At 42.9% G+C, this 144,179-nt stretch overlaps 2 protein-coding genes across 2 annotated transcripts; both read left to right on the top strand.

Annotated features, from left to right (window-relative positions):
- Positions 1-9,487: 9,487 nt before the first annotated feature.
- Positions 9,488-82,529, top strand: LOC147436515 (putative methyltransferase At2g41040, chloroplastic). Its single transcript, XM_086489390.1, has 8 exons — positions 9,488-9,771; positions 48,108-48,211; positions 48,295-48,414; positions 49,178-49,259; positions 80,691-80,884; positions 81,741-81,852; positions 82,025-82,111; positions 82,189-82,529. Exons 1-8 carry the CDS (start codon positions 9,607-9,609, stop codon positions 82,327-82,329), a joined length of 1,005 nt encoding a protein of 334 aa, XP_086345516.1. The 5' UTR covers positions 9,488-9,606; the 3' UTR covers positions 82,330-82,529.
- On the top strand, positions 55,948-56,520 carry LOC147436516 (uncharacterized). The gene is made up of 2 exons (XM_086489391.1): positions 55,948-56,178; positions 56,251-56,520. Exons 1-2 carry the CDS (start codon positions 55,948-55,950, stop codon positions 56,518-56,520), a joined length of 501 nt encoding a protein of 166 aa, XP_086345517.1.
- Positions 82,530-144,179: the final 61,650 nt, after the last annotated feature.

Below are 144,179 nucleotides of genomic sequence, written 5' to 3' on the forward strand. Positions count from 1 at the left end.
TGTATAAGCTCACTTTGTATGACAAGTGTGGACAAATTTTTGCAAATGCTGTTGCAGATTCAAGGGCTATTTCAGATGCAAAACTTTGGCATGCACGTTTTGGTCATCTGAATTTTGCCAGTTTGCTGCGTTTGCAAAAATCTGATATGGTTGCTTCTTTGCCGCCTCTTGAAGCACCTGTCAAACATGTTTGTGAAGGCTGTATTTTGGGTAAGATGCAGCGTTCTAAGTTTCCAAAGGATGGTTCAGTTCGGGCCACATGCAGGTTGCAACTTGTGCATAGTGATGTTTGTGGGCCCATGCAAACTCCTTCCTTGGGAAATTTCCTATACTTCGTGACTTTCATTGATGATTACTCCAGGCATGCATGGGTATTTCCGCTTAAAGCGAAGTCCAAACTTTTTATGTGCTTCAAACAATTTCTGGCTATGGTTGAAAATGTCTCGAAATGTACTATGGGCACCCTCCGTTCGGATCGAGGGGGGGAGTATATGTCTCATGAATTTAATGCATTTCTGGCTAGTCGTGGGATAAAACACCAATGTACAGTGCCTTATACACCTCAGTAAAATGGTGTTGCTGAGAGGAAAAACAGGTCACTTACGAAAATGGCACGATGTATGGTCAAAAGTCAAGATTTGTTGCATTCTACTTGGCTTGAGGCCTTCATGTGTGCCACTTATGTATTTAACAGTTGCCTACGAAAGCTTTGTAGTCTATTAATCCATATGAAGCATGGCATGATAGAAAGATTTCTATTGAGCACATGCGTGTTTTTGGTTGTTTGGCATATGCTTTGGTGCCACAAGTGCAACGCAGAAAATTGGATGATAAGGCTGTCAAATGTATTTTTGTTGGTTATAGTGCTGAAAGCAAAGGTTACAGGTTGTATCATCCGCAAACAAAACGTATTTTGGTTTCTCGAGATGTAGTGTTTGTGGAAGATTCTGTTCAGCCCTTGTTGTCATGTACTAGAGATAGTAATGTGAGCTCACAGGACATTTATGACACTTTGTTGCCTCTTTTCAGTGGTGGAAATACGAATGTAAGTTCCAATGAGGCGAATGTACAGCCTATGGGGGTTTCTGAATTTTTTTTAGATCAGCCTATTACTGATGCAGATGTACATGATGTACTTGATGAGGAAAGGGTTGAAAATGAGCAGGCTAGAGGTATGCCAAAATGGCTGGTGCACACTTTGCAAGACAGTAAATTGGATGCAACTTTGTCTAGTCGTACTCGTTCAAGCTCTCGCCATGCATCTTATGCATCAGATTGTTATGCTTTGGCTGTGTCTAGCTTACATGATGTTGAGGAGCCTCTGTCTTTTGATGAAGCACAGAATTCAGAAAATTGGATGGTTGCCATGCAATCAGAATATGATGCACTCATAGAAAATGACACATGGACTTTATGTGATTAGCCTCCTAGAAAAAAGGCCATTGGTACGAAGTGGGTTTACAAATTGAAACGCAAGCCAGATGGTGAGATCGATCGCCATAAGGCTTGACTTGTTGCAAAGGGTTATGCACATCAAAAAGGCATTGATTATGAAGAGACTTTTGCTCCCACTTGTCGTATGACTACTGTGCGTTTTCTATGTGCATTGGTAGCTCGTTTTGGTTGGGATGTACATCAATCAGACATTGTTACTGCTTTCTTGAATGGTGACATATTTGAGGAAGTTTATGTAACGCAGCCTCGCGGTTTTGTCATAAAAGGACAAGAGGACAAAGTGTGCAAATGTAACAAGGCTTTGTATGGGTTGAAGCAATCTCCTCGTGCTTGGTATGAGAAAGCTGACACTCATTTGGTCCAACAAGGCTTTTGTAACAGTCCAACAGAAAGCACATTGTATGTAAAGCGTGAGGGTGATGTATTTCTGATTGTGGTTCTTTATGTTGATGATTTGCTGATCACTGGACCAAATGAGAGACATATTGCGGAATTTAAGGCTTATTTGAATGCTACTTTCAAGATGAAAGATTTGGGGCTATTGCATCATTACTTGGGTATACAGTTTAAGCAGTGTGATGGTGGTATTGCCTTGTGTCAGAAAAGTTACATAGAGACATTGCTATGTAAGTTTGGACTTGAGGATTGCCAACCTATTTGCCACTCCCATGGAAACAGGTTTGAAGTTGAGTCTACATGATGCTGGCGATCGTGCTGATGTCACTCTTTACCAAACTGCTGGTGGCTGCCTCATTTATGTATGCAACATGAGGCCGGATATTCAGTTTGCAGTCTCACAGGTCAGAAGATTTATGCATAGCCCAGGGTCTAAGCATTGGCAGGCTGTCAAGAGGACTTTCCGCTACCTTAGTGGCACTTTACACCTTGGCTTGTTTTATCCCAAGGGGGGATCATTGCCGCCAGACTTACATGCTTTTTCGGACTCAGATTGGGTTGGTTGTTTTGACACGCAAGTGTCCACAAGTGGTTTTTGTTTCATGCTTGGCAGTTCATGTATATCATGGTTGAGCAAGAAGCAACCTACTGTGGCCACTTCGAGTTGTGAGGCTGAGTACAGGGCAATCTTCACAGCTACGGTTGAGTGTGTATGGCTCAGACGCCTTATGGCTGATTTGGGTGTTGGACAAGACACTGCCAACACTATCTACACTGACAGTCAGAGCGCATTGGCAGTTGCAAGGAACGCAGTTTTTCATGCTCGCACAAAGCACATTGAGGTGCATTACCACTATGTCAAGGAGAGGCTCTCAACAGGAGAGATCAGCTTGGCTTATGTGTCAACATAGGACAACCTTGCAGATCTTTTCACAAAGGCATTGTCTCATGAGAAGCTTGAAGTTTTCCGCAAAGCTTTGGGCTTACGCCCCTTTGTGGATTGATCATGTCCTCAGGGCATGGCACTTCCCTTTACTCATGTGCCAGCTCTCGTTCACCGCATCACTCCAGGGGGGATTTGTTACCATATACACGTGGTAGTGATGTGTGTGAACACACTAGGACCGCCGAGGCATTTTTTCCCTCTTTAGGAGGTTTTTTCGCCCGAGCATTGTATATACGCCCATCACTCTAGGGCTATCTATCTTTCCATTACACACTAAGTAACACACTCTCTATTGTGTGCCTTGAGCTTCCTTCATCTTCTCCAAGCTGTGTGTGTTTCTCTGCAACCCTAATTCCAAGACAAACACCCCCCCCCCGCCCCATCTTTTTCTTCTAGTCGGCTTGGCCAAGTGAAGCCAGGCACCAAAAGCATAAGTAATCAAGGCGATGGGACGAGCGGACCGAGGGCAAACCAAATTTCAAAAATCTCTCAGGAATTACAATGATTTCAAATCAATTGCTACACATGCCAAGAAGCCCTAACTATCATTTTTCAACATAATCAACAAGCTAGAGCTTTATACCTATGTGTTTAATTGACCAGTAATACGATGGACTACAAGCACTAAAGTGGTGCAATTTTTGGTTAGGGAGCGGATCGAACACACCACGATCTTCTGTGACAAGGGTATCAAGTTCAGACAACATCAAGGAGCTTTGACAAAGGCTACGGCTTTCAATATGGCATTAAGGTGCTTTGACAAAAGGTTAAGGCTTGTTGTTTGACCTCGATATCATCTACTGGTGGTTTCTATTTGGCATGGCCAATCAAGGTACTTTCAAATTGTTCTCATCCGACCACGTTAGAGATAAGGTATCTTCTATTCTCTTGCTAGCAAAGCACACACCGCCATGGATTCTGACGTTAGCATGAATCATGCATTTGATATCAAGCACTATATGCCAAATCCACCTAATGTTGCCTTGCGGTCGGATTTTCTCATAGAGGGTACCCGCACGGGGAGAGTAATTTTGCATGTGTAAATGAAAATTCTACTATATTATCAAATTTAGTAGTTGAATATATGCAACAACAGACCAAGGGTTCTGCTGGCACACATATGCAAGAGAAAGGGTTTTGCTGGCACACATATGCAAGAGCAAGGGTCCAATCAACGACAGGATCCCAATGCAGATTCTCTACCCTCTCTTACGCAAAAAGAGGTGGACTGTTTGTTAAAAAATACAAAATCATCGACTTTTAAGGGAGAGGCAAGAGAATGCAATAAAGATGTGGTGAATATATTCCTTAGTAAATGGGATGGGATTCACAATTTGTGACGCACTCCAAATGCATTCAAGGCACTGCAAACAAATTTGACATTAGAAGGCAAGGCCTATAAATGGTGGATGTCTCTCAAGGAGAAGGGGATCATACCACTTCGAATCCAATGGCGTGCATGTGATATTGTTGGGAGAGAAGGATGTGCCTTCTTCACCACTCATTTGTACAACAAAGCTTATGAACATCGCTTCTAATAATGAAATAAAAGAAGTTTTCTTGTGTTACCCCATGTGTCATTTTCTTTCTAATGTAGATCATGTTTTACTTGACAATTCCTCAATGCCGCATGTTTCTCTCTCTTCTACTCCATCTACGGCTACTTCTCTTTCTCTTGAACAAGCAAATGTTGCTAACAATTTAAAGAGATTATTAACAAAATATTAAAATTTATTTCCAGGTGATTTACCACTTGGGGTACCGCCAACACACGTTGTGCAACATGGCTTAAACGTGGTTGCAGGTAGTATACCAGTAACTAAACCACCCTACAAAATGAGCCATTTTGAGGCTGTTGAGGTGGAACTTTAGCTTGTTGACTATCTCAATAGCGGTTTTATCCAACTAAGTTACTCATCATGGGCTTCTCCAATTTTATTGGTGAAGAAAAAAGACGGTAGCAGTAGTCGAGGTCATGATTCGGTCTGGGTGGTTGTAGACCGGTTGACTAAATTGTGCAATTTTATTCCAACCAAGTTAACAATTAAAACTTCAGAATTAGCTAAGTTATCTGTGGATAATTTGTATCAGTCATATGGGTTGCCAAGTAACATTGTGAGTGATTGTGATATTAAGTTTAACAATCACTTTTGGAGGGCTGTGCCTAAATGATTGGGTACACAATTGTCATTGACCATCAGATTTTGGTTGATTTCATTGAACCTTCAGTCCCACCGCATGAACCTAAACACATCTTAGACTATCACGATTCATGGACTAGCTATCATGTACATCAACAAGTTTTAGTCAAGTGGAAAGACCGGCCTGACGAAGGTGCCACTTGGGAGAACATTAGTGTTCTGAAGAAAAAGTTTCCCACTCTTGTTTTTGAGGAAGAAAACACTTCTCCAAAGGAGGAGTAAGGTAAGGCCAAGGGCAACCTAGGGGGTCACAGACCTAGGCCAAGGGCCTCAACGGCTTAGAATGCGGACTAGGGATCCAATTAGACTCAGGCTATGAATTTATAACTCAAGGCACAAAGAACTTTCTATTTTGCTACAAGGTACTATCAATTGACATTCTTGCACATGATGTATAGCTTTTTTTCAACAAACAAAGAGCATGACGATGCGGGGGTAGTCTTCAAGAGAAGCCTTAAACAGGAAGAGTTGAAGCCGGATATAGTGCCTATGAAATGTGTAATTGATGTGGTTAACTTTATAAATGCTACATTTTTGCACAAAGGCCAAGTCCATAGGTGCAATACTCAAAAAGATTTTTAGTTGGTTTCAAAGAATGATGTGAAGCACACTCTTCAATGGAACTATCAAACTATTGCAGGCTCTCACTCACTCCATTTTGGATATCTTCTAGATCAAAACCTGGGTTCTTGTGAGTATATGTCGTTGGATATGGATCCCTAAGACAACCAATCAACCAATGTTCAAATCAAATCTTGCAAGTCCAAGGGATGTCTACTATCATGATAATTATGTTTATATGATCTAACAACAAGACAATTCTTGTAGTGGAATTTTAGATATTTTAGAATCATAGACTATCAGCTTTGTAGCTCAGAGTGATGAGCACTTCCTTTGCATCTAGCCTTACAATAGAGTATGTGTGGTTGTTGACACACATAATGTGTGGTTTGCATTTAGTCGGTGTGTCCCAATTTAGCTTTAGTGGAATCAAGAAGCTCTTCAAGGGCACACCATTGAAATAAAATATTATTAGTCTCTTTGTTTGAGTGATAATGTCCTTTGGTAGTTTTGTGGTTGGTGATTGCTTGTCTATCCACCAAGAGTAGTCACTACATTACCAAAAGCAATAAGACAACGATAATAAAAGGCCAAACATGCATTAGAATAGAGACCTCAACTCACAACCAAAATCTCACACAATACCAAATCTAGTTCTAAAAAAGCTCCATCTTGGTGTTAAACAGTACTTAGCAAAGTTGAACTAAATTGAGAACACGTCTCTATTAAAACTCAACACAACTTTGGTAATATAGCCTAAATTTTATTTTTGGTCAAGAATCAGTAAGAGTGCAGAAGAATGTGAAAATCATGACGTAACCAAATTTGAAGGAAATGGAAGGAGACAAAAAACTCAGATGCATTATATTGATAAATAGCATGGCAAAGGAAGAGTTGATGCAGTACATTTTGCAAGCATGAGGTTTCAAACCCTAACCACCATGAAGGAGCCACTTTCCTCCAACAAGGTGCAATCAGTTGGAGATTTTTCCAACCCACCTTCCCTCCCTCGGGCAACAACTACCCAATGGCAGTACAAGTGCCAAAGACATAAATGGTCGTGTCACTGTCTACGATACGTGGCCTAGGAAAGAGGGTGAATCTCTTTCCCTTCTTCATGCCAGCAATCACCTAGTTCACAAACTTGATGCGGACGTAGCCTTACTTGCAAGTGGCCTCCATCTTGTCCTTCATATGCTGTCCAATATTGAAAAATATAAAGAGAATTAAACTTACAAAAACCTAGCATCTCAGAAGCCCACGACTACCCAAAATGTTCTAAATGTAGTACCATGACTATCAAACATCATCTAGATGTTGCACCAAAATAGCTATCAAAAAATACCAAAACCAATTTGAGAATACCAGCAACTATCCACCCAAACCTGGGTAATACTAGGCAGTATAGACATTACCAAAAGCTACTAGTTGATGATACCAACCCTAGTACCAAAAATAGCTAGACGCACTACCAAAAAGCACCAACTGAAGCAAAGAGTACCAATGAGAAAGTCCCACTAAGGACCATAACTACCAAAACATACCAAGGAGAGCATAAGGCCACCTACCACTACCAAGGTTACGTGCATGTTTCAGAAAAACCAAAAGTGTCTTGCTAGTAGCAAAAGCCGAGGTGACTAAAGTACCTATACTAGGAGGCACTACCAAACCTACCAAATCCCACCAAACTACCAAAAACTATTAGGTAGTGCCAAAACTTCCAAAAAAAATCAAAGAAATACCAAAAGTAGTATAAAAAAGCACCAACAAATCTACCAAAAACCATCAAGCAGCTTCCAGGCAGTACCAAGACTTCCTAAACCATTTTGATAATAACTGTAGGTAACAAGCCAAAGCTAACTAATACTAAACATTAGACAAATTGCCAAAAGCTACCAATAAGTACCATCCAATACAAAAACTACCAAAGTCTACCAAACTTTAAAAAAATTCTACCAAAGTTGGTCTCCTAAAGAGAACTACCAATGGTTCTCAAGTACCTGTAGTACCAAATACAAAGTGCATTGAGTGTATATGTTGCAATTCAACCTCTTTTTCAAATTGCTAGATGTTCTTGCCGATCCCAAGATGTCGCAACATGCACTGACTCCACCTCCTTTATCTCTTCATCCTTTGAGGGGATTGTCTATTGTAGCTCTTGGAGACGTGCTCCGTACAACTCAATGTCCTCCTTGATCCATGTGGCCGCAATATTGGACCCTTGGTACCTCAGTAATGCCTCCTCCTTTCACTAGATGGAAGCTCTCAGCTTCGATTCATGGTAGTCGAGGTCTTGCCATGCATCCTCTGCCCCAATGACTCCAAAGCAGCAATGTAATCACAAAGCAGCCTTGCCTACCCAAGGTTTGACTTTGTGCAAATGTTTCTCACACTCTTAATCTTGCGAGGCTTCTTGAAGGAAGGACACCACCCTAAGAGGCACCATTTGCCCTTCTCCAGCTCTTAATCTTACGCTCCAACCCTCCCAACGTGCTCTTATAGCACATCTATAACACACTCTCCCCAAACCTAGCCCATGCCACTTTGTGCCCCATAGGGTCTTCTTTAGTTGTTGCATGGCATTTTCAAATGCATAGCACCATACAACTTTGTTGTGATCTCACCACAAGTTGGAGAGGGAGGCCTTGATACACTTTGTGTAATTGCAACCTGCAATCATTCGCCAAGTGAGCTTGCACATGGTTCAAGTAGGTCTTGGCATTTTTCTAATACTTATACTTGAATACTGCCAACCACTGATCTTCGAAGAGGTCATCATCATCATCATCATCATTGAGAAAGAGAGAGAGAGTTCCTTTGACACTTAACTCTTGATGTTTAATGCATGATCCCTTTACAATACATAAGCTTCTTATGTAGATAGCCACATATCCTCAATCAAGTGTATGCCCATGAATCACTATACACTCCATTTACCTAGTCAACACTCACACGACACATGTTAGTGTATTCCTATGCATAAGCAACATTTAATATTTTCGCTCGACAATCCCCCTTCATTGCGGTGGTGCTATTCATGGTCATGATGCATGCTCGCAACATCTCGTGACCACCACCACTCAGGTGCACGTTGCCTCCGCGTGACCACCTATAAAAACGTGAACAAAGTAACTAAATGCATCGTGATTGTACATTGTTGTAGGCCTAGCATGTTCTACACATTTTTAAAAAATATTTGAGAAGAATCTACACCAATTCTCTCTCTTGGTCAGGGGCGATGAAGATCTCACGAGGGCGATGAAGGGCCGCCAAAAACATATGCTATGTTGTATTACATAAAAACCTTACATATATATTACATATATAGAGATCTTTAGCCATGCAAATTTAACTGAAAATCTTAAGCGGCAAGCACGAGCTTTGATTCTCTTTGATCTCTCTCTCTCTCTCTCTCTCTCTCTCTCTCTCTCTCTCTCTCCCGAGGTAGAGGTAGCGCTCCCTTGAGTCTCACAATGACATGCTGCGGAGGGCTACGCGAAACAAGGTGCAGGGTTAGAGCTAGTTCACCTGGGACATGGGTTGCGCACTTGTTGCAAACCAGCAACCGACTGCATTTCTGTTCACATGAGGAAGAGCTAGCCGCTGCCAACGTCGTGCACAAAGTGAAAAAGGTTTAATTATTTTGGCTTTTAGTGGTTTAGCAGGGCAAATATAACCACCTATGCGTGAGGTTCTTTGTCTTTTTCTGCGGTTGCCTGCTCGCTCCACCTCTTGAGCCGGAGCAAGAGTGGAAATTGGTTGCGAACCAATGGTGAAGAAATTTCATAAACTTCATCATGTGAACTAAAAGTGTGTGCAACTTGTGCGCAACCACCAGCCCATCTGAACTGGCCCTTAGGCGAGGGCAGGTGGAAGGTAGGTTGTGGTGTGGAGGGATCTTAGGGGAATCTTGATAGCCATCAAAGTCCTTTCCGTGTAGCGAATAGCGAGTAGCCAGACAAACGGTACTCGCCATGGAACTGGATACCCCCTCTCTCTTTCGTTGCTTGCTTGCATTGAGGTTGAGGTGACGGAACGCCTCAGACGATGAACGAGAGCGTCATGGCTACCCTTGCCGCGTCATGTGGGTTCATAACAGCGCCTGCTTTGTTAAAATCGCCAGGTACCTTGCATTTCAGACTGCGCGCTAGCCGCGTCAGGCCAGGTTCCCTTCGCGCGCTCGCAGCCTCCATCACAATAGATGCGCCTCAGGTTCTCTCTCTCTCTCTCTCTCTCTCTCTCTCTCTCTCTCACTCACACACACACACACACACACACACACACACACAATTTTTTTTTTGGTTGTAAATCGATTTGATTAATTTACTAGTGGGAAACTTCAAAGCGAGGAAAACACACTGAAAGGATCGTGTACAAGAGGAAGAACACAGAACTACCTCTCTCTCACACACACACACACACACACACACACACACACACACACACTTTTATAGACACATTTGGGGTGAAATGGACTCTTTAAGATGTGATCATGTTTTGTGGGTATTGCTCCTTGAGCTATCATTACCAAGACTCTGCACGTCGATACCTTACCCACCTCTACCAGAAGGCAAGCTTGCATCAGATCTCGAACTTTCACTTTCTCTCTAATGGGGTGTGTGCCACAATCCTGCAAGTGACCGAGGTCTGGTGAAAGCCGAATAGTGGGCTTAGCGAGGGTAGGCGAGGGGGTTGTGTCAAAGTGTCTCTTAGGCGAAGAGGCTGAGTCCTCCATCAGGGTCTACTGCTGCATAAGATCGAAGGGTTTTGGGCTAGGTTTAGGGGTGAGTGTGGTTGGAGTCACAACAGGGTTGGATTACATGTTTTGTAGTTGTATCTCGCTCTACTTTCTCAAATATTATGGCACCTTCTTTTTGTTATCTTAGAGGACCTGCTCTCTCATAGAGGCATCGTCAGCCGCCTAGTCGGATGTTCCTGCACTTTGGTTGTTACTCGAGTGCCCAATGTGTTGTCTAGCCATTGGGGATGAAGGCTAAAGTGGAGGAATGATTTCGTTGTGGATGAAGAACAAAGGGAGGACATGATCTCGTTGAGGATGAAGGACAAAGGGAGGACACGATGTGGACATATTGATTTTTTTGCATTCGTGGTAGAAGATTTTACAATAGTATCAAAGAAAAATTGCTTTTCTAGAGCTTCTTGTACATTTTTGGTTGCCGGATATGATGAGGTAATTGGGTTCTATATTTGGTATATATTTTATTTGCTCAATTTAGTTAGGTGCGCATTGCACTTAAGCCACGTGGAAAAGCTATTGCTTTAGGTTAGTGAGGGATCTGGTCTGACACCCTTGTGAGCTTCATAGAGGACTTGCATGCTTGGATAGGTCAATAGTTGTATATCCTCTCTCATAGAATATAAAGTCACTGAAGCATTCTCAACATGTGAACAACCTTTGAAGTCACTTAGGTTAATTTATTGGTAAATAAACCTCTTAACAATGGAGTTGTGGCTGTTTTATACTTCTTGACGTACTCTTCGTTTCCTATATACACAAGGCTACAAGCTTTCGCTCGGGCATCAGAAGATCACCAAAACCAATACCGCTAATCAGATACTGAAGCTGAAAACGCTAACACTATAGGCTGATGCTTGATGGTAGTGGGGTACTGATTGCAATGCAAGGGGTACTAGTTCAGGTGCTAGGGTACTGACTACTCATGCAAGGAGCATGAAGCATTTAGCCATCGTATCAACATTGTGCAAGGAAGCTAAAGCAAGTACTTGCTCTTTCAATGGAGCAAGGAGCCCCTTGGGGGTGGTTGGGACCATGTGGTGTCATGTCTCTTCTTCTTCTTTCTCTCTCTCATCGTGCTCAATTCTCTCAATTTTGCTCTTTCAATGGAGCAAGGAGCCCCTTGGGGGTGGTTGGGACCATGTGGTGTCATGTCTCTTCTTCTTCTTTCTCTCTCTCATCGTGCTCAATTCTCTCAATTGAAGTAAAGTAACCTTGTGTTTCTGCAAAGTATTATCCTTAAACCCTTTTGCTGCTCATGACATTGGTATTAGAGCTCTCGATGTGCTTTGGCTTCGCGAATCTAAGGAGAATCAAGAATCTAAGAAGAACCAAGAATCCGAGGAAACTCTATCAGTTTTTCTTCGCTCTCTATAGCAAAAAAGTTTCGAGTCCTTGCCTCGGACTATAACCCGTTGCCTACATATATTAGCAAGAATAGGTTTTTTATACCGAGAATCGATGATGTACTTGACAAGCTATAGGGTTCTACGTTGTCAGGCATTTTTTGGATGAGCATGAAGCCAGTAGATCATGCCAAAAAGCTTGCTAACTAGCCTCATGTATATGTGTACATAGTGCTTCGAGTTTTGGGAGTGACCATGTAAAAAGTCATGTACAAAGGTTTGGTTTTGCCGGGCTTGTGTACTAGTGTTTTGGGTTGTTCGAGTCTCCAAAATATGGTTTTCAATGAGTATTTCAGTCGTGCTTTATAGCTTGTGAATCGGACTTGTACATGAGTTATGTACGTCAGAAGTGGGCGGTCTCGATAGGAAGTGGTTGCAGATGCATTCGACAGAGGCAACTGCGCCAACTTGATGATCTAAAATTAGAAATGTTGAGATTTAAAATTTTTGGAGATAGCCGAAGTAATGGGCTCCAAGCCGTGCTTTACGGCGTCGCATTTAGTGCTCGGAGCGGTGCACTATGCTCTGGAAGTTGGTCTTGAGAAGGGGTCAAGCTGGAACTTTCCTGTGGAGAAGGAAGTTGGAGATTGTGGAGAGTGTGCCATGTGGCAATGGGATAATCCCACATGGGGGAGATTGGGCTCAAAGCAAGGGGTATAAGCGGGGGAGTGGGTACCCATTTAGGGTGTATCAAAGGAGAGAGTAGCTCTCTCAAACCTTGGCTATGGGGGCTCGTGGGCTTCTTGGGGGGGAAGATGGCGCCCTTTTGCCTTCACACTAGTTGTCCAAGCGTTTGACAATATCTATGCTTTGGGAAACTATACAGAAGAATCCGGTTTCTTAAAGATAATTGCTATGTAGTGGTGGAGTTCAATCGCGATATGCTCGCATGCTCCAAGGACCTGGCAAGCTTTCAAGACAGTATTTGCACTTAGTTATATGACTTCTCTCTTCGAAGTCCGGATCTTGGAAGAAGTCGACTTTGACAGATTTTCCTTATCTCCCATCTTTGACCAAGTAAGAAACGTGAGAGACTAGGGGCATGCATGTGTCATTTGTATTAGTTGCTTATTGGTTGTCTAAAGTTGATAGTGGTTATGGATCAGCCCATTCTCACATCTTTGGCATTTTTTCCGTCTCCTTTGTGTTTCTCTTTTTGTCTCACTTTTGCACATGTGCCCACTTTCACACACTAAACAGATTTAGTCTCAACACGTCTTCCTCCGTTTAACATTTGTTATATGGTAGCTTCCCATGAGGCCCTCTATATAAGTGTAGAGACCATGCAATGGTTGAAAATATAAATGAATCATACATCAATGATCGTTTACAATGCAAACCTATTTCTCCGGCCTTGATTTGCCCGAGCATAAAAAGATTAAGCTTTTCTCTGGTGGCAACAACGAATTGCAGATCGAAAAATCGATTCGATGTGGGATAGAATCCCATATGTAGTCCACAAGGCATTCATACTTGCAAATGATGTGTGCTCCTCTCTGCTGTTTAGGTCAATTGATGCCTTGCTGCAAATATCTCTCAGTTTCATAAATTGACACGGGAAATTAAGCCCTTAAGCTTTACTGACTTGTTACGCTGCTACTTCAACGGCCTTGAATCCACTTTCGAGATTCGTTTCTCGCAAAAATATTGACTTCTATTAAAATTAAACTTATTTTTTGGGTTTTCGGTTGAAAGAAAACTAATTTTTTTTGTAAACATTTATGTTTCATAGAATTCTTAGCGAAAATGACTCTTTTTCTTTTTTGGCGTGGAGTTTCTATGTTGCATGAGCTATTGGTTGTGACGTTGAAGTGAGTGCTCTTGCATAAGTGCTTGTGGCTAGCTTCAACAACCATACCGTTGCTTTATCTCTTCTCCTCGTCCTTCTCTTTGTCATTCTCTCCCTTGTTCTCTTGCTTCTTCTTCCCCCCCCCCCCCCCCCCCCCTCCTTCCTTCTCATGACACACTTTCCTTACTAGGCTCTCTTGCTGCTGTTGCTGCTCTTTGCTTTACGCTTATGCTACACATATAATAAGCTTAGGATAGGCTTCATTTAATAAAGCCACGTGGCTTACACCACTAGTTGCCTTTAAATACCGTAGCGTTCGAAGAGCCTGCTCCAAATGTGACTTGGGGGGTTTTTGCATGAAATAATGTAGAAGTCCCTTTGGGAAATTGACATCAAATCGGGTGTTGAGTACCCAAATGAGAGAACCGACCAGTTTTCGATACTGGGAAATTGACATCAAACCGGGTGTTGAGTACCCAAATGAGAGAATCGACCAGTTTTCGATAGTGTGTAGCAACTGCTACAACTGGGAGATCAAATTGTGACAACTTTTGATTGGGATGCACAGGAGTTGAGATAGGTTTGCACTTAGTCATACCAAATGCTTCTAACAATTCTTGGATATAGCACTCCTCGGAGAGAAAGATGCCCCCTGCTGTCTGCCATAACTCCAATCCAAGAAAGTGATGAAGCAAGCCAAGATTTGCCATCTCAAATTCCTTAGCCAAGGTCTCCATAGTACTATGGATGTGCTCAAAATGGCTACCTGTAATCACAAGATCGTCCACATAGAGGATAACAAGTGTCACCAATCCTCCCTCAAGGTAAAAGTATAAATGTGGGTGTGCAGAAGATTGTTGAAAGGAGTGTCGAAGGAAGAAAGAGTCTTTCTTCTGATACCATGCTCGAGGGGATTGCTTTAGGCCGTAGAGAGCTTTTAGCAACCTACAAAACATTCGGTGAAGTCTGGATCCTCGAACTTTGTAGGCTGCTCCACATACACCTCCTCCTCTAGATCACCATTGAGGAATGCCGAAACAATATTCATATGAAAAACCGGCCACCCTAAAAAGACAACAAGGGCAAAAGCTATCTGTATGCTCGCCATTCTTGCCGTGAGTGCAAAGATCTCATCATATTCCACACCAGGTTTGTGAGAGAAGCCCTTGGCAACTAGTCTTGCCTTGTGCTTGTCCAAAGAATCATTAGATTTGTACTTCGGTACCCATTTGATACTAATCACTTTCCACTTGGCAGGCCGTGGAACCAACTCCCGAGTGTTGTTCTTCTTGATGGAATCAAGTTTTTTCTGCAAGGCTAACTTCCACTTTGGTCGTGAAAGTGCCTCTTGAATTGTAAGCTGGTCTCTGTTCTTGATCATTGTAGACATCAAAGCATAGTTCACCTGTAATAAAGTCCCATCTACCTCAGCAACACGAAGTCGCTAAGATCATCATGTAGTTCCGGCTTCACGCCAATCGGGTGAAAATCCTGAAGGTGCCAAATCTCTCAAAGTCTCTAATAGCCACTGTCTTGTCTTGCTCCTTAGGAGAGGAGCTATTGGTATATCTGGCTCCAACTTTGCATTGTGATGAGAACCACTGTCATTTGCATCGGGAACATCTATCTCATGGGTTACAATGTGCCGTTGGTCAGATACGGACATCTTCACACGAGCTTGAGTTTGAAACTGGTAGATTAAAAGGGATACCAACAGCTAGCCGCATATGTCGGAGCCAGAGACAAAGATGCATTATATATGTTAGTGCACAATGTATTACGAGATATGGGGGCGCTTCCATTGTCTATTGAGAGAGGGTTTCAGACCTTTCTCTAGTGTCATGAGCTATCACAACCAGAGATGTCTTGGATTGTATCTACTTGAGTTACATAGACACAGAGAGAGTTTACTGAGGAGTGTTAGGTGAAGTCGGTGTGCCTCACCGTGCTTTGTCCGTGTCCTTCGGCTAGTGTCTGGCAGCCCACATTTATCTCTTTATTCTTTATACATACAAAGAATAAGGAGCTCTCACTCATTCTCACATTGTGCTCATACATTGAGATTTGGGAGCTCCACCCACATCCCGTGTACTCTCTCTCTCTCTCTCTCTCTCTCTCTCTCTCTCTCTCTCTCTTCCCTTCTCACTCCGGACACGCACCGCATTCGCACACTCACAATTGTTATCAGAGCTTTGGCGACGCGTGCGACGGCTTCCGGACTAGATGGAAGCGACGGAGCTCGGCTATGGCGGCTTGAGCTTGACGGAGGTGGATACGGCTCGACAACGTCAGATCCCAGCTTAAACATGTATATTCAGCTTGTGTAGAGCTTGTGCAGCAAGCCATTGCTGAATTTTACAAAGAAAGAGCTGAAACAAGAACTGTTGCAGCTCGTTTTTGCTGTTTTTGGCTTCCGAAACAGTATTTTTTGCATATCGCCGTCACACGGAGTCGGATGAATATGATCCAGGAATTTAGGTTGGGGTTTTGGCATTCCGGCACGTTCCGGACACGCTGGTTACATCAGAATTTTAAAATTCTGAGTGTTGAATTTTTTGTAACAGCTTGTCAACAATCTCCACATATCGAGGTTTTGTAGTTTGATTCGTACAGTGTAGAGAGTGATGCAGTTTACATCTTTGGCTATGTATGGAACACTGTGGTGCTATTTGAGAGAGAAATCATCTTGTTTTTGCGTATGCAAGTGATACTTTGGGATATGAATTTCGGATTGTTATACATCCGGATGTGGTTTCATGCGCACTGTTTGATTGTGTGGGGCTTTTCAGAGAGCTTTTTTAGCACGGTTTTGAGCAATTTCATGCTATGTAGTATGATTATGCGGATACAGTTTGAGCTAGCCATAGCTCGTAGGTAGTAGGTTTACAGGTTTGTAGTTTTTGGACAGGTACATGTCCGTAGAGCTACTCGGTCAGGAGTGAGTCAATTTCCAGGCTTTTGGCATTTCATGTAGACCATTTGTGAATTTTGCTACTGAGGCAATGTCTATTGTCATGTGTATTTGGTGAGATTTTTTGACTTTTGGCTAAGTTTCCAAGGGAAACTCTATCGGATTTTTCCCAAGAGTTCTTGCCATGGTTTGCGTATTCGTAGTTTGCTCTCTGAGTGTATAGTGGTCGATATATTCCCACTTTGATAGTGATCGAGTGTTTACTCTCACTTTAACAGGTTTTGTCAGTTTAGACACAGTTTAATGTTCTTGTACCCACTCTCGCAGGAGCGAGGAGAGGCTATTGCAGAGGCTAGTGAGCTTGACCGTTTGCTCACTTTCTTTGCTTGAGATAGTGGTTTGCTCTCGGGTGGGAGAGTCTTGTGATCTCGAGCATTGCTTGTCATAGTTTTGGCATGGATAATGGTGTCACGTGACACATCCAACCCTATGTGTCCGTGGACAAGCTACAACATGATGAGGGTTCAGTCAGTCCAGTCAGTCTAGACCGTGCATGCCCAGTCACTTAGCATAGGTGCATATCCTCTGGTTGCACACAGCATGATCATCAGTATTCCCTTCAGAATCCATCAGAATCAGTTAGGGAAATTTTCCAGTGCATTTAGCCTATTTTTCCTATTTTTGGTATTTTCACTTATTATTTTTAAGTGACTTTCCAACAAAAGTAGGTAGGGCAATTTTGCTAAGTTAATATATAAGCAAACCCTAGTTAGCACTTCCTGGCAGAAGAGGCAGCAGGAGCACATGCTCAACATGCACCTTCTCAGCAGAACCCCCAAGTGACCTAGCGTTTTTGCTCCCAAGCAACAGCCTAGCGTTTTTGGATCAGATCACCGTAGATCAGCCAACGTTTTGCATTTGCAGAGCCACGGCGACAAGACCACAGCAGATTAGCCTAGTGTTTTTGCATCTGCAGAATCCCGACAATAGAAACACCAGAATTCAGCCCTAGCGTTTTTGGTTGCAGATCAGCCCCGTCGTTTTGCACCTTCATCGCGACGGAAAGTCAAGAACCACCAGCGTTTTCAGTTTTCAGCAGTTAGACTTCGCAGATCAAGTCCCGAACCTCGCAGATCTCACCTTCCCGCAGCAGTTCCTCGCCGCACGGTCAGTTACCGCAAGGTTTACAGTTTCAGCCCGGAAAACGCAGATATTCAGCATCTGCGTTTTCAGCGCGTCGTCGTCGCATCGTCGTCATCGACATAAAGTCAGAATTCAGTAGTAGAAAGATTACAGATTTCAGCCATTAGGTTGATGTCGTCATCACCGTCGTCGTCATCGGCATAGTCTCAGGTTGCATCAATCCATTGCATCCGCATTATACCACTTTGTGCAATCATAAGTAGACCACTCGCCGACGAGAGTGGGGCCTTCGGAGGAGGGTTTTACGTCTCTGGTGTCGTATCTCTCTTCTCTCTCTATTTCTCAGTCTCATTCACTTGCGCGCACGGTGTCCATTCACTTTGTTTGTGATCATAGCACTTTCCATTAAGAACGGAAGGCTCTCCCTTCCATAAGAACTAAAAGGAACCTTGAGCATAGTTCGGAGCACTCATCTTGAGCAAAGCGCAAACAATCATTCCGTTGCACCTTACAAATGGACACTTCAGGTTAGAGGTGGTTCTCGCTCACGATCGCGACTGACATGTTGGCAGTGCGGCCACGATGGGCATATTAGGCACCGCTGCTTTAGGCGTATAAGGCAACAGAAGAGGCAGATGCGTGATGCTACTATGAGGACAGATGCTAGAGAGTATCCATGTGATGGGCATGTCACTTTAGAGTTTAGCTTGCCTTCAGACTACTTTGTGTCTTGGGATAGCACATTGTGAAACCGGCCCGTAGGGCGGTTGGCGTCGACTTTTTTCACCCGAAATTCTTTACTTTAGACACACACACAGAGCACTTTGCAAAGGTAACCTGTAACGGGAATTACCACTTAATCACACACACGGTTCGGAAGCTAGAATGCTCCGAGCAGACACCGACAACCTGTAGGCCCCAAAATTGGCGCCCCTTTCGGTATTTCTTTATTCTTTATCAAAGGGAATAAAACCTGTGATCTCCCACAAGCTGCCCCGCACAATCTAGGCTAAGAAACACCTGTTCTGGCCCGATTTCAGCAGCATAACTGTACTAGGACGCTTCACAGTCAGTATCCCCACACAATAGGTGACTTTCCCGACGCATACGGACACTTTGCAAAACCTGGCGAGAATCTGCAGCACGCTGAATTCTCTGTTTTCTGCCCCAAAAATGCGCGAGTTCACCTGTACAGCGGTCCCCTTGCGTCCCCGAACCTCATGGGGGTATTAGGGTCCGTTTAGGGCTGAAACCCTAAACCTGCAAAAATACACAGCAGGCTGTAATTCCCTGTTTTGGGCTCTGTTTCACGTGCCGGTCGCATCTGTAGCAAGACCTCGAGCTCCCGCACCTGTAGGGCTACTTGCCCTTTGAATCGGACGAGATTTCTGGCATGAAACCTCTCCGAATTCACCTGTACCTTCGGGGGATTAGCCGCTAGCTAATCCAGTACCTGTGCAAGAGGCTCTTGCCTCGGCAATGCGCATGAACCCACATAACTGTACATTGGTCAAATGAAAAGCCCACTAGTGGGGCATAACATACTGCTCGTAGGGGAGAGAGAGGGCAATGCGTAGCGTACAGGGCATCACTCCTGGCACCGCACTGTACATAAGAGGGAAAGGAAGCACTCCATAGCTCTTAACCTGTGACAGATTGCAAATGAAGCCTCTCCCAGCTTAAAAATCAGCGCCCAATTTTCTGGAGGAGGAAAGTCCATGGAAAACTGACACTTGGCGCATTTACAAGCATTTTCCCGTTTCGGGTTCGCCGTTTAAAAATATCCTGACCGGTTGCCCAATTGACTTCGCGGCAAAGTTGTAAAACGTTCCCCTAGTCATACCAGAGCTAATGACGCGAACACATTTCACGGCCCAAAATAGTAGTTCCCTAAATTTTAGGAGATGCTTCCGTTGGGCTCCCACTGGTCTTCTGATCATCTATCCTCATTGGGACCGCATCCAAAAGCGCAATGTGGCCCAAGTATTGGATACTTTCAGTTGGTAGTCCCACCTTGACTTTATGTCTTAATTGAGTTCACTTCCTAGTATCCACCAACTTACTAAGTGCGACGGGGGGACCTATATGATCTTGCTCTGAGCCTAGACATCCTCTTACCATACGAATTTCAGTGCCGACCACTTCCTATCTGCGGGTGAAACTACCGTTCACATTGGCCATACAATGTCCGACCGTTTGCTACTTCAAAAAGAGGGTCTCAAAACAAATAAAATAAAACCCATTGGAAAGAAACCAACAACTAAGGTTAGCAGTTGCCACATCCTTGTGACATGGTTAATAACTGCCACGTCCTCGTGACATACCCTCCTCTTGAAATCGCAAACTTCCTCGATTGCATACCATAAATACACGCCACTGATGATCTTGTGCTATTAACACTCTTTTATCATCGCATGTATCCGCAAGAAAGGTCGTAACATACATAGATACAAATGACTTAATGAGACCTTCATACTTTTGCCATTTCCATCTATGGCACTGAATTCATATGTACATTTGATGTACTAGCTCTATCATTACCCCTCCCTTGCACACGTTGGGTTGGGGCATAAGTTGGGTTGGGGCATAAGTAGGCTGTAACCCAAAGGCTTTCAAGGTAAAGCTGCAATACATTTGGTGACTCTAACAGTTCATGCTCTTCCATCCACTTTGCATCCATAGGCGGATAGTTCTTGAACTTCACCAAATAGCGTCTTGCAACTTGTCCTTTAACTTTTCTGTCCTTGTGTGCCAAAATTTGCTCAGGTACCTGGATCTCATCAAGTTCCTCAACTTCTGGTTGATCCTCAAGTGGCATATCTTCTGGCACATCACCCACGAAGGGTCTTAGAAGATTCACGTGAAACGCATTATGAATCTTCCACGCATCAGACAATTTCAGCCTGTAAGCCACATCACTGATCTTGTCAAGCACTTGAAAAGGCCCATAGTAATGCATGCTGAGCTTAGGAAACAGCCGTTCCTTGCCCTTCATCTTCTTTAACCTTGCCTTTTCGAACCTTAACAGAACCCAATCACGAGGTGATAGTAGCAATTCACGACGGTGACGATCAGCAGCCTTTTTCTGTTTTGCCTGAGTCTTCTCCAAGGCAACTTTAATCTTCTTATACATCTCATCCATGTTCTCAACATATCGATCTGCCTCAAAGATCTTGTCCTTTGTATGCAAAATGGGAGGAACCTTTTTGTCGCCTTCAACAATCTCAAAAGGTGCTTTGCTAGTAGACGAATGCACCGTATTATTGTACGCATACTCAAGCAGAGGCAAATACTGTTCTCACTTGCCCTTATTATCTGACACATAGCATTTCAGCAGATCTAAGACAATAGAATTAGCCTCTTCTGACTGTCCATTAGTTTGTGGATGAAGCGAAGATGAAAACTTGAGCGTAGTGCCCATGTTCTCAAACAATCCTCTCCAGAACAAACTGGTCATGCGAGGATCACGATCATTGATAATCGATTGTGGCATACCATGGTACTTAAACACATTGTACATGAACAAGCGTGCCATCTGATTAGATTTTATCTTCTTCCTGACATGGATAAAATGGGCCTGCTTGCTGAACCTGCAGATAATGGTCCATATACCATCATTCCCTGTTGGTGTCCTTGGAAGATCAAAGATAAAGTCCATAGCAATGCTTTCCCATGGCTTATCCGGAATCGGCAGTGGTTGTAACAACCCTGGTGCCTTTTGCCTGTCAAACTTGACCTTTTGGCAAACTATGCATGCTCGCACAAAGGCATCCACATCTCTCCTCAAGGTAGGCCAATAGAAGAACGTCTCTACCGCTTTAACTGTTGCATCAATGCCACGATGCCGTGCATACGGTGGGACATGACTCTCTTCCATGACCTTATGTCGCAGTGGCCTAGTGACACAAAGTCTGCCATGCATCATCATAAAACCATCTCTGAGGAGGTAGTGCTCGTGATGTTGCCCCTCTTGTAACTGTTCAAAGATCCTTGCAAAATCTTCATCAGCAGTATACTGTTCCTTCATGTCATCTAACTCATGATGATAAGGAATTGACACAGCTGAAATTTGTGGCTTTCTTGATAACGCATTAGCCACAACATTCTTCTTGCCTTCCACATGCATAATCTGGAAGTGGAACATGGAAAGAATGTTTGCCCATCGCATATGCTTTTCGGATAACTTTGACTGTGTCAAGAAGTATCGCAAGGTCCGATGATTTGTTTGGACAACAAAATCAACACCTAAGAGGTAGTGCTTTCAGCTAGAAAGCGCATGAATCACGGCCAAGAGCTCTTTCTCATAGACTTGTATAGTCCTCTCAGGCCCTTGCAAAATTCGGCTTTCATAAGCTACTACCCGTCCATCTTGCATTAGCACTGCTCCGATGCCACTGCCACACGCGTCACACTCGACCACAAATGACTTCCTGAGATCTGGCAAAACAATAACTGGATTTGAAGTCAACTTTTCCTTTAAGAGACTAAAAGCTGAAATCTCTTTTTGGGTCCATTTGAAAGTGACCTCTTTCTTTTGCAATGCGTGAAGAGGCGATGCTATCTCTGCAAAATTTCTAATAAACCTTCTATAGTAGGAACACCATCCCAAGAAGCTTCTGACATCGTGCACAGTGTTCAAGTCTGGCCATGTCTTGATAGCTTCGACCTTTGCGGGATCCATTCTAACACCATCCTTTGAGACTATGTGGCCCAGAAAGTGGATCTCTTCGAGGAAGAATTCACTTTTCTTAGGATTGACAAGTAACCTGTGACTGCGAAGGTCTTCGAACACAATGGTCAAGTGACGCCTATGCTCCTCTTCATTCTTCGAATACACTATCATGTCATCGAAGAACGTTCCAACAAACTGTTGATGCGAGCGGAAAATCCGGTCCATCATTCTGTTGAACGTGGCAGGAGCATTTGTTAGCCCAAACGGCATCACTAGAAACTCATAAAGACCAAATGTCGTTCTAAACGCAGTCTCGTGCACATCCGCTGGCCTTATACGAATCTGATGGTACCCACTCTTAAGGTCTATCCTGCTGAAAATTGCAGCACCCTCTAAACGATTGAGAATATCATCAATTCTAGGAATAGGGAACCTATTCTTGATGGTATTCTTATTCAACGCACGGTAATCAATACACATGTGCCATGAGCCATCCTTCTTCTGCACTAGGAGCACTGGGGAGCAAAAGGGTGAAGAACTAGGCTGAATCAGCCCCTTCTCTAATAACTCCTCAACCCGGCCCATAATCTCTTTCTGCTGCGCGGCACTAACCCTATAGGGAGGTCTATTTGGTGGGCTACACCCTGGCACCAAATCTATGCGATGGTCCTCAGGTCTCTCTGGCGGCAATTGCGATGGTAATGAATCAGAAAAACAGTCACTAAACGTTTGCAAAAATGCTGACCTTTCTTTATCTAACACAGATAAATTTGACTGATCACTATCTGAGACATCAATGATCACGTGCAAAAATCAAGTACATAGAAAGATGATTCTTTATTACAAAAGTGATAGCAGAAGCAGATACAATAGGGACTGACTCTCCTTTAAGCTTTACATCCAAGATGTGAGTTTTGCCCCTATGCTGTACAGTGATCTTTTTGTTGTAGGCATCCAAGACTCCATGCACTCGGAACATCCACGGGATCCCCAACAAGGCGTCACAACCTTCCAGCGGCATGATGTAAAACTCTTTAGTGTCCACATACGATTGAATATGCAGACGCAGTTTTCCAATGATGGGAGTAACACACTCTGAGTGGCCAAGAGATGCCAACCCTGCCTCTGCTGTGTACCCCATCTCTTCAGCTCTGATGCCCAGCTTCATAGCTAACTCTGGTGAGATAAAGTTGGCTTTGGCACCTGGATCAAAGAAGATGAGTGCCGTCTGATCCCTAACTTTACCCCATGTCCTGCATAACTCACTGGCATCTGTGCTGGGCCTGTCACCCACCATGTCTGGCACTAAAGCTGCCGTGGGTTTTGGCTTCTTGCCTTTTTGGTCTTCTTTATCCTCTGAGTCAGCTGGCCTTTTCCTTTGTGGACAATTGATAGAAAAGTGACCAGGCTGCTCGCATATAAAGCATTTGTTCTCAGCCATTAGGACCTTCTTTTCCTTGAGCGACTTGCGCACAAAAGGCTTCCTTTTCTGTTTCTTTGCCTGCGCTCCAGAAGTCCCGGTTGAATCCTTGTCTTTGGTGGCCTTTTCTGACCCCTGTGACGCATCAGGAGCCGTTTTCACAAAGGGCTTCTTCGCTGAATTTTTCTTTTGCTGCCCTCCTTTGTCACTGCTCGGAAATCCACCGTCCTCTCCTTTCAACAAGGCAAGACCGGTGTTCGCAACTTCCATAAGCTGAGTAAGGGTAGCCACTCTGTTCTTTGTACAGTAACCGCGAAGCCCTTTAGGCAGCCCACAACAATACTTCTCTATCTGCTCTGTCAATGGCACAAATCTGTAGGAGGTCATTGAGAGTAACGCTTTACAAAACCTCCTATTGTACTCCAGCAAGCTCTTGCACGAAGCTGAAGTAAGCTGGTGCCAATCTGTCATGACGTCGGCTTCAAATTCATTTGACAGCCAAGTAGATGCAAACATTTGCTTGAAGTAAACCCAAGTGGCGGGTGCCTGTCCTTGCATTAACAAAGTCGTCCACCATGTAAGCGCATTGTCCTTTAAGAAAGTGGCAGCTTTCCTAACCTTCGAGGCCTCTGTAAAATTCCCTCCCGCATAAGCTGTATCAAACTGTTGGAGGAAAGTGAGGGCCTTTGTCTTATCCTCGAAACCACTGAAGGTACTGAACTTTACCGTTGCACCACCTTCTTTGTAAGCCTTCGGCTTCTCTAGTGCCCCCAAGTTGTCATACGGAATGGTCTGCAACATGGGCACTGTAGTAGGCATGATTGGCACACCTTGGCCATTCACATTTTGCGTCAGAGGTGCGATATCTGGCTGCTGTCCAGAAAAACCAGCCATGCCAAAATGACCCTGTGGCACCCCAAACTAGCCGTGGTTGCTCTGAAAATCCTGCTGCATGCCGATACTACCATACATGGGGTTTGGCATAATGCCTTGCATACCCCCGAACACTGTTCCTGGCATGTACGGCTGACTTCCAGGCGCATAACCAGCCATACTTTGGAACATTGATCCACCCCCGAAATACCCAGGATGTACCGTGGGTGGTGGAAAAACTGAGTGCATTGCCTGATATCCAGCTCCCTGTCCATTCAAGACAGCATGCTGGCTCTGAAAGGTGGCGGGTTGAACTGGCATAACTTGTGGAATAGGCGTTCTAGCCACCTGTTCAAGCACGAGAGAAACCGGCTTTGGAGCCCCCGACTCCGCAACATGCGAGTGTTCCCTTTCCTCCTGCGCCACATGAAGTACCTGGGCTTGAGCATCAACAAGTTCCGTACGCGGCGTAGGTTGCCTATTTTGCTGTTGCACTGGTGGCGCTTGCAAGAATTCCATAAACCTCGGATTCTGCACCAGCTGCGAAAAGACATTCACCGCGGCAACTAATTGAGTTTTGAATGCATCATCCTCAAGTTGCCCAGTCATAAAGCCCTGTACTACTGAAAGGACATTCACATTGACAGGAGGTACAGACTGACGTGGCCGTGAGCTCTCGCCAATCTCAAAAACCATAGGAATCTCCTGCCTGTCCTCTGAAGAGGAACGCTCTTCCATAATTCCCTTCTCCTTGTCGGCCATAGTGTAATCCCCGCGTTCCTGCACTCTGTGTCTTTATCCCAAAACAATCTAGGCTCACTCTTTAAGGAAAAAGTGATTGATATCCCGACAATGGAACCATGAAACCGGCCCGTAGGGCGGTAGGCGTCGACTTTTTTCACCCGAAATTCTTTACTTTAGACACACACAGAGCACTTTGCAAAGGTAACCTGTAACGGGAATTACCACTTAATCACACACACGGTTCGGAAGCTAGAATGCTCCGAGCAGACACCGACAACCTGTAGGTCCCAAAATTGGCGCCCCTTTCGGTATTTCTTTATTCTTTATCAAAGGGAATAAAACCCGTGATCTCCCACAAGCTGCCCCGCACAATCTAGGCTAAGAAACACCTGTTCTGGCCCGATTTCGGCAGCATAACTGTACTAGGACGCTTCACAGTCAGTATCCCCACACAATAGGTGACTTTCCCGATGCATACGGACACTTTGCAAAACCTGGCGAGAATCTGCAGCACGCTGAATTCTCTGTTTTCTGCCCCGAAAATGCGCCAGTTCACCTGTACAGCAGTCCCCTTGCGTCCCCGAACCTCCTGGTGGTATTAGGGTCCGTTTAGGGCCGAAACCCTAAACCTGCAAAAATACACAGCAGGCTGTAATTCCCTGTTTTGGGCTCCGTTTCACGTGCCGGTCGCATCTGTAGCAAGACCTCGAGCTCCCGCACCTGTAGGGCTACTTGCCCTTTGAATCGGACGAGATTTCTGGCATGAAACCTCTCCGAATTCACCTGTACCTGCGGGGGATTAGCTGCTAGCTAATCCAGTACCTGTGCAAGAGGCTCTTGCCTCGGCAATCGCACATGAACCCACATAACTGTACATTGGTCAAATGAAAAGCCCACTAGTGGGGCATAACATACTGCTCGTAGGGGAGAGAGAGGGCAGTGCGTAGCGAACAGGGCATCACTCCTGGCACCGCACTGTACATAAGAGGGAAAGGAAGCACTCCATAGCTCTTAACCTGTGACAGATTGCAAATGAAGCCTCTCCCAACTTAAAAATCAGCGCCCAATTTTTTGGAGGAGGAAAGTCCATGGAAAACTGACACTTGGCGCATTTACAAGCATTTTCCTGTTTCGGGTTCGCCGTTTAAAAATATCCTGACCGGTTGCCCAGTTGACTTCGCGGCAAAGTTGTAAAACGTTCCCCTAGTCATACCAGAGCTAATGACGCGAACACATTTCACGGCCCAAAATAGTAGTTCCCTAAATTTTAGGAGATGCTTCCGTTGGGCTCCCACTGGTCTTCTGACCATCTATCCTCATTGGGACCGCATCCAAAAGTGCAATGTGGCCCAAGTATTGGATACTTTCAGTTGGTAGTCCCACCTTGACTTTATGTCTTAATTGAGTTCACTTCCTAGTATCCACCAACTTACTAAGTGCGACGGGGGGACCTATATGATCTTGCTCTGAGCCTAGACATCCTCTTACCATACAAATTCCAGTGCCGACCACTTCCTATCTGCGGGTGAAACTACCGTTCACATTGGCCATACATTGTCCGACCGTTTGCTACTTCAAAAAGAGGGTCTCAAAACAAATAAAATAAACCCCATTGGAAAGAAACCAACAACTAAGGTTAGCAGTTGCCACATCCTTGTGACATGGTTAATAACTGCCACGTCCTCGTGACACATTGTCTATGTGCTTTCTACTAGACGAGCATGCAATTTTTCACGCGACGCCACGTCGTGATTTGTTTTGCTCTTTCTCTAGCGGGAGATTTGGTTGTGTGTAGTTTGCTGATGGTTCAACATATGACATAGAGAGTGTTGGAGAGGTATGCATGTCTTTACCTAGTGGTGCATTGCTTACGCTACGAGATGTACGTTATGTACCAGGACTCAGCCAGAGTCTCATTTCAGTGCATCATTTGCAGAGTAGTGGACATTGTATACTGCTTGGAGAGCGATCATTTTAGATGCATAGGGGATCACTGGTGATAGTCAGAGGTTCTAGGAGTGGTCTAGTATACCCTTTGCATATTTCTGAAACAGGAGGCGGTGTAGTCTCTGTGTATTTGCAGCCATGTTTGGAGCGAGAGACAAGGCGTGTCTCTTTTGCGGATGTGTTGCATGGAGAGCAGGTTGTGCATTTGTCTTGTGGTGACATTCATGCAGACAATGGTATCTGTGGGAATGCACAGCTTTGTCAGTCATCAGTTGAGGTGACATCAGTTGAGCCAGAGACTGATGCATTATTCTATTATGCGTCTGATACGTTTGAGGGTGATAGTGTCCTTCAGATAGCTGTGTGATTGGAGTGGTGCTGATCTTTTGGTTTTGCAGTCATCCTCAACAGATATGCCTTTGCCAGACGATGCTGATGTTCCAAGACGGGCACCATGTGCCAATAGAAAAGAACAGACTGAACAGACTCTTAGCACTTTAATAACAACTGAACTTAGAGAGAGAGAGAGAGAGAGAGAGAGAGAGAGAGAGACGACGCGCGACAGAGTGGCGGAATTCTACCCCAGAGAGTATTGGCCCCAAACCTTTGCTCCTCTTTCGGTATTTCTTTCTATTACTGCTGATTCACAAAGTACAACAGCCGGGGAGCACCTCTTCTACAATCTGCGCGCTGAAGAGTGCCAGAGAGGGCCCAAAGCTCATATTTAAAGTCCCAAAGCCTAAAAGCATCAGATATGAAAAACTGACCCCAAAAAAACACTTTCCTAAAATTTGCGGGATTTCCCTAAAAATCTGCTGCGAATTGTGGAACGTCTGTACAGGTGCCACATCATCATATTTTGATGTGCAAAGTCTAAGGAGTGTGTACTGCTTTATTTTTAATGTCTTTATGTCACTTTGGGCCCCATCGGACGGGGTCCCCATAAGTTGGTAGGACTTCTTCTTCTGTAACTTGATCTTCTTAGTGTTTAGGCCCCTCGGCTGTCACAAAGTGATGACGTGGCGGATAGCAGAAACCCTAATTTCTGCCAGAAACCCTAATTTCCAGAAATCGCGGAGGCTGAAAAAAAAAGAGGAAAATGATGAGCGACGCAAATTTCGCTTTTTCTCTACTTAATGAGAAAGAGAGAGAGAATGCTTTTGCTTTCAAGTTTTGACTCTCTGTGAGAGTGAGAGAGCAATTGCTTTTGATTTGAAGCTTTTGGGAATCCCTTGTAACCTTTAAATTAGTGGTGAGGGCCTCACTTCTCAGGGCATCTGGACTCAGAGTCTGAGAGTGAACCCCGAGCCACTCTCTTGTACTTTGATGATTGATTAATACAAAAAGAAATACCGAAAGGGACGCCAGTCTTTGGGGCCAATATCTCTAGGCACGGAACTCCTCGGGCCAGTGCAAATCTATTGTGATCTGTGAATTGTTTTGAAGTGGTTATTTGGTGCTGTTGCGATTGATTTTTGACTTGGAGTGTCCAAGTCTGTTACAGTGGTATCAGAGCACGGCCGATTTCTCTTCTACGAGAAATCCGATCCCCGAATTTTTTTTTTCTGCGGCACCTATGGCTTCAGGCAATGATCAGTCGACTCCCTCTGCATCTGGAGATGGGGGGAGGGATCACAACGAAGATTCCGGCAGAGAGTATGGCCCGCCTTGGCCTACTTAGGCGGAGTGGCGAGAGATGGAGCGTCGTCAATTGATCGGCGATGCAACAAAGATGATGCTCAATTTTGCCAAGGACCCGAAGATGGCAAAATATATGAACCAGACCTCTTTGGAAGAGGTACAGATGGAGTGGGAAAGAACCACAACACCACTCCCAAAACCCGCTCTCAAGAAACCTTCTTCCTCCAAGAAAATATACGGAGAAGGAACTGGAGAATGTGGTTGATGCACGGATTGCTCAGCTTTTTGACGCGCAAAAGAAAGCCAAAAAGCACGGCAAAAAGCAGAAGAAAAGCACTGACTTTCCAGGTTATTGGGTCGTCAGTCGACATTTGACAAGGCAAAGAAATTGAAGAAGCGCGTCAAGTTTGAAGACCTACCCAGTTCTTCTTCTTCTTCTTCTTCTGACAGTTCTTCTAGCTCTTCAGACTCGAGCGAAGAAGACAGGAAAAGCAAAAAGCGAAGCAAGAACAACGCTTCGGAAAGGGCAAGAAAAAGGCAAGGAAGTCTAAGCCTCGCCCAGTGAGTGACACTTCTACAGACGACTCGTCTACAGACAGCTCAAATTCCGATGATGGAAAGTTTTATGCGAACAAGAAGAATTTTTACAAAGCCAACCAGTATGACTTTCTCGAAGATAAAAGCAAGAAAGTCCGAGAGTTTAAGGAAGGTGGCCACTCGATCAAGTTTGATACTTTTCAGGATACTCAGATGCTTCGAAGGCTTTGTCTTTTATACAGCAGTTTGACATCGCTTTCGCGGGAGGACGCTGTCAGAGCACTCCAAGATTCGGAGAGCTACCTCTTACCTCAAGGGGAATGCTCGTACTTGGTGGTCCACGCTTCTTTTAACAAGAGTGCGCCAGTTAAATGGCTAAAATTTAAGAAGCTTTTTATTTCTTCTTGGTTGACGCAAGAATATGAACGAGATGTACGAGCTGCTTGGAACCATCTTCGGATGACCAAGAAAGATACAATCAATGCTTATTGTGAAAGATTCTGGAGCTCTTTTCTACCCGCCTCTTCATTCAAGAAGATCTCATTCAGAGAACAGATTGAGCGGTTTACCTTGGGTCTACCTACAGAGATCCGAGATCATTGTTTGGAAGAGAAGTCAGCTTCTATTCAGGAGTTGATGAGTCATGCGAAGCGGGGCTTTGCCATTCACTCTGGCAGTTTGACCTACCCCACAGATAAGGCCATGACACAACGAGCCGAACAGACTTATGGGAATGAAAGTAGAAAGAAAAAGAGCAACCCAGAGAAAAATGATGCACGACCCAAGCTTACTTCTGAGGAGAGAGCTCGCTTCATCATAGAGGGGAAGTGCTTTGGATGCGGGGAACAGGGACATATCTCCGCGAAGTGTCCTAAAAAGGCACAGAAAGGACAGAATGATAAAGACGACGATAGGTCTGAGAGTTCGAGAGCAGCTGAGGAATGTGGCAGAAAAGGCAGATAGAAAAGCAGAACTGATACCACATGGCGTGGGACGTGCATCGAATCTAATGAATGAAAGTACAAACTTTGCCGCTTTTGGGGCAAAGTGAAGGATCGAGAAGCTCTTTTGAAGGAGCCAAGGCCAACTTCTTTTCACTTGGAATTGGCGGCTCGATTTGGAATAACGCCCGACAGACTGACGCCACATGCAGAGATAGTTCGACTGGCACCCGGATGGGATGTTGCCATTACACCGAGCATTGGCAAACTTTGTTTGCAATGACAGGGGTGTTCAGGGCACGCGAGTGACGTTGTACTCAGGATCCGTTGGTACCACAAGAACTACGCCGTGGTTGATACCGGGCCGAGAAAGCGACTTTGAAAAATAAAGGGCTTAGAGATTGTACTTGATGAACTTCAGTTTGTTACTCATTCTTTTGGGAGAGAACTGAAGTTAGAGGGATCCTCGTGCTTTAGCAGGATTGACTTGAAGAGTGGATATCATCAGATCAGGATAGCGCCAGGAGATGTCTACAAGACAGCTTTTCGGACGACTTTTGGGTTATTTGAGTTTTTGGTGATGCCTTTTGGCTTAACCAATGCTCCTGCGACATTTAACCGGATGATGGATTGGATTTTTCGAGAGTACAGGCTATTTGTTGGCACTTTCTCTGACGACATCATTGTTTTCTCCAAGAGTGAGGCAGAACACAGAGATCATCTGCTTCAAGTCTTTCAGGCATTACGAGATCACACGTTAGTGATTAATGCAAAGAAAAGTGAATTTTTCCTACCAGAGATACACTTTTTGGGACACATTGTGTCAGCAGCAGCAAGAGTGCAAATGCACCCGGCCAAGATAGAGACTATCCGTGATTGGACCGATTTGAGGAATGTCCATGAAGTTAGAAGCTTCTTGGGACTGCGTTCGTACTACAGGCGGTTCAAACTTCATACGAAAGTTTGCAGAGGTTGCTTCCCCTTTGTATATCTTGACACAGAAAGGAGTACCTTTTTCGTGGGGACCCATAGAGGTGACTGCCTTTCAGACATTGAAAGAGAAATTGACTACGGGACCTATTTTGACTTTGCCGGACTTGTAGAAGTCATTCGAAGTATATTGTGATGCTTGTGGTCGTAGTCTGGGTGTGGTCTTGATGCAAGAAGGCCATGTCATAGCTTACGAGAGCCGTTTGTTCTCTAGGCCGGAGATGACAACACAGATCTATGAGAAAAAGCTTTTGGCGGTTATCCACGCTCTTACTCAGTGGCGGCATTACCTACTCGGAGCGGATTTTACTGTCTTTACAGACCATCAGAGTTTGCGCTACTTCTTGTCACAAAAGCAGCTTTCGGAAAAGCAGATGCGGTGGGCGAACATCTTGTCATAGTTCCACTTCCAGATTGTCCATGTGCAGGGACAGAAGAATGTGGGGGCAGATGCTTTGTCTTGGAAACCGTTGGTTTTGGCTATTTCCGCGATACATCATGGGAGCTCCGAGGATATGGTCGATCAGTATGCCACAGATACAGATTTTGCAGATATTTTCACATGGATACGGGATGGGGAGACAATAGCTGGATACTCCCTTCGAGAAGGCTACTTGATGAAAAAGACTATGTTGTGCGTTACACAGCCATTGAGGGAAAAGCTTATGACTGAATGCCACTATCCACCTTTTACGGGTCACCTCGGCATTGCTACCACCATGAAGGGGGTAGAGAAATACTTCTTTGGGCCGAGACTCAAAAAGGATGTGGAAGAGTTTGTGCGCAGTTGCTTGGTATGCCAGAAGGTCAAGTTTGACAGGCATAAGGCACAGGGATTGTTACAGCCTTTACCCGTACCCACCCACCCCTGGGAAAGTATTGCAATGGATTTCATTTTTGATCTCCCAAGAACACAGAATGATCACGATGATTTTCCGATTACATGGCACGTCTCAGACGATTGTCTCCGACAGAGACCTTAGATTTATGAGTTTGTTTTGGAAGGCAATTTTGGAGAACATTGGCATGCGGTTGCAGTTCTCGTCATCATTCCACTTGCAGACTGACGGGCAATGTGAGATTGCCAATATTCTAGATTTATCGAAGTCTTGTATCTCGGATCAGAAGACTCAATGGGAAAAGAACTTACCTTTGGTGGAATTTGCCTACAATAACATGATACACTCTTCGACGGGGAAGACGCCATGTGAGATTGTTGAAAGTGCTGCGAAGGTTCCACCCTTCCTGAGCACGAAAAGATAAGATCTTTGAAGCGGATGAATATACGCGAGATCTGGATACAGCTTTTGCCAAAGTTCGTAAGACTTTGCAGGAGTCTCAAGAACGACAAAAAAAGGCAGCGGATCGCCATCGTCGCGACTTAAAATGAAGGAGGATGATTGGGTGCTCTTACGTTTTGAGAAGGCACGCCTACGAAAGAAAAAGGGAAAGGAGAGGCTTTTTCCAAAGCTTAGTATGCAATACTACGGACCTTTCCAGATAACTGAAAAGATAAATGATGTCTCCTTCCGATTGAAACTGCCAGATACTTGGAGGATTCACAATGCATTGCATGTGAGTCTCCTATTAAGGGTGATGTGCCTGATGATGGGGAGCCTGATGAGCAACCCGAAGTGAAAGAAAACGAGGAGATCCTTGTTCCTGAACAGATTTTGGCACATAATGATACGACGAAAGGTAAAGTCCGAAGGCGGTTCTTGGTTTAGTTCAAGAACTTTCCTGCATTTGATGCGAAGTGGATGGAGGAGGACCTAGCAGATACTCTTCGGATTGTGAAACTTTACCTCGATGTTTTGGTTTAGCATAGTCTACTCCAAAGGGATCCTAGAAACTCACCCTGGCCGAAGATCTGGTGCAGTGGGATGCACAAGAGGGGAGTTACTCCGCTCCTTTGTCAACAGATGCCTCGATTTTGATACTAAAGTCACTGATGTCTCTTTGAGCTTCAGGGATACTGAGAGTGACAGTATTTTGCTAGATGACTTTATGAAATGGAATTCTTGATAATGATACTGATTTGTTCTTCACTTCTTTTGAGTGCAGGAACTGATAGACGAAATGACTGCAGCATTTTGGTCTGATTGATCTCGAATAGACATGGTTGCAATAGGGGTTAGTCAATCGGACATCGATGAGGTCCCGATTGGACCTAGAGTTGATTGCTAGCTACATTGCCGATAAATCATGGTCTAAGATCCGAATGAATGTTGAATGTCATGTGATGTCGTGTGATGTGACTGTCGATTTTGTACATGTGCTAGATGTGTGTTCCTAGTACGTAGGTACTAACAGTCAATGTCTGCTAAGACGGTTTATGGCTTTTGTCAGTTTTGCAGGCGTAATCGCGGTCGATTACAATGCTTTCAAGAGGGGGGTATGTCACAAAGTGATGACGTGGCGGATAGCAGAAACCCTAAAATTCTTGCAAACCCTAATTTCTGCCAGAAACCCTAATTTTTGAAAATTGCGGAGGCTGAAAAAAAAAGAAGGAAAATGATGAGCGACGCAAATTTCGCCTTTTCTCTACTTAATGAGAAAGAGAGAGAATGCTTTTGCTTTCAAGTTTTGACTCTCTGTGAGAGAGAGAGAGAGAGCAATTGCTTTTGATTTGAAGCTTTTGGGGCTCTGCTTTTGGGCATCCCTTGTAACCTTTAAATTAGTGGTGAGGGCCTCACTTCTCAGGGCATCTGGACGCAGAGTCTGAGAGTGAACCCCGAGCCACTCTCTTGTACTTTGATGATTGATTAATACAAAAAGAAATTCCGAAAGGGGCGCCAGTCTTTGGGGCCAATATCTCTAGGCACGGAACTCCGCCAGGCCAGTGCAAATCTATTGTGATCTGTGAATTGTTTTGAAGTGGTTATTTGGTGCTGTCGCGATTGATTTTTGACTTGGAGTGTCCAAGTCTGTTACATCGGCCGATATCTACAAGTTGGCTTTATTCTTCATGGCTTTGATACGTCAGCAATTTGTGAAATCTCCCCTTCTTGAAAGAGAGTAATCGTCCGCGATTACAGCGTATCTGCAAAACAACTCAAGTTAGCTCAAAAATTTTCGAGGGTCATTACCAGGGACATTCCGAGGGACAATCAATTTGCTCTTTTTGTTAAGGAGTTAGCTTCTCCTTTCGTCCAGATCGGAACTCTTGATATTCCGGCGTAGTAAAATGTAAGGTGCAACGGAATGAATGTTGTATTTTCTCAAGATTAGTGATCTTTATTGCTCAAGGTTCCTTTTAGTTCTTAGGGAAAGAGAGAGCTTTTCGTCTTATGGAGATAGCTATGATCACGAACAAAGTGAGTGGATTGTGCGTGAAAGTGAATGAGACTGAGAGAAGGAGAGAGAAGAGATACGACACCCGAGAGGTTGTAAAACCCTCCTCCGAAGGCCCCACTCGTTGGCGAGAGTGGTCTACTTTGATTGCACAATGGTGTACAATGCTAATGCAATGGACTGATGCAATGGACTATGCCGATGACGATGACGGTGATGACGACGACGACTTGATGGTTGAAATCTGAGATCTTCTAATCGCTGAATTTCGGGACTGTTTCGGTGGCTGAAAATGATTGTTTTGGCTGCGTTTTTATGGCTGAAAATGGGGGAACATCTACAACCGTCTTGGGGGGAATCTGCTACTGTGCATAAGGCTGAAAATGGTGTGGTTTGATGCAGTTTAGGGCTGGAAACAAAAACGCTGGCTGATCTTATCTCTTGCCAAAAATGCGAGGCAGATCTGGGTCAGAGAACCAAAAACGCTGGGCCTTGGGCTGAAATCGCTGAGCTTTTGCAAGGGTTATCTAGTGTTAGTAGAGCCTGCTGCTGCTGCTGGTAAGGTGAAAACCCCAAGCACTGGGGGATGATGGCTATAGCTACTGAAGATGAAAACGCCAGGGCTGCTGAGTTGATGCAAAAACGCCACGGGGAGAAGATGCAAAAACGCCAGGGATGGTCTGAGGGGGTATTGCTGAGAAGTTGCCTGTTGAGCGGGAAGCTCCTGCTGCCTCTTCTGCCAATAACTGCTAACTTGGGTTTGCTTATATATTAACTTAGCAAAATTGACCTACCTACTTTTGTTGGAAAGTCACTTAAAAATAATAAGTGAAAATAACCAAAAATAGGAAAATAGGCTAAATGCACTGGAAAATTCCCCTAACTGATGCTAATGGATTCTGATGGGAATTCCGATGATCATGCTGTGTGCAACCGGAGGATATCCATCTATGCTAAGTGACTGGGCATGCACGGTCTACGAATAGACTCACAAAAGTGCCAGATCACTGCTAATCTAGACTTGACTAAACTGACTGAACCCTACTGTGGTGTAGCTTGACCACGGACACATAGGGTTGGGATGTGTCACGTGACATCCCCTCCTTTTCAAAGTGAGGTACTGGTACCGAACTGTATGGCGTCGAGCGATAGCGCCAACAGCATCCGGAATCTTGGAAGGGACTCTTCGCCGGCCCACTCTGCCGTGTGGGTCGTGTGGTACTTGAACTTCATAAAGGTCTGCAACGCTTGCTTCTTTGGGCCGCGCCGAAAGCGACTCAAAGTCTTCTGTGGCTCCGTCGATGCTTCAACTGCGTCTAGAGTCCTGCTCTCTCGTCTTCAAGAATCTCCATGGTTGAAAATTCTTGAAACCATCTCCAACACAAAACCATGAACATACCCATTCCATGTAAAGTGAAGGAAAAAAATATTGTCTTCGCTAAAGACGGTGTATGCAATGTAGATGAACATAGAGACGGAGTGACAACCCGTTCATCAAACACATGCAAACAATGCGATCGAATCTTTTCTGTTTGATTGAAATCAATCAACTGTGGCAAATCACAATGGAAATACCCATGCTTGGTGCTCATACAATCATATGCTCGTTCGGAAACTGTGTCATGCCAAGGAAGAGACATGGAATGCGACTTCCTTACATACAAACGTTTCAGCTTTTCATGCACAATCCGCATACATTCGTGCTCATCTATGAGAGAAACGTGCTCAACATACAATATGTCATGCCTAGGAAAAGGAATCACATAACGATGCTGACTAAAATACAGGAAACCTTCACGAATGAAACACTCGAACAATGCGTGTGTATCAATCATGCGAACACATAATACTTCCTGTGACGGTTCTTTGGACCAAGGCTCGAGAGCCAAGATCGGTTCTTCATGAAGGGGTTCTTGGGACCGAGGCTCAAGAGCCAAGATCGATCCTTCGTGATTGATCGAATCTGCAACGAGTTTAGCTTTGCTACAAAAAGCATCCACTAACACTTCATCTTGGTGAGCAATCACATCTTCTTCATGCAATTCATCATGCTTGTCTTCTTCATCCAAATCATCATGCAAATCATTATCATTCAAATCATCATGCTTCTCATAATCATGCAAATCCTGTGTGTCATGCCGTGGAGAAAAAGAGATTGAGAGAATCTCCTTATCCCGAATCCTTTCAACCTTGTCCTGCATAGTAGCAATGAGAGATGGAGAAGGAGCAATGTCCTCTCCATGAAAGACAATAGGAGAATCACTGTCGGATTGATAGTTATAGTGTTAGCCTTAAATTTCATGAGAGCGTCATTATCACGAAACCATCGAATACCCAAAATCATATCACATCCTGAGAGAGGAGAGACAACAAATCTTCTAGTGAAGGCAGTCTGTTGAATTGTAAACAACACATCAAGGCATTCCTCGGTGATGAGAGCGTCCATACTAGGACGAAAGCTAGAGACCTCGATAGGAGATCTCGGACTAACTTCGAGGCGGGCTCTCTCAACAAGAGATGAACTGATCACATCATGCATACTACCTGGGTCAAACAATATGACAAAACAGTGCCCCGACGTACAACCATAACATTTAATGAGTGAATCATCAATGGGAGGGTCCTGAGAAACTGTGGGCACAATCGTGTTATCATTCATTGCATTGACAGATGTAGTGGGTGCTGTGGGTTCTTTAGATTCATTCGATTCAAGTTTAGGACATGTTCTTTTTATGTGACCCTTAATGTGACAATGAAAACAACAAGCTTCCTTAGAATACGTGCTTTGTTCTTCCGAAGTGGTGTAACCTCCTACAATTCCTTGTGCTACCTTTTCATCTGGAGGAAGCTTAGGTTTAGCAGTTGTGTTAGCCTTACCCTTAGATTCATTGGAAGAATTCTTTGATGAGATACTGTTGGTAGATTGGTTAGAAGAGTTATCATTCTTACCATTCTTACAGTTCTTACCCTTCTGAGGGTTCTGACAATCCAACATGCGTAATTGGGTACCTAGCTGCAAAACACGATTCGAAAAAGACATAACCGGCATACCATTTTGCTTGAGAGCGCGCCAATCGTCCTTCAATCGTGCAAGGTACTGAGGTGGCATAAACCGCGCCTTGAGCTTGTCTTGGAAATTAGCCCAACTAAAAGAGAGGGGCGTGAAATCGTCGGCTGTCTCTAGGTGTGCGGCTAGCTGTGCCTCTTGCCATGTGGTACCAATTAATGGCATCACCGGCAAGGTAGATAGCTGCTGTCAAAACTTTGCTATTGCTTGTCTTCTTAGTTGTCGCAAAATAAACATTAAATTGATGCAACCAAGAATGAATAATTGTAGCATATATCTTACCGTCATACTTACTGAAAATCAACTTTTCTGTCAGTGGATGGTTGGAATCCGCGTCGTGGCTTGCGCCTCCTGATGAACTTCCACAATCTTTGGGTGGTTCGGTCTTCGAGGCTAGAACTTGGGCAATCAATTCTTGAGTGCGTAGCTCTCGTCGAGCTTCACACTCGGCCTCCAAAGCCAATCTACGAGCTTCACGCTCGGTCTCCAAAGCCAATCTATGAGCGGCACGATCGGCTTCCAATGCTGTGTTTCGTGCTGCCGCTTCTTCCTTCCTTAATTCTTTTCGTTCTTTTCTTGCGTCGCGCTCGCGTTCTAAAGCAAGGCGCTTGTCTTACTCTCTATCCATCATGGCCATCATCTGCTTCATCATTGCCTCCATAGGGTCTGGCGTAGATGGCGATGGGGGAGGGTTGGAAAAATCTCCTGGTGCGGAGAATCCTTCGTTGCCTCTCTCATGCTCATCACCTGAATGCGAAGTATCCATGCCGCTTCGGGTGACGACCATGCACTATGATCTTGGAGTCTTAAGCTCGCGAGGAACTTGGGTTCTGGAGGGTCTTGATGTTCTTGAGGTCCTTGATTCGTGAGAATCTTGGGTTCTTGAGGTTCTGGAGGTTCTTGAGTGAAAAGAGACACAAGGGGAGGCTGGACAAGCCCTTCTTTCTTGGGATTCCTGTCTTTCTTCAACAAAACATGATTAGGAATCGCCACGCCCAAAGTAAACTTGGGTTCGTTCGATCGCAACAAGCAAAAAAATTCTTGTGGTTCTTTCCTTGAGTAATGCAGAACACTTCCAAAGCTCTGATACCAATGTAAGCTGCAGCGGAATGAATGTTGTATTTTCTCAAGATTAGTGATCTTTATTGCTCAAGGCTCCTTTTAGTTCTTAGGGAAAGAGAGAGCTTTCCGTCTTATGGAGATAGCTATGATCACGAACAAAGTGAGTGGATTGTGCGTGCAAGTGAATGAGACTGAGAGAAGGAGAGAGAAGAGATACGACACCCGAGAGGTTGTAAAACCCTCCTCCGAAGGCCCCACTCTTGTCGGCGAGAGTGGTCTACTTTGATTGCACAAAGGTGTACAATGCGAATGCAATGGACTGATGCAATGGGACTATGCCGATGACGACGACGGTGATGACGACGACGACTTGATGGTTGAAATCTGAGATCTTCTAATCGCTGAATTTCGGGACCGTTTCGGTGGTTGAAAATGACTGTTTTGGCTGCGTTTTTATGGCTGAAAATGGGGAACATCTGCAACCGTCTTGGGGGGAATCTGCTACTGTGCATAAGGCTGAAAATGCTGTGGTTTGATGCAGTTTAGGGCTGGAAACAAAAACGCTGGCTGATCTTATCTCTTGCCAAAAACGCCAGGCAGATCTGGGTTAGAGAACCAAAAAGGCTGGGCCTTGGGCTGAAATCGCTGAGCTTTTGCAAGGGTTATCTAGTGTTAGTAGAGCTTGCTGTTGCTGCTGGTAAAGGGGAAAACGCCAAGCACTGGGGGATGATGGCGATAACTACTGAAGATGAAAACGCCAGGGTTGCTAAGTTGATGCAAAAACTCCAAGGGGAGAAGATGCAAAAACGCCAGGGATGGTCTGAGGGGGTAGTGCTGAGAAGTTGCCTGTTGAGTGGGAAGCTCCTGCTTCCTCTTCTGCCAATAATTGCTAACTTGGGTTTGCTTATATATTAACTTAGCAAAATTGCCCTACCTACTTTTGTTGGAAAGTCACTTAAAAATAATAAGTGAAAATAACCAAAAATAGGAAAATAGGCTAAATGCACTGGAAAATTCCCCTAACTGATGCTAATGGATACTGATGGGAATTCCGATGATCATGCTGTGTGCAACCGGAGGATATGCATCTATGCTAAGTGACTGGGCATGCACGGTCTACGAATAGACTCACAAAAGTGCCAGATCACTGCTAATCTAGACTTGACTAAACTGACTGAACCCTACTGTGGTGTAGCTTGGCCACGAACACATAGGGTTGGGATGTGTTACGTGACATAAAATTAGCCATCACACCCAGACTGTTCTGATCTTCCACGGGTGTCTTGATGCACTAAAATTACATACCCAATCAATCTCATCCAATTAGGAATATTCAGTAGTTAGCACATCACAATGCAACACAAATGCTTACATATGCATGTTACAAGACATAGAAACATAAAGTCGTCGATGAACACTCCCCCCACAAATAACCATCCAAGTCCGGGCCATAAGCTGTTCAACGACTCCCTCATCACGATTTACTCCTCCCGTAAATAACTTAAAAAGGTCTGGGCCATGAGATATAGAGGCCTTTTACAACCAAACGCCCCCCAGACTGCAGCCTGCGTTGTTTGGAGGTGCTGAGAGTAACCACTACTCAGACTTCTTAATACTCCCCCCGTAAATAACCACAAGGGTTCGGGCCATGAGTAACAATACTTATCAATCATTCAATACTCCCCCCGCAAATAACCACAAGGGTCCGGGCCATGAGTATGAACAAGCATTCTCAAACATCATTTCTTACTACTCCCCCCGGAAGTAAAGTCACCAGTCATTGAGACCAGTATTAACACCAGAGTCAAACAATTCAAATCGGCACCAAGACAGGTTCAAAACAGATACCATCCATTTCAAACAAATTCCAAACAGGATCACCAAACAAGTTCTCAAATAGATTTCAAACTTAAAAAGCAATCTCGACATCAGTCGAGCTCGAAAAGTCGACTGACTTTCCATCCTGAAACGTGCACCAAAAATTAGGGTTAGGTTCATTCCATAAGGTCGTAGCCGAGCACGACATGGTCCATCAGCTCTTGGACAAACAGTGTTTCTTTCGTGGCGATGGTAGTCTCAAGATAGCAATCGCACTGGATCTCCAAGGTCATTTGCTCGTGAAGAGACATCTATTGAGAAATGTCGAGAAATTTCAAGTTATTATCTGCTAGGGTTTCCATGGCAAGCATTTCAGAATAACCCACTTTACCAAAAGTTGCACACCGAAGGAAGTTGTCAGAAACCATATAACTTCGGGCAAAAATTTTCTTGAAGGCTTGCCAAGTACTTGGAGTATGCTGCTTGGTAGCTATCAACATCTGAATGGCACTGCCTCTGAGAAAAATAGTGACTCGAAACAAATCTTAGGTCCTTCTTTGCAGGTGATGTTTTTGGCTTATGCCTTGCAAGACATGAGCGGTGAAGACGGGAGTGCGTCCTATGCGCGATGAAGTGAGGGTGGGAGCAGCTAATAAGTCCGGGGTCGGAGGACGAAGCTAAAATTTCCAATAAGCTTTGCCCAAAAAAACACTTTCCTAAAATTTCGGGATTTCCGTAAAAATCCGCCGCGAATTGTGAAACGTCCGTACAGGTGCCACGTCATCGTATTTTGATGTGCAAAGTCTTTTGAGTGTGTTCTGCTTTATTTTTAATGTTTTTATGTCACTTGGGGCCCCATCGGATGGGGTCCCCATAAGTTGGTAGGACTTCTTCTTCTGTTATGTAAGGTGCAGCGGAATGAATGTTGTATTTTCTCAAGATTAGTGATCTTTATTGCTCAAGGTTCCTTTTCGTTCTTAGGGAAGGAGAGAGCCTTCCGAGTTATGGAGAGTGCTATGATCACGAACAAAGTGAGTGGATATTGTGCGTGCATGTGAATGAGACTGAGAGAAGGAGAGAGAAGAGATACGACACCCGAGAGGTTGTAAAACCCTCCTCCGAAGGCCCCACTCTCCTCGGCGAGAGTGGTCTAACTTTGATTGCAAAAAGGTGTACAATGCGTATGCAATGGACTGATGCAATTGGACTATGCCGATGACGACGACGACTTGATGGCTGAAATCTGTGATCTTCTACTCGCTGAATTCGGGGTTGTCTTGGTGGTTGAAAATGATTGTTTTACTGCTGTCCTTATGGCTGAAAATGAACGGCTTTGCCGGGGTTCATGCTGAAGATGAAAACGCTGAACTGTTGTACTGCTGAAAACGCTGATATTGCAGGTCTATCAATGCTGAAAAAACACTGGAATGGCAGTGCTTTCCATGCTAGAAAAACGCTGAAATGGCAGAATTCTCCTAGCGTTAGTGGCTGGCTGAAACTGCGTTTTCATATGGCTGAAATCTCTAGAAAGGGCTGGGGCTGGCGTTAGTAAAAACGCTAAGGGTTGAGGTGTGTGGGTCGCGGGAAAACGCCAGTAAACTGGGTTGTGATGGGGATGGCTTGCTGTGGAAGAAAAACGCCAAAGTCTGGAAGAGAATGGCGATGGTAATCTGCTGGGGTGCTGAAGGGGGGGGGGGGGGGGTACTGCTGAGACGTTGCCTGTTGAGCGGGAAGCTCCTGCTGCCTCCTCTGCCAGAAAGTGCCAACTTGGGTTTGCTTATATATTAACTTAGCAAAATTGCCCTACCTACTTTTGTTGGGAAGTCACTTAAAAATAATAAGTGAAAATAACCAAAAATAGGGAAAATAGGCTAAATGCATTGGAAAATTCCCTTGACTGAATCTGATGGATTCAGAAGGGAATACTGATGATCATGCTGTATGCAACCGGAGGGTATGCATCTATTGCTAAGTGATTGGGCATTCACGGTCTACGAATAGACACACAAAAGTGCTAGATCACTGCTAATTTAAACTGACTTGACTGACGGGAACCCTGCTATGGTGTAGCTTGTCCACGGACACATAGGGTCGGGATGTGTTACGTGACATCCCCTCCTTTGCAAAGTGAGGTACTGGTACCAAACTGTATGGCGTCGAGGGAGATCGCCAATAGCATCCGGAATCTTGGAAGGGACTCTTCGTTGGCTCACTCTGATGTGTGGGTCGTGCGGTACTTGAACTTCATAAAGGTCTGCAACGCTTGCTTCTTTGGGCTGTGCCGAAAGCGACACAAAGTCTTCTGTGGATCCTTCCTTGCTTCAACTTCGTCTAGAGACCTGCTTCTTTCGTCTTCAAGAATCTCCATGGCTGAAGATTCCTGAAACCATCTCCAACACAAAACCATGAACATACCCATTCCATGTAAAGGAAGGAAAAAAATCTTGTCTTCTCTAAAGACTGGTTATGCAATGTAGATGAACAAATAGATGGAGTGACAACCCGTTCATCAAACACATGCAAACAATGCGCTCGAATCTTTCTCTTAAGATCTAGAGCAATCAACTGTGGCAATTCACAATGGAAATGCCCATGCTTGGTGCTCATACTATCATGTGCTCTTTCTACAACTGTGTCATGCCAAGGAAGAGACATGGAATGCGACTTCCTGACATACATACTTTTCAGCTTTTCATGAAAAATCCGCATACATTCGTGCTCATCCATGAGAGAAAGGTGCTCAACATGCAATATGTCATGCCTAGGAAAAGGGATCACATAATGATGTTGACTAAAATATAGGAAACCGTCACGAATGAAACACTCGAACAATGCGTTCGTATCAATCATGTGAACACATAATACTTCCTGTAAGGGCTCTCTGGACCAAGGCTGGAGAGCCAAGATCGCTTCTTCGGGATCTATCGAATCTTCTTGTGGGGGATCTGTGGACCTCGACTCGAAAGCCAAGATCGATTCTTGGTGATTGATCGAATCTACAACGAGGTTATCTTCACTAGAAAAAGCACCAACTAACACATCATCCTTGTGAACAATCACATCTTCTTCATGCAACTCATCAGGCTTGTGAGAAATCACATCTTGATCATGCAAATCATCATGCTTGTCATTGTCATTCAAACCATCATGTAAATCATTATCATTCAAATCATCATGCTTCTCATAATCATGCAAATCCTGTGTGTCATGCTGTGGAGAAAAAGAGACTAAGAGAGGCTCCTTATCCCGAATCCTTTCAACCTTGTCCCGCATATTAGCAATGAGAGATGGAGAAGGAGTAATGTCCTCTCCATGAATGACAAAAGGAGAATCACTGTCGGTATTGAGAGTTATAGTGTTAGCCGAAAATTTCATGAGCATTATTATCACGAAACCATCGAATGCCCAAAATCATATCACTATCCTGAGAGAGGAGAAACAACAAATCTTCTAGTGAAGGTAGTCTATTGAATTGCAAACAACACATCAAGGCACTCCTCCGTGATGAGAGCGTCCATACGAGGACGAAAGCCAGAGACCTCGATAGGAGATCTCGGACTAACTTCGAGGCGGGCTCTCTCGACAAGAGATGAACTGATCACATCATGCATACTACCTGGGTCAAACAATATGACAAAACAGTGCCCCGACGTACAACCATAACATTTAATGAGTGAATCATCAATGGGAGGGTCCTGAGAAACTATGGGCACAATCGTGTTATTGCATTGACAGAGGAAGTGGGTGCTGTGGGTTCTTTAGATTCATTTGATTCAAGCTTAGGACATGTTCGTTTTATGTGACCCTTAATGTGACAATGAAAACAACGACCTTCCTTAGAATAAGTGCTTTGTTCTTCTGACGTGATGTATCCTCCTACAATTACTTGTGCTACCTTTTCATATGGAGTAAGCTTAGGTTTAGCAATTGTGTTAGCCTTACCCTTAGATTCATTGGAAGAATTCTTTGATGAGAGACTGTTGGAAGATTGGTTAGAAGAGTTACCATTCTTACCATTCTTACCGTTCTGAGGGTTCTGAGAAATCTGCGAGGTACTTGTGGAAGTCTTGTTCTCCTTAGGCTTTCCCTTGTTGTGCTTCATCTCCTGTGCGAGAGCAATCGCTACCGCTTTGTTGAGATCGATTGGATCGAGTACCTCGACATCGTACTTGATATACTTGTCCAATCCAAAGAGAAAAGCCTCTTTGCGCTCATCATCCGACATGCGTAGTTGGGTACCTAGCTGCAAAACACGATTAGAAAAAGACATAACCGGCATACCATTTTGCTTGAGAGCGCGCCAATCGTCCTCCAATCGTGCGAGGTACTGAGGTGGCATAAACTGCGCCTTGAGTTTGTCTTGGAAATCAGCCCAATCGAAGGAAAGGGGCGTGAATCCGTCGGTTGCCTCTAGGTGCGCGGCTAGGTGTGCCTCTTGCCATGCGTGGTACCAATTGATGACATCACCGGCAAGGTACATAGCTGTCGTCAAAACTTTGCTATTTCCTGTCTTCTTAGTTGTCGCAAAATAAGCATTAAATCGATGCAACCAAGAATGAATAACTATAGCATCCATCTTACCGTCATACTTACTGAAAGTCAACTTCTCTGTGACTGGATGGTTGGAATCCGCATCGTGGCTTGCGCCACTTGATGAACTCCCACGATCTTTGGGTGGTTCGGTCTTCGAGGCTAGCACGTGGGAAATAAATTCTTGAGTGCGTAGCTGCCTTTGAGCTTCACGCTCGGCGTCCCTTTCTGCTTTTCGTTCCTTTCGTTCATCGCTCTCGCGTTCGAAAGCAAGGCCATTGGTTTCTTGTTGTGCCAGCGCAACGCAATTCGCTTCCAAAGTGATGTGAGTCGCTTTTTGTTGTGCCAGCATCATGTCCATCATTGACTTGACCATCATCTCCATAGGAGTTAGAACAACTCGTGGTGTAGATGGCGAAGGGGCAGGGTCGAAAAAGTCTCCTGATGGGGAAAAATCTTCGCCGCCTCTCTCATGCTCATCACCTGTATGCGAAGTATCCATTCTGCTTCGGGTGACGACCATGCACTATGATCTTTGGTTCTTAAGTTCACGAGGAACTTGGGTTCTTGAGGGTCTTGGTTCTTGGGTTCTTGAGGTGTTCTTTTGCTTGCAAATCGCGTTGGAGAAGGATCTTCTCTTCACCCGAGTTCTACTCCTTTTTGCGGGCGCACCCCTTGGCTGCCTTGCACTCACACCAAGGTTGCATTTTCCCACCTCATGTTGATTGGCCAGTTGCTAAGTGCACGGTCCGCTCTCAATGAGTGAAAAGAGACACAAGGGGAGGCTGGACAAGCCCTTCTTTCTTGGGATTCTTGTCACTCTTCAACAAAACACGATTAGGAATCGCCACGCCCAAGTAAACTTGGGTTCGTGTGATTGCAACTTCTTGTGGTTCTTTCCTTGACTAATGCAGAACACTTCCAAAGCTCTGATACCAATGTAAGGTGCAACGGAATGAATGTTGTATTTTCTAAAGATTAGTGATCTTTATTGCTCAAGGTTCCTTTTAGTTCTTAGGGAAGGAGAGAACCTTCCGACTTATGGAGAGTGCTATGATCACGAACAAAGTGAGTGGATATTGTGCGTGCAAGTGAATGAGACTGAGAGGAGGAGAGAGAAGAGATACGACACCCGAGAGGTTGTAAAACCCTCCTCCGAAGGCCCCACTCTCGTCGGCGAGAGTGGTCTAACTTTGATTGCACAAAGGTGTACAATGCGTATGCAATGGACTGATGCAATTGGACTATGCCGATGATGATGACGATGACTTGATGGCTGAAATCTGTGATCTTCTAATCGCTGAATTCGGGGTTGTCTTGGTGGCTGAAAATGACTGTTTTACTGCTGTCCTTATGGCTGAAAATGAACGGCTTTGCCGGAGTTCATGTAGAAGATGAAAACGCTGAACTGTTGTATTGTTGAAAACGCGGATATTGCAGGTCTATCAATGCTGAAAAAACGCTGGAATGGTAGTGCTTTCCATGCTAGAAAAACGCTGAAATGGCAGAATTCTCCTAGCGTTAGTGGCTTGCTGAAACTGCATTTTCATATGGCTGAAATCTGCAAGTTGGCTTTATTCTTCAGGGCTTTGACACATCAATAGTGTGTGACAGTTGACATGGTGATGCATAGTCAAGTGGTTCCTGATGAGGATGCATATATGTTAGGTAAAGGCGGTGTACTTCACCGTGCTTTGCCCGTGTCCGTCGGCCAGTGTCCGGCCGCAGACATTTATCTCCTTATTCTTTATATATACAAAGAATAAAGAGCTCACTTATTCTCACATTTTGCTCATACAGTGAGATTTGAGAGCTCCACCCACATTTTGTTTACTCCTTCTCACTCTCCGCACACGCACCGCATTCGCGCACTCACAAGGAGATTTGGAGAGAGACAATCCCAGAGACAGATTACTGATTTTTTCACACCTGACACTTGACAGACTGAGGAGCAGCCACCATTGCAGGAGTCTCACAACATCGAAGGAGACTTTAACCGAGGATTCGAGCCATCTTATCTCGACATCGAGAGTATAGATGAGGATGGATTCATCACTCATTATATCACCCTCTTGTATTGGGCACCCATTGTATCAGTGGTCACACATACCCTAGACAGTTCCAGCCAGTAGTACTTCTAGATTCATTTTAGTATCTCTTTTTTGTACCTAGACACGGTATCAGATTCACCAGTTTGTAACGGATTGGTCTCATAGGTCATTTTGGCCTTTTTAAGACGTTAATATATCATTTCATTTCATTTCTGTCTCTCTCTTCTTTCCACTGCTCCTCTTGCTCTCTCTTTTACTCCTGCTAAAAAAATTGTCTAATCCTATCTGCTCCATAAATTGATACGTTTCTAATTTGATCTCTTGGACAAGTTGCACCAATTTGTCTATAGTTACAAATTTGTTTAATTTGTCCAATTTTTCCATTTCCCACAAATTTCGATGATAATGATGCTGATTGTTGAATTGTACAATCTGTGCAGCCTTCCCAATTTGCCGGTGATCGCTCCTAAAATTGGTCGAGGGATGTGCAACCCCTCTTGTGCAATTCCTTATTGTGTGTTTCTTAGGTGAAGGACGAACGACACGTTTCATCCCTAAACCTAAGAAACCCTGAAACGTAAAATACCTTGAAACATTACCGGTGAATTTGTCTTCTGTGCTATTGCTTTATTAATTAGGCTGCATGGAGTGAAAATGTGGTTAATAGTAGAGAAGGCTCACCTGAAGCCGGCTTGTATATGAGAGACTCTTTACAATTAGTATGTCCAATGGTGGGTTCAAATAGGATGCATAGTTATAACAGGTTGAGGTATAGACCAACTTTGCTCACGTCTCAGCTACCTGTAGTGCTTTTTTTATTTCTGATAGTAGCAATCTAAGGCAGTACACTTTGCCATCGACGAAAAAATTGTAAAGAAGATGTGGTTTCTGTCTCATAATCCCTGCAGGCTCCATCAGAAAAGAGACACTCCAGACTATGATTTTGTTTCTCTCAGGATGTGAAAAAAGTTGAAGAAGGAGATGGGAAGGGTTTAGCTCTGCTGGCATGTCCCATATGTTTCAAGCCTCTCCAACCAGATGGCCAAAAGAGCACCAAAAAGTATGTCATAGTCAGCATATTCACATGGTTTTTCTTGTGCCATTCTGCACGTTTGGTTCCTAATACATTTTTGAGTTCGTAAGGTTTCAATGTGACACTTGCAATAAAGTGTATGCCAGCAATGGCACGTATTTGGACCTGACCATCACAGCTGGCCTGAAGGATTATGAAGAAGTTATGCAACCTTCCACAGAGATGTTCAGGTAATATATTCTGTTTTGGCATTCTGTCTAATATTGTTTCAGGAGGAAATAGAAACTTGCTAGGAACCTGGGAAGCATAACTGTGGGCTCAACTGCATACACCTTCTAGCACAATATTAAGAATCAAGAACCTCCAAAAACGTTAACCAAGGCATGATAGAAGAGCATAACGGCAGAAAATCATCACTCCAATGTACTTTTTGGTGTCGCTAACTGGTCTTCATTGCATGCCTTACAGTAACATTAGAATTATAATTAATACTCACCTGTTGCACCTGGTACGCCTTGTAAATTAGAGATGGTTCAACTAAAGGAAGGATGATAATTTTTCAATTGCAACTGTATGTGTGAACTATCTGCCATACACTACACTTCAGATGTGCAACTTATGATGTCTGCCTCTATCCGTAGGAGGCTCGTTTGTACCACAGTGGGAAAATATGTGCCCTTGTTCATGTTACATTGAGCAAGATGGATTCTCAGAGTGTGCATTATAAACATGGTTTTAAATGCTGTAAAACCTTATATGTACTCACACCAGCTCTATTGCCTCACACAAGCTCATCTTTTGTTCATTAAAAAAGGTACTTTTGAGCTTTCTACAAAAGCTTTTTATACAGCATGCCATCAATTTTCTTGTAATAGGCTTTCTTTTTCTCATAGATGACAGGCATGTACACTGGGGCTATTTCACCATGTATCATCCGACAGGCCTTAGATTTTAATTCTTAGCAATTTTGTTTAATGTGCTCTGATTGGCCAGAAATCCAGCTATCTCCTTTATTTATGAGCGAGGTTATCGGCAGGCGTTTGGAATTTTTGGCTATCCTGGGGCTGATGAGGAGGTAATCTTTATAGCATAAAGTATTTGAGATAAGACACATTTATTGAAATGCTACTGATTAGTAAGTATTATTATTTCTAATGGTTTTAATCAGCTGCAACATTACAGTAGTTTATTCTAGTAGTTGCAACCCTGACCTTGTGCTCTATCTTTGTTCAACGCTTTGTGCTGGTGCAACCTGTGACCTATCTCTGTCGTGCCTCTTGCTTTTTGCATCACCTCTTACAGCTTTCCACAGGTTGCATGCTGCTGCTTCACCCTTCAAGCTAACAGTTGTTTCTTCTCTCTACACCATCCCAAGCTTTGTTTTCCCCTGGCATTAACCCATTGGTTGCCCCTTTTTTTAGAGTCAGGTTAGCAGGTTGACCTTGGTAAGGCGTTTCTTTTTTTCTAAGAAAAAGATCCTTCTATTAGTTAATGAAACTGCCCAAAGGGCTACAAACTTCCCTGACAAGAGGGGGCTACATCAGCATGAGGGGAGACTCTCCCAATGAAAAAATGAGAGATGTACAATGATGGCTAAATCAGGAGATGAAAGGAGGAAACAACCACACAGGTGGCCGGTAGTGCCGTCTAGGAGCCCATGGACCATGGTGAAGAAAGGCTCTGGACGCCAAAGTCGTAGGAATGCTCGCGGTGCTCCCGCATATGGTCGGAGCTGCCCTGAAGCTTGAACTATCCTCAGCTCCAGCCATATATCTCTTACAGTCTCCACCAATGGAATGGGGTCGGCCTTGAAGATGCGGAAGCAGGTTTTCCAAATGAACCAAAGAGTCAGGCTCCAGATGAGCTCCCAACAGAGCTCTCATTGCTCCACTCATGAGGTGTAAGCTCTGTGGCAGGTTGGTGGAGTGTAGGCCGGCTCTCCTGTTTCACAATTATCCTGCTAGCTGAAGACAGCTAAAACGAAGTGATGGGCCTGTGAGGTTGGATCAGGCAGGAGCGCTCCCAAAAGTCTGTTAGGAACTCAGATGTGAGGCCCTCCTCCTGCCAATGACCTGCTGCAGCAGGGCCGGCTCATCCAAAACTCGCTATATCATCTTCAAATCTTCCTCTTCCGCTTGCATAGGTACATCTTCTTCAATTATATCAGCACTTGTACTTACTCCTTCCAATTTGTCAAGCCTCTTCTGTCTATTATGTTGATTGCTTTAATCACTTCCTTCTAGTTTGACTTCAAGCCCAACTCACCTTCCTGATCCTCAAGAAGATCTACCAAGCTCTTTGGTATAGTCTGATCTGCAATCTGTACAAATAACTCCACTTTCTCCAAGTTCAATGCTTTTGCTCGGTTGTAGACAGTTGATTAAATTTTCTTTCGAACACCCTCAACAATTCCAGTGCGGACTGTTATGCTGCTGTACCCATTTCATTGAACTTCTCTTTGTTACACATTCCGTGTCTTCGATAAAATACTCTTTCTTGAGAGCTTTCTTAAGTTCTGTCCATGTGTAGTCCAAATCTCTTAAATCCGTGTCTGCAATTGCGGCGCCACCACTAGAGCAAAATGCTCAACTATGGCTCCTTCATCCTGTTGAGCGCGTGGCGGTGTGTGCAAGTGAAAGAGCACGCGAGGAAGTTCAGTGTGTGTGCAGAGAGGGGTGGCGAAAGCCAGCAGGAGAGGAAGCGCTAGCAGAACGATGAGGGAGAGAGAGAGAGCTCACGTTTTTGGGAAAAACTCAATAAGTGTGTTTTGGGTTTTCCCACTTTTATTATAAGTGACCTTTAAAAAATGTGTCCAGGTTCAATATGAACCTGGACAAAGTATAAAAATGTACAAAAAAGGGGTTATTTAGGCCTTTAACCCAACAACCTCCCACTTAAAGGCATAAAGGACGCCTTTAAGTTAACCAACTCCCACCAACTGTATGCAATGCTCATGTTGAGCCTTAGCAAGACTCTTGGTGAGAACATCTGCAGGGTTATCCTGTGAGTGAAATTTAGTCAAGGTGACTAGACCATCCTCCAATACCTGTTGTATGAAGTGGTATCGCACATCAATGTGCTTTGTCCGTGCATGAAACATGGCATTCTTGGCCAAATAGATAGCACTCTGGCTATCACATCCCAAGACAGGAGTACTAGCAAGCATACCAAGCTCTTTGACAAGTATGCCCAACCATATGGCCTCTTTAGAAGCCTCAGTGGTTGAAATATATTCAGCCTCAGTAGTACTCAATGCCACAATTTTTTGCAGTCGTGAACACCAAGAGACAGCACCACCAGCAATAGCAAACACATAGCCACTAGTGGACTTCCTGGTATCCAAGTCACTTGCCATATCTGCATCACAATAGCCCTGCAACTTCAGGTCACTTTTGCCATAACATATACACCTAGATTGTGTACCTGACAAGTATCTCAGAATGCATTTCACAGCTTCCCAATGTGCTTTGCCGGGATTGGACATGTATCTACTAACAACTCCCACCGCATGGGCAATGTCAGGACGAGTGGCAACCATAGCATACATAAGAGAACCACAAGCTGATGCATAAGGGATTCCCTTTATAGCATTCATTGCCACGTCATCCTTTGGGCAATCGGCTTTGCTAAGTTTTGTGTGTGGAGGTAAAGGTACTCCAAGTGACTTAGCTTCAGCCATGTTAAACCTGTCAAGTACTTTAGCAATGTACTTTTCTTGAGATAAGAAGAGCAATTTCAGCTTTCTATCTCTCTTGATTCTCATGCCCAAGATGTGCTCAGCATCACCTAAATCCTTCATTGCAAAAGCTGAATTCAGCTACGTTTAAGAGCATCAATGGTAGACTTATGCTTCCCAGCAATCAACTTATCATCTACATATAGCACAAGGATTATAGGACTTTCATCATTATCCTTCTTTGTATACAAACAATGGTCTGAATGGCTGCGTTTAAAGCCTTGAGACAGCATAAAAGTATCAAACTTTTTGTACCACTGATGTGATGACTGCCTCAAATCATACAGTGCCCTTCTTAGTTTGCATACAAGTTCCTTTCTATCAGAAACTACAAAACCCTCAGGTTGCTTCATGTAGATATCTTCATCAATGTCACCATGAAGAAAAGCCGTTTTTACATCCATTTGATTCAATTCTAAGTCAAGCACTGCAGCGAGAGCAAAAAGGACACGCAATGTCATAAGCTTTACAACAGGAGAAAAGATCTCTTGAAAGTCAATCCCCTCTTTTTGTGCATACCCTTTGGCAACTAACCTTGCTTTAAACTTGGGCTTTCCATCAACACATTTGACCTTGTAAACCCATTTGTTAGGAAGAGCCTTTCTTCCTTTAGGCAATGGCACAAGATCCCAAGTATTGTTTGCATGCAAAGATTTGATTTCCTCTTGCATCGCAAGCTCCCACTTACTGCTTAACTCACATGATTTTGCCTCTTTATATGTAAGAGGCTCACCCTCATCTGTCAACATAACATGATGCAAAGAGGGGTCAAAGCGCTGTATCAACCTTCTGACACGAGTAGACCTGCGTACCCAATGATCTACATTCTCAGGCACAGGTTCTATATCAAGAGGCAACTCATTTTCAGCATTCTCATGCTGCTGAATATCGTTTTCAGCCATGACAGGTGGCTGTCCATCCTCATTTGGAGGGGGATATTTGAGTGTATCTTGGTTACTAATTTGCTTTCCTTCTGTAGGGTGTACCATGCCGTCGCTGTCAACCTGAAAAGAGAGAGAGTCTTTGTAAAATGCACTTCTAGCCTATTTAAGCCTTAGTCCTCAAAGGACTGTTTGTGTCAGTGGCTCACGGTCAAGTAGAGAAAAGATGAAATATATTACGTGGCCATCATCCCTAATATTAAAAAATAACAAGCATGATCTCCTTTCTCTCAAGTTAATACCATGCCGTTAGTGTTCCGGGAAAATGTGTCTCAGCTTAATATCGTGCCGCCTTCAATTTCCAAAATGCCGGTTGAGCGCTAGGGGAAAAAGGAGAAATTCTACCCCAAAATAGAGAAAAATAGTGTAAAAAGCAAAAAAAGTAACCTAATTTTCTAAATTTTCCTCTTGGCAAAAATAAGGAAAAACATTTTGCATGTTTGAGAAAATGTTTTTTCCCGAACATTGCATGCCGTTTCCGATTTCTCGCTACAGGTAGTGTTAGGGAAAAATGTGTCTCAGCTGAATACCATGCCGTCTACAATTTCCAAAATGCTGGTTGAGCGCAAGGCGAACAGGAGAAATTTCGTCCCAAAATAGAGAAAAATAGTGTAAAAACCTAAAAAAGTCAGCTACTTTTCTAAATTTTCCTCTTGGCAAAAATAAGGAAATGGATTTTGCATGTTTGGGGAAATGTTTTTTCCCGAACACTGCATGCCGTTTTTGGTCTCGAAAATGCTATCAACCTCAAAAGAGAGAAAGTGTTTCGCTGCAAGCAGTGTTACAAGGAAATGTGTATCAACTGAATACCATGCCGTTTTTTATTTTGAAAATGTTGTCAACCTTGAAAGAGAGAAAAATAGTGTAAAAACGCAAAAAATAGTACCTAATTTTCCAAAATTTCCTCTCGAAAAATTTTGTTAGGGAGAAATGTGTCTCGACCTAATACTATACTGTTTTCAATTTCTCTCAACCCCAAAAGAGAGGAAAATAGTGTAAAAAGCCATCAAAAAATTAGCTTGGTTTTTAAAATTTTCTCGGCATTTTTGACATTCAAAATAGTATGGTGTTAACCCGAGGCATGTTTTCCCCGAATACTACTCGGCAATGTTGAGGCTATGGTATGAAAATATTTCAAGAGAAAACTTCAAAAAATTAGGCTATTTTTTTAAACTTTTACACTATTTTTGTCTATTTTGGGGCGGCATTCTTGCTTTTTCCATGCCCTCAATCGCACTTTTAAAATTGAAAACGGCACGATATTAAGACGAGACACATTTTCCCCCACTAGAGAGGAATTCAAATTTTTTTAATATTTTAACACTATTTTTGTATATTTTGGGACGGCACTTCGCCTTTTTCCATGCCCTCAATCGGTAGTTTTAAAATTGGAAACAGCACGATATTAAGACAACACACATTTTCCCCGAACACTAGAGAGGAATTTCAAAAAATTAGGCTACTTTACAAAATTTCAACACTATTTTTTGTCTATTCTAGGGCAAGGTTTTTCCTTTTTCCCAAATACTATCGTGCCCTCGAGCAGCGTTTTCGAAATTGAAACCGGCACACTATTAAGGTGAGACACAATTTACGACGAGTACTGGTTTTCGAAAATCTTTTTCCCACCAAGTGCTCAGGAAAAATCATTTTCTCGAGCATGAAAATTTCTTTTCGCTGAGTTTTTCAAGGGAAAATTTTAAGCTCGTTCATTCGTTATTTCTATGGTGTTCAACACATGAGTGTGGTGGGAACGCTAGACCACCAACACACACTTGTCCACTAGTTCATTAATCCCTTTGAATTTGATGTCACCTATTGCATGTGTCTAAATGTGTCAAATCCATTTGATAGATGTGATAGTAGGTTAGCTTTAAGATATAGTGAACCGTTGAGAAATGCAAGGGAGCTTCTAGTATATAAGTGGGCTTGCTGCTTCAAAAATCAGTTCAAAAACATTCCTCTCCCTTACTTATCCTAAGATGCTTGTGACTGTGTGACGTATTATTTGTATGAACTTATTCATCCTTTAGCTAAAGCAAGTGCTTTACCCTTTGCTTCTTTTGAACACAGCAAGTAATAATTGTGTGAACATTATTTACTATCCTCTCTTAATATGGCTGTCTCTTCTTCCTCACGAAATCCACTTGATGGACATTACGACTGCTACGATGACAACGTTGAACCCATGTGCGATGAATCCAGTGATGTTCGCTTGATGGAATTTGAAAATGGTGACTCAATAGCTTGCTAACTTATAGAAAATGGTTGATATGTGCTTGGGAATAATGTGACTTTCCTTTTTGTTTTTACAGAGTTACACAAGATAGTGCATTGTGATACAGCTGCATCTTTTTTGGGACCCGATAGTGCTCTCGTTCTTGATCATGTGTCTCCACTCCGCACAAGGAGCGCTTCGAGCCTACCTAAGGTTGATGTTTCTTCTTTTCTTGGCGTTGGGCCCAAATCCCTCAAGCGTGTGGAACAAAGTGGGGCAATAGCACGTACACTTTCCAAGACGTGTGAGGTGACAACGGAACTGAGTAAGACTTGCTTGCACCACAAAGTTATTGTATTCTTGTATCCAACCCTTACGAGTTTTGTTTTTTGTTGTGGCAACCAAACCTTTATTGGGGGGACCACCACTTGTAATTGCAAAAAAAGAGAGCGTTCCGGAGGGTGCCAAGCTAGAAGCACATATTGGTACTGAGTGTTCCCATGAGAATGTAATTCCCGCTGGTTCATCTTCTCTTGTGCCTTATATTCCCACTAAGATCCCTCTATTGCGCATTGTTGACATCACTGAAACTTGCCCTGGTTTTGCATTTGAGGGGTGCATACTTAATCGATATGGAACCTACAAACAAAGCCCAGAGGTCGCTAAGTATACGCGTTACCTTAAGGTAGACCTAGTTGATCCACTCAACACTGACACTATCACTTGTGCTGTTAGCGATCAATTTATTGAGCAATTCATTGACACCCTCACGATAGGAGACTTTGTCCACATTGAGAATGTAACTGTTAAAAAAAAAACTAAGTCAGATGGTTGCACATCTCCTCATGTACTATTTTTCAATGCTTCCATGGTTGTAGAAAAAACAAAGCCTTTTGAAGTTAGCCTTAGTTTCTATCCAGAGAGCAAAGTGCGTCAATTTTTAGATGAGGCACAGTCCTTACATGCACAAGGCACCCGTACACACTTTGGAACTGTAGCTTTTGTTGTTATACAGGGCCATGCTAGCACTTCAAAAGCTGGTCTTTCCCAAGGTGATCTTATTGTTGCAGATGGGCCAGCGCCTGAGGATCGTGCCACTGTAAGGCTTGCTTACCTTCGCCCTTCTATAGATTTGCAGCTTTCTAATGTTTTCCCTCTCTTGTCATCGCAGCTTAGCTTCGTGAATGCACGTAAAGACGATTACCACGCTATTTTTCGTGCTTTGGAGACCGATGTGCATCCTATGTTTGTTGCACGAAACATAGGTTCCTTCACAGGTCGAAGCAATACACTCTCAGTCTTGGATATTACTATCCTAGCACACGTCAAAAGCCCTCGTCTCAAGCATCGTTTAGAGGAAGCATATAAGGCTCATATTCTTGATGTTGGCCACAATCAAGAAGTAAGTATTGATCTTGCTTTTCCTTTTTCACCGCAATAACTCAACAAAGCTCTAACTTGTCATGCGTCTATACATAAGTAACTGGTACACTGCATTTTGTGAATGTGAACTCAATTTTGGTGGAACGTTTTTGCGGTCAATGCAAATCTACTAAAATTCACCACCAACAAGAGGTGGACTTTTGCTCTATTTGCTCAAAATCTACATGTTTTGGTGCCCAAGCTTGAAGGAAAGATTTTGGCCAACAAAGCTTCCCCAATTGATGTTTCCTTAGCGGGTGACATAGTCGACAAAGTATTGCACCTTGACAAAACCTTTGTTGACTTATATGCTTCTGATGTGCTAGATGCACGTGAGCTACTAGCCTCCCTTGTTCGCACTGGGAAATTCACTGTCAACAAATTAGGCCTCATCACATCTTTTGTTGAAGAGACAAAATAGTGCTCCTCTACAACATTGAAACTCCATCGCCTCCATGCTGAAGAACACCCTTTGTATTATATCGGTTTCATCCATGCTTATCTTGTAAATTCCCATCTCAATATTTCAAGAAAAATTTTCAAAAAATTACGTTGCTTTTTTAAAGTTTTACACTACTTTTGTCTATTTTGGGACGACATTTCTCCTTTTCCATGCCCTCAACCGCCACTTTTTAAATTGAAAACGACACAATATTAAGACAAACTGAGTTAGACGATTGCACATCTCCTTATGTACTATTTTTCAATGCTTGCACAATTGTAGCAAAAACAAATCCTTTTGAGGTCAGCCTTAGTTTCTACCCAAAGAGCAAAGTGCGTCAATTTTTGCATGAGGCATAGTCCTTGCATGCACAAGGCACCCGTACACACTTTGCAACTGTAGCTATCCTAGGATATTGCTATCCTAGCACACGTCAAAAATCCTCATCTCAAGCACCGTTTGGAGGAAGCATATAAGGTCCATATTCTTGATGTTGCTCACAATCAAGAACTAAGTATTGATCTTGCTTTTCCTTTTTCACCACAATAACTCAAGAAAGCTCTAACTCATCAGGTGCCTATACATAGATAACTAACACACTGCACTTTGTGAATGTGAACTCAATTTTGGTGGAATGTTCTTGCGGTCAATGCAAATCTACTAAGATTCACCACCAACAAGAGGTGGACTTTTGCTTTATTTGCTCAAAATCTACAACTATTCTTGTGGTGCCCAAGCTTGAAGGAAAGATTTTGGCCAGCAAAGCTTCTGCAACTGATATTTTCTTAGCGAGCGACATAGTCGACAAAGTTTTGCACCTTGACAAACTTTGTTGACTTATATGCTTATGATGTGCTAGATGCACGTGGGCTACTAGCCTCCTTGTTCATATTGGCAAATTCACTGTCAACAAATTAGGCCTCATCACATCTTTTGTCGAAGAGACAAAGTAGTGCTCCTCTACGACATTGAAGCTCCATCACCACCTCCACACCAAAGAACACTCTTTATATTATATTGCTTTCATCCATTGCTCATCTTGTAGATTTTCATCTCTATCTCTTTCTGCCTCTTTCTCTCTCTCTCTCTCTCTCTCTCTCTCTCTCTCTCTCTCTCTCTCAGTGTGCACGTGTTTCATTTACTTGTCTTCCTTTCACCCCATACCGTAAGGGGAGGAAAAACTGCATGTACATGGCTTCCTCAACCAACCATAATGTATCTTTTGAAAACTCATTCAAAATAATATTGATAGTGCTTTCCTTGCTGATCACCCATGGAATAATAATGTTTTCCTCGTGCTCAATAAAATAATAAAGTCGCGCTCGTCATTGCAAAAAATCATCAACATCATGATAGAGGCAGTCAGAGTATCATTGGATGAAACACCAATGATCACACCTTCTCTAGCGCATCTGACTTCCAGTAGACATGATTCCTCCATTTTGACCCAAGTATTAAATAGCCACACATCATCTATTAGTATTGCGCTTGATATTATCCATGTGTTCTCTTTTAGATTTAGTATTGCATGTTATATTTATATTTACGGTGCACCAATAACTTAAGTCAAAAACACAACATTCAATAGTGGAACCGATCCAGCGACATTTCAGAAAATCATCATTGTTGAAAGAAGTGGCAACCTATTTTTTTACTTGGGGGGCAACCAACCCTCACACAAACGCAAGCCTCGTACCTGGGACCAAAACGAGACAGAGTCGTTGACAGCTTTGATTCTCCAACAACCAAATGAACTCCCTATCTCCATCGCGAGACAATTTGCTTGCTTAGGTGATGGAACCATCCGAGAAATAGGTGCAATAACATCAAAAATTAAAAAACTTAAAAAAAATTACACCCCACAACTCCATCCAACATAAACATTCAACAAGCCTCACCATCAGAAAAAGCTATACAACAGTACACAAAAATAGCAAACAATGCTCCTATACGAAAACTATCTTTGTACTTCATGCGGTCGTAGAAGGCAAGAACATGGTGCACTACTCACCCAATTGAATTCCATAGGATTTAACCTCCCCTTGGCTATAGTAGAGAAGCTAAATCATTTAGAAAGCCGCCTTGTAAGTCCTAGACTACCTTTCACCAAAATTAGGGAGCTTACATACGATGGTCAATTTGGTTTGCGAGGTAGCGTTGTTAATGTTTTGGCATCCTTGGGGAAAACACAACAAATATTGCCAAGGTTTATTCATGATGAAGCCTCGATAATAGTGGGCATTAAGCGTCGTCTACAGTACAATCATTGTTACCTTTCCGGCGTTGTTCGACCATTGCTTACAATGAAAGCCACTGCTCAACTATTGCAAACATCTTTATACAAGAATGAAAATATTACTCTGAAAAACGAGTGGGTAAGCCATTTCTATAGTCTCCATTGTCCTTTGCTTGATGATTTTGTCGACGACAATCAACCATCAGAAGAAGATGATCTAGCTACAGATGTCATGCTCCATGAAATTGAATCATCACAACAAGTAGTAGATCACAACGACAAAATCTTCTTTGTAGCTCCTGCCGAGGGAAATAATCCTTTGAGTATTTTCAAAGATGAATATTGTGAAGAACTTAGTTTCCCTACTATTTTCTATGGTGAGCCCCGTAAATACCATACACTTGCTAAGCATAAATACCAACACGTGGCCCAATGGGAGCTTATGCATAGTGATAGAAGGTTCTCACTAAATTTAGAGAATCTTTTTTTCAAAACAGTCAAAGTCACGACTCAAAAAATCTTGGGATCCATTTGGATACGTATGCGCAAAGGCAAGCTAAACCAGAATACACTAGTGGCCGCACAAGTTGTTGGAGATACTAACATTGAGAAGGTCTTGTCTTCCCAACTTGGATATCGTGACTTTGAGGCATTGCGAACATCACCCGACTACAAAGAGAAACTAAAAAAAAACGCCTTTGCTAATGATTAGACAACTTGGACCACCAACATTCTTCATCACATTTTTTGCGGCTGAGAAACGTTGGAAGCCCCTGATTACAGCACTTGCTAAGCTCAACCCCATCACGCGTGCAAGCACACAGACAAAAGCGTCATACATACGAGATTTGGTCCGAGCCGACCCTGTAACAACAGCCCGCTTTTACTTGAACCGATTTAACGGGATGAAGAAATTGCTAACCAAGGATATAACCATATTGGGAAAACTCAAAGATTACTTTTTTGTAACTGAGTTTCAGAGCCGAGGTAGCCAGCATGATCATGGGCTCCTATGGATAGAAAATGCTCCCATCTATGGGAAAGATCCCAACGAAGATGTTGTGGATTTCATTGATAAGTACATAACAACTGACTCCATGCTCCTTCCTGTAGATTTATAAGAAATTCAAACACACAAGCATAGGAAGACTTGCTTCAAAAAACACAAGGGATGCCGCTTTGACTTTCCTCGCTACCCAATGCCTTTTACTATGATTTTAGAACCCTACCATTCTCCAGATAACAATATGCAATACAAAATAAAGAAACACAAACAAATCAAAGATAATCTGCTACTACTAGATTATAAAGCGAATATTACATTCGAACAGTGGCTCCTACCTATGGACCTTCGATTTGACGATTACATCGAAGCTATATCATCCAGAATCTCATGCCAAACACTTCTGTTGAAAAGAAATATCAAAGATATCTACACAAATAACTTAAACCCAACCATTTCAAAGCTATGGGATGCGAATTCAGATATACAATACATTTTAAATGCACACGGAGCAGCTATCTATTGTACCTCATACATAACAAAATTTGATAACACACTCATCAAAGCAATCAAAGAACAATTTGACTCTTGCATTGAAAACAATGCAACTACATACGATAGACTTCGAAAAATAGGAAACACGATACTAAACACACAGCAAATAAGCTCACAACAAGCGGTATATATTGCACTTTCCCTACCTCTCTACATCGCAACCCGAGAATTTATGTTCATAAACACAAACCCTCCCAACGAGAGAACAATGCTTCTCAAACGAAAACACCTCCTACAAAACATAGACTCGACCAGCATAAAAATCTTTTACGAAACAAGCATAAACAAATACTGTAAACGTCCTGCCCAGCTCAATGCCGCATCATTGACAGAATTTGCCTCGACATACAATACAACAAGCAACACATACAAAAAACGTACCAAACCAAAGATTATACGATATGTCAAATATAATGCCACAAAAATCCAGATAATTATTATAGAGAACAATGTCTTTTATTTCTACCATGGATAAATAATGAAACTCAACATCTAACAGATGGACTCACATGGAAAGATGTATACAATCAAAATAAACCTACCATGGATACAAATGAATCCAAATATAACAAAACCACAATACTAAAGGAGAACCTTAACACCAACTCACTAGCCACCAATTCACCATCGACATCTACAACACTATCTAATATTTCCTCCCATATTCGTGTTGACATCACAGAAGACCTAAATATCCAACACCACCAGCTGCATACACACACTATACCAACCATAAAAATACTACTGCAGTCAAACAATATATATTACAAGAGCATTCTACTACTTAACACACAACAAAGGCTAATATTCGATGATATTATGCTAAGGAAACGTACATTTCCCACAGAACCAATCCATATTTTCTTCCTGACGGGAGGTGCAGGCACAGGAAAAACTTTCACCCTCCTTTTGATTGTCCAAGGACTTCTACGTTTCTACAACCATAGATCACATTCCAGCCCAACAACGACAAAAGCTTTGCTAATGGCATACACGGGCAAGGCTGCCTTTAACATTGGTGGAACCACTATTCACTCAGCCCTCCACTTGCCACTGCTCACATCATCTAACACTTCCCTATCACCTGAGAAACTGAATGAGCTGTGACTGCTTTATCGCGACCTGCAGCTAGCCGTTTTCGATGAAGTCTCCTTGATTGGGACCAACATCTTCGCTATGGCAGACTCTCGCCTGCGTGCAATAAAAAAACAACTACGACCTTCCATTTGGTGGTGTTGACATTGTCTTATGTGGCGATCTTTGTCAAGCAAGTCCTGTGCGCGACTCTTGGATTTTCTCCAGAAAACATCGGTTGCTCGAAGCTATCTCACCCTCTTTCTGGCATGACCACATAAAGTCTTACGAGTTAACAAGCACCATGAGAGAAACTAACAAGACATTCATCGACATACTCAACAGGATACGCGTTTCAAAGCACACTAACGAAGACATTTTGTACCTCAATACACATTACATGCGCGCAGTACCTCATCCAGCCATCGTCTCCCACCTTTACTATGCAAACAAAGATAAAGACCTACACAACCAACATATTTTCAACACTACCATAGGGACATCACTATTTATTGAAGCACAAGACACAAGGGCCAAAAATTGTAGCAAAACTATTCAAATACCAATAGATCCAAAATTGACAGCAGGTCTTCACACAAAACTTCACTTGAAACCAGGCCTAATTGTAGAACTTTGTGCAGGAAATATTGACATTCTAGATGGCCTAGTCAATGGAGCTGACGGTATATTCAAAGCAATAACACAAACCTCCATGACACAAACCATCTGGATTCAATTTCAAACCATCAAAGTAGGCCAAAAAACTAGGTATGAAAACCAACAACTATACATTGCATCAATAGATAGGCAATGGACACCAATCCAAAAAATAACACATGAGTTTCAAATAGGAAAGAACTTCTTGAACACTATTACTAGAACACAATTCCCAATTCAACCTGTAGCTGCTAGAACCATACACCGTGCACAAGGCTTGACCCTAGACACCTTGGCTTTCGATCCAACCAGCATTCGAAGTCACGGCCTTGTGTACACTGCCCTCTCCCGCGTAAGAGATCCCAACAACCTTTACCTCCTAGCAGAATTAACTTCCAACCATATTAAAGTAGACCAAACAGTTCTAACTGAGATACACCGCCTCAAAACACATGCCACTTGGCAACCTACACAGCTTAACCTCCACTCTTTGCCCAACAATCACTTGATAATACAATCTCTTAACATTGTGTCCCTAAAGAAACACTACAACAATCTTATTCATGATAATAGCTTAATGGCCTCCCACATTCTTTCTCTCCAAGAAACAAAACTACGACATCCCAACACAGTGGCCATAAACGGTTACACACACACACTCAAACAACTGGCCCCATGGGAGTATCCCTCTTCACATCAAACAAAAACATACATCTACAACACCACAACATCATTTCCACGAACGAAATAGAATGCATTACAACATTCCTCAGCACGCCACATAATCCACCAATAACCCTGATAACATTATACCGCAGACCTTCAACTCCACTTCCTTTGCTCCTGCAAACATTGACCACACTACTCACACCTCACCTCCAACACACCCCTACCATTTTACTCGGTGACTTCAACATCAATGCTAAATACCAAACACCTGAATACCATGCACTTTCTAACCTTCTCTCCAGACACAACATGACACAACATATAACCCAAACCACAACAATCTACGATTCAACTTTGGATCACATTTGGACTACAAATTCCTTCGCTAACATAACAACAGGCACTAACTTTTCGTTCTGGTCAGACCACTCCATTATTTACTTACTACTCCCACTAAACTCCAAAAACGCATTCCAATCCTCCCCTCCTCCTACATCCTAAAATCATCTCCACAAATACTTCGATTGGCAGGCCTCCGTGATCCTTCACCTTGTTTAGCGTACTGTTAGGAGAGCGATTGCATACATGAACTGCAGTTTTCAAAGCCTCTCCCCAAAACCCATGAGGGAGATTAGCCGTGGACAACATGCAACGCACTCACTCACATAAAGTACGGTTATATCTCTCAGCCACACCATTAGAAGATGGATTATAAGGGGTTGTCAACTCCCTTTTAATCCCATATTCTTCGCAATAACGCTGAAATTCAGCAGACGTGTACTCCCTCCCATTGTCAGATCTCAGACATTTAAGCTTACTACCTTTTTGCGTGGTCACAAAAGCATGAAACCTCTTAAATGTATTAAATGTCTCACTCTTATTCTTTTAACAAATATGTCCAGCCTTTCCTAGTGCAATCATCAATGAATGTAACAAAGTATGATGCACCACCAAAAGACTTAACAGGCATTGAACATACATCGGAGTAAATTAAATCAAGAGCATTAGCTTTGCGTGAGACACCAGAATAATAAGAAGACTTCTTTTGTTTACCATACAAAGAGTCATTACAAAAATCTAACTTGGTGACCTTTACATCAACCCTCTTCAAAGAGGAGAGCACATCAAGTCCCTTCTGGCTCATATGGCCAAGTCTTTTGTGCCACAACTCCAAATGAGAAGCAACTTCGGCCACTGCAAGAAACTTGCTAGGCAAAGCTTTGCCGTGTAAATAGTACAATGTACCACTCTTGCATCCCTTGACAATGAGCATTGATCCCTTAAGCAACTTCCATGAACCCCCAGCAAAAATGGTTGTATAACCCTGTGCATCCATCTGGCCAACAGACAAAAGACTCTTCTTGATTTCTGGTACATACCTTACATCTTTAAGCATAAACTCTTGGTCATTGTTTAATGCCAAGCGCACAGTGCCCATTCCTTCAATGTCAAAAGCATGGTTATCCCCAAGGTAAACCTTGCGTTGCCTGCATGATAAGAAGCAAAACACTCCACAGATGGAGTCACATGAAATGAGGCACCCGAGTCTACTATCCAAGACTGTGTAAGGCCATCATTTGCACTTAGCAATGCATCAATGACATCTCTATGTGAGATAAGCATGTCTTCTGCATTTGCTACAACAAAATCTGAGAGGCATGAAGCTGTAACCAAGATCTCCTCATTGTCGGAGAACTCTGTGATAACCACACTAGAGGATACATTGACAATCTCCGAATCCTTAAAGGAGGTACCTGTTGATTTTTCCCCTTTCTTATCCTTTGTCTTCTTCTTCTCCTGTGATTCCTTCTTTCTTTCCTGCTCTTTCTTGAAATACCTGCAATCTGGCTTCTTATGGCCTTTTCTGCCACACTGGTAACAAGTCACATCCTTATCCCTAGACTTGCCTTTGCTTCTGTTTTGAGTCTTGGTACCTGTATTTTGCTTCTGACTTCTGCCTTTCGCATTGTAAGCAGAACTGCCACCTTCCCCACCACTAGACTTGCGTCTAATTTCCTCATTTAAGATGGAGCCTCGCACTCCATCATATGTTAGGTTGGGGCTATTACTCCAAGAAACCACAAGCGTTTCCCAAGAGTCTGGCAAAGTCATCAACAAAAATATGGCTTTCAACTTGTCATCAAAAGGTTGAAGCCCAGTATCCTGTAGTTGACTCATAACGCTAGTGAAAGCACTTAAGTGCTCAAAACCGACTTGGCTTCGTCAAGTATCATGTTCATCAGTTTGCGCATCAAATGCACCTGATTCACAGGGGTGGCATTCTCATAAGTGGCCTTCAACTTATGCCAAATTGCATGTGCACTGTCCAAGCCCTTTATGTCCACCAGAATGTCATCGGTCACAACCATTTTGATGTAGGCCTTTGCCCTCTTGTTGAGCTTGGCCCAATCCTCATCCGGCATATCCTCAGGCTTTACAGCCAAAAGGGCGTCCTCACAATCCTTGAGGAACAAAATCCGCTGCATCCTGTCTTGCCATAGGTCGAAACCTGTACCGTCAAATCGCTTGATTTCCATCAAGCTCTTGGCATCAGACGACGAGGAAGTAGAGACCATTTGCATGGATTAAAATGCAGCAGAAAGTGTCTACACAAAATCTGAAAATTTTCAGTGATATGTACCGCACGTTGCATACAATGTGCTGAAAATTTCAGCAATTAACAAGTATCTCCAATGCGTACTTGCATAAACCCACAAAAGGCGTACATAAACCTCAATTTGTGTACATAAAAACAGTCCAATGCTGAATTTTCTGCAAATTTACTGTTTTGGCGCATCAATTAGCATCACATGGACCTATTTTGAGTAGGAAAGGCAAGGGGCATTCACGGGAATCGATTTAGAACACGTGCGTTTTGCTGTTTTGACTTGTATTTTTCTTGTTTTTACCTATTTTGACCTAATTTCAGCCTGTTTTAGGCTATTTTGGGAACCCTAATCACCCTAGGTGACACCGGAAGCAAGGGGCTTCGCGATGAAAGCGGAAATTTGACACGAGAGAAGCCTTTTGCCTGTTTTCCCTACGCAAAGCTTCTGAAACCCTAATCTGGCTCTGATACCAGTTGTTGAGCGCACGGCGGTGTGTGCAAGTGAAAGAGCACGCGAGGAAGTTCAGTGTGTGTGCAGAGAGGGGTGGCGAAAACCAGCAGGAGAGGAAGCGCTAGCAGAACGATGAGGGAGAGAGAGAGAGCTCACGTTTTTGGGGAAAACTCAATAAGTGAGTTTTGGGTTTTCCCACTTTTATTATTAGTGACCTTTAAAAAATGTGTCCAGGTTCAATATGAACCTGGACAAAGTATAAAAATACAAAAAGGGGTTATTAAGCCTTTAACCCAACACATCCACCCCCTTATCTTCCATAGCCTGCTTATATTTTTTGCAGATTTTGGAGACATATCGTCCTTCAAATTGTTACAACCTGCCTGGCCTCTCGAATTTGAGCTTTCATCTCTCGAACTGTGCTTTGATTCATCATCTGCTGATGTCACGTGACCCATCCCAACCCTATGTGTCCGTGGACAAGCTATACCACAGTAGGGTTCTCGTCAGTCAAGTCAGTTTAGATTAGCAGTGATCTGGCACTTTTGTGAGTCTATTCGTAGACCGTGCATGCCCAGTCACTTAGCATAGATACATATCCTCCGGTTGCACACAGCATGATCATTGGAATTCCCATCAGAATCCATTAGCATCAATTAGGGGAATTTCCCAGTGCATTTAGCCTATTTTCCTATTTATTGGTTATTTTCACTTATTAGTTTTAAGTGACTTTCCAACAAAAATAGGTAGGGCAATTTTGCTAAGTTAATATATAAGCAAACCCAAGTTAGCACTTTTTGGCAGAAGAGGCAGCAGGAGCTTCCCGCTCAAAAGGCAACTTCTCAGCAGTACCCCCTCAGACCATCCCTAGCCTTTTTGCATCTTCTCCCCTGCCTGGCATTTTTGCATCAACTCAGCAGCCCTGGTGTTTTCCTCTCTTGCAGTCATCGCCATCAACCACAATATCCTAGCGTTAGCAGATCCTTGCAGATCAGCCCCATCCTCGGTGTTTTCCCGCGATAGAATCAGCCCCAGCTTTAGCATTTTACTAACGCTAGACCACCAGCATACCTCAGCGTTTTTGTGGAAGATTCGCAGCTTGTATGATTCAGCACTTCAGCGTTTGCTGCAGCATAACCAGCAGGTACGGATCAGCCCTTCACTAACGCTAGGTAACCACACAGATCAGCGTTTTTAATTCTCAGCCCAAACCAGCAGTAGATCTTCGCAGTTTTCAACCTATGACTCAGTAGCAGAACCATCCCAAGACGGTTGCAGATGTTCCCCCATTTTCAGCCATAAAAACGCAGCCAAAACAGTCATTTTCAGCCACCAACCAGTCCCCGAATTCAGCGATTAGAAGATCACAGATTCCAGCCATCAAGTCGTCGTCGTCACTGTCGTCGTCGTCATTGGCATAGTCCCATTGCATCAGTCCATTGCATACGCATTGTACACGTTTGTGCAATCAAAGTAGACCACTCTCGCCGACGAGAGTGGGGCCTTCGGAGGAGGGTTTTACAACCTCTCAGGTGTTGTATCTCTTCTCTCTCCTTCTCTCAATCTCATTCATTTGCACGTAGAATATCCACTCACTTTGTTCGTGATCATAGCACTCTCCATAAGACGGAAAGCTCTCTCTTTCCCTAAGAACTAAAAGGAACCTTGAGCAATAAAGATCACTAATCTTGAGAAAATACAACATTCATTCCGCTGCACCTTACATTGGTATCAGAGTTTTGGAAGTGTTCTGCATTACTCAAGGAAAGAACCACAAGAACCACAAGAACCACAAGAATTTTTTTTGCTTGTTGCAATCGCACGAACCCAAGTTTACTTGGGCGTGGCGATTCCTAATCGTGTTTTGTTGAAGAGTGACAGGAATCCAAAGAAAGAAGGGCTTGTCTAGCCTCCCTTGTTCTCTTTTCACTCATTGAGAGTGGATCGTGCACTTAGCGGCCGGCCAATTGACGTGAGGTGGGAAAAAGCAACCTTGGTGTGAGCGCAAGGCCGCCAAGGGGTGCGCCCGCAGAAAGGAGTAGAATTCGAGTGAAGAGAAGATCCTTCTCCAACGCGATTTGCAAGCGAAAGAAAACTTCAAGAACCCCAAGAACCCAAGACCCTCAAGACTCAGGAACCTCAAGAACGAAAGATTCTCACGAACCCAAGAGCCTCAAGAACCCAAGTTCCTCGTGAACTTAAGAACCCAGACCACAAGAACCCACAAGAACCCACGATTTGAGAATGATCATCACTCGAAGCGGAATGGATACTTCGCTTGGAGGGAATGAGCATGAGAGAGGCGAAGAAGAATTTTCCCCACCAGGAGGTTTTTCCAACCCTTCCCCATCTACGACAAAGATTGCACTAACTCCTATGGAGGAGTTAAAGCAGATGTTTATGGAAAGAATGGCATAAATGAAACGCAGACACGCAGAAGAAAAAACAGAAAGAGAAGCCGAAAGAAAGGCAAGACAAGAACGGCGCGACCGACACATTCAAGAGTTCTTGCGACTCTTGTATCCCGTGCCGACACAGATGCAAGAGATTCAGGAGACGGAGACTCTCTCAGTCTCTTCTTCTCCAAAGCATGACACATAGGATTTATATGATTGTGTGAAGCATGATGATGTTTTGGTTGACAATGATAAGCACAATGATTTGCATGATGATAAGCATGATGATTTGAATGACAAGCATGATGATTTGGATGACAGAGATAAGCATGATGATTTGAATGATATTGCTAAGCATGATGATTTGGATGCCAATGACAAGCATGATGATTCGCATGATCAAGATGTGATTTCTCACAAGCATGATGAATTGCATGAAGATGGTGTGATTGTTCACAAGGATGATGTGTTAGTTGATGCTTTTTCTAGCGAAGCTAACCTCGTTGTAGATTCGATCAATCACCAAGAATCGATCTTGGCTTTCGAGTCAAGGTCCACAGATCCCCCACAAGAAGATTCGATAGATCCCGAAGAAGCGATCTTGGCTCTCGAGCTTTGGTCCAAAGAGCCATCACAGGAAGTATTATGTGTTCGCATGATTGATACGCACGGATTGTTCGAGTGTTTCATTCGTGAAGATTTCCTGCATTTTAGTCAGCATCGTTATGTGATCCCTTTTCCTAGGCATGACATATTGTATGTTGAGCATGTTTCTCTCATGGATGAGCACGAATGTATGCAGATTGTTCATGAAAAGCTGAAAGGTATGTATGTAAGGAAGTCACATTCCATGTCTCTTCCTTGGCATGGCACAGTACCCGAAAGAGCACATGATAGTATGAGCACCAAGCATGGGCATTTCCATTGTGATTTGCCATAGTTGATTGCTTTCGATCAAACAGAAAAGATTCGATCTCATTGTTTGCATGTGTTTGATGAACGGGTTGTCACTCTGTCTCTATGTTCATCTACATTGCATACACAGTCTTTAGCAAAGACAAGATTTTTTTCCTTCACTTTACATGGAATGGGTATGTTCATGGTTTTGTGTTGGAGATGTTTCAGGAATTTTCAGCCATGGAGATTCTTGAAGACGAAAGAAGCAGGACTCTTGTAAGGTGCAGCGGAATGAATGTTGTATTTTCTCAAGATTAGTGATCTTTATTGCTCAAGGTTCCTTTTAGTTCTTAGGGAAAGAGAGAGCTTTCCGTCTTATGAAGAGTGCTATGATCACGAACAAAGTGAGTGGATTGTGCGTGCAAGTGAACGAAACTGAGAGAAGGAGAGAGAAGAGATACGACACCCAAGAGGTTGTAAAACCCTCCTCCGAAGGCCCCACTCTCGTCGGCGAGAGTGGTCTACTTTGATTGCACAAAGGTATACAATGCGTATGCAATGGACTGATGCAACTTTGATTATGCCGATGACGACGACAGTGATGACGATGACGACTCGATGGCTGAAATCTTTAGTCTTCTATCTGTTGTTTTTCGGGACTGTTTCGATTGCTGAAAATAACTGTTTTGGCTGTGTTTTAATGGCTGAAAATTGGGGGATCATCTGCAACCAACTTGGGGGTGATCTACTGCGGTGTCATAGGCTGAAAATTGCGAATCTCTGCTGCTGGTTTGGGCTGAATATAAAAAACGCTGATGTTGCTTTTCCCTTGCTAAAAACGCTACTGCTGATCTGAATCTGCAAAGCAAAAACGCTGATTTGGCTGTTTGGGAAAAATGCTAGTAATGCTGATGAATTTGCTGGTGATGGCAGTAATCTGCTAGCGCTAGGGTTCTGGTGGTGTTTACGATCCAGGCCAGGCTGAAAACGCTAGATCTTGCGGGTCGGCGAGGATGGGATCTCCAAAAACGCCAAGGTTCTTGAGGGGGTAGTGCTGAGAAGTTGCCTGTTGAGCGGGAAGCTCCTGCTGCCTCTTCTGCCAGAAAGTGCTCACTTGGGTTTGCTTATAAATTAACTTACCCAATTTGCCCTACTGAGTACCCAACAAAAGTCACTTAATAATTAAGTGAAAAATGTCAAAAAATAGGAAAAAATGGGATAAAGTCATCTAAAAAATCCCCAAACTGACTCTGATGGAATCTGATGGAAATGCTTATGCTTATGCAAGGTGCAACCAGAGGATATGCATCTACACTGAGTGACTGGGCATGCACGGTCTACGAATAGACTCACAAAAGTGCCAGATTACTTCTAATCTAACTTGACTGGACTTGACAGAAATCCTTCTATGGTGTAGCTTGTCCACGGACACATAGGGTTGGGATGTGTCACGTGACATCCCCTCCTTTTTAAAGTGAGGTACTGGTACCGAGTTGCATGGCTTCCTTGTAGTTTGCCAACAACTCTGGATAATCCTTGAAGAACTCTTCGTCTACCCACACTGCTTCATGGGTTCCTCGATCTTTGAACTTCAAAAAATACTGTCGTACTTGTTTCTTCGAACCATGGCGAAACCGATACAACAAGACTTGCTCCGGCTCCATAACTTCTGCTTCATCGATGATCTCCGGTTCTTCTTCTTCCGAAACGTCCTTTGGAGGTGTTCCTTGAAACACTTTCAACCAAGAAACATGGAAAACGTTGTGCATTGACCATGGGTTAGGCAACTTTAATTTCATTGAAACCCCGTTAATCTTTTTGATGACTGGAAATGGACCATACATACGAAAAGATAATTTAGGACATTTCTTTCCAACTTGCTTAAGACGCTGTTTCATAATTCGTAGATACATCCAATCTCCTTCCTTGATCGAGACCTCCTGACGATGCTTGTTAGCCTGTCGAGAATAAGATTCCTGAGCCTTGCTTAGCCGAAGCTTCACACTCTCAGAAATCTCATCCAATGACCGACTCTCAGCATTGGCATCGGGCATTTGACTGACCGATCAAGTCAACAATGACTGGAATCGGTGGCCAAAAGCTGCCTCATACGGAGTTCGACCAATAGCAGAAGAGAAGGAATCATTGAGAATAGCCTGTACCAATGGGAGATAGAGCTCCCATTGAGACTGCTGATCATGAACATAAGACTTCAACACATCAAAAGCCAACTGATTATAAATTTCCGTTTGACCATCTGACTGTGGATGAAAAGCGGATGAAAAATTCGACTTTGTGTCAAAATTTTCAAAGAGTGCACGCCAAAGTTGGACGTAAACTTAACATCCCTATCTGAAACAATGGACTTTGGCAAACCACAGAGGGGGTATCAATGCTTTATGAACAATCGTGCAACATCTTGTGCAGTAACTGTGGCCTTACAAGGAATCAACATGCAAAATCTGCTGAAACGATCAACAATAGTTAAACATTGAGTGTTCCTTGAATGCTAACTTGGTGGTAAGTTAGTCACAAAATCCATAGAGATATCTTGAAAAGGTCCCTCAGGAATAGGCAGCGGAAGCAAGAGGCCTTGCTGCTTACCCCGAGGAGCTTTCACTTTTTGACATATAGTGCAATGTGTGACATAACTAAACACATCTTTTCGTATTTTAGGCCAATAGAAAAATCGTTCAATCTTTTCCAATGTGGTATTCATACCCCTGTGCCCACCTGTGAGAGAGTCATGTGCATCATGCAATATGGATGGCCTGAGAGAGGGCAACACACATAGACGCTGACGAAAAAATAACAATCCATCACGAATGAGATAGTTGCTGGATCCTTGGGAAGCAAGAGCGTGCAACCAATACTTACCAAACTCTGAATCTGCATACTGATTCTTCATGCTGTCGAAAGACTCACCCTGTATCGAAAATGTGGTACTTGACTCAAGAGCCAAAATCTGTCCTTTGCGACTCAACGCATCTGCAACAGGGTTAGCTTTTCCAGGCACATACTCAATCAAACCTCCAAATTGCTCAAAAAATTGTGACCACCGCGCTTGGCGATCACTCCAATGTGCACTAGGCATAGACTGGAGCCACTTGAGGGCTTGATGATCTGTGCGCACTATAAACTCTCTACCATACAAGAAATGCTTCCAATGCTTAAGAGAGTGAATGACAGACAAAAGTTCTCTATCATAAACTGAATAATTCTTTTCCGCACTATTGAGCTTCCTGCTAAGGAAAGCTACTGGGCGACCATGTTACTGGAGCACAGCGCCTATGGCGACATTGCTCGCATCCGTCCATACCTCAAAGGGATCATCCCAAGAAGCAAGGATAAGACACGGAGCTTCCGTCACCGCAACCTTGAGAGCTTCGAAAGCCTCAATGGCTGCCTCGGGCAAGTCTACGCAATTAAGGCGAGTCTTTACCCCTTTCAAAACATCAGTCATAAGTGCAACAATGCGTGCAAAATTCTCTATGTGCGAACTATATGCTTGACATAAACCAAGAAAAGAAAGCACATCATACGCAGTTTTGGGCAAATCCCAATTACGAACCTGTTCCACCTTCGCGGGGTCTAGCTTGACGCCTTCTGCAGATATGATATAACCCAGATAAGTGACTTCAGTAAGAAAAAATTCAGACTTCTTAGCTGCAATGTACAGCTGACACTCATCCAAACGAGTTAGTACCCTTTCAACATCTCTTTCATGTTGTTCCCACGATGCAGAAAAAATGAGAATATCATCTAAAAAGATGAACACACATACATCTACCATGTCGCCGAAACGACCTACCATGAGACGATTGAATGTACCCACGGCTCCTATCAATCCAAAAGGCATAACAATATACTCCCATTGCCCTCGCTCGGTGCGAAAGGCGGTCTTGAAAATGTCGCCTTTGAATACCCGTACCTGATGGTATCCACTTTTGAGATTGACCTTGCTGAAAACCTTTGCCCCATTGAGCCTATCCAAGATATACTCAATGCGAGGCATCGGAAACTTGTTCTTGACGGTCATCTTGTTTAATGCCCTATAATCAACACACAAATGAGACGAACCATCCTTCTTGCGAACGAACAAAATAGGGGCAGCAAAAGGACTTACACTAGGACGTATGAATCCTCTAGCCACCAACTCCGTGAGTTGTCGCTCTAACTCTTCCTCCCGTGACTTGTTCAAATGGTAGGGAGCCTTACTGACCGGCTGCGCTCCCTCCATAAGCTCGATGCGGCGGTCCTTCGGCCGCTCTGGTGGGAGACGAGGTGGAAAATCATCCTGCAAAAAGAGATGTTTAAATTTCGTAAACAACTCCGAATACTTACATGGAGCCTGAATGCTCTGGGAAACTGGAGCAGCATAAATGAATGCCGCTTGTGCACCTCGTCGTAATTCACGCTTTACCTGTACATGCGAGATGAGAGGCAAAGAATGCAAGCCCTCCTCAGTACGAATGATGAGGGGGGAATCAATATCGGAATGTACAGTGATCGTGTTAGCACTAAATTTAATGTAAGGATCAAGTTCACGAAACCATTTAATGCCTAAAATCATATCACATCCTGAGAGAGGAGACACAAGAAATTTCCTACGAAAAGAAGCTTGATGAACGGTAAACATCACATCAAGGCACTCCTTCGTGATAAGAGAGTCCATACCAGGAGCAAAGCCAGAAACCTCGAGAGGAGATTTCTGACTAACCTCTAGGCGGGCTCTCTCAAGAAGAGGGGGACTAATCACATGATGCATACTGCCTGGATCAAACAAGACGACAAAATGCTGTCCTTTTACATGACCATAACACTTCATGAGAGATTCATCAATGTGTGTGTCACAGTCATGAGAAGATGCAGGTTGTGTTGTGATAGAGTTAGTGGTAGTTGCGGGTGCCTTTGGTTCTTTAGGTGGGACTGTCTTAGGACAGTTTTTCTTGGGTTCTTGAGGTTCTTGAGGTTCTTGAGGGGTTCTTTCGCTTGCCAATCGCGTTGGAGAAGGATCTTCTCTTCACCCGAGTTCTACTCCTTTCTGCGGGCGCACCCCTTGGCGGCCTTGCGCTCACACCAAGGTTGCTTTTTCCCACCTCATGTCGATTGGCTGGCCGCTAAGTGCATGGTCCGCTCTCAATGAGTGAAAAGAGACACAAGGGGAGGCTGGACAAGCCCTTCTTTCTTGGGATTCCTGTCACTCTTCAACAAAACACGATTAGGAATCGCCACGCCCAAGTAAACTTGGGTTCGTGCGATCACAAGCAAAAAAAAATTCTTGTGGTTCTTGTGGTTCTTCCCTTGAGTAATGCAGAACACTTCCAAAGCTTTGATACCAATGTAAGGTGCAACGGAATGAATGTTGTATTAACTCAAGATTAGTGATCTTTATTGCTGAATGTTCTTTTTAGTTCTTAGGGAAAGAGAGCTTTCCGTCTTATGAAGAGTGCTATGATCACGAACAAAATGAGTGGATTGTGCGTGCAAGTGAACGAGACTGAGAGAAGGAGAGAGAAGAGATACGACACCCAAGAGGTTGTAAAACCCTCCTCCGAAGGCCCCACTCTCGTCGGCGAGAGTGGTCTACTTTGATTGCACAAAGGTGTACAATGCGTATGCAATGGACTGATGCAACTTGGACTATGCCGATGACGACGACGACTCGATGGCTGAAATCTGTAATCTTCTATCTGCTGTTTTTCGGGACTGTTTCCTGGCTGAAAATAACTGTTTTGGCTGCGTTTTTATGGCTGAAAATTGGGGGATCATCTGCAACCAACTTGGGGGTGATGATCTTCTGCGGTGTCATAGGCTGAAAACTGCGAATCTCTGCTGCTGGTTTGGGCTGAATATAAAAAACGCTGATGTTGCTTTTCCCTTGCCAAAAACGCTACTGCTGATCTGAATCTGCAAAGCAAAACCGCTGATTTGGCTGTTTGGGAAAAATGCTAGTAATGCTGATGAATTTGCTGGTGATGGCAGTAATCTGCTAGCGCTAGGGTTCTGGTGGTGTTGACGATCCAGGCCAGGCTGAAAACGCTAGATCTTGCGGGTCGGCAAGGATGGGATCTCCAAAAACGCCAAGGTGCTTGAGGGGGTACTGCTGAGAAGTTACCTGTTGAGCGGGAAGCTCCTGCTGCCTCTTCTGCCAGAAAGTGTTAACTTGGGTTTGCTTATAGATTAACTTACCCAATTTGCCCTACTGAGTACCCAACAAAAGTCACTTAATAAATAAGTGAAAAATGTCAAAAATAGGAAAAAATGGGATAAAGTCATCTGAAAAATCCCCAAACTGACTCTGATGGAATCTGATGGAAATGCTTATGCTTATGCAAGGTGCAACCAGAGGATATGCATCTACACTGAGTGACTGGGCATGCACGGTCTACGAAATAGACTCACAAAAGTGCCAGATTACTTCTAATCTAACTTGACTGGACTTGACGGAAACCCTGCTATGGTGTAGCTTGTCCACGGACACATAGGGTTGGGATGTGTCACGTGACAACTCTAGACAAAGTTGAAGTATCGAAGGAGCCACAAAAGACTTTGAGTCGCTTTCGGCGCGGCCCAAAGAAGCAAGCGTTGCAGACCTTTATGAAGTTCAAGTACCGCACGACCCACACATCAGAGTGGGCCGGCGAAGAGTCCCTTCTAGGATTCCGGATGTTGTTGGCGATCTCCTTCGACGCCATAAGGTTCGGTACCAGTACTTCACTTTGAAAAGGAGGGGATGTCACGTGACCCATCCCAACCCTATGTGTCCGTGGACAAGCTATACCACAGTAGGGTTCTCGTCAGTCAAGTCAGTTTAGATTAGCAGTGATCTGGCACTTTTGTGAGTCTATTCGTAGACCGTGCATGCCCAGTCACTTAGCATAGATACATATCCTCCGGTTGCACACAGCATGATCATTGGAATTCCCATCAGAATCCATTAGCATCAATTAGGGGAATTTCCCAGTGCATTTAGCCTATTTTCCTATTTATTGGTTATTTTCACTTATTAGTTTTAAGTGACTTTCCAACAAAAATAGGTAGGGCAATTTTGCTAAGTTAATATATAAGCAAACCCAAGTTAGCACTTTTTGGCAGAAGAGGCAGCAGGAGCTTCCCGCTCAAAAGGCAACTTCTCAGCAGTACCCCCTCAGACCATCCCTGGCCTTTTTGCATCTTTTCCCCTTCCTGGCATTTTTGCATCAACTCAGCAGCCCTGGTGTTTTCCTCTCTTGCAGTCATCGCCATCAACCACAGTATCTTAGCGTTAGCAGATCCTTGTAGATCAGCCCTATCCTCGGTGTTTTCCCGCGATAGAATCAGCCCCAGCTTTAGCATTTTACTAACGCTAGACCACCAGCATACCTCAGCGTTTTTGTGGAAGATTCGCAGCTTGTATGATTCAGCACTTCAGCGTTTGCTGCAGCATAACCAGCAGGTACGGATCAGCCCTTCACTAACGCTAGGTAACCACACAGATCAGCGTTTTTAATTCTCAGCCCAAACCAGCAGTAGATCTTCGCAGTTTTCAACCTATGACTCAGTAGCAGAACCATCCCAAGACGGTTGCAGATTTTCCCCCATTTTCAGCCATAAAAACGCAGCCAAAACAGTCATTTTCAGCCACCAACCAGTCCCCAAATTCAGCGATTAGAAGATCACAGATTCCAGCCATCAAGTCGTCGTCGTCACCGTTGTCGTTGTCATCGGCATAGTCCCATTGCATACGCATTGTACACCTTTGTGCAATCAAAGTAGACCACTCTCGCCGACGAGAGTGGGGCCTTCGGAGGAGGGTTTTACAACCTCTCGGGTGTCGTATCTCTTCTCTCTCCTTCTCTCAGTCTCATTCACTTGCACGCACAGTATCCACTCACTTTGTTCGTGATCATAGCACTCTCCATAAGATGGAAAGCTCTCTCTTTCCCTAAGAACTAAAAGGAACTTTGAGCAATAAAGATCACTAATCTTGAGAAAATACAACATTCATTCCGCTGCACGATGATGGAAATGCTCTTGATGCGGAAGCGCAACAGATTGTTGCAACACCTATTGCCTCCGGTTATCTTGGTTTCTAGACATGGCTAATTCTGCCTACCTCCATGTGATTCGCGTCGGGTTCACCAAATTTGTCGAAGTGTGCGGCTCTCTAGGGGAAATCGGGTAGGTTTTGCCCTTTGACTGTGGATGGAGAATAGCTTATTGTTAGAAATCAAAAGATTAGGGTGCAAGTAGTGATAATCAAGTGCTAATAATAGATTATAATGATGAATTGAGATTGATTTGAAAGAGATAACAGAGATTTAGAATATAGATCAAGGATAATAGCAGTAGTAAACGGAGAATTGAAATAGAAGCTTGCAAACAGTAGAAGCTTCCAATTGATGATGTCTGATAACCCAAAGTTTACAAATTGGGTGTACCTGCCATTGCGAGTGTACACCTCGATTGAATCCCCAAATTAGAAATTTTGAACCAAACCGATTGGTAGGCCCGTATCTCTGCGTTGTCTGTTTCTGTTCTGACTTGTTGAAGGTTCATTTGGTGGGTAAGTCAAGTTACTCGAATGTATAGCAAATCCCCGCTTATCATGTCCCATTAATTGTTGTATGGACTCGGACTTCTGCTCAAGAAAGTAGTCTTGGATCTCTTTGGGAAGTCCACAGCAAGATTGCTCGATTTGCTACTTGAAATTGATTTGCTTAAAGGATGAAGCAGGTAAGAAAACATCCCAAAATCTCTCATAGTAAGTATCCAAAGGTTCTGCTTTGACCATCCGAAGATAATTCCAGTCAGTAATCACATCCCGTTTGTATTCTTAAGTGAGCCATGAAGAAATAAAGAGTTTCTTAAACTTCAGCCACTTTGTCGGTGCTTCTTTTCTTAACAAAAGAGTGGACCACCATGTCCGTGCGTTGCCCTTCAAAAAGAATGCTGCCTGTCTAATCTTGGAGTGCTCTGTATAGCGGCCTCCAAAAAATGCTATGTCAAATTGTTGGATAAAGGCTAATGCCTTGGAGCATCTCAAAGCCCCGAAAAGTATTCAAACTTTACTACCTTCCCACCCTTTTTGAATTCCTTGGTCTTTTTGCCCTTGTCGTCGAGAAAATCATACTGATTGGCTCTGCAAAAGTGCTTCCTTTTTGAATAAAACGTATGGTCCTTTCATCGTTTCTTGCCCTTTCTGTCCTCATCACTCGAGTCAGAAGAGGATGAGCTGTCCGAGGTGCCAGAAGAAGGTGAGGATGAACTGGACAGTCCTTCGAAACGTACTCTCTTCTTCTGTTTTCTTGCATTCTCAAAAGAGGATTTTTGGCCCAAGTAACCAGGGAAAAGTCAGTTCCCTTGTTGCATTTCTTCAGTTGCTTCTTCTTTGTCCCCAACAGTTGGTTGACTCGTTTTTCGACAACATCCTCGAGTTCATCTTTTGTAAACATCCGTGGAACAGGAGGTTTCTTGAGGGCTGACTTTATCGGGGGATGAATGGCTTTCTGCCAATGAGAATGCACCTCATCAATTGGGTGTTGGGTCAAAAATTTGGCATATTGAGGATCCTTTGCAAACTGAAGCATCTGCTTTGCACAATCATCAACTTGTTGTTGACGCTGCATTTCCATCAATTGATATCTCGTAGGCCGAGGTGGCCCTTACTTTGGATCTGCTGATCCGTTCGAATTTCCCGTGATGTCTCCTGTTTCCAAAGTGTTAGGAGGGTTTGTCTGATTCTTGTGGGAATCGGGATTCGCCATTTGAATCCATGTGTGTCGCGATAAGAGGATCAGATTTCTTGGTAGAAGAGAAATCGGGCGTGCTCTGATACCACTGTCACACAGACTTGGATACCCCAAGTCGAGAATCTGGCACGACACACGAGAAAATCACTTAAAATACTTTACAACTTCAAAACTTGAGTCGACACAGCCCGGTGTAGTTCCGTGCCTAGAGGTATTGGCCCCAAAACCTGGCGTCCCTTTCGGTGTTTCTTCATTATATTAATGCTTGAGCAAAGTACAACACCCGAAGGGGTCATCTGCTCTCAGACTTTGCGTCCAGATGCTCTGAAGAGTGATGCCCCAAGGGTCTTATTTATTCTTATAAGGGATGCCCCAAAAGCAGAGCCCCAAAAGCTATTCAACTCAAAAGCAATCAATCCAAAAAGCATCTGGTCTAAAATCTGCCCCAAAATGCAGTTTGAGCAATTTGCGGAAATCCGTACAGGCTGCCACGTCAGCACTTGCCAGCGCAAATCACGGAAGTCCGTACTGTCCATCACGTCAGCCCTGTCCGTACTTACTGCCACGTCAGCATGTGCGTACTCTGTCCGTATAGTTTGCCCTGGTGGTCATGCCACATCATCTGTTTGTGACAGACCAATCTGATATGGAACCAAAAACCCTGGAAAGCCACAAATCGAGCAAAATCAGCCATATCGACCCTGTTCTGGATCCAAGTGGAGCCCGAAGACATCCAATACAACTACAATGACAAACACCACCCATTTGGATACATTCCAACAAAAATTTTATGCAACCTTATTCTTGTCGTATCCGGCATTCACATTCCGCACTTAACTGTATAAACAATAGAAAATGCTTCCCATTGATTGCAAACTTGGCTGGAAACACTATCAATACATCAAATGACATACATTTCAGCATAACCTTGTTCTTATTGAGCCCAGGCATAAGCCATTAACTGAACAAAACTCCAAAAACACATCATAAACTTGGTTTTTCACACCGTGCTCAAAAAACAGCACGACACCTTGTTTTCTAAGATCTTGACACACTCTTGTAGCCTCCATGCACTAGTCAGATTGACTAATTTTGTTTGAAGTTTTTGCTATATCTACAATGAGACTAATGGAGTTAGGGAACCCGAAATACATGTCAAAGAAGGCCAGTTATTCTGAATGTTTTATGATATTTCTGGTATTGCTATTAATGGAACTTTAATTTACGACCGTCAAACCTCAGTGCTTATCTAGTTCACACTGAGACTTTGTAGATGGTAGGCCTGTGAGACGAAGGCTCCCATAGAGATCGGCAAGGGTATAAGAGCTTAATTTTAAATTTTACATAACAATCATGTGTAGGTCTAGTCATGCTGATTTCAACTTCACCGTGGAGTACATGATATTCTGTTTTGCACAGCTAGTGTGTTGTGAACTGAAACTGAAACCCTTGAATTTGTCACTGTAGTTGAAGCTCGCCAACAAATATTTGGAACCGGCAGGTGGAGGCGTTCTAGTTGATTTGAGCTGTGCCAGTGGTCTATTTACCAGGGGGCTTTTAAAAAGTGGCCTTTACACGTCAGTAATTGGGCTAGATTTTTCGGAGAATATGCTTGAGCAGTTTCAGGCGTTTGTTCAAGAAGACCCATCATTGAACAACACGTAAGCTCCCGTCTTTCATGATAAAAGGTCTGTCTTCACTTGGGCAGATTCTTTAGTGCACACAGTGTAGTGAAGGACATTCTTTCTTTAACTCGCTACTTTTTGAAATCACTTTTAGTACAGGTGCAGGAAAATAAGTGTGCATAGCAAAGTCAAACGCCCTTTCTTGTTTGGCTGTTAGGTGCGAGGTTTAGGTTGCTTGTTGCCTGAAGCACATGACATTAGAATTGATGGGGTAAACAACACAAGATAAAAACAAGATTTGATGGCAGGGTATTCTCTTCAGAACAAAGTAAAAAAGGGGGGGGGGCAAGCACAGGTCCCATCATTTTAGTAAGACAGATCCTTGCCCATTTTTGGGACTTACTCCCCCCCCCCCCCCCCCCCCCCCCCCGATTGCCTGTATGTCGTTGTGGTTTGACCAAAAGGTTTCGACAACCACTGCCATGTCGCTTGTTTTGAACATACTTTCGTAAGTTGATACGGAAAATATCCAAATAGACTTGGCAAGTGCACAGGCGTTGCTGAGGAGCAATGGGATTAAATCTGATCAGAAGGCTGACAAAGAATGTGAGCCTTACCCAATGCTCTGATTTTAATAATGATCAATGGGTGTGAGTGCATGAAGATTGACAAACACATTAAATTTTCCGATTTTTTACTATGAAGCTTTCCTCCTGCAATGACTAATATGGAAAGTTGCTTAGATTTTAGGGCCTTTGCAAAGTGTTGAGCTCTCATAGATTCTTCTTTTTCATGTGTTGCTTATTAAAATGTTCAGAGCTCAGTCATGTTTGCAAAAGTTTGGGGTCCGAGGGGTACTGTTTCACCAAGATTTTCAATTTTTGCATCACAGTGACCTCATTTTGGTACGTGCGGATGTTGGACGGCTTCCATTTGCAACAGGGACAATTGATGCTGTTCATGCGGGTGCTGCTTTACATTGTTGGCCATCTCCTTCTAATGGGGTGTGTATATCTGTTATCAAATTTGAGTTTCATATGTATATCATTCTGATGGTGACATACTCTTGGGCAGTTGTACTGAATCTAGCATTCGTAAATTGTTGCGGGTCGGATTTTATGATTTTCTTTGCATCTCTTCTAACATATGGTGCATGAATTAAATATGTTCATAAAGGTTGCTGAGGTCAGCAGAATATTGAAGCCGGGTGGTGTCTTTGTTGCAAGTACAAATGCGCTTGATATTATAGAACCTGTCAAACAGGTAGAGTTGGTGTGGTATCCTTCTGCAGATTTTGTCTTTGCTCACCTAGAGGGCTTATCAATGTGGTTGATGTATAGGTGTTCCGAAGAGCCTATGGGGCAACAGGATTCTGGACTGAAAGAGAGTTGAAGGAGCTTTGTGGAAGTTGTGGCCTAGTCAATTGGTCCAGCATTCGAAACTCTAATTTTATCATGTTCAGTGCCCAGAAGCCTTCCTAATTGTTCTTCTGTTTCCTCCTAATCAGCACTTTATTGCAACGCAAGTCATAATGATCCTTCTCTTCCTAGTCAACTGGTTGAGCACTCGAAACTCTGCTACTCGCCCTCTCTTCAAAACCGCACTTCCTTGGAATACAAGTTGTGTAGATCCTTCACATGAATCTTCTACTTGGCAAGATGCTCCTTGGCCCTTGACCCTTCTACTTGGCTTCAAGGGTCAAGGGCCAAGGAGCATCTTGTCCTTTGGAGAAGAGTCAACTATTCTTTGGAAGTGTGTAAAGAGTCACCTGTGCAGCCTATATGAGAGGCTTGTAAAATGACTTGTGAATATGTTGAATAATTAAGTGGTGTCTGCCGACACTAGTCCAGTGTGCATTGAGTTAACCTCTTAGTTAATCTCTCTCTCTCTCTAATTATCATGATTACATGCTGAATGGTTCATTATTGGATCGTCCGACTTTACAACTGACATCTGAGCTTCGACGAAAGTGCAATTGAGTTTAATCATTTTCTCTCTTAATTTCATCCTTCCAAGGTGTGTCCATCATCTATATGCTCCTCAATCAAGCATTCGTAGTCTCTTAATTAGAGTATGTACATTTCCCTAATATAATTAATGATTGAACACTTGGTAAGTTTCTCATAAGTGTGTATATGCACCTTCATCAGTTTGTTAATTTGACTCCTCTCTTTGCATCAATAATTGAAATTATTTAGCTTAGCTGCTGGCAATCCAACGTCAACCAAGGCTGACGGTACGCGTCTCCCCTCTGCCACTGGCCACCGCATCCCAGGCCTTATCAGCATATAGTGAGCTTGCTCTCTTCCACCTCATAAGCCACAACTACTCGACATTTATTTTTTTGCTATTAAGCTTTAATTGAAGAGGGAAAAAAACCCCTTCCCGTCGAATTTCAACATTGCTCATAAGATCGGTTTCCCACACCAAAATCTCGCACTTTTCAAGCATCGACGGCATCAAGGCCTCACAAACTTCAATCACCAATGGCATCAAAGCTGCCCACAAATAAAGAGCAAAAATTTCTTGAGCTCCAACACACGTTCTTGTAAAATCTTTCACAAAACCTTCATGGTGCAGACATGTTCTTGTAGACTACTCGTTTCACATCGGGTAAGACCTTCCTTATACCCCTCACACACACATCCATCATGGGCGGGGAGAAGGGTACATGTAAATGCAATGGTCAAGGCTTCCACATCCGGCAAGCGAAGACCGAAGGGTATTCAATGAAAAAACAATTGTGGTCTTTGGTCAAATAGCTCGAGAAAAGTGAAAGAATAGAAATCTAGCAAAGTGTTAGAGCAAGCCTGGGGTATTCTACTCACCTCTCTAGATGATAATTTTGTGCTCTATTTAGATACTTGCAAACCTTCTTTACGGAGCTTGAATCACCTTCTAGAGGCATTTCGGAGCTGTTGCAAAACACTCAAAAATATCGCTAAACATGTAACTTTATGGATTTGTTATGGAACTAGTGGAGGATGTCGCTTCACTTGTAAACAGGCTCAAGAGAATCTACACCCAAATTGCCTACATTCAAACTCCCGTAGAGAATGAAGATCAAGTAGCCGTATTGTTGAAAGTTGTACCTGATTAAGATTATGGACTGATAATCACCGTGCTGAAGGAGAAAGAATCAATACCCAACCTTGAAAATGTGATCAACTGTCTATAGCAACACGAGTAGAAAATCAAAGGAACTACAAGTGAATCAAGTGAAGCTTATGCAGTGACATTGAGCATGTCACGAAGCGATGACGAGGCATGGCCTGAAGGACGGATACAAATTGCCAACCCTAGTGAAAGAAATAGCAGAAGAAGTATGCCCAACTTATGGAATCTAGCCAAGTGGCCTAAGTTTGGAAGAAACCGACTCAATAAGTTGTTCAACCACGGCCGAGGAAGAAGGCAAAGAAGAACAGATCCTACAAAAAATCTCGGAAGCACTTTGACAGTTTGGATGAGGACTTCTCGTCCATTGGGAGTCCATATTTCAATGAGCCAATGCATGCAACAAACAGAAAGTATCCATATTGAGCCAACCCAATACGACTACCTTGAGGATAAGGGCAAGAAGGCTAAGGATTTTAAGGAGGGTGGACAAGCTTTAAAGTTTGATACGTTTTCAAGCTTTATGGATACCCACAGAGCCCTCACTTTTATCCAGTAGTTTGACATTGCTTTTTCAGGAGGGCGTTACTCAGAGTACTCCAAGGTACAAAGAGCAGCGTCTTATCTCAAAGGGAATGTCAAAACATGGTAGTCTACCCTACTGTTACGCATGGAAGCATCAACGAACCAATTGTAGTTCAAGCGAGTTTTGCCTCTTCATGGCTCACTCAGGAATACAAACAAGATGTAATCATTGCTTGGATTCATCTGAGGATGACAAAGGAAGACACATTGGATGTCTACTGTGAAAGATTTTGGGATACTTTTCTACCTGTCTCTTCCTTTAAGAAAATTACCTTCTAGCAACAAGTTGAGGGGTTCTATTGTGGACTCCCCTAAGAGATACAAAGTTAATGTTTGCAAAAGAAGTCCGAGTCTATGCAGCGACTCATGGGATGGCAAGTTGGGGTTTGAAATGCATGTAGACACTCTTACTTACCCGATTGGCACACTTGTGGCAGTCAAGACCGAAGAAGAACCGAGAACAAGAACCGAACAACGGTAACAAGAAGAAGGAAAAGAAATAGAAAAAGTACTTTCAAAGCCTCAATTGTTAGCAGAGCAGCATGTCGAGGAGTACTACAAAGAGGGCAAATGTTATTTATGCGGGGAACTTGCATGTGCTTGCCAAGTTCCCTCACACAACGTCTAATGATTTAGGTAGAGGAAAAATGGAGAGTTCCAAAGTGGCGGAGGAGCAAGCAAAGAAAGGCAAGATAAAAGTAGGACTGGTACTGGATGTGTTGTGGGGACCAACCCAGAACAAATGGATGAAAGTATAGAGCTTTGCAATGTGTGGGGCAAAGAACTAGATGAAGAAGCCCTCATCTTCTTTGACGGAGGAGCCAAGGCCAACTTCATCTTGATTGAATTGGTGGCTCAACTTGGAATTATGCCAAAAGAAATGGGACCACCACTAGCTGGGGCAACGACACCAAGATGGGGGATGTTTTCGTTACACCTGTCATAGGCAAACTTCAAAAACCGATAGCACGCCACGAAACCGACCACCTTATGGAGCTAATAGAGCCCAGAATGAGGAAATTATGAACCAAGTGAAAGAGTTTCTAGAAAAGGGTCTAATTCAGCCCTATACATCAATCTATTGTTCACGAGTTTTGTTGATATTAAAGAAAGATGGATCTTGGATAATGTGCATTGACTACAAATATCTCAACAAAATCACCATCAAGAACATGTTTCCAATACCGAGGATCGATGATATACTGGACATGCTACAGGGTTCTAAGTGGCAATCATCAGATCAGGATCTCTCCTAGAGATATATACAAGACCGCATTCAGGACATCCTTTGGATTGTATGAGTATTTGGTGATGCCTTTCGATCTTACGAATGCTTGTGCAACATTCAATAAAATGATGGACATGATTTTAGAGAGTACACAACGACATCATCGTATTCTCTAAGACTGAGGTAGAACATAGAGACCATATGTTGCAGGTTTTCCAGGCACTACGTTAGCATCGCGAGGGATTCACTCTATATACAAAACATGATGCCACCTGCAATCAGACAACTTTGATAAAACCCCTATATACGACTCATATTAGGGAATATGACCCCCCTTTCTACGCTTATATGACAATCAATGTAGAAAATTATCATACCCCTATCTTACATATAAAATTTAGGTCTCACATGATCTAACTGAGTAAAACTAGACAAAGAGCATATAGCATAGTGACTGGCAACATACTAATGAACCACCTATATAGATAACTAGATGTACCCTCAATGTGTTTTAGTTTGACTTTCAAACTATGTGCCCGTTTAGCCTGCACTCTAACTACTCCTCCAATTTTGACCCATCTAAATTACTCAAAAAACATGGTTATATAGTTGTGCTAGGTTCTACGTGTAAATTTGTATCTATGCAAACTCTTTATAGCTTCATCCTTCAACAAATGAACTATAATCTCAAAACAAGCAATTGATACAAAGCAAGTGATAGTTCGTGCATGTATGTTTGTAGCTATTGACTCAGAAGTTCAAGGGAAGACTCTTTTGGAAAGCCACGATTTTGAAACACAAAAACTTATTCTCATTTTTCCTTTTCTCACTTCTCTCCCTCCCCCCTGCCCCCACCCCACCCCCACCACCAATAAATATGATACCCCCTCCCTTATTTTTAAGCTTGGGAGATAAATTATTGGGGGCCTGCCCCTAACTTATACGCTTATGTAGCTTGTAAACCACCCCCCCCCCCTTGCACTTACGTGGTGCAGTAAGTTTTCCATGGTGAATCCCCCGATTTAGCATAGACTGGTGGTTTAGCATAGACTGGTGGTTAATGGAAAAAGAGCAAGTTTTTCTTGCCAGAGATACACTTTTTGGGACACATTGTTTTTGTCGAGGGTATAAAGATGGACCCGGCCAAGGTTTGGAAGCTTTTTGTATTTATGCTCGTAATACTGGCAGTTCATTTGAAAGTTTGCAAAGATTGCTTCTCCCTTACACATTCTGACAAAGAAGGGGCTCCTTTTTCTTGGGGACTATCAGAGATTACATCATTTAAGACTCTTAACAGAGAAGTTGACAATTGGTTCAATATTGATTCTAGCCATTTGAGGTTTAATGTGATGCGTGTGGTCGCAGACTAGGAGCGGTCTTAATGCAAAAGGGCCATGTTGTAGATTATGAGAGTAGAATATTGTCGCGACCAAAGCAGGTTGCACATATTTACGAAAAGGAGCTTTTGGTAGTCATACATGCTCTTGCTTAGTGGCGCCATTTTCTATTTGGAGCAGATTTTATTCTGTTCATTGACCACCAAAGTTTGAGATACTTCTTGTCCTAGAAACAAATCTCAGACAAACAATTGAGATGGGAAGATATTTTTGTCACAGTTTCACTTTCAGATCGTCCATGTTAAGGGAAAGAAGAACTTGGTGGCAGACACTTTGTCTTGCAAACCACAAATTTTGGCTATTTCGGCGAATCATCATCAGAACTTCGAGGATATGGTAGATCAGTACGCCATATATTGAGATTTTGAACACATCTTTGACTGGTTGAAGAGTGGGGAAACATTTGCAGGCAATGCTCTAAAGGTAGGCTATTTGATGCGAAAAACTATGTTGTGTGTTACTCAGGGGTTGAGGCAAGGTTTTGACAGAGCGCTACTGTCCACCTTTTGCGGGCCGTCACGACACAGACACCACTTTGAAAGGTGTAGAAAAGTAATGTGGACGAGTTTGTACACAATCACTTAGTGTTCCAAAAGGTGAAATTTGACAGTCCTAAGGCACCGGGTCTACTATAACCTCTACCTATTCCTAGCTGAGACCTTGGGACAATATAGCAATGGACTTCATTTTTTATCTTCCCAAGACTCAGAGTGGGCATGATCGTATTGGATAGTTATCAAATGATTTGGTAAACATGATCACTTTTATTCCGATAAAGAAGACATTTAAATCCAACCATTTGACTAAGTTGTTTGTCTCATAAATTTTTAAATTACATGGTATGCGTGAATCTATAGTTTCAGATAGAGATTCCCTTTTTGAGCTTGTTTTGGGGGGCAATCTGGGATAATATTGGCTCATGGCTAAAATTCTTGTCCTCATTCAACCCACCACAAATGAAAAAGTGGAGATAGCAAATTTAGTGGTCTTGGACTTGTTAAAGTCGTATATCTCTGATCAGAAGAGTCAATTGGAGAAGTATTTACCCTTGGTGGAGTTTTCCTACACTAACATGGTTCATACGTCTATGGGGAAGGCATCATTTGAAATTATCGAGGGTGTCAAGAAGGTTCCACTTATTCTGAGCACCAAAGATAAGATTTTTGAAGTAGATGAGTATACAGAGGATGTAGACACTGCTTTTGCCAAGGTACAAGATGCTTTGGAGAAGCTTCAAGTGTGGCATAAGAAGGCATTAAACAAGCATCAACGTTACTTGCAACTAAAGGAAGATGATTGGGTGCTACTATGGTTTGAGAAGGCACGCCTCTCGAAATAAGGGTAAGGAGAGGCTTTTTCCAAAGCCAAGTATGCGATACTATGAACCTTTCTAGATTCAAGAAACGATAAACGATGTAAGTTATGGGATACTTGGAAGATTTACAATGCATTTCATGTGAGTCTCTTGAGACCTTTCAAAGGTGAAGTGCCAATTGACAGGGAGCCAAAGGAGCAACCCAAAGTGAAAGAGACAGAGGAGATTCTCATTCCAGAACATGTAGTGAATAGAGGAGGACCTAGTAGATACTCCTCAGATTTTAGAGCTTTACCTTGAATATTTTGGTTTAGTATTGACTATTCCAAGAGTTACCGATGAATTAGCAGGTTGAATCTGGTGAGGTGCAAACTACACAAGAGGGCAGTTACTTTACTCCTTTGTTGCAAGTTACCTCAATGACATGAAGTCATTGATTTCTTTTTGAGATTTCAAAGATACTGACGGGCCAACAATATTCTTTTGAATGTATTTATGTAAAGAAGTACACAGTGGGAATTTCAAAAGGAATGTGTTACATGTTCTCTCTCATGTGTCTATTGTTTGAGTGCGTGTTTGAAACACGAAATGACTGCAACATTTTTGTCTTGTTCACCTGAGAGATGATGTGGCTATGATAGCAATGAGATTTAGTCAATCAAGACATCCATCATAGATTAGAGCGGTTTGGGTGAGATTGAAAAATAACTTACAATGATCATGATTCTCATCTAAGATCTTGACGGGGATAATGATGTGAATGTTTGGTCACTGCCGTCTTAGTGCAAGCGTTGGATATATATGTGGTCTAGTATGTTGGTACTTAGAGTAAGTGTCTGTTGAACTAGTTTTTATTCTATGTCTATTTTGTAGGCGTAATTGAGGCTTTCAAGAGGAGGATATGTCACAAAGTGATGGCGTGGCATGGCCTAAAGGACAAAGGCTGAACATGAAAGGAAAACCCTAGTGAAAGAAGCAGCATAAAAAGTTGCCCAACTTATGAAATCTGGCCGAGTGGTCCAAGTTTAAAAGAAATTGACTCAATTACTTGTTCCAACTTATGGCAACATGGCCGAGAAGCTTAAAATCCATAAAAATAAAGACAACACTCAAAAATCGTGTATCCCATGATAATGTGGTGGGTTATATGGACCTCTGCAATCTGCGGTGTAATTTACGATGACAACTGCTAATATGGCATGCTGTATGGTCAGCCCATGCAACAATAGCTTTTGGGACTACAAATGCTTTTAGACTCATGCTTTTTATGTAATGCTTTTGGCCAAGGGCCTTTAAAAGGGTGCCAAGCTCTTCTCTGCCTTCAGATTAGCTTGGGAGCACTGTGGAGAGAGAGGACCATTGGACATTATACTTGTGCAAGAGTAATAATAAAGAAATACTAGGCCAATATCTCTGGGCGCGGAACTCCATTGTGCTGTGTTGACTCTTTCTCTCTGTTTTGTTTAGTTATTTAAGTTTCTCTCGCATGGGTTGCATTGTCCAACTCTATTACAAAGAAACTTCCAGAATCATCCATCCAAAGATTGTTATGAAGTAAATCCTTGTAAAACTTGTGGTCAAAAGAATCATGGCACCAAATTTTGTAGGCTCAATGACAGACAAGGTAAGTTTTCCAACACCAACAATAGAAGCAACTACAAAGAAAGCTATAAAGATAAAGAAAAATCCAAAGTCAACCTTGTTGCTAACGATTCTATTGATGAAGATATACCGACAATCAAGTTTGCATAGTGTAAAACGATATATTGTGAAGCACTATCATTGTACTACCCTTATTTATGTTGTAGGGGAGGATTTGTGTATCCCACCTTGTGTTTGGGGGATTTCATGTTCCATATCCTACTTTGTACAAGGGGAGGTTTGTGTTGTGTACCTACCCCTAGTGTGTTTTGAGGAGAGGAGTGTGTATGATCAGTGCAACAAAACCCACATGGGGAGGACTTTTGAGGTTTGTTGCACTACAAGAACTCTCCCTTTCCATGTAGACTTCCATGTAGAATACCATGTGTGTAGAATCATGTGACAACCCGTGTGTTGGCATGTGATGCCTCAAGAGTCATGTGAAGAGCCAAGTAGAAGTGTCAAGGGTTGAGTAGCATCTTTCCCTTTGGAGAAGACTCAACTATCCTTGGGAAATGTGTAAAGGTCACCCGCCGCCTATATAAGAGGCTTGTAAAACAACTTGTGGGTATGTTGAATAATAAAGTTGCGTTTGTCTAGATCATTGTGCATTGAATTAACCTCTTAATTAATCTCTTTCTTAGTTAATCTCTTTCTCTCTAATCATCATGATTACATAATGAATGGTTCATTATCCAATCCAGCTTGACTTGCTGCAATTGTGGCTCAGGAAACATATAAGAAGGTGGCGGCCCACCCCCCCTAGCCCTTGGTTGTGGGTTGGCCACCCATGCATTTAGGATTTGCACCAACACTTCGTATATCTCATAATTTTTTTGTCAATATTATTATTTTTAGAATGAGGGTTTTTTTTTGGTCGTAGTATTTGAGAGAGATACTTGCCCCCCTACCTTGGCTTGCTATATAGGTGGCCTAGGGGACTCTTTTTCCATTGTCTTATGTCTTTCATAAAGTTTGTGATTTGGAGTTATTGGGATTGCCAGCCTCTCTCTCTCTCTCTCTCTCTCTCTCTCTCTCTCTCTCTCTCGCCATTGTCTCTTTCCTTTTATTGACCTCATGGCAGCCCTTGCGTAATAGTTCCTTGTGGGCCATCTTTGGCCTTTGGGCACCTCACCCCTTGCCAAAGCTTCCCCTCAGCACTAAGTAACACCTATATTTAGGGGGGCAGGGGGGGGGGGGGGGGGGGGTTAATGGGATCAAGAGCGGGGAAGTATAAGTACAAAGGTTGGGGAGATCACAGCCACAAGTGTCAAATCAAAAAGTAAACCTGGACACGCCCTAAAATTGGACAAACCTGGGCAATGCATGTCAACTTACAATTCAACATCGTAAAAGCGGTTGTGGATACACGATTTGCGTGTGGGTGAGGTGGTTGGCCTATGTGACCCTAAACCTAGACTGTGAAGTCACGGGTTCAAATCTCGACGGCTCGCCTTGTTTTTCCAGCTGGCCAGGTTTAGTGCGCCTCACTGTTTGAGTGGCCATGTTTCCTGCGCCTTGAGATTCTGCCCCGCAACCCTGACCGTCGATCCCATTACTCCCCCCCGCATTAAATTTAGGTGTTATTTAGTGCCAAGGAAAGCTTACGCTCCTAATCTTGGTGCACATATTATCCTCTACCCATGACTAAAGGCACCTAGTGCTTTCGACACTCAGTGGATTACTCAAGTCTCTGCTTTCAAGAGATTTTGCAGCCCCCATCAAGCCCTATTCTTCGGTGTGGACAAAATCAAACCTTTGCTCCATCAATGCGCTATCGAATTCTCTTCGTGCTCCATAGTCTTTACCCCCCTATTCACATTGGTGTGGTGCTTATCAAGCATGATTTTTAAATCACTCTACCCTTGCTTCTATTTGATGGTCATTCTTCACGACGCATGTTCTCAACCATTACTTACCTTATGGCATTCTAGTCATGTTATGGGGGGTGAGTTCCTTTATGCACTGTGTCTTCTCTACTTGCATATTATACTCATCGCCTCATCTCTTGCTGCTGGGTTTGTCGGGGATCCTCATCGATGAGCTATTCGTTGGCCGCTCCATCAACTCTCTTGTGCGACCTGATTAGTGTCATGTGAGCCTTGGCCATGATCACATTGATGTTATACGCGTCATCATTTTATTGGCTTGGCTCCATTCTTTCACGCTTTTTCTTCCCCAGATTTGTCAAGATTCTTGCCTTTTCCTTAGCAGCTTCTCAACATCTATTCCTGAGGGGAGAGTATTATGTTTGCCATCAGATGCTTTTCCTCTTGCTTACATGCCTTTCATCACATAAACAATGGCTTTGATTGAGGGTTGGCCACCTGTAGGGGGGTGTTAAGAGTATTATGTTTGCCATCAAATGCTTGTCCTCTTGCTTGCAAGCCTCTCATGACACGAAAATTGGCTTTGGATTGAGGGTTGGCCACTTGTACACTTGCCGGAGGGAAATCTATGGCATACTTAGGGTGAGCACCAACACGTTGCACATCTCAAGCATGTTTTGGCCATGTTATTGTTTTTAGGATGAGGGTCTTTTTTTTCGGTTGTGGTATTTTGTAGAGATATTCCACTATATAGATGGCCTAGGGGGGGACTCTTTGTCCTTTGTCTTGTATCAATTGTAAAGTTTTCCATTTCCCCCCCCCCCCCCCCCCCCCCCCCCCTTCTCCACTGCTTTTAGGGTTTTGCCACCTTCTTTTTGTTTTTAGGGTTTTAAAGTTGTTTTTTATTGTTTTCTAGAGTTTTGAAAAGATTTCACTATGTTTTTAAGGGTTTTGACATTGTTTTCACCGTTGTTTCTTTTCTGTTTTTAGGATCTCTCTCTCTCTCTCTCTCTCTCTCTCTCTCTCTCTCTCTCTCAACGGAGAATGTCTTCCCCACTCACATCAATGGCTATCAAGGCAAAATTTGCGCTCACGATCAAGCGTATCTTGACATTGGAGATAGAAATGAAAGCTTGGAAGAAGGAGATGGAAGATGAATAGAGAGAAGTGAAAATAGTTTTTGTCTATAAGCAAGAGAAGGGGAGAGAAGATGGAAAGAGGAGAAAGAAAGTCTCCAAGAGAGAATCTCTCTTCTAGAATGCACTATTGCTATCGTTTAGGACAAAAGTAGAGAGGGAAATACTCACTGACAAGAAAGCCATCAAAGAAGAGATCACCAAGGAGATTGCAGGGAGTATTGAGAAGAAGCTGAAGAGCGGATGGGTCGAAGCTATCAAAAAGAACCTCAAGCAAGAGGCAAGAGAGGAGGCCGAGAAGTGGATTGAAGTGGCCAAGAAAGAGAAGACCAAGGAGCATATGGCCACCCCAACTATCATTCACACGACATTGGAAGCAACAATGTACGCATGTGTGGTAAAAAGATGGTGATAATGTGGATGAGGAAGTTAAAGAGCTTATGATGATGATGGGGTGATAGCACCCACACATACCAAAGTATGGAGGGTGGGGAAAAAGAAGATAGATATAGGCACATCCTCGGTCAAAGAAAGGGCACTAACTTTGCATTTCCCCTCAATTGAAGCAAAGGAGTTCTTGAAAAAGAGGCTAACTTTAAAGAATATAGGTGTCTCTTTAGGAGACTATCTTACCTTGGCACAACTAGCACACATGATGGAGGTCATGCTAGAGATGGGACCAAACTCAACATTGCTTTGGAACTGTAATGGGTCTTTGAGAGTGGATGTAGGAGCCTTTGAGGATAACTTCATTGGAAGGGACGTTGTATTTTACCCAGAGATGCATCAGATACCTGGACAAAGTTTACCACATGTTACTGGATATAGATGGGAGTCGATCAGTAGACATGAGGCAAGATCAGAGAGTAGGGGGCGAAGGTCTGGTGGAGTGGCTGTACTTTTTACGGGGAGGAGTTATAGCCGATGATACACATGGCTGACAGAGATGATCCTGCGAAGTATATATGGGGGAGATTGAGGCCAAAGACTAGCAGATACCTATATATTGCTATATGCTATTTTGCACCTAGTACATCAGCATATGCGGCGCCCAAAGGGCAATTACCATTTACTATTTTGGATGAAGATCTATAGGAATTTTTGAGAGATGGTGATATCATGATTTTGGGAGTTTTCAACGCCAAGACAGTGTAGTGTCAATCAGTCTTCTGTGACACCTTTGCGGAGATGTTGAGAGAATTTGATATCATTGACATGGGTTTGGCCAGAGTCTCACATGATAGAGAGCATACAAAGTATGGCAAATTTCTGACAGAGATGGATAGTGCATATAGTTTAGCCATCCTAAATGTTAGTGGGAGATTCCTTGAGTTGGGCGCTTTCACATGTTTCCCCCATCGTAATGGAGCTAGTACAATGGATCATGTCATGATTACTCCTAGGTTTATTCCATGTATTGATGATAGGCCAATTGGGGTGGTAGTGAATCATGTTGTCCTGCATTTTCTCTTAGTTTCTCTTATAGTATAATTGCACTACACCGTCGCAGGCACCTTGCCCACTTGCTATACATTTACAAGAGAGACAGACTGTCCAAGGAACCCTCTTCATGAGCTAACACAGGTTTTGACAGACACTACATGATGCAACATCACAACCCTTCCCACATAGACACCATTTAGAGAGACCTCATTCTGGGAAGACTCCCAGAACAGTTGGTATGATGAGGAGTGTAGAGACGAGAGTTAGACTAAATAGGGAGATGCTCATGGGCGTCATCACTCACAGACAGTCTCACAGATTACCTTCTAATGCCCTGTGCGACGAAAGAAGAGCGCTTACCTAACTCAGTTGGAGAGAGATTTATATCAACTATTCTTGATCCAGGACTTTGGTGAGGCTTAAAAATTTCTTTGCGAGCACTTTCCAGCACCAGTTATTACATCTACAGACATATAGGTGAGTATGCTACTTCTCTCTTCATGGCCCCTGAACAACAATTATTGCTAGATCCACTAGAAGCATGCCCACACACTTAAGCTTTCTTTACTGCGGAGATGGTAAAGAAGGCTATTGATAGGTGAAGAGTGAGAGAGCATATGACCATGATGGCTTGGTACTTGATAATTTTATACTTGATACTTGATCTTTTGTCTGATCTTCTTGCATGTTCAATAGAGCTATGTGTGAGGGTTTTCGTGATACTTGGAGCATGTCCAGGATTGTACCTATTTTGAAATCAGGAGACCCTACTTTGCTTGGGAATTACCGTACTATCATGATTGGACACACACTAAGCCAAATAATATGCATCCATCATGAACATGAGTTGTGCAAAGATGGGCAGAAAGAGAGGGGATTCGATTGCCAAACCAAGCTGGTTTGAAGAAGGGTTTCTTTATCCTATATCACATTCTCACACTATGAGCTATTATTGAGGAGGGCATATTTCATGGGAGAAGGATTTATTGTAGTTTTATGGATTTCCACAGATCTTTTGATACAATTTTGAGGGACGGATTGATGCATAGAATATAGGAGATGGGAGTGCAGGTAGAGCTCATATGGGGGATCATGGCCTTGTACAACACAGTTACAAGATGAGTGCGTATGACCCAGGGGATGTTAGAGATTATTCACTCCACCATTGAGGTGAGATAGGGATGCGTAATATCGCCCACTCTTTTTGGCATGTATGTGGATGAGGCTTCAAACTACATACAGAGGGAGGTTGATAGAGGAGCATAGTTGGCAGGGACATGGAAACCCCTATTGTTGTATAAATATGATATTGTGTTTTTTTAGTTTCATTTGAGGGGATGCAATGCCATCTTGATGCTTCACACACATTGGGCAGGATACTACTATGTCTGTCACCTTTGCAAAGACCAAGGCTATGGTATTCAACACTACAATACAATGGGTTAGGCGATCAACACCCAGTTTTACTTATGGACATGATGGAGTGGAGTATATGGATATGCACACTTACCTTGGGGTGGTTTTTAGTGGCCCAATTCTCTCCATGAAGAGAGCAAAAGAGACTTGATTGAATAGAGCATATACAGTTTTGGGAGGTTCAGTTCCAGGTTTGGAGACGATGTGTTCATAGGTCCAGTTCCAGGAGCCTCACACCAAGCTATGGCTTTTTGATACTTTGGTTGCCTTAGCTATGCTCTATAAAGTGCACATATGGGGACACTCAATAGATCATCATATTCATTAGCATGGCCATACAAATGGGTGGAGAGACAGATGGGGACACTCAATAGATCATCATATTCATTAGCATGGCCATACAAATGGGTGGCGAGACATGGAGAGGCCACTTATCTCCATGATCTCCAGGATGATCAAGGCTAAGGCCTCGGTTTCCCATGCAATCATCCAAGCAAAGCTGGCTGCCCTTGCTCTGGTGGTTGAGGCTCTTACGAGACCAATGACATTTATGCACATCTGATGGGAGCTCCCACAAAATCGTTATGCTCGATTGGCCCTAGATTCCTCCCAACACTTGATAGCGCAGAGAGATACATCATGTTGGTATGCACAAATGGCAGCATTGTTTGAGCTACATGGTTTCTCTATGGGCAGGCTCCCCCCCCTTGTAATATTCTCTAGATGCACCCTCTCTCTCCCTCATGAAATGGAGGAAGTCACTAGACTTATACAATAGTTTCAGCTGGATACACATAGGACATGGATACAATGTATATAGGAGCTGGGCACAAAGATGACTACAAATAGAGAGAATTTTCCTCAACTCTCAGAGGAAGGGTTCTTATCTAGGCCTACCTACATGGACACTCACTCGTCCCACATTACAAAGTGCTATTGGATAGATTTGGACATCATCACATCAATTTGAGATTGAGACTGGCCGATATCGAGTTATTTCAATTGAGACCATGTTGTGCAAGATGTGTTACACAGAGCTAGAGACATAGATTCACTATATATATGCCATTGTACAACATAATATGAGATAGTGCCACTTTCACTACCTCTTTATAGAGAGCCTAAGAGTTATGAGATACCAGGATCAGAGATGTCATGGCCTCTATCTATTGGAGATTCAACGATATAGAGCAAGGTTACTGAGAGAGAGAGAGAGAGAGAGAGAGAGAGAGAGAGAGAGAGAGAGAGAGAGAGAGAGTCTCACACACCGGGGAACACACCAGAAACAAATCACAATGTTCTTGCATCCATAGATTGAGTAGAGACCTAACCATTGAGAGAGGAGGAATAAGGATACATAACTAGCAAAGGTATCCTAAGTGATTGAGCAGTAGAGTTGGGGAGATCTAGGAGGCCTAGGATAAGAGGATGATCCCATCAACAAAGGAGGTTGCAGAAGAGGATCATATCTATATTGGTGAGACATGGGAGACACTCTATGCAGACTCTCACCATGAAGGACATCGACTCGATCATGTAGTGATCAATGCTATCCATCTCCGGATTTTGATACACATCCACCATTTTGTATATGCTTTCTAAGATACACACCTACTTTTTGTATATGTACCTCTCAGGCTCTTGATACCCACCTTTACAGCTCTAGTAGTGTGTCTGTTTAGTTAGATTCTTCCTTTTGTTTTATCCAAATCTTTTATCATATTCACCACCATGATGTAACTCTCTGGTCTCATAGATCAATATGGCCTTTAGAAGATGCTAATGTAACATTTCACCTCATCTCTCTCTCTCTCTCTCTCTCTCACACACACACACACACACACACACACACACACACACACACACACACACACACACACACACACACACACACACACACACACACACACACACACACACACACACACACACAAATAATCTTGTGGGTTGCTAGTGCAAGTGCCTATTGTGTCACTTATTAGAGGTGTTTCCACACATGATGCCGTTGCCTGAAAGACCCGCCACGCATGCTAAAGTTTAATAACTTTGAAGCCACATGGTAGTGAGTGTAGGCGGACCACCTACCTTGTTTTTATACCATGTGTACATACAACATTGATGAGAGCTTGTGGAATTGAGCCCAGCTACCTCAACGACAGCGCAAGGAAACATGCCTCTCTCTCTCTCTCTCTAAAACAACACACACCCGAGCTTCCTTGTTTGATTTGCAATATCACTACCCATGTGAAGCCTGCGTGAAGCCTCATGGGAAGTATCAAAGAAGTGCCAATGGCTTCTCGCATGTGGAAGAAGATGCATACCTCGCCAGTCGCCCAAAAAGCCTCCTTCATGGGGATAGGGAAGAGGATGTTGGCAATAGAGAAGAAATTGAGAGAATGGAGAAATGAAGTGGAAGAGTGAAGGAAGGAGAGAAGCACTATTCATCAACGATGGAGTGAAGAAAGAGATGGCATGCGTAGGAGGATCATTCGCTCAAGGAGAAAGTTGTCATCCAAAATTCCATCATCCGACATCTACAAGGTGAGCTTCTTAAGAAGACTTTGTATGGGTTGAAGCAATCTCCTCATGCTTGGTATGAGAAAGCTGACACTCATTTAGTCAAACGAGGCTTTCGTAACACTCCAACAAAAAACACATCATATGTCAAGTGTGAGGGTGATGTACTTCTCATTGTTGTTCTTTATGTGGATGATTGATCAGTGGTCCCAATGAGGCACACATTGCTAAATTTAAGGCTAATTTGAATGCTACTTTCAAGATGAAAGATTTGGGGCTGTTGCATCATTACTATTAGGTTTAATGGCCATGTGGCGGACCGCCCATCACTAACTCCTACTAACCCTAAGTGTACAGCTATACACTTGTGTGAGCCACTAACACTAAGTACAATGTGTATTGTGCCTTAGTGCATAAGATAGATAAGAAAGAAAGAGGGCACACAGTCTGTGTCATCTCTCCCCCTTCAGCCTATGTGTGTGGCCGTGGTGGTGTGTGTGTGAGTGTGCGTGCATATTCCTCTTCCTCTTCTGTTGTGCTCCCGGCTCCTCTCCTTCATCTGGTATCAGAGCGATTTCATTCCTGAAATTTCTTTTGCGTGTGTGCGCACTTTCAAGAGTGCAAACAGGGTTCCGACTTCGGCATCGGCAAATTCAGCATTCTGAGAGCGTTTCCACCAAGCATCTAGGGGTTTTACCCCCCTTTTGGAGCCATTCATGCCATCAGAACGGATGACAGTGATGCACAAGACATTAATATGTTGACTAAAAATAATGATGTCTTTTATTATGCACATGAAACTTTGTCTTTGCAAGTTCTATGCTAGCTGAACTCCTTGTTAATGGTGAAGTATCCCATACATGGATTCTTGATTTGGGTGCTTCATTGCATGTCACACCTCATAGGCATTGGTTTCCTACATACGAGGAAACCATTGGCTCTGTTACACTTGGTGAGAGTTACTCTTGTGACATTGTTGATGTAGGTGATATTGACATGGTTATGGAAAATGGGTTGAATTTTATCATCCATAATGTGCATCATGTTCCAGCCTTGACACACAATCTGATTTTGGTTGGTCGTCTTGATGAGTTGGGTTATAAAGTCACTTTTCATCAGCAGTCTTGGCGTGTTGAGAAGGGTCATCTTATTATAGCTCATGGCTCTAAAGTTGGTTCACTTTATGTATCTGATAAAAACAATGTTCTTTCTATAACCGAGTTGCCAACCGTTGCTTTGTGGCATAGCCGGTTAGGACATATGTCAAAAAAGGTAATAGAGACACTCTCTCGTTTGGGATACTTACCGTCTTTGTCCTTTTTAGATTTTTCCTTTTTGTGAGCACTATCAATATGGAAAGCAAACATGAGCACATCGTACACATTCTTTTGACAAAGAAAGAAAACCCTTAGAGCTTGTGCATAATGATTTATGTGGGACTATGCCTTCTAAATTCCATGGTGGTGCGTCCTATTATGTTACATTCATTGATGATGCAACATGGCATGTTTGGGTCTACACCATGAAGTCTAAAGATGAGACCTTTTCTTGCTTCAAGAAGTTATTATTCAGTGTTGAAACTCAGTCTGAACATAAGTTGAAAGCTTCGCGCTCAGATAATGGTGGAGAATATGTGTCCAAAGAGTTTATAGACTTCTATTCAAGTAGGGGAATTAAGTGTGAGTTTACAGCTCCTTATACCCCTGCAAAAAATGGTGCTGCAAAACAAATGAATATGACCATCCAAGAGCGGATTATGTCTATGATATCACACGCTAATTTATCGCAAGCATTTTGGGATAAAGCATTATACACAGTTGTGTACTTGATCAATAGATCACCACATGCTTCATTACAATTTCGTATACCTTTGAAGTTATGGTCAGGACATAAATTGTCTTATGGAAAACTCCGCACATTTGGCTGTGAAGCTTATGCACATGTACCCAAGGAGTTGTGTGCTAAGCTAGATCCTAAGTCAAGGAAATGCATCTTCATTGGCTATGGTGTAGATGGTCAATTTGCCTATTGTTTATGGGATCCAAAAAGTCGATCAGTGATCCGTAACAGTGATGCTGTCTTTAATGAGACTAAGATGCATAGACAACTAGTGAAAGAGGTTGAATTCCAGAAAGTGACATTTTCCAATGTATCACCTCCTTCCCAGACAACTCCCGAACCAATTACTACACATGCTAGTACGAGTTCTGATCAGCCGCGGAGATCTCAAAGAGTCTCACATCCGCCAGAACATTTTGTTCCAAGCATGGATTTTGTTTTGTTGACAGATAGTGGTGAGCCTTCTTGTTACAAAGAGGCTATGCTAGCCAATGATAAGGTTCAATGGGAACATGCTATGAAGAGGGAGTTGTCCAATATTGCAAATAACAAAACATGGGAACTTGTTTCATTGCCAAAAGGTAGTAAAGCATTGCCTTGTAAATGGGTTTACAAGAAGAAGATTGACAATTTCAAAGCTCGTTTAGTGGCCAAAGGTTTCAAGCAAGAATATGGTGTCGATTTCCAAGAAATATTTTCTTCAGTGGTCAAGATGACCACACTGAGAATGTTGCTTGATTTGGTTTCCACTGAAGATATGGAGTTTGATCAAATGGATGTCATTACAGCTTTCTTACATGGTGATCTCGAGGAAGAGATTTATATGAAGAAACCTGAAGGGTTTGTGCTAAAGGGCAAGGAACATTTGGTCTGTAAGCTTCTGAAAAGTCTCTATGGCTTGAAGAAATCTTCCAGACAATGGTATCAAAAAGTTTGATGCATTTATGCATTCCCTAGGCTATAAGTGCAGTAATGAGGATCTATGTCTTTATGTGAAAAGACAATCCAATGGACAACTTATTATGCTTATCCTTTATGTAGATGACATGCTTATTGCTTGTCATTCCAAGAAGGACATTACTGACTTGAAAACCAAGCTGAAAAGTCAATTCAACATGAAAGATATGGATGTAGCCAATCACATATTGGGTATGCGCATTACTCGTGATCGTAAGAAGAGGTTGTTGTACCTTTCTCAAAAAGAGTATGTGCACAAGGTTCTTGATCGTTTCAACATGCAGAAGGAAAAGTCTTTGAGTACTCCATCGCCTGCATATTTGAAATCTAGCAAGAACGATTGTCCCAAATCTGCTGAGGAAAAAGCTGTGATGGCTAAGGTTCCTTATGCTTCAGCTTGTGGTAGTCTCATGTATGCCATGGTGGCTACAAGACCTGACATTGCACATGCAGTGGGATTTGTTAGCAGATTTATGTCTAACCCTGGTAAAAAGCATTGGGATGTTGTCAAGTCAATCCTTTAATATACTTGAGTGGCACTGCAGATACACAGTTATGCTATGGTCAGGGAGATTCATCCATTCAGGGACTTGTAGACAATGATTATGCAGGATGTGTTGACATTCATAAATCAACAACAGGTTGGATCTACACATTTGCTGATTTTGCTATTTTTTGGAGATCCGTTCTTCAAGACTGTACAACTATTTCTACCACAGAGGTAGAGTATGTTGCATTGAGTGAGGCATGCAAAGAAGCTATTTGGCTTGCTCGCCTAGTGAAAGATCTTGGATTGGAGTAGTGTACACTAGCTCTTTATTGTGATAGTCAGAGTGCTATTGCCTTCTTGAACAATCCAGTGTTTCATTCCAGAATAAAACACATTGATGTGCATTATCACTTCAGTTGTGAATGCCTGGAAAACAAGAGCCTTGATTTAGTGAAGATTCCTACATTAGAGAACACAGCAGATGTACTCACTAAAAGTCTCTCTAGACATCAGCTTTAGCACTGTCTTGAGTTGATGGGCATTGGGTGAAGAGTGGTTCTCTTCCATTCTTATGGTCTCCCACATTGACCATCAAGTGGGAGAGTGTTAGGTTTAATGTCCATGTGGCCAACCGCCCATCATTAACTTCTACTAACCCTAAGTGTACAACTATACACTTGTGCAAGCCACTAACACTAAGTACAATGTGTATTGTGCCTTAGTGCATAAGATAGAGAAGAAAGAAAGGGGGCACATAGTTTGTGTCTGCTCTCCTCCTTCAACGTGTGTGTGTGGCCATGGTGGTGTGTGTGTGTGAATGTGCGTGCGTATTCCTCTTCCTCTTCCGCTATGCTCCCAGCTCCTCTCCTTCAATTACTTGGGCATATAGTTTAAGCAGTGTGATGGTGGTATTGCCTTGTGTCAGAAAAGTTACATAGAGACATTGCTACGTAAGCCTGGACTTGAGGATTGCAAACCTATTGCCACTCCCATGGAAACGGGTTTGAAGTTGAGTCTACATGATGTTGTGATCTTGCTAATGTCACTCTTTATCAAACTGTTGCTGGCTGTGTAATGGCTATTGCCCACACAGGAGCAATAGGCATTACGGGAATGATTACCCGCAACTACATTATATGAACATCAACGCACAGAATGACAAGAGAAGGAAGTACAAAGTACACAGACACAGAACAAACCTTGCTTCATTCATCTGTAATCCAGACACAGAGTACAATAGATGATGCCATGAATATCATAGAGATTGGTTAAGTTACATTAAAAGTCAGGTATGCCCCTCCATATACAACCGCTGCTCTAGCGCAGATCGGGAACGGTGCACACACTCCCGTCCCATGATATCCTATGAAGAACTACCGCTCCGGCCGCCGCATACCGCATGTCTCCTGACTCCTGATCCGCAGTGTCCAGAGGACCGTAGGACCGAATGTGCGGCTAATGCCGTAACACCTGGCATGCACGGTGGATTGTGCGAACCCACAATCAGCCCCTCCGGTTGGAAGGTTCCGGTGGTTGCTCTGCACCCTGCTCTGGTGAAGAGGAAACATCAATATAGCCAAAGCCCTAAAAATCTGCAGTATGGGCTCGATAGACCTCATCCAAAAGACGTGGATCTATCTCAATTTGTTCTGGCCAGGCAGCCCGAGGAATAAACTGCGTTGGCAAGGAGATAGATTGAGGCGGCTGTGGCAGAGGAGCAAGAGGTGTATGCAAGGGATAATAACGAGTAAGGTAACGATTAAGAGCAGCCCAAAATGGAGGGCAAGGTGGGAGACTGAGAGAAAAGGAATGAGCTAAGGTCTCCACCCAAAAACAGACCCTGCGCCTCTCCTTACGAAATCGACGAATCATTTTCTGCAAACGAGAGACATGAGCCTGGGCTTCAGCACAATCCTCTGTAGCTTGTGCCCAATCAGCAACATCAAAACCCTCTGGAACAACACTCTTACCTCTATCAGTGTTGGATGACTCGGGTTGGTGCACCACAACCTGCTGAGCGGGTGGCTGTGCTCCCACCTCAGCAGCCAAGCGTGTGCTCCAACTTTGTAATTGATTATCTAAAAAAGTTTGGAGATCCTCTTGCATCTCCACTGCCAATGCATCCAAATCAGTCATGTTGTCATTACATCGCCAGGGTGCAAGGTTAAGTAAGAAGCTAGGCTATGTTGTGTTCTCAATTGAAGAAGTTCTTGTTGAATAGACCTTACAAACTCAGGATTATCTCCTCTTAATCTTTGTATTTCTGCCCCTTGCTGGCGAGTAGTGGCAGTCAACTGTTCATTCTGAGTGTTTAACTCGTCAATCCGAGTCTGCGAAGTCGCTACCTGCGCTTCCAGCTCATTGACTCATCCCTCTATGGCTGGGGCTGGCCAGGCCGTACGAATAGACTCTGCAAGTCTGCTAAAAAATGTGCCGCATGCCTGTAATTGGTCAGCAGGGGTCGCTATTGCCGTAGCCTCCTAGGGTAGTTCTGCGGGGAGAATACCTCCCATCGAGGCAGCCGCATTCGTAATACCTGACGTTTCCGGTTGAGCGGGGACGTCCGCAACCGCAGAGCTCATCCTCAAGGGAGTCGTACTGCTAACTCTTTCCTGCATTCGGCGGCGCCAGGGAGCCACCGCAGAATCTTCCGCAATAGGAGATGCAGTTGCTGGAGGTGGTGTTGAAAATTGCTGCTCCTCACGGCCGCGCTTGCGGCTTGCTGATCCTACACTTGCAGTGGCCATCTCCTGGGCTCCAAAGGATACCACCGCCGTCGATGAACCAAGCAATTCCACAGTACCCACCTGTTGCTGCTGTGTTTCCCTCTCCGCCGGCACTGCCAAGCTTTGTGTTTGCGACAGAGGAGGATTAGTGCCTTGGACCACCAAGCGATCATCTTCAAAGTGGCAAAGAGGATGCAGGGCGAGAGGAAACACTTCTCTCAAAGGAAAGATGAATGTGAGCAGTTGGCCCACCTTTGTATTGGTTGGGGTACCCCTCCCCAACTGTGCCATCACTCGTTGGCACTCCGCTAGCAGTCGCTCTCTGACCACTGCTGCCCAAGCTACTGGCCCAAAGTTGGCCGAATGCAACACATTTCTAGCTCGGGTCAAAATAGTATACGTTTTGGCCTGTAGCCAAATCGCCTCAAGGAACCACTGATATGCATCCCTGGTTGCCACATGTGACAACCCTGAAAGTTTATACTCCCCTTTGACCTTCAAGCCAAATTCTTGCTCGACATCTGCAGCAGGGATCACATGGGAGGCTCGCACCACGCCATCGTTGGGTAAACAACAACATCTTGAGATTCTTTCTGCTGTCAACTGTATCTGTTGATTGTTGAGGACCACCATATCACCAGCCGCGAGTTGCTCGATCAAACGTGCTGCCTGCGGGTGCACTGGGATTCCTTGCCAGTCTAGGTTGGCGAACACACGCAGCCGCAAGTCTTGCATCCATGCGTCCACTCGTCGAAGCGCGAGCTGCTGCACGGGAGTGAAAGGGACACATTGCAGGAGAGAAGCTGTCATGGTGGCGATGAGATGCAGGAGCAGAGAATAAAACACTAAGAGCGCGCAACACACGAAACTAGAGAACCACAATAAAAAACGTCTGCATGCAATAGTAACCCTTCCACAATGAGTTCCCAAAATAGGGCGATCCACGGTGTCGCAACCATCATAGATCTTTTCCCGCTTCCCAAGATTGCATGCAAAAGAACCCCCAATCATGATTAAGGCGGCTTCCGGCTCTTGTACCGCAGCAAAGCGGCACTGAATCGTGGTAGGTGAAAGAGTTTCACGGGGAAGAGCGTGATTGCAACAAGGATGCGGTCAATACGTTCTTACACAAATGGAGTGATATTCATAGATTGAGACACACAAGTGGCACGGTGCAAGGGAACCAAGCTCGCACAATTCAAGGAGTCCAAGAGACAAGTGCTGCAGAAGATGCAAAAGGTAGCAATGCATTACTTAAGAATATTACCATTCCTGAGTTTCACGGGGAAGAGCGTGATCGCAACAAGGATGCGGTCAATACGTTTACACAAATGGAGTGATATTCATAGATTGAGACACATCCTAGATATAAAGACGGCTGTGAAAACAAGTCTATCTCTTAAAGGCAAGGCCTATAAGTGGTGGATGACATTTCAAATAGATGCTCGTCCTCCGTCTTGGGCTGTGTTTCAAGCTTCTTTCTCCAAAGAGTTTTTGGACTCCAATGAAGAAGATAAGAATTGGTTAGCATGGGATGTATGCCGCATGTCTGGTCTCATAGTACCTTTCAAAGTATCGAGAAATCATATTAAAACTAGAAAGTCTAGATGAATTCCAAAAGATACAGGGTTTTAATAGGGGTCTTGACAAAGACTATCGTCTTCATGTCAAGACCCAACATCCAAAAACTTTGGAAGAAGCCATTAGTCATGCACAAAGATATGATGATCACCAAGAGAGGAAAGGAAATGTTCCCTACTCTAAGAATACTTCTGCTAAGAGCAATGTGGCTAAGAGCCAATGGCGAGGTAGATCTCCCACACATTCCAAGAGGAACAAGAGACAATCTACCTCTTTATGCCCGCAAGAGGCTAAGAAGCCTAAGCAATCATGAGATACTCCGTGTGGGTCTCTCAGCACTGCTGATTTTGAGCGTACAAAGAAACACAATTTGTGTTTTAGATGTCTTTCGGACCAACATAAAAAGAAATATTGTCCTCTTTTGCAAGGCAAAGAAAAGGCCATGCACACGGTGCAATGCCACACATTAGATTCATCTCCTAAATATTGTGTTGTAGAGGTTCTTCATATGGAAGAAAAGCACAAGTTTGTGTGCCTGCTTCAATGTGGCAACCCACATTTGCCCCCCATGATTTGATTCGCATGCATGGCACTATTAACAGAAAACGTGTTCGTATTTTAGTGGATGACGGTTCAACTCATAACTTCTTGAACTATAAGCTAGTCAAAAAATTGAAGCTTACACAGACTCCCTGCTCTCACAAGTATGTGGTGGAGCAGATGTCTGGAAATGATAAAGAAGTATGGGACACGGTAGTTCAAGGGGTTGAGCTTATTGTTCAAGATCATAGGATGACCCTTGACTTCCAAGTTATGAACATGGACCGTGCTAATGTAGTTTTAGGACGGGAGTGGCTGCATGGTTTAGGAAACACATTGCACACTAGTTATGAACACAACTCCTTATCCTTTATGGCCAATGGTAAACATGTGCTTTTGCTTGGTGAGAAAAATATACCATCTGCACCTCTTATATGTACATCCAAGCTTTCTATTTTGCAGAAAGAAAATTTAATAGATGAAGTCTTTTTGTGTTATTGCTTGTCTCCAAATCTTGTGAATTCTCAAGAGCAAAGTGTGGTCAATTCTAGTAATGGTATGCAAAGTGCAATGAATTATAGTAATGGTATGCAAAGTGCAATGAATTTTACTGATAAACAAAGTGTTAACAAATCTAACGAGCAAAGTGCTCTCAATTTTAATTCTAAACGTGCAACTGTTGTAAAACAAACATTACAAGAATTACAAGATTCTCCATCCCAGCATAACTCTAGTTTAATTACAACTTTTGCACGGCAAAAGGTGACTCACTTACTCACGGAGTATAGTGATGTGTTCTCAAGTTATTTACCACCGGGTTTACCCCCTACACGTGATGTGCAACATGGCATAGATGTCTTGCTAGGCACTAAGCCGGTGAGTAAACCAGCTAAAGAAGTCAAGGAGGTTGAGAGTCAGTTGGCTGACTACCTCGCTCGTGGTTTCACTAGACCTAGCACTTCGCCCTGGGCATCACCAATTCTATTGGTAAAAATAAAGATGGTACTATGCGCATGTGCATAGATTATCGTGGATTAAATGCGATAACCATCAAGAACAAGTATCCTCTGCCTCGTGTGGATGAGTTGTTTGATCAACTCCAGGGGGAAAGATACTATACAAAGATAGATCTTCGTTCAGGATACCACGAGGTACGTATCCTTATGCAAGATATCTCCAAACCTGCCTTTAGAACACGGTTTGGGCATTTTGAATTTTTGGTTATGCCTTTTGGTCTAACCAATGGTCCAGCTATATTTATGACACTCATGGATATTGTCTTACGTCCCTATCTTGAAATATTTGTTGTTGTTTTCCTTGATGATATTCTCATTTACATCAGTAAGACTGAAGATGAACACTTACGATTAGTGTTTGAACAGCTACAAGCTCACACACTATATGCCAAGCAAAGCAAGTGCGATTTCTTTAAAATAGAGATACATTACCTCGGTCATGTGATCTCTTATTCTGGCATCAAGATGGACACTGATAAGGTCGCTGCCATTCTTCGATGGCCACATCCCAACATGGTTCAGGAGCTTCAAATATTTTTAGGCATGGCTGGATTTTATAGACAGTATATCCGTGACTATGCCAAAATCATTGTTCGTATGAAAGATCAACTTAAAGCAAAAGGTAAGACCTTTTCTTGGGAAGAAGCCCAAAAACACAGTTTTGAACAGCTCAAGGTAGCTATAGCCACTGCTCCCATCCTAGCAATCGTCGACCCACTTAAGCCGTTTGTGGTAGAGACTGATGCTAGTGATAAAGCCATTGGTGCGGTACTTCTCCAGGAGGGAAGACCTATAGCCTTTGAAAGTAAAAAGTTAGATAGAGCTCAACAGAATTATTCTGTCTATATGAGAGAGATCTATATGCCATAATTCACACTTTACGAAAGTGGCGACACTATTTATATGGTGCCGAGTTTGAAGTAGTTTTTGACCATGAAAGTATCAAATGGTTTACTACTCAAACAGACTTGAAGGGCCGTAAAGATAGATGGGAAGAAATCCTTCAGGATTATGATTGTAAGCTACGATATCGCACGGGGTGATATAATGTAGTAGCGGATGCACTAAGTCGGATGCCTCAGATTAATTCACTTGCTTTCACGGAACTAAAGAGTGGATTTTCAGAGTCATTACGTGGCAAGTGTGCACAAGATCATTCATATGCTAAAGTGTGGAGTGTAGTGTTAAAAAGGGATCCCTCACACTCACATGTCTCTAAACAGCCAGATCAACATGTCTCTGCACGCGCAGATAGAAACTCCAACACACAGAGCTTCACCCCTACTGAGGAAGAGCTTCAGCGCGATGGAAGAATTTTTCCATTGATGATGGCTACTTACTCCACAAAGGTAGAGTATGTGTGCCAAAGGACTCGGACACTAGGTGCCAAATCTTATTTGGGTGTCACGATAGTCCAAGTGCTGATCATCTAGGTATCCATAAGACGTATGCCTTAGTTCGACGGCAATTTTATTGGCCGGGCTTACATCATGATGTTCAAGAGTACGTACTAAACTGCCAACAGTGCCAAGTTAATAAGGTAGAGCGCTTCAAGGTAGGTGGCTTTTTACATCCTTTGGAGATTCCACAAGGTAAGTGGGAGAGTATCTCTATGGATTTTGTAGTAGGACTACCTACTACAAATCGTGGCCATGATGCCATTTGCATAATTGTAAACCGTCTCACAAAGATGAGTCGATTCATTCCCACTCAGACTACGGTTAAGACACCAAAATTAGCACGGATATTTGTAGCACATATATATAAAGTCTATGGTCTTCCAGCTAGTATCATTAGTGACAGAGATCAAAAGTTGGATAATCACTTCTATAGAGCTGTGTTCCAAAAGTTGGAAACTAAACTTAATCTAAGTACGACTCATCATCTAGAAACAGATGGTCAAACAGAAAGAGTTATACAAGTGCTAGAGGATATGCTATGAGCATATGTTAGCAAGAAGCAAACCAATTGGGAAGACTACTTACCTATAGTGGAGTTTGCTTATAATAGTTCAAAGCATGTGACTACAGGGTTTAGTCCATTTATGGTTTTGTATGGATTCCAACCTAGATCACCCGTTACGGTGGGGTTGGCTAAGGCGAAGATACAACAAGCAAAGGATTTTCTCCAAGACCATTTTGAGATGCTTTGAGTTGCTCGACAGAATATTAAGCAAGCTCAAGATCAATATAAGAAGTACGCAGATGAGCATCGACGTCTTGCTACTTTTGAAGAAGGAGACAAGGTTTTCCTTAAAGTTCCGGAGCATTCAGAAAGTCTGAAGACGGGAAAAGTTGCTAAACTTTCACCACGCTATTGTGGACCATTTACCATTCTCAAACGTATAGGTCAAGTGGTCTATAAGTTAGCTCTTCGAGAGTACTCACGAGTTCATCCTGTTTTCCATGTTAGCCGTTTACGAAAACAGCTAGGACAGAATGATAATGTCATTAACACAGGTGTGCTGGTTGACCTTATCAAACCGCCAAGCATTCCTCATGAGCCCGAAAAGATTTTCGATTCTCAAAGAGAGAAAAAGAAACGACAACTTGTACCTTGAGAAATTGAAGTCTTTGTGTTTTGTATGCTCCGTGATTTGCGTTGCATGCGAACTTCGCCTTGCGGAAAGTTGAGCGCTTCACTTGTCGTTCCTTGTAAGAACACCGTTGATGATTCTTCACAAAAACTCATCGTTTTTGTGAAGGCTTTTCTTCACTTTGAAGATACCTCCTTGAGGGAAAAAGAATTTCTGAAGGAAAACTTGCCTTCCTCCAAGAAGTGAAAAGGAAGGGTAAAGCTACTTCCTTGAAGTTTGAAGCTTTCCCTTTCCTTCTAGTTTTCCTTTCAACACAAGTAGACTATCTTTTATTGTTATACACAACAAGGGCCAATAGCTTGATGGTGGTAAAGTGTTGGCCTCTTACCCTCATGGGGTTGAACCATGTGGGTTCAACCCTTCTTCATGCAAGGGTTAAGCGGGCCTTCCTACGTGCGTAGCCAACGACGCCAACGGAAGCTTTCGGAGCCTAGGTGCCGTCGAGTTGCCAGTCAAGTTTGCCTTGGTCGTGTGCTGTGGAGGGCGTAGGTGGGGCGCACATGCAAGGCGCTTTTAGCCTCCTCCCAAAAATAGCTCGGATACTAATGAAAGGGCGGTGGTAATGTGTGTGCTAGTCTCCACCCAACCGTGCTATCTTATAGCCTCCCCCTAGCGTACACATTGTCTAGCCGTGTCGATGGCCTTGCCCATAGGACCCATGTCCTTACACTAACGAGTGCCTAGTGTAAAGAAATTGGTAATTTTTCTATAGGATTGTCTCTCTCTAGATCTCCTCAATACACTATCTCTGCGTCTGTGTAGCTTATGTTGATACGATCCAAGACATCTCGGGCCCTCATAGCTCATGAATCTAAAGAAGGGTCCAAAATCCTCTCTAATAGAGAGTGGTAGTGATCATGTATCTTGTAATACATGATCATGTATCATTGACATATATAACGGAGCTATGTATAGCATAGAAGGCATATCCTGCTAGCTATTGGTATCCCTTTGAATCTACCGATCTCAATCTCAAGTTGGTGTGGAGATGTTAGTATCTAACCAATGGCACACCATAACCCATCATGATATATATGTGTATCCATATACCTGGGTCAAATCCCAAACCCATCCCATGTGATTTGGAGATGATTCTCTCTATAGATAACCATCTGTGTGTCCAACTCCTGTATCGGCTATATCCATGTCCTCTCAGTGTCTAACTAGGCCAAGTCTTGTGGAATGACTCTAGTAATCTCCACCCGTGTAAGAGACAATGATGGTGCATCAAGTGAGTACTAGAAGGGATGCAAGTTGTCCATGCTAAGGCCATGTATCTGGAACCATGATCACTAATTATCAATCCCATAAATGAGACTAATCTAGTAAGCATCTCTATCTCCACAAGGGGGGTTGCTAATTCCACTCTAATGATCTCGTGTGGCATGGAGGCCTTGGCTCTATTCAACCAAGAGAGCATAGCTACCAGGGGCCTCTCCACTAATCGTGACCCACAAAGGGTCCCTAAACCTAAACCCCATAGTGCATAGCTGAAGCTACCAAGTTGTCAAAGAGCTAGAGGTTTGTTCAAGGTTCCTAGAGCTCAGCCTACAAACGCATTCTCTCCCATCCTCCCAAGGCCGCATACACTCTAGTGAGTCTAGACTCTAAATCTCTCTTCAAAGAAAACCTTGGCCCAATGAAAGCTACCCCAAGATACATGTATGCATCTATGTACTCCACAATCTCCTGACCATAAGTGAATGTAGGTGTTGATCTCTTGATCCACTACGGTGTGGTGTTAAATGCCATAACCTCAATTTTACCAAGGTTTATAGACAATCCACTTGTGAAGGAATGGATCAAAGGTGTGCGTGTGTGCAACGAAGATGGAGAGAGAAGAGAGAGAGAGAGAGAGAGAGAGAGAGAGAGAGAGAGAGAGAGAGAGAGAGAGCACGGCACAGGGATGTGGGGTGGAGCTCCCAAATCTCATTGTATGAGAACAATGTGAGAACGAGTGAGAGCCCCTTATTCTTTGTATTTATAAAGAATAAGGAGATAAATGTGGGCGGTCGAACATTGACTGATGGACAGGGGAAAAGCACGATGAGGCACACCGCCTATACCTAACATTCTCCCACTAAAGGCTGTGTGCCAATAAGTGGTGAGAAGACTAGCCTACAACTAGTATATACCAGAGGTGAGAGAAGGCGGCTCTCAACCTATGCCCACTGGCTCACTCCAAACACGTGAGTGCATCTGTAACCGCTCTAGTGGAAATGCAACATGCATACCACTAGGGTTAGAGCCACGATGACACTCCTAATGCAAGTATCAAGTGATGACCTGCATGGCTTCACAATGCACAATACCATTGTCCGTCATCACACAACTGACAACTCACTCCAAATGCACCAATCGCATAAGCAAGATTAGGTCTCGAGACCAAAAGGTCAAACATGAGAGACCCGAAAGCCAACGAAACATGTAGTATGTGTGCCAAAGTATCCATGTCAGCAACCTCAGTGCCATATGCATCCTCATCAAGAACCACTTGACTATGAATCACCATGTCAGCATCATCTGGCAAAGGCATATCTGCTGAGAATGACTGCAAAACAAAAAAATCAGCACCATTGCAATCACACATAGCTATCTGAAGGACACTGTCACCCTCAAACATATCAGACGCATCATAGAACAATGCATCAATCTCTAGCTCAATTGAAATCACCTCAACTGATGATTGACCAAGTTGTGCATCCCTAGAGATACCACTGTCTGCATGAATGTCACCACAAGACAAATGCACAACCTGCTCTCCATGCAACACCTCCGCAAAAGAGACACGCCTCATCTCTCGCTCCAAACATGGCTGAAAATACACAAAGACTACACCACCTTGTGTGTCAAAAATATGCAAAGTGTATATCAGATCACTCCTAGCACCTCTGTCTATCACCATTGATCCCCTATGCATCTGAAATGACCACTCTCCAAGTAGTACACAATGTCCACTACTCTCCAATTGACGCACTACAATGAGACTCTGGCTAAGTCTTGGTACATAATGTACATCTCGTAGTGTAAGCAATGCACTGTTAGGTAAAGACATGCATACATCTCCAGCACTCTCTATGTCATATGTTGAACCATCAGCAAACTGCACACAACCAAGTTTCCCACTAGAGAAAGAGAAAAACAAATCACGACATGGCGTCACATGAAAAACGGCATGCTCGTTTAGTGTAAGTTGCATTGTATGTTATACGGTGTACCTATAATACACTTTAAATGAGCATATTATATGACACATATCTTTATTTGGTGGTATTATATGGTGCCACATCAGCAAAAACATTGTATCGTATAATTTCTTAGAATTTCGATCGAAATAAATATTTTGATCAAAATATAGTCCTCTATATACCGTGGAAACGGAATGTTTTCCTAATTCTATTGATCTCTCTTCCCCCTTTTCTCATCCATAGGTGAGCTTTACAACATCAAAAAAATATTAAAAAACCATTTTAAATTTAGTTATATAATTTTTTAGTAAAAATTTAGAGCTTAAGATAAAAAGTTAAATTAGTTAAATATAGTTTTTTAAGGCTTTGGAATTTTGAGCTTAATCTTTATCTGCTTGTGTGAAGTATATTTTACACTGGGAGGTAAATTAAGTAAAGTAGTTAGTGATTACTTGCCTTCTGTAGAGGAAACTCACACTTGGAAGTGATTTAAGATAGTTAAAGTTAGCAGTTATTTGCTTTGTGTTGAGCTATGTGTTGAGATGTCGAGCTCTACACCTTGAGCTGGCATCCACTACGGGTCTTGGCTGCTTACGGCATTTACTCACTGGCGCGTTAGGTGACCGACACGGAGGATCTCTGCCAGTGATTCTACAGCTGGACTACACTTATAGTGCCAGCCTAGTACGCTTCTAGCGAGTTCACACTTAGTGACCGCATGTACATATGTGCTACTTTTCAGCTTTAGCACTTAGTCATTTTGTACTCTCTTTTCTGTGAAGAAGAAGAAGAAGCTTTCCATCTCTGTGTGCTTTGTGCTTGTCTTGTGTAGCTCTCTTGCATCCTCATTCTTTACATGGTATCAGAGCCTGGTGCAGGCAAGAGAGGCTAAGAGAGCAAGAGCATCACAATCCCTTCGTTCGCAATCCACGCACAAGTTTCTGAACAGGTCTCCAAAGTGCAGTATACAGAGATTTATTGTACAAGTACAGTGGTTGTATGTACGCTTGATTGTGGACACTCGTTGAGTGTAGAAAGCGTTACAGGAACCACGATAGCAGGTTCAGCAGATTTGCAAGTTTTTGCAGATTGCAGCTATTTTGTCTTAGTGCTTCAAGATGTCTGACAGTTTCAGTCAGATTGTTACTGAGAAGCTTGAGAAAAATAACTACCCTGCATGGAAGTTCAGAATAACAAATTTCCTAAAAGGAAAAGGTTATTGGGACTATGTAGAAGGAGACAATGAAAAGGAACCAGAGATTCCCGAGGCAAATGCTACAGCAGAACAAAGGAAAGCTTTGAGGGACTGGCAACAAGGCCAGAGCAAAGTGATGTATTGGCTTTCTATGAGCATCACAGATGGCATGATGGGCTATCTACAGGATGCTGAAACCCCCGCCATTGCATGGAAAAACTTAGGCAGAGTGTTCGAGGTGAACACCAAGGCCAGGAAGCTTCAACTAAAGTCGGAGCTAAATCAGGTTAAGAGGAACAACCTCTCCATCAATGATTATGCTTTGAAGATCAAGAGTATCATTGAGGCTCTTGGATCTATTAAAGTCTCAGTGGAAGACAATGACATTGTCCGTGCATGCTTGGATGGTCTAGGAGATGAGTATGTACATTTTAGGTCTTCCATGAATACAAGAGACGACATCCCCGTGTTCCAAGATTTGATTTCTATGCTTATTCTTGAGGAGAAGAACCTTGACACATCTTCTTCTCATGGCAGAAATAATTCTGAACAGGCCTTCTATTCTAACTCCAACAGAGGTAGAGGTAGAGGTCGTGGTCGAGGCCCAAGGGGTTGCAGGGGCCAATTTCTGGAAGGTCAATCAAATCAAAACAATACAGGTGGCAGGGGAAACCAGTCTCAAGGCAGGGGGAGTCAAAGAGGTCGTGGTGCAGGACCAAGCAGGCAGCAACATACTCCAGATAGTAGAGAATGTTGGACTGGTGGTGAAAGAGGTCACATGTCACGTGACTGTCCAAAGGGAAAAGCAAGTAGAAAGAGAGAACAGGGCAACTATGCATCTACTAGCAGAGATGCAGATGACAGCAAAAACGAGCGCATGTTTGTTATGCAACATGTAATGAATACAATGACTGCAGAGAATTCCACCCAAGATGATGTTTGGTATATGGATTCAGGTGCCTCTAATCACATGACGTCTCGTGGAGAGTGGTTTAGAGATATGCGCAAACCAGATGTGTCAGGCTATGTGCAGACAGGAGATGACACAGCTCACCCCATTGCTCATGTAGGGGACATACCTCTAAATAAGAAGAGTGGGAAATCAAAGTACTTAGCAGATGTACTTCATGTCCCAAACATTACAAAGAATCTTGTTTCTGTTGGACAAATGGTTGAGCAGGGTTTGCAGGTTCACTTCAATCCAAATGGCTGTTATGTAGAAGATTTCCAGAATGGTTGTAAGCTGATCATAGAGGGAAAATGTGTGGGCAGAATGTTTACGCTGAATGTAGACATGCCTGAGGTAAAAGCTGCATTATTTGCACAGGGCACAGGTGTTGTGGCTGATGTTGACATTTGGCACAAACGCATTGGCCATGTCAATGAGCAGAGATTGCGCAGCATGCAATCAAAACAAATTGTAAAAGGTTTGCCCAAATTCAAGGTGGATGGTATGCATAAAGTGTGTGCAGCATGCCAGTTTGGAAAACAGTCAAAGGGCTCATTTCCACATGAGCGCAATGTATGTAAAAAGCCACTTGAGGTGGTGCACACAGATGTTTGGGGTCCAACCGATACTGCAAGTATACATGGTTGCAGGTATTATGTCTCTTTCATTGATGACCATACAAGGAAAGTATGGGTCTACTTCATGCGTAACAAAAGTGAAGTGTTTGGTCACTTTCAAGACTTCAAAGTCATGATTGAGAAGGAGACAGATATGCAAATCAAGACATTGAGGTCAGATGGAGGGGGAGAGTACTTCTCCAATGATTTTTCAGATTTTCTGCGAATGCATGGTATACACAGGCAGTTTACATGCAGATATACTCCACAGCAGAATGGGGTCGCAGAAAGGAAAAACAGGCACATTGCAGAGGTTGCACGTGCATTGATGAATGAGAAGAACATGCCTCATCATTTCTGGGCTGAAGCTGTAAATACAGCTGTGTACATTATGAACAGGACACCTACAGCTGCGGTGCATAATGTAACACCTGAGGAAAAGTTTACAGGTGCAAAGCCTGATTTGGCACACTTGAAAGTGTTTGGCTGCATAGCTTACGTGCATGTACCAGATGAGTTGCGTAGGAAATTGGATCCTAAAGCAGAGAAATGTATTCTTGTGGGATATTCCCTTGAACAAAAGGGGTACAGGTGCTACAATCCTACTACATGAGAATTACGAGTGAGCAGAGATGTAGTCTTTGATGAGATGAGCAGTTGGTACAATAATGCACATGGCACTATTGGGGCTGATGTAAAAGATGATGTGGTTGTACAAAATGTGAGGCCACAGTCACAGGTTTTGAGTGGACCACAAGAGTCCTCTTCTCTTGGCTCTGTTGAGAAACCATGGAATGGTAGACTACGTACGCAGGTTACTCCACCAACAGGTACAGGGAATGTATCACGAAAAGGAAAGGAAAAGGTTGATGAACCTCCCTTTATGGTTGATGCATCATTAGGTTTTTCACATGTAGACATGGATTCAGATGGTTCTGAACAAAGTCTTGATGAGGAATTTGGAATTCCGGCTGTCAGGACACCTGGTGTAAGGAAAGTACAAGAAGATTCTAGAGGGCAAAGGAGTGACCCAGGACCGCGCAAATCTAATAGAGTCAGAAATCCAGTTCAGAAATTGACTTATGATGGGTATCTAGCGCATCACCAAGCCTACATGGCTAAGGTGATACAGGATGTGGAGCCCACATGTTTTGAGGATGCAGTTGGAAATGTGCATTGGGATGATGCAATGAATGAAGAGATGGCTGCATTGGAAGCAAATGACACATGGGAGTTGGTGCCATTGCCAAGTGGCAAGAAAGCTATTGGCTGTAAATGGGTGTATAAAACCAAGCATAAGGCTGATGGTAACATTGAGCGTCACAAGGCAAGGCTGGTCGCAAAGGGTTATGCACAGACGTATGGCATAGACTATGAGGAGACCTTTGCTCCAGTGGCAAAGATGACGACAGTGAGAGCTGTCATAGCAGTGGCTGCATCTAGAGGATGGATTATGCATCAAATGGATGTAAAGAATGCCTTCTTGAATGGTGAGTTGCAAGAGGAAGTGTATATGGATCAGCCACCTGGTTATGTCGATCCAGGTTACCCAGATTATGTATGCAGACTTCTCAAAGCTTTGTATGGTTTGAAGCAGGGCTCTAGAGCATGGTATGACAGGATTGCCAAGTATCTTGTCAGTATTGGTTTTAGGAGAGCTCATGCTGATCATTCACTCTATGTACGTGAGAGTGATGTGGGGATTGTGTTCATTACCATATATGTAGATGACCTTATTATTGTTGGTGACAATGCTATGGAGATTGACCATGTGAAGGGTCTTCTCAAACAGGAGTTTGAAATGAAAGATTTAGGCGAGTTGCGCTACTTTCTTGGCATTGAAGTGATCAGGACTCTAGAGGGTGTATGGCTATCACAGAGACAGTATGCTTTGGACATGTTGTCAAAGTATGGTATGGCTGATTGTAAGCCAATTTCTATTCCCTTGGATGTGAATGCAAAGCTGAGTGCAGAGAAGGGTGATGTTGTTGAGGATGTCAACATGTACAGGAAGATTGTGGGTAGTCTAATCTACTTGACTATCACGAGGCCAGACTTGAGCTACACAGTAGGCTTGGAGAGTCAGTTCATGCAACTTCCGAGGAAGCCACATTTGGATGGAGTACGACGCACACTTAGGTATGTGCAAGGTACTCTTGACTACGCATTGTTCTATGCAGCAGATGCACCATTAGCATTGTATGGGTATACAGATGCAGATTGGGCAGGTAGCATTGTTGATAGGAGATCTACGAGTGGATTCATGTTCTCTTTTGGGAGTGCTGTTGTTACTTGGAGCAGCAAAAAGCAGCCTACGGTTGCTTTATCGAGCACAGAGGCCGAGTACAGAGGTGCAGCAGTTGCGGCGTGCGAGGTAGCTTGTCTACGCACATTACTTGAGGACTTGGGAGTGCAGGTGGACCATCAGATTTTCATCCATTGTGACAACCTCAGCAGCATGCAGTTGGCTAGGAACCCAGTGTTCCATGCCAGGACCAAACACATAGAGGTCCATTACCACTACGTTCGAGAGCGAGTGTTGGCGGGCGACATCGACTTGGTCTACGTCAGCACAGAGAAGCAGATAGCGGATATCTTTACCAAGGCCCTCGGAGCTGAGAAGCTTCGACGTTTCCGGACTATGCTTGGACTCTGCGACATGCAGTGCTCGAGGGGGAGTGTTGAGATGTCGAGCTCTACACCTTGAGCTGGCATCCACTACGGGTCTTGGCCGCTTACGGCATCTGGCGCGTTAGGTGACCGACACGGAGGATCTCTGCCAGTGATTCTACAGCTGGACTACACTTATAGTGCCAGCCTAGTACGCTTCTAGCGAGTTCACACTTAGTGACCGCATGTACATATGTGCTACTTTTCAGCTTTAGCACTTAGTCATTTTGTACTCTCTTTTCTGTGAAGAAGAAGAAGAATCTTTCCATCTCTGTGTGCTTTGTGCTTGTCTTGTGTAGCTCTCTTGCATCCTTATTCTTTACACTATGTTCGAACTTAGAAGTAATTTAAGTTAGATAGTTAAAGTTAGGAATTACTTGTGTGTTGAACTATGTTCACACCTAGAACGAACTTAGGTTAGATTTATCTAATGATTGTCTATCATGTATAGAGTAATACTCACATTACAGACAATTTAGGTAGATTAAATAAATTTCTCTTGCTTTGTGTAGAGGTATTCTTACACCTAGAAGAGATTTAGATAAGTAGTGAATTTTGATTGCTTGCCATGTGTTGAGTTACACTCACACTTGGAGGTAATTTAGGTAGGTTTTTTAAAGATATCTTGCTTCGTGTAGAGTTTACTCACACTTGGAAGTTATTGAGATCAATTAAGCAATTTATTTATCATGATTCAGGTATAGAGTGAAAGCTCACACTTGAAAAAAATAATTGGTATTTATAATTTAAAGAGGTTGAAAATTGATGTTTTTTTTTTAAACATTGATGAATAAAGTAATGTAAATGGTATTAGAGATTGATTTTAGATGTGTATTTAGTAATTAGTCATGTTTGAGTTTGGAGATCTTAAGAAGATGGTGAAGAGGATTTGAGTGAAACTACGTAAATGAATTGGTCGTGCAAAGACTACATCAAAGTTGAGATGTAAGACCTGCGAACCATAATTTTAGCGGAAATGCTCACAGGATAAAAGAACATGTGTTCAAAATTCTTGGAAACGTGACAGCTTGCAAAAATCCTCCAAGAGGTATTGAAGCAAAATTTCCCGAGTGGGTGCTTAAGTCAAAGAGAGTACATCTTGAGGGCAAAATAAAGGGAGGTTCCAAAATGATGGCTCCATCTATAGCTAGGAACATGGAGATGACACTCGAGAATGATCAAAACCTCCCTCGACCCCTGTTCAAGGTCAAGGAGGGTGTCATTCATCCTTTGTTGGGGGTTGTAGCTCTAATCCTACTGCAAGATCTACTAACATAAGCCAAAGTGAAGCATGGGCTGGAGGAGAACTTACACCAAGTGGTCCTACTTTGCATCAGGCATTTGATAAACAATGGCTGCTTGAACTCCATCTTAAGTGGACGCAAGTATTTGCTGCATGTGGAATTCCTTTTAATGTCATTTGAAATCCTATCTTCAAAGATGCTTTAATGAGCACAGCGAAGAAGGGTTTTGTGGTACCTGATTATAATAAGATGCATACAAAATATTTAGATAAAGAGAAAACTACATCAGAGAATATTTTAAAGTGCACAACCCTTGAATATGTGCCACAATATGGATGCACAATTTCTCTAGATGGTTGGACAAATTGTCAGAAGAAACCATTGATTAATGTGATGCGGATTTGTCCAAGAGGTTCCATCTTTCTTGAAGCAATCGACACATCCTTGAAAGAGAAAACTAGTGGATATCTTGCTGGTATATATGAGCATTCGATCAAAAGATCATGGGGACCTAAAAATGTGACAGTCATTGTCATAGAGAATGCATCTAACTACAAAGCAGCTGGAAAATCAATTGAAGAAAAGTATCCAAAGATTACATGGGTTCCATGTGTTGCTCACACTTTGAATCTGCTCCTAAAGGACTTTGGAATAGTTCCTTCTATTAAGCAAACTCTTCTAGATGCATACCACTTGGTGAAGTTTTTAAGAGAGCATTCATTTTCTTACGCTTTGTTTAGAACAAAGCCCCCAACAAAAAATTTACAGATTTTTTGTGTGACTTGTTTTGCGACAGCATATTACGTTCTCTCTACATTGCAGCAAGTTAAATCAACCCTTGTGGAAATAGTGGCAGATAGAAGATGGGACATTTGGCTTGATAAATATCCCAAGTATGAACCTACTGCTTCCAAATGCTATCAGTTCGTAAACTTTCATATTTTTTGGACAAATGTAGACAAAATTGTTACTGTCACAGAACCTTTCACTCATCTGATACGATTAGTGGACAACGAAGCCTCTATCTTTGAACGGGTTTATTGGTACATGCATGAAGCCTCTACACATCTTATGCAAGAAAATAGAAAGCCATGATGATGTTGTTTGTCAAAGACGATGGGAGCAGCTGCATACTCCTTTACATGGAGCAGGGTTTGTCTTAAATCCCAAGTTCCAGATGCACAAGAAATCTTCAAACAATGAAGTGATTAGTGATTTCAAGAAAGTGTGTGCCCAACTATTAGGCAATGTGGATGGACAAGTGGCATACACACAGAAGATGGCATATACTAGCAGAGAAGGAATGTTTGGGGATCCTTGGCATATAGATGCTATCAAGACGATGAGCGCACCAGTTTGGTGAAAAGATTATGGTGGAGAAAAAGTGCAACTTCAACATGTGGTTGTGAGAGTATTGTTTGTTTCTGCGTCAAGTGGTAGGTGTGAAAGAAATTGGCCCCTTTATTTGCTTTTGTTCATACTTAAAAACAAAATCGATTAAGTCCTAAACGAGTTGTGTACTTAGTGTATGTATTTTGTAATATGTGACTTATGTATAAGCCAGCAAAGTTAGCCACACGTGCCACAAAAGAAAGCTTTGGGCACTTTCAAACACATGAAGCAATTACAAATGAGCTCAACTCCAATGATGAAATGGAATGGAACCCAAACGATATTGATCCGGAATGTTCAAATGTCAAAGAAATTGATGACATGGTGCCTGTGATTGAGGGGACGGATGAGCTATAACGTTTGTACTATATTCTCAATTGATTTTGTAATACAAAAGTTGTGTGGAGTTTAGCTTCACAATCTCTCTCTCTCTCTCTCTCTCTCTCTCTCTCTCTCTCTCTCTCTTCTTTCTATCATTTGTCAGAAAGAGGGAGCGAGAGAGAACAAAACTTACACAATTCAACAACATCCGACATGTTCATGTGTTCCAAAAAATAGAGATTTACATATCAAAAAGAGGTTTTAGTTACAAATCTTAAGATTTAAGATACAAAAAGAGCTTAGTATTGTTTGGGAGATTTAATTTAAATCATGTGCTGGATCCCCTAAAAGATTAGATACACAAAATTTTGAATTGCCAAATGAATCATTTAGACCCACATTGCTTGTCTCTTCTTTGATAACAGGCCCATATCTTGCCTTGTACCATGCCAACTTTCTTTCTAGATTTGCTATACGAGCATGCAGCATGGCTGGGGTCTCTCCTTGACTTGACAAATCCACGCCTTGGGTTGTAAGCTGCTCAATGACTATTGTTTCTGTGGGCAAATATGTGTAACCTCTCTTGTGAGGAGGGGGTGAGGAGGATCTTCTTGATTGGCTTCTCGTGCATACATCTTCTTGTCTGGGCGTCCTTTGCCAATGCCTCCTGTAGTGGGACAATCGTTCCAATTTACTTTGAACCACAATACATAATAACAATAGCATTGTTTCACAAAGTAAATTTCCACTTGATTTTTATTTGGTGGCAATCTGTACACTTGGATAAATCTTGAAAGGATATTTCTTGCGAGGATAGTGTGTTGCAAATCTGAAACTTTCAAGGGAGCAAAAGCCTTATCATTTCCACTAACTCGAAATAATATATTGTGTACAAAGTGATTTGGGCATAGTTGTCTTCATTGCCTATAATTCAGTGGCTCCCCTTGAAGTTCTGATTCGTCTTCTTGGGATGTCGCCAAAGCGCTAAGATCTCCTTGAGCCACCCGAATATCTTCCTCTTTGTAAATTTGTTGTGTCAATGCATGATTAAGCAAAGGATCATTAGGTTGTTGTGCATTCTGGTTGGGAGCAATATCTTCCATACCTGAAATGCAAAACAATAAACTTAATGAGACAAGTCTTAGAACTTAGAAAATAGAGATGGTTTAGAGGATTTCAACGATCCAACTTGAAATACTTTAAAACCTTAACTTGAAGAATTTTAAAGAAGTAACTAAAAATACAATTAAAGATCTAGTTTGAAATATCACCACACATTGCACACCATTAATGACAAAAAATATTGTTACTGTTGTAATCATCAACAGGCCTCAAGCCAGATTTGGTTACAACAGGATAGCTAACATTATGGGCTCCATTCAAACAAAGGCTTAAATCCCATATTTAGGCCTATCTAAGGGTTTGGAGAATTTTCCATTGGCAAGATGTTTGTTTACATTTCGTAAAAATTTGCACTTGAGAACCTCAGAGGCTCTAGACTACACACAACCAAGCGTCTAAGAATATATAAGAGACTATATATATCATATGCTTTGTTGAAAGGAGGAGGATTGGTGCTGATATTTTCAGCGGTAGTCCATGGATAATCTCACTCAAATTGAGCTCTAGTTTGAGGGGTGAGATTTGGTAGCTTGGGAAATGTTGCCAAAGTTTTTGATGGTGTACTTTGTTCCCAATCCATGATTCAAGCATACACTCCTCGCTCGCCAAAATGTAGTAGAATATTTATAGTGTGTAGATCATTGTGAATGAAGTCGTGACTATGCACAAATTTCATCGTCTGCAAAAGAGCATTGTAGATCAACAAAATTTTGTCTATGAACTGTTGTACAGTTCTAGATGTGTGTTGAAACTCTCTGATTGTAGGCTTGCTTCCATCATAATGACATGCCTAAATTCACTACTCAAGATGACCTCCATTCCAAAGCTTGAAGATCAACATAGGCCTTTTGCTATAACGAACAAGGCACGTGGAAATATCATGTCGAGATGTTTAACAAAAGTAGCAGTTGCTTCCTCTAGCACAATTTGTAGTGTTGGCTTGCTTCCTATCTTGTCCTTGTAGATCTTTGCCGCATAGACACGATATTTGAAGAGAGGATGGGCCACTGAAACTTGTTTCACATTTGCAAAACATCATTCACTTAATTGGGGTTCTTGCAAGTGAAAGATAGAATGTTCCCCAAGTAAGTGTAGGACAGGAGGACATGTAGTATCATCCAGGTGTACAGCTAAGGGCTCAACACCTAAAGGAGGAGGCACATCCTCTTCTGTCCTAGGACATTTTGAAGACCCTTCGACCTTATCCTTGCTCTTCAATTTTGAATGTAATTGTGCCACAAGCTGCATTAGCTCTTTGATTCCATGTTTGGCTTTGATTTTTGGATGAACCACACTCTCAAAGCTTCTAGTGACTTGGACTAACAATTGATTTATTGTGTTATGCATTACTCCATTAGTGCGCAAAGCTGGGTCAAATGAAATAGGGAATGCACTGTACACTTTCAGCCAACACTATTTCACAAGTTCAATCACAAAATCATCAAACTTTGCCTGCAGTGGATTAAATGTCCGATGCAAATGATCATCTGAAGCTCCATAGAGAGACAAATAGAGCATCATAAATGATTTTGCGATGCTGACGCATTAATTTTGTCTCTGCCATGATTGAAGCCTGAAAATACATGAAGCAAATATAAGGCAAATTTAGAATAGATATAAATTTGACATATATGATTGTAAATAGTTCTAAACAAAAATATTTCATGGATAATAATAACAACTAGTAACGAAAAACCTAAACATATATAATTTATCGTTGCAATGTGACATGGTGGTCAGCAATAGCCAGAGACAAAAAAACATATAATACCAATCTCCCTGCAGTGCAACATGGAAGCCAGCAGCTATCAGAGATGAAGGATTAATAATACCTAGCCCCTCTCTACAGTGCGACACGGTGGTTAGCAACAACTAGAGACGAGAAATTTATTAAATTCAATCAACCTAGAATGAGACATGATTGGTCAGCAACACTCAAGATCAAAGGGTGTAAAATATTTATCCCCTCCCTGCACTGTGACATGGTGGTTAGCAACAACGAAAGACAAAGAATCTATTAAATCCAATCTTCCTACAGTGCGACATGATGGTCAGCAACAACCAAGAATGATGGATTTAAAAACCCTAAAACCCTCCCTGTAGTGCAACACAGTGGTCAACAACAATCAGAGATGAGGAATCTATTAAATCCAATCTTCTTGCGATACGAGCGGATGGTCAGGAACAGTCAAGAACAAAGGATTTGACAACATAAGCCCCTCCCTATAGTGCAACACGATGGTCAGCATAGATAGAGACGAGGGATCTATTAAATCTAATCTTCTTGCGGCGGTGAGACATGATGGTAAGCAACACTCAAGAACAAAGGATTTGAAAATCCTAAACTCCTCCCTGCAGTGCGACACGATGGTCACCAACAGACAGAGATGAAGAATCTATTCTATTAAATCTGATCTTCCAGTAGCGCAATGCAATGGTCAACAACAACTAGGAAGAAAAGATGTAAGATAGCTAATCCCTCCTTGCAATGCAACTCGGAGGTTAGCAACAACTAGAGACGGAAAATCTAGTTGTACAACCTAAGCTACTCCCTGCAATGTGACACAGAGGTCAACAACACTCAAGGACGAAGTATCTATAACTCCCTTGCAGTGTGTCATGAGGATCAACACAGCCAAGGACAGGTGTCTAAACCTGCAAACTAACATTGAGGTGTAATCAAAGCTCCACAACAACAGCACTAGCAAAAACAACCTATAAATCAACACTGAGGTGCAAACAAAGCTCCACAACAACAATGCTAGAAAATAAATTTCACAAAAAAACATTAAAAAATAGAAGAAGAAGTTACCTCACTTGCGAGGGCACTGTCGCTATTGAAGCAGTCTACTTTGGCCATAGCGTTGCAATTTAACTCAACAATTGCAATGGAGACAATAACAAATGCCCAAATGGCCAATCCGAAAATGTACTCCTCCAAAATTACCTCACAAAGTCATACACAGAGCCAAACCGCTCTAACTGGAGTATCACCCAACGGTGCCACAAATGACATACATATGTGAGTGAAAAACTTCTACCAAAACGTGTCAATGAATTAAAAATGTGCCAGAAAACCGTAGCATACACAACTCCTCACTCCTGCAAGAGTGGGTACAAGAACACCAAACTGTGTCCAAACTAAGAAAACCTGTCAAAGTGAGAGTAAACACTCGATCATTGTCAAAGTGGGAATATATCAACCACTATACCATCAGAGAGCAAGCTGAAAATACGCATAGACCATGGCAAGAATCTGGGAAAAATCCGACAGAGTTTCCCCTGAAAACTAAGAAAAAACTCAAGTACAATCTCTACCATAACCCATAACACTACTCAATGCCAATGAGTAAAAATGCCACAATGGCTCCACATTTTCACATACATGGTAATCCGCACTCAACGTACATCAATGGGAGTGACCACGCATAAGCAAGAACCAAAAAAATTGCTATCTGGAAACTTGATCAATGCAAAAACAATGCTCTCAAGAGAGCTCACCGATACTTGAAAGTGCTTTCCAAAATGCATGTATACTGGGCATCAACCATGTCCCATAACCATACGCAAACCCATATGCAAATACCATGAATCCAAGCAAAAAATCAGTGCCAAAGTATCCTGTGAAAACCTATGAAAGAAGCTCCACCTGTGTGCTCTAAAAAACCACGTCCCTCAAGAGACCGCTTTGATGGTGTGTAAACGCCTCCGTGACTCTTTGTCCAAATCTACCAAAAAACCCTCAAACCACAAGCTCTGCATAAGGTAAAATTACATTTTCAGCTCAAAATTTATGCACCTAACTTCGAGCACCTGTTGTCCTTCCAAAAGTGCATCAAACTCCCCCTACTTTTTTGAGGATATAGAATGTGTCCACCATGTTACCATATACATGTGGTAGTGATGTGTGTGAACACATTTAGGACTACCGGGGCAATTTTTCCCTCTTTAGGAGGTGTTTCCCCCCGTGCATTGTATATACGCCCATTCATTCTAGGGCTATCTACCTTTCCATTTCACACTAAGTAATATACTCTCTGTTGCGTGCCTTGAGCTTCCTTCGTCTTCTCCAAGCTGTGTGTGTTTCCTTACAACCCTAATTCCAACAATTGGTATTAGAGAAGGTTGCATTCTCTCGGGCTTAAACCCAGCAGCTCTAGCACACACCTACTCACTTTCTCTGATTTCAGTGAGCTTTGGCAAGCATTTGCAAGTCGACAAAAATTTCGGGCTCATTTCGGCCTCTATTTCCACTATAAGAAGTGTTGCACAAGCTATTTTGTCATTTTGTGCAGAATTTTTATTAGTGCCATTTTTTGCATAACAGGTCCCTTACACTCCTGTACAGTTTGTTCTATTTAGCACGTGTTGTTCCTACTTCGTTTCTCCTCTTTTCGAGCAGTATTCACATCAGGTGCAGGCATTTGCAATGGCCGACAACAACATAAATGTGTTCAAGATGTTTGTTGTTGGAGGACAGATTGGATGGGGATAATTACCCTATGTGAGCTTACATGATGCAACATATTCTTGTGTCAAAGGGCGTCTGGAATATTGTGTAGGGCATTGATGTACGTCTTGGTTCTAAGGATGTAGGCGATGTTGAGGATTGTTGAAGGTCTTGCTGCAAGGATTATATACGCAAATAATGATGCAACATTCCCAAATCTTTCATCCTGAAAGTAGCATTCAAATCAGTCTTAAATTCAGTAATATTTTGGTCCAGTGATCAGCAAATCATCTACATAAAGAACCACAATGAGAAGTACATCACCCTTACACTTTACATACAATGTGCTTTTTGTTGGACTGTCACGAAAGCCTTGTTTGACAAAATGAGTGTCAGCTTTCTCATATCAATCACGAGGAGATTGCTTCAACCCATACAAAGCCTTCTTACATCTACACACTTTGTCCTCTTGTCCTTTCTTGACAAAACCGCGAGGTTGCGTTACATAAACTTCCTCAAATATGTCACCATTCACGAAAGCAGTAACAATGTCTACTTGATGTACATCCAACCAAAATGAGATGCCAATGCACATAGAAAACGCACAGTAATCATACGACAAGTGGGAGCAAAAGTCTCTTCATAATCTATTCCTTTTTGTTGTGCATAACCCTTTGCAACAAGTCGAGCCTTATGACAATCGATTCACCATCCAGCTTTTGTTTCAACTTGTCAACCCACTTTGTACTAATGGACTTTTTTCCAGGAGGCAAATCACATAAAGTCCATGTGTCATTTTCTATAGGCGCATCATATTCTAATTTCATGGCAGACATCCAATTTTTTGAATTATGTGCTTCATCAAAATATAGAGGTTCCTCAACATCATGTAAGCTAGACACAGCCAAAGCATAACAATCTGATGCATAAGATGCATGGCGAGAGCCTGAACGAGTATGGCTAAACAAAGGTGCATCCAATTTACTGTCACGCAATGTATGCACCAGCCATTTTGGCATACCTCTATCCTGCTCATTTTCAACCCTCTCCTCATTAAGTACATCATGTACATCTGCATCAATAATAGGCTGATCTGTAACATTTTTGGAAACCCCCATAGGCTGTACATTTGCCTCATTGGAATTTACATTTGAGCTTTCACCACTAAAAAGAGGCAACAAAGTGTCATAAATGTCATGTGAGCTTACATTATTGTCTCTACTACATGACAACAAGGGCTGAACAGAGTCTTCCACAAACACTACATCCCGTGAAACCAGAATACGCTTTGTTTGTGGATGATACAATCTGTAACCTTTCCTTTCAGCACTATAACCAACAAAAATAAATTTGACAGCCTTGTCATCCAATTTTATGCGATGTGTTTGTGGCACCAAAGCATATGCCAAACAGTCAAAAACACGCATGTGCTTCGCTTTCCATCATGCCATACTCATATGGAGTAATAGACTGCAAAGCATTTGTAGGACACCTATTAAGTACATAAGTGGCACACATGATGGCCTCAAGCCAAAAGGAATGGCAAAGGTTGACTTTTGACCATACATCGTGCCATTTTCATAAGTGACGTGTTTTTCCTCTCAACAACACCATTTTGTTGAGGTGTATAAGGCACTGTACATTGGTGTTTTATCCCACGACTAGACAAAAATGCATTAAATTCATGAGACATATATATTTCCCTCCTCGATCGGAATGGAGGGTGCCCATAGTACATTACGAGACATTCTCAGCCGTAGAAAAAATTGTTTGAAGCACATAAAAACTTCGGACTTCGCTTTAAGCGGAAATACCCATGCATGCCTGGAGTGATCATCAATGAAAGTCACAAAGTAAAGGTAATTTCCCAAGGACGGAGTTTGCATGGGCCCACAAACATCACTATGTACAAGCTGCAACCTGCATGTGGCCCTAATTGAACCATCCTTTGGAAACTTAGAACGTTGTATTTTGCCCAAAATACAGCCTTCACAAACATGTTTGACAGGTGCTTCAAGAGGCGGAAAAAAAGCAACCATATTAGATTCCTGCAAGCGCAGCAGGCTGGCAAAATTCAGATGACCATGCCAAAGTTTTGCATCTGAAATAGCCTGTCATAAAATCTAATATCTAGCTTACCCAAATGATTTTCTCATATTAAACTGATCATTTAATGTGGGAGAACAAATGGGTGTTAAAAGTCCTTTGACCTTAGGCAAGCTAGGGCTGAGCTTGAGGTGGGAACCCGACCTAATCTTGAGGTGCTTGTCGTGCTTGATGATTAAGGTGCTTGAGGTGCTTGTCGTGCTTGATAACTAAGGTTCTTGAGGTTCTTGTCATGCATGGGAAGCTTCTCAAGCACCTTCCTCATTAAGTATGACAAGCACCTCAAGTACCTTAGTCATCAAGGGGGGTAAGGTGCTTGAGTCAAAAAGAGACCCTATAAACTTAATGAGGAAGGTGCTTTGAGAAAGCGTCCCATGCATGGGGGTTAAGGTGCTTGAGTCAAAAAGAGACCCTACAAAGAAGGGGGAAAGTCCCAAAGTTAGGGGAATCTTTGACTTAACCTCCCACTCACCCAAAGGGCACCCCTTTTCTCAAGGGGCACATGGGATACATGTCCAACTCTCCCTATGCTTAGCCACATGGTGTGCGTGAATGCTATTGGTTGGGCTAAAGAGGGGTCCAATGAGCTTCTAGTTCCATCCAACAAATATCTAGATATTTTCAAGCTCTCTCTCTCTAAGGGGTAAGAAGGACACTTGTCCAAAGACTATCCATGTACTTGAATGCATGATGCATGTGATTGGCTAGAGGGAGAGGGGTCCAATGAGCTTGAAGCATGTGAAAAGGCTAGAAATTTCCCCAAGCAATCAAGGGGGGTGCTGGCGGGTATACACCCCACCCACACACACACACACACACACACACACACACACACACACACACACACACACACACACACACACACACACACACACACACACACACACACACACTCATTTTGTGGATTCATTCTCACTTGGTGAAAGTCGAGGAACTCCACCTTCCTTTCCAAGCTTGTGAGAAGTGAGAGCCTACACCAACACTCTTGGCTATGGAATGCAAATCCAACCAAGAGCCATGCGTCAATGCTTAAGCTTTCCCTCTTCTCCATCTTCATTACTATGCTATCATGTATGCTAGAAAGAAGAGTGATGATAAGTGAGGAACTATTTCTTTCTCCTATGGCATGTTTCTTCTTCCTCTTCCCTACCCTCATTCCCCGCTAGCTCTCTCCACCTTCGAAGGTGTTTGAGGCCTTGGGAATGAGGCTTGGGATAGTTAAGGCTTTCAAAGTTTATGCTATGTTTGTGATGCATGAAGCCTTCCCTCTTCATTGCATCACCTAGGTTACAAGGAACACAAAGATTGTATTGTACCAAGTCTCTCTTGATGGGAGAAACTATAATACAAATGCCTATTGGAGGGGGGCCCTGGCTGCGTATGAATCCGGTCCTCAACTATTGTCATGTTTTCTAAACTCTCTCTCTTGCAAAAGTATTGTTCATGCCAACTTAACTAAGTACCATGTTTATGTTGCTACCGTCAACTAAGTTCACCCGCTATGCTCACAAAGTAATCTCATGAAAGTGCTTTATCAATTTCCTAATTCCGCTACTCTCAAAGTTCATAGGCCATTTCCATTACATAGCCCTTGAATCTACAACTGCATTTGCAAAATTTTATCCACACTTGTCATACAAAGTGAGCTTATACAGCCCATGGCACAAAAGGCCAGATGCAACAATTTCATCACCAAAATTGAGATCATGAACTTTACATCTATCATCCACAAATTCAACTACAAGTCTAAGTCTAGCAAGTGCAGATACAGACAAAATATTCTTCTTGATCCCAAGTACATAAAGTGCATCAACAAGTGTGAAATAACTGCCATTTGTAGCAGTAAGCACAATCTTTCCAACTCCCTGAATCGGATAAGAGGCATTGTTGGCACAAGTGACTGAATTCCCATGAGAGACAGACTCAAGAGAGGTGAACAATTCACTATGTGAGGTAATGTGCTTTGTAGCACCATTTACAAAATACTACACATGTGAATTTGCAGCAACAACTGACATGCATGCATCATGGATAGCAGGATTGTAAGTACACTCTACACTAAAAGCCCCATTCTGCATCAACATCAGTATCACAGTCTCCTTTCACAAAAGACTCAACAATGGCTGCATTTGTAGTGGAGCCAGCATTTGTAGTGGAACCACCCTCTTTCTTCTTAGCCGCTTTGGCCTTCAACTAAGGACACTACTTGATCAAGTGATCATTAGCTTTACAATAATGGCAACGCATCTTCTTTTTTCCCTTATCACCAGCATTTCCTAACAAATTGCTTCCAACAGAAGCATTAGGAACAGGTGATTTTCCACTCAGAGAAGAACCATAAGAAGTGGCTGCATTGTTGTTACCGCCCTTTCTTTGAGAAGCAATAAAAGCCTCTCCAATTGCACGCTGTCTAGTCCTATTTTTTCTAAAAAGTGACACTTGCAATAGCAATGTGCACAACGCATCAAACTTGAAAACTTCAAGATTTCCTTGGGTCATAAGTCTCAGTACTAGCAAAAGTCTCGTAAGAATCTGGCAAGGCATCAAGAACAGTCTGCACAAGGGAACTGTCTGAAATGACTTCACTTGCAGAAATAAGTTTCTCATTGATATCCTTGACACCAACAAGGAAAGTGTCCATATCATCTTCCTCATGCATAATCTTTGACTCCAGCTCTTTACGCAGGAATGCAATTTTTGCCTCATTGCGGCTTGCATAAAGACCTGCCAGAATATACCAAGCCTGTTTTGCAGATTTTGCTAAACAAATGTGAAGAGTAATGGTGCACTTCATGGACAACGCAATCAATGCATGAGCCTGCGCATCCTTTACATCCCAACAAGCTTGTTCTGTTTGTAGACAAAACAACTCTTATAGTAGCAATCCTTGTAGCAAGACCTGCCACATCCTCAACATCGCCTACATCCTTAGAACCAGGACGTACATCAATGACCTGCACAATATTTTAGACACCCTTTGACACAAGAACATGTTGCATCATGTAAGCCCACATAGGGTAGTTGTCCCCATCCAATCTGTCCTCAGTAGCAAACATCTTGAACACATCTGTGTTGTTGGCAGCCATGGAAAATGCCTACACCTGATGTGAAAACTGCCCAAAATGAGGAGAAACTGAGTGAGACCAGCATGTGCTATATAGCACAACCCGCAGTAGATTGTATGGGACCTGTTATGCAGTATTTGGCACTGACAAAAATTTTGCCCAAAATGACAAAATTACCTGTGCAGACCTAGCTGTAGTGGAAATGGAGGCCAAAATGAGATCGAATCAAAAATCTGAGGAGACTAAGCTCTACAACCTCACCCAAACTTTTGTCATCAGAGAAAATGACCAGGCATGTGCTGGAGCTGCTGGCGACTAAGCCATCCTGCTCTGATACCAATTGTTGTAATTAGGGTTGCACGAAAACACACATAGCTTGGAGAAGATGAAGGAATCTCAAGGCACAATAGAGCGTGTATTACTTAGTGTGCAATGGAAAATTATATAGCCCTAGATTGAGGGGCGTATATACAATGCACGAGGAAAAAAACCTCCTAAAGAGGGAAAAAATGTCCCGGCGGTACTAGTGTGTTCACACACATCACTACCACATGTATATGGTAACATTAGGCATATTCTTTGCTACCACAAACACACCGTAGAAAATTGGATGATAAGGCTGTCAAATGTATTTTTGTTGGTTATACTGATGAAGGAAAAGGTTACAAATTGTATCATCTACAAACAAAGCGTATTCTGGTTTCACGGGATGTTGTGATTGTGGAAGATTCTGTTCAGCCCTTGTTGTCATGTACTAAGACAGTAATGTAAGCTCACATGACATTTATGACACTTTTTTTCCTCTTTTCAGTGGTGGAAATACGAATGTAAATTCCAACGAGGCAAATGTACAGCCTATGGGGATTTCTGAAAATGTTACAGATCAGCCTATTACTGATGTAGTTGTACATGATGTACTTGATGAGGAAAGGGCTGAAAATTAGCAGGCTAGAGGTATGCCAAAATGGTTGTGCATACATTGCGTGATAGTAAATTGGATGTACCTTTGTCTATCCATACTCGTTCAGGCTCTTTCCATGCATCTTATGCATCAGATTGTTATGCTTTGGCGTGTCTATCTTACATGATGTTGAGGAACCTCTGTCTTCTTTGATGAAGCACAGAATTCAAAAAATTGGATGGCTGCCATGCAATCGTAATATGATGCACTTATAGAAAATGACACATGGACTTTCTGTGATTTGCCTCCTGGAAAAAAGGCCATTGGTACAAAGTGGATTTACAAGTTGAAACGCAAGCCGAATGGTGAGGTTTATCGTCATAAGGCTCGACTTGTTGCAAAAGTCTATGCGCAAAAAAAGGCATAGATTATGAAGAAACTTTTGCTCCCACTTGTCGTATGACAACTATTTGCTTTCTATGTGCATTGGCAGCTCATTTTGGTTGGGATGTACATCAATCAGACATTGTTACTGCTTTCTTACATGGTGACATATTTGAGCAAGTTTATGTAACGCAGCCTCACAGTTTTGTCAAGAAGAAGCCAAAAGTGGGTGACTTGTCACTTGAAGAAGGGGAATCTCAACCTTCCGCGATGGAGGAGATGAACACAATCAAAGAATAAGTACGGGTATCATGGAGGTGGAGGAAAAGAAGTCATCTTGGGTCGAGGTCATCATCTAGACACAAAAGAAAGTGGAGATGGCCAAGAAGTAGATCGAGGTTGCCAAGAAATGAAAAGGTAAAGAGGCTTCTTCTACACCTACCATCATTCACATGACCCTCAAAGAATAGCAAATAAGGTGGGTATGTGCCTTACATGTGAGGGTCACCAGCTTCAAGGATGCCAACAATGTTGAAAAAAAGGTCACAAGCCTCATTTCCATGATGGGGTTGGAGAAGCCTTTACACACAAAGGCATGGAGGGTAGGCAAGAGAAGTAAGGCCCGTGAGAGTCCTCAAAGGATAGAGCACTCATACCATGTTTCCTCTCCTTGGAGGAGGAGTTGTTCTCTAGGAAGAGGTCAACCCTCAAGAAGACAAGTATTTTTCTTGGTGATGATCTCACCTTCTCGTAGCTGGCTCACATGAGAGAGGTCATGCCAGAGATTAGAGCAGCAAGGGAGAAGGGAAAGATCAATGTCCTTTGATAGTGATGGTTTGGTGGTGATTGTAGAGCAATGCTCTACATGATGGTGTGAGACCTATGGGACCATACTGAAGATGGAAGCTTGGAATTGTAATGGATCTTATAGGCTGGATGTGGACGCCTTTGAGGATAGATTTTGGGATAGGGACATTATATTCTTCTTAGAGACTCATCCAGCCCCTGGACAAAAACTACCACATGTGACAGGCATGATGCAGCAGCAAAGGTATACCCACACACTCAGCCTGATTAGAGATGCCTTTCTGGGAGAATGCCTCATAACAGTGGGTATGACAAGGAGTGTAGAGAGACAAGAGCACAACTTCAAAGAGATCTTCTTCTAGGGGTTATCAATCATAGATAGCCTCGAATAGACTTTTGGCACCTTGTGGACGAAAGTAGCGAGCATTCCTAGCTCAGATGAAGCGATACTTATACCGGTTGTTCTTGAGTAGAGTCTTCAGAGAGGCATGGCGTTTCTTTAATGATCTCTCCCCTCCCCCAGTGATTACTTCTTTGGATGTGTGGGTTCAGCAATGTCCTTATATACGATCCTGGACAAACACCCCTCCAGGTCCTCTTGTGCCATGCCGACCTACGAGTACCCTCTTTGCCACTGAGATGGTAAAGACGGCCATTGATAGGATGGACTAGAAGGACATATGATCATGGTGGTCTAGTAGCAAAGCACTTTTTATAGAACACACACAAGGGAAGCCCCAGCTTGGAGAGGCAGCAAGGACACTTGTCAAGTTCCTCCCCATGTTGCCCTCATGGTGTGCCTGAAGCCTATTGGTTGGCCACCCAAGGGGTCCAATGATAATTTAGGATATTTAATTAATTGATTTTGCATTTATCAAGTCCTCTCTCTCAAAGGGGAAAGGGGGACACTTGTCCCAAGCCTACCCATGTTGCTTGTAATGGCTCCTGCTTGTGATTGGCTAGGCCTGGAGGAGTCTAATGAGCTTCAAGCATGAGCTACAAGGGGGGGTCGACCCAAGAAAGCTAGGGGGGTGCTTAGGGGGGTATACTCACCCACACACACTCACAAACAGACCCCTATTAAAACCCCGTATCTTTTGGAACTCATCTAGACCTTCTAGTTTTAATATGATTTCCCGATACTTTGAAAGGTATTGTGTGAGAGAGAGACCATACATGCGGCATACATCCCATGCTAGCCAATTCTTATCTTCTTCATTGGAGTCCAAAAACTGTTTGGAGCAAGAATCTTGAAACACAGCCCAAGACGGAGGACGAGCATCTATTGGAAATGTCATCCACCACTTATAGGCCTTCCCTTTAAGAGATAGACTTGTTTCCATAGCTGTCTTTATATCCAGGGTGTGTCTCAATCTATGAATATCACTCCATTTGTGTAAGAACGTATTGACCGCATACTTGTTGCGATCACGCTCTTCCCCGTGAAACTCAGGAATGGTGGTATTCTTAAGTAATGCATTGCTACCTTCTGCATCTTCTGCAGCACTTGTCTCTTGGACTCCTTGAGTCGTGTGAGCTTGGTTCCGTTGAACCGTGCCACTTGTGGCTCCTTGAGTTGTCTGTGAATTCATAAATTTCATAAGTAACTCTGTAAGATTGGTAACATTTGCATTGAGTGCGGAGAGGTTTTTTTCAAGTACGCTTTGGCGATGTTCCAAAGTCTTGAAAGAAGACATATCTACAAGCCCATGATCTCCTAGATCATCATCATCATGCATATTAGTGTCAACAGCACCCGTGGTGCCCTGATTTTGATCTACGTGCTCAAAATCAAACGTGTGTGTAGGTGGGATATCCTCACTGTCCATGGTAAACACACACTAATGCAAAGAGAGAAAAAGAAACAACAACTTGTACCTTGAGAAATTGAAGTCTTTGTGTTTTGTATACTCCACGATTTGCGTTGCATGCAAACCTCACCTTGTCGAAAGTTGAGTGCTTCACTTGTCGTTCCTTGTAAGAACATCGTTGATGATTTTTCACAAAAACTTGTCGTTTTGTGAAGGCTTTCCTTCACTTTGAAGCTACCTCCTTGAGGAAAAAAGAATTTTTGGAGAAAAACTTGCCTTCCTCCAAGAAGTGAAAAGGAATGGTAAAGCTACTTCCTTGAAGTTTGAAGCTTTCCCTTTCCTTCTAGTTTTTCTTTCAACACAAGTAGACTATCTTTCCTTGTTATGCACAACAAGAGCCAATAGCTTGATGGTAAAGTGTTGGCCTCTTACCCTCATGGGGTGGGTTCAACCCTCCTTCATGCAAGGGTTAAGCGAGCCTTCCTACGCGCGCAGCCAACGGTGCCAACGAAAGCCTTCGGAGACTCAATGTCTCGAGTTGCTGATCGAGTTTGCCTTGGTTGCCTGCCTTGCCTTAGTCTTGTGAATAGGAGGGCGTAGATGGGGCTGTCGTCGTTGTCTGTCCACATGTTTCTCGCACAAGAAACTGTCTGTCTTCTTTTTGCTGCACATCGGAGACATCGCTGTCTGCGGAACATGGGGGAGAAGCAGGGCGTCGCACGCACATGCAAAGCCGCTTTTAGCCTCTTCCCAAAAATAGCTCGGATATCCCACCTACACACACATTTGATTTTGAGCACGTAGATCAAAATCAGGACACCACGGATGCTGCTGACACCAGTATGCATGATGATCATGATCTAGGAGATCATGGGCTTGTAGATATGGCTTCTTTCAAGACTTTGGAAGATCACCAAAGCGTACTTGAAAGAAACCTCTCTGCACTCAATGCAAATGTTACCAATCTTACAGAGTTACTTGTGAAATTTATGAATTCACAGACAACTCAAGGAGCCACAAGTGGCACGGTTCAAAGGAACCAAGCTCGCACGACTCAAGGAGTCCAAGAACACGTGCTGCAGAAGATGTAGAAGGTAGCAATGCCTTACTTAAGAATATCACCATTCCTGAGTTTCACGGGGAAGAGCGTGATTGCAACAAGGATGCGGTCAATACGTTCTTACACAAATGGAGTGATATTCATAGATTGAGACACACAAGTGGCACGGTGCAAGGGAACCAAGCTCGCACAATTCAAGGAGTCCAAGAGACAAGTGCTGCAGAAGATGCAAAAGGTAGCAATGCATTACTTAAGAATATTACCATTCCTGAGTTTCACGGAGAAGAGCGTGATCGCAACAAGGATGCAGTCAATACGTTTACACAAATGGAGTGATATTCATAGATTGAGACACATCCTAGATATAAAGACGGCTGTGAAAACAAGTCTATCTCTTAAAGGCAAGGCCTATAAGTGGTGGATGAAATTTCAAATAGATGCTCGTCCTCCGTCTTGGGCTGTGTTTCAAGCTTCTTTCTCCAAAGAGTTTTTGGACTCCAATGAAGAAGATAAGAATTGGTTAGCATGGGATGTATGCCGCATGTCTGGTCTCATATTACCTTTCAAAGTATCGAGAAATCATATTAAAACTAGAAAGTCTAGATGAATTCCAAAAGATACAGGGTTTTAATAGGGGTCTTGACAAAGACTATCGTCTTCATGTCAAGACCCAACATCCAAAAACTTTGGAAGAAGCCATTAGTCATGCACAAAGATATGATGATCACCAAGAGAGGAAAGGAAATGTTCCCTACTCTAAGAAAACTTCTGCTAAGAGCAATGTGGCTAAGAGCCAATGGCGAGGTAGATCTCCCACACGTTCCAAGAGGAACAAGAGACAATCTACCTCTCCATGCCCGCAAGAGGCTAAGAAGCCTAAGCAATCATGAGATACTCCGTGTGGGTCTCTCAGCACTGCTGATTTTGAGCGTACAAAGAAACACAATTTGTGTTTTAGATGTCTTTCGGACCAACATAAAAAGAAATATTGTCCTCTTTTGCAAGGCAAAGAAAAGGCCATGCACACGGTGCAATGCCACACATTAGATTCATCTCCTAAATATTGTGTTGTAGAGGTTTTTCATATGGAAGAAAAGCACACGTTTGTGTGCCTGCTTTAATGTGTGCCTGCTTCAATGTGGCAACCCACATTTGGCCCCCATGATTTGATTCGCATGCATGGCACTATTAACAGAAAACGTGTTCGTATTTTAGTGGATGATGGTTCAACTCATAAATTCTTGAACTATAAGCTAGTCAAAAAATTGAAGCTTACACAGACTCCCTGCTCTCACAAGTATGTGGTGGAGCAGATGTCTGGAAATGATAAAGAAGTATGGGACACGGTAGTTCAAGGGGTTGAGCTTATTGTTCAAGATCATAGGATGACCCTTGACTTCCAAGTTATGAACATGGACCGTGCTGATGTAGTTTTAGGACGGGAGTGGTTGCATGGTTTAGGAAACACATTGCACACTAGTTATGAACACAACTCCTTATCCTTTATGGCCAATGGTAAACATGTGCTTTTGCTTGGTGAGAAAAATCTACCATCTGCACCTCTTATATGTACAGCCAAGCTTTCTATTTTGCAGAAAGCAAATTTAATAGATGAAGTCTTTTTGTGTTATTGCTTGTCTCCAAATCTTGTGAATTCTCAAGAGCAAAGTGTGGTCAATTCTAGTAATGGTATGCAAAGTGCAATGAATTATAGTAATGGTATGCAAAGTGCAATGAATTTTACTGATAAACAAAGTGTTAACAAATCTAACGAGCAAAGTGCTCTCAATTTTAATTCTAAACGTGCAACTGTTGTAAAACAAACATTACAAGAATTACAAGATTCTCCATCCCAGCATAACTTTAGTTTAATTACCACTTTTGCACGGCAAAAGCTGACTCACTTACTCACGGAGTATAGTGATGTGTTCTCAAGTTATTTACCACCGGGTTTACCCCCTACACGTGATGTGCAACATGGCATAGATGTCTTGCTAGGCACTAAGCCGGTGAGTAAACCAGCTAAAGAAGTCAAGGAGGTTGAGAGTCAGTTGAATGACTACCTCGTTCGTGGTTTCACTAGACCTAGCACTTCGCCTTGGGCATCACCAATTCTATTGGTAAAAAATAAAGATGGTACTATGCGCATGTGCGTAGATTATCGTGGATTAAATGCGATAACCATCAAGAACAAGTATCCTCTGCCTCGCGTGGATGAGTTGTTTGATCAACTCCAGGGGGAAAGATACTATACAAAGATAGATCTTCGTTCAGGATACCACCAGGTACGTATCCTTATGCAAGATATCTCCAAACCTGCCTTTAGAACACGGTTCGGGCATTTTGAATTTTTGGTTATGCCTTTTGGTCTAACCAATGGTCCAGCTCTATTTATGACACTCATGGATATTGTCTTACGTCCCTATCTTGAAAAATTTGTTGTTGTTTTCCTTGATGATATTCTCATTTACATCAGTAAGACTGAAGATGAACACTTACGATTAGTGTTTGAACAGCTACGAGCTCACGCACTAAGTGCTAAGCAAAGCAAGGGCGATTTCTTTAAAACAGAGATACATTACCTCGGTCATGTGATCTCTTATTCTGGCATCAAGATGGACACTGATAAGGTCGCTGCCATTCTTCGATGGCCACATCCCAACATGGTTCAGGAGCTTCAAATATTTTTAGGCATGGCTGGATTTTATAGACAGTATATCCGTGACTATGCCAAAATCATTGTTCGTATGAAAGATCAACTTAAAGCAAAAGGTAAGACCTTTTCTTGGGAAGAAGCCCAAAAACACAGTTTTGAACAGCTCAAGGTAGCTATAGCCACTGCTCCCATCCTAGCAATCGTCGACCCACTTAAGCCGTTTGTGGTAGAGACTGATGCTAGTGATAAAGCCATTGGTGCGGTACTTCTCCAGGAGGGAAGACCTATAGCCTTTGAAAGTAAAAAGTTAGATAGAGCTCAACAGAATTATTCTGTCTATATGAGAGAGATCTATATGCCATAATTCACACTTTACGAAAGTGGCGACACTATTTATATGGTGCCGAGTTTGAAGTAGTTTTTGACCATGAAAGTATCAAATGGTTTACTACTCAAACAGACTTGAAGGGCCGTAAAGCTAGATGGGAAGAAATCCTTCAGGATTATGATTGTAAGCTACGATATCGCACGGGGTGATATAATGTAGTAGCGGATGCACTAAGTCGGATGCCTCAGATTAATTCACTTGCTTTCAAGGAACTAAAGAGTGGATTTTCAGAGTCATTACGTGGCAAGTGTGCACAAGATCATTCATATGCTAAAGTGTGGAGTGTAGTGTTAAAAAGGGATCCCTCACACTCACATGTCTCTAAACAGCCAGATCAACATGTCTCTGCACGCACAGATAGAAACTCCAACACACAGAGCTTCACCCCTACTGAGGAAGAGCTTAAGCGCGATGGAAGAATTTTTCCATTGAAGATGGCTACTTACTCCACAAAGGTAGAGTATGTGTGCCAAAGGACTCGGACACTAGGCGCCAAATCTTATTTGGGTGTCACGATAGTCCAAGTGCTGATCCTCTAGGTATCCATAAGACGTATGCCTTAGTTCGACGGCAATTTTATTGGTTGGGCTTACATCATGATGTTCAAGAGTACGTACTAAACTGCCAACAGTGCCAAGTTAATAAGGCAGAGCACTTCAAGGTAGGTGGCTTTTTACATCCTTTGGAGATTCCACAAGGTAAGTGGGAGAGTATCTCTATGGATTTTGTAGTAGGACTACCTACTACAAATCGTGGCCATGATGCCATTTGCATAATTGTAAACCGTCTCACAAAGATGAGTCGATTCATTCCCACTCAGACTACGGTTAAGACACCAAAATTAGCACGGATATTTGTAGCACATATATATATAAAGTCTATGGTCTTCCAGCTAGTATCATTAGTGACAGAGATCAAAAGTTGGATAATCACTTCTATAGAGCTGTGTTCCAAAAGTTGGAAACTAAACTTAATCTTAGTACGACTGATCATCCAGAAACAGATGGTCAAACAGAAAGAGTTATACAAGTGCTAGAGGATATGCTATGAGCATATGTTAGCAAGAAGCAAACCAATTGGGAAGACTACTTACCTATAGTGGAGTTTGCTTATAATAGTTCAAAGCATGTGACTACAGGGTTTAGTCCATTTATGGTTTTGTATGGATTCCAACCTAGATCACCCGTTACGGTGGGGTTGGCTAAGGCGAAGATACAACAAGCAAAGGATTTTCTCCAAGACCATTTTGAGATGCTTTGAGTTGCTCGACAGAATATTAAGCAAGCTCAAGATCAATATAAGAAGTACGCAAATGAGCATCGACGTCTTGCTACTTTTGAAGAAGGAGACAAGGTTTTCCTCAAAGTTTCGGAGCATTCAGAAAGTCTGAAGACGGGAAAAGTTGCTAAACTTTCACCACGCTATTGTGGACCATTTACCATTCTCAAACGTATAGGTCAAGTGGTCTATAAGTTAGCTCTTCGAGAGTACTCACGAGTTCATCCTGTTTTCCATGTTAGCCATTTACGAAAACAGCTAGGACAGAATGATAATGTCATTGACACAGGTGTGCTGGTTGACCTTATCAAACTGCCAAGCATTCCTCATGAGCCCGAAAAGATTTTCGATTCTCAAAGAGAGAAAAAGAAACGACAACTTGTACCTTGAGAAATTGAAGTCTTTGTGTTTTGTATGCTCCGTGATTTGCGTTGCATGCGAACTTCGCCTTGCGGAAAGTTGAGCGCTTCACTTGTCGTTCCTTGTAAGAACACCGTTGATGATTCTTCACAAAAACTCATCGTTTTTGTGAAGGCTTTTCTTCACTTTGAAGATACCTCCTTGAGGGAAAAAGAATTTCTGAAGGAAAACTTGCCTTCCTCCAAGAAGTGAAAAGGAAGGGTAAAGCTACTTCCTTGAAGTTTGAAGCTTTCCCTTTCCTTCTAGTTTTCCTTTCAACACAAGTAGACTATCTTTTATTGTTATACACAACAAGGGCCAATAGCTTGATGGTGGTAAAGTGTTGGCCTCTTACCCTCATGGGGTTGAACCATGTGGGTTCAACCCTTCTTCATGCAAGGGTTAAGCGGGCCTTCCTACGTGCGCAGCCAACGGCGCCAACGGAAGCCTTCGGAGCCTAGGTGCCGTCGAGTTGCCAGTCGAGTTTGCCTTGGTCGTGTGTTGTGGAGGGCGTAGGTGGGGCGCACATGCAAGGCGCTTTTAGCCTCCTCCCAAAAATAGCTCGGATACTAATGAAAGGGCGGTGGTAATGTGTGTGCTAGTCTCCACCCAACCGTGCTATCTTATAGCCTCCCCCTAGCGTACACATTGTCTAGCCGTGTCGATGGCCTTGCCCATAGGACCCATGTCCTTACACTAACGAGTGCCTAGTGTAAAGAAATTGGTAATTTTTCTATAGGATTGTCTCTCTCTAGATCTCCTCAATACACTATCTCTGCGTCTGTGTAGCTTATGTTGATACGATCCAAGACATCTCGGGCCCTCATAGCTCATGAATCTAAAGAAGGGTCCAAAATCCTCTCTAATAGAGAGTGGTAGTGATCATGTATCTTGTAATACATGATCATGTATCATTGACATATATAACGGAGCTATGTATAGCATAGAAGGCATATCCTGCTAGCTATTGGTATCCCTTTGAATCTACCGATCTCAATCTCAAGTTGGTGTGGAGATGTTAGTATCTAACCAATGGCACACCATAACCCATCATGATATATATGTGTATCCATATACCTGGGTCAAATCCCAAACCCATCCCATGTGATTTGGAGATGATTCTCTCTATAGATAACCATCTGTGTGTCCAACTCCTGTATCGGCTATATCCATGTCCTCTCGGTGTCTAACTAGGCCAAGTCCTGTGGAATGACTCTAGCAATCTCCACCCGTGTAAGAGACAATGATGGTGCATCAAGGGAGTACTAGAAGGGATGCAAGTTGTCCATGCTAAGGCCATGTATCTGGAACCATGATCACTAATTATCAATCCCATAAATGAGACTAATCTAGTAAGCATCTCTATCTCCACAAGGGGGGTTGCTAATTCCACTCTAATGATCTCGTGTGGCATGGAGGCCTTGGCTCTATTCAACCAAGAGAGCATAGTTACCAGGGGCCTCTCCACTAATCGTGACCCACAAAGGGTCCCTAAACCTAAACCCCATAGTGCATAGCTGAAGCTACCAAGTTGTCAAAGAGCTAGAGGTTTGTTCAAGGTTCCTGGAGCTCAGCCTACAAATGCATTCTCTCCCATCCTCCCAAGGCCGCATACGCTCTAGTGAGTCTAGACTCTAAATCTCTCTTCAAAGAAAACCTTGGCCCAATGAAAGCTACCCCAAGATACATGTATGCATCTATGTACTCCACAATCTCCTGACCATAAGTGAATGTAGGTGTTGATCTCTTGATCCACTACGGTGTGGTGTTAAATGCCATAACCTCAATTTTACCAAGGTTTATAGACAATCCACATGTGAAGGAATGGATCAAAGGTGTGCGTGTGTGCAACGAAGATGGAGAGAGAAGAGAGAGAGAGAGAGAGAGAGAGAGAGAGAGAGAGAGAGAGAGAGAGAGAGAGAGAGAGAGAGAGAGAGAGAGAGAGAGCACGGCACAGGGATG

The sequence above is a fragment of the Adiantum capillus-veneris genome, chromosome 18, assembly GCF_014529385.1.
Source record: "Adiantum capillus-veneris isolate H3 chromosome 18, ASM1452938v2, whole genome shotgun sequence".
Lineage (NCBI taxonomy): Eukaryota > Viridiplantae > Streptophyta > Polypodiopsida > Polypodiales > Pteridaceae > Adiantum > Adiantum capillus-veneris.

Bases quoted from the DNA above. Each gene is read 5' to 3' on its own strand.
- LOC147436515 (XM_086489390.1), top strand. From the start codon at position 9,607: ATGAACGAGAGCGTCATGGCTACCCTTGCCGCGTCATGTGGGTTCATA. The intron at 48,212-48,294 runs GTATGTCATAGT...TGAGTTCGTAAG, and splicing joins GGCCAAAAGAGCACCAAAAA to GTTTCAATGTGACACTTGCA. The intron at 49,260-80,690 runs GTAATCTTTATA...TTGTCACTGTAG, and splicing joins ATCCTGGGGCTGATGAGGAG to TTGAAGCTCGCCAACAAATA.
- LOC147436516 (XM_086489391.1), top strand. From the start codon at position 55,948: ATGGTTGTAGAAAAAACAAAGCCTTTTGAAGTTAGCCTTAGTTTCTAT. The intron at 56,179-56,250 runs GTAAGGCTTGCT...TTGTCATCGCAG, and splicing joins CGCCTGAGGATCGTGCCACT to CTTAGCTTCGTGAATGCACG.